Source organism: Lepus europaeus, chromosome 3 (genome assembly GCF_033115175.1).
Source record: "Lepus europaeus isolate LE1 chromosome 3, mLepTim1.pri, whole genome shotgun sequence".
In the NCBI taxonomy this organism is placed as follows: Eukaryota; Metazoa; Chordata; class Mammalia; order Lagomorpha; family Leporidae; genus Lepus; species Lepus europaeus.
Genome location: NC_084829.1, coordinates 49,144,367 through 49,288,545, shown reverse-complemented (window position 1 = coordinate 49,288,545; position 144,179 = coordinate 49,144,367). Strand labels below are relative to the sequence as shown.

At 38.2% G+C, this 144,179-nt stretch overlaps 5 protein-coding genes and 1 pseudogene across 6 annotated transcripts in view; 2 read left to right on the top strand and 4 right to left on the bottom strand.

Moving 5' to 3' along the window:
• LOC133756539 (cytochrome P450 2K6-like) overlaps nt 1-9,259 on the top strand; it is a 19,329-nt gene extending 10,070 nt beyond the window's left edge. The window contains exons 5-9 of the mRNA XM_062187208.1: nt 541-714; nt 1,301-1,442; nt 1,802-1,986; nt 4,114-4,255; nt 9,072-9,259. Of these exons, the coding sequence (XP_062043192.1) occupies nt 541-714; nt 1,301-1,442; nt 1,802-1,986; nt 4,114-4,255; nt 9,072-9,259 (831 nt within the window). The remainder of the gene's footprint in view (nt 1-540; nt 715-1,300; nt 1,443-1,801; nt 1,987-4,113; nt 4,256-9,071) is intronic.
• Nucleotides 9,260-16,237: 6,978 nt separating this feature from the next.
• On the bottom strand, nt 16,238-20,742 carry C3H6orf141 (chromosome 3 C6orf141 homolog). Its single transcript, XM_062187520.1, has 2 exons — nt 19,752-20,742; nt 16,238-17,419 (listed from the first exon to the last, which is right to left on the bottom strand). The coding sequence occupies exon 1, from the start codon at nt 20,647-20,649 to the stop codon at nt 20,044-20,046; it is 606 nt and encodes a 201-aa protein (XP_062043504.1). The 5' UTR covers nt 20,650-20,742; the 3' UTR covers nt 16,238-17,419; nt 19,752-20,043.
• A 21,316-nt stretch (nt 20,743-42,058) lies between these two features.
• Nucleotides 42,059-54,447, bottom strand: GLYATL3 (glycine-N-acyltransferase like 3). The gene is made up of 5 exons (XM_062187518.1): nt 54,250-54,447; nt 50,044-50,151; nt 48,553-48,679; nt 47,232-47,358; nt 42,059-42,798 (listed from the first exon to the last, which is right to left on the bottom strand). The coding sequence occupies exons 1-5, from the start codon at nt 54,379-54,381 to the stop codon at nt 42,375-42,377; spliced, it is 918 nt and encodes a 305-aa protein (XP_062043502.1). The 5' UTR covers nt 54,382-54,447; the 3' UTR covers nt 42,059-42,374.
• A 9,121-nt stretch (nt 54,448-63,568) lies between these two features.
• On the bottom strand, nt 63,569-82,284 carry CENPQ (centromere protein Q). The gene is made up of 9 exons (XM_062186247.1): nt 82,180-82,284; nt 77,519-77,657; nt 76,691-76,745; nt 75,179-75,290; nt 74,539-74,607; nt 72,210-72,339; nt 66,561-66,671; nt 65,319-65,396; nt 63,569-64,645 (listed from the first exon to the last, which is right to left on the bottom strand). Exons 2-9 carry the CDS (start codon nt 77,621-77,623, stop codon nt 64,514-64,516), a joined length of 792 nt encoding a protein of 263 aa, XP_062042231.1. The 5' UTR covers nt 77,624-77,657; nt 82,180-82,284; the 3' UTR covers nt 63,569-64,513.
• Nucleotides 82,285-82,373: 89 nt separating this feature from the next.
• On the top strand, nt 82,374-114,535 carry MMUT (methylmalonyl-CoA mutase). Of its 2 annotated transcripts, none has more exons than XM_062186245.1 (13): nt 82,374-82,493; nt 84,338-84,761; nt 85,763-86,130; nt 90,204-90,361; nt 94,462-94,633; nt 97,471-97,719; nt 100,508-100,619; nt 103,031-103,146; nt 104,066-104,181; nt 105,076-105,207; nt 110,275-110,422; nt 113,138-113,305; nt 114,320-114,535. In XM_062186245.1, exons 2-13 carry the CDS (start codon nt 84,377-84,379, stop codon nt 114,446-114,448), a joined length of 2,253 nt encoding a protein of 750 aa, XP_062042229.1. In that variant the 5' UTR covers nt 82,374-82,493; nt 84,338-84,376; the 3' UTR covers nt 114,449-114,535. The 2 variants fall into 2 exon arrangements, with proteins under 2 accessions (XP_062042229.1, XP_062042230.1); XM_062186246.1 differs by having other exon boundaries at nt 82,490-82,576.
• Nucleotides 114,536-140,103: 25,568 nt separating this feature from the next.
• The window catches only part of LOC133756538 (small ribosomal subunit protein uS2-like), a 4,158-nt pseudogene continuing 82 nt past the window's right edge, over nt 140,104-144,179 (bottom strand).

Here is a 144,179-nt window from a genome sequence, read left to right as displayed (position 1 = left end):
AAATTCAAAATTTAGCAAACCATACCATTATTTCCCAAATTTCTTTAGGGTCAATGACTATTAGATTAAGTAGTATTTCTCAACAGTACACATAGATAGCAACTATGTTATAAGGTTTAACATTATTGTTATCCCACAGCAAACATTGGTAGAAACTTGTACTATATAGAATTGTCAATGGGTTGTTTGTTTATCTAGAGTCACTAGGAATTTTGCAAGAAAAAAAAAAACAGGTTTATAACTCTGACCATGAAGCAAATATTATCTTCATGTCCCATCTAAGCTCTAAGTAGATCTACTGCAACAGGCATAATAAACAAAATACTCTGGGTACATAGAACTCGTACACCATACCGATATTCATTGTAAATTACTTAATTCTAATGAAGGAGGAAAATCTCATTGTCTAGTTCAGTCTGCTTCTATTGGTTGAGGTGAAATTCAAGGTGTTATTTCTATGATGCTTTTAGGAATAATGTCATTTTCTTTATCACAAGAAGTACATATGTAGTATATTTAGTTTATTTTTCTTTCTTTTAGCTTTTCAATATGTTTCCTGTTTTGGGATTTCTCTTAAAAAGTCATAAGACAGTCCTCAGGAACCGAGATGAATTATTTTCTTTTATAAGGATGACCTTCCTAGATCGTCGTCATAAATTTGACAAAAGCGATCCAAGAAGTTTCATTGATGCTTTTTTGGTCAGACAGCAGGAGGTAACGGTGTTCTTTTCAGAGGTTCCTTTATTGTTTATTATTTAGTTTTACTGGTATTTTGAAAAAAATTCCTTTTGAAGAGGAAAGATTATTAGATTCAAAGTAATAATAAATTCGTATTTCTGAATAATGATATTCATTACAGTTTGCATTATCAAATAGTTTCTATAATTTTCATATTACTGAGAAAACCAATATATATAGAAGATCTAACATAAGTTAATTTTTTAGAACTAGTATTTTTTTTTTACAATCTTAAGAAATGTATTTCATTTATTAAGTAAGAAAAATATTTAATTAAAACTTTTGAAAAGAAATGGTTCTAGGAATATTCTGGTCACTCAAAAAAATTTAAAACTAATTCTCAACTTTCCTAAATGATAGTCTTTCATTTTTAGAATCATATATCATTATTTGCAACTAGGATATGTTTTATCCTAAATTTCTTCACATTCTCATCATAAAAAATTCCATTTCATTACGGGATGATTGCAATGCTTTGCTTTTTAAATTCACAATAAGTTATTTATTATGATCATCCATCATAAAATTATTTCATCGTTAGTTATTCTTTTTACCCTTCCAGGAGAAAGATACATCCACTGACTATTTCAGTGATGCAAATTTGGTGGCACTTGTCAGTAATCTGTTTGTGGCAGGTACAGAGACCACAGCCTCCACACTGCGCTGGGCGATTCTGCTCATGATGCGATATCCTGAAGTCCAGAGTAAGTCTTCTAAGATTCAGAGCATTACCTGAAAGAAAGGAGCCAGCAATCTTTTGGACTGGACATTTTAGAATTCTGCAGCCTCCCTGGGCACCTGTAATTCGTACCTATAAGGATAGTTCACATCTTTAGTTTCCTTTCGGTATAAGAGAGTGGATTCTGCTCTGAAGGCATCTTGGGATGGTCCAATCACATGATGGCATGCATATCCCCAGAGAAGCCTCACAGATAGTGACAGAATGGAGGGAGCAGCGCAGGCAGAAGATGAGAACACTTGGGAGAACACTTGGGAAGTGGGGAAGACTGTGCTAACAACCACTTCCAGCTGCCTCTGCTCCCTCTAATTCCACTTTATCCAGAAAAGGTCTGTGATGAGATCACCAAGGTCGTGGGATCAGCCCAGCCTCGAATTGCACACCGAACTCAAATGCCATACACAGATGCTGTTCTTCATGAAGTACAGAGGTTTGCTGACATTCTGCCCACAGGCGTGCCCCGTGCAACAACCGCAAACGTTACCTTTAAAAATTATCATATTCCCAAGGTAAGGGATGAAGAAGGGTAAGTGAAGGTAGAAGACGTCAGATGCTCATAGTTACAGAAGCCCTGGGATAAACTGTCAAGACAGTTCTGGGCTGCCTTCCCTTTCTCTCTCCTTTTCTTCTTCCTTTCCCGTTCCAAAATTCTCTGCTTCCCTCTTAACCATGCAACAGAAAGTAACTGGGTGTTTATGTGTGAATGCCTATGTAATAGGGGATAATTATTCTGTAAAATTTTACAAAGTAGTATTATTTTTAATTAAAAGCCCAGGGTTCTGAGAGTTTAAGCACTTCCTGGGAATCAAGTTTGTCCTGCAAGAAGCCAGGTGAGGTGCACCACCCTTCACTGCATGGGCCTCTTTCCAGCAGTACCTCCATCTTCATTTCCATCTTCACACAGAAACATGCTTCCCCGTGTTGATACATCTGGATGTGTGCCTCTGATTTCCACTGCTAAATTGAACAACTATGTATAAACCTTGCCTGAAACTAAGGAGAGGGCAGGAACTAGCCTAAAGTTGTGCTATATTCACAGCACTAATTATTTTCCTTCATACCTAGACTGTTCATTGCTTCTGGCCCACGTCTAAATCAGTCTACAGAACTATCAGTAACGTGGGTCCCCTTCACACAGCCACTTCCTCTCCTGTGAACCTTGTGAACAAGGAGACTGCTCTCATCCTCAGAAGGTCTCCTTTCAGCACACATTAAGCACACAGTTGGGTTGAACTCATCAGAGTAAGAGTGAAATAGAATTTTTATTAGGTTCCAATCTTTCATGTGTGTCTGTAAGAAAGTCCCTCAAAGGAATAGTAATAGAGGTAGGATTTTAGTTAGTTCCAACTCCCTTGCAGTGAGGTAGGTAGAGCATTGTAACTGAAAGTTTTGCAGTTCAAAGAGTATCTACCTGACCACTACACTACAAGGTGTTAGGTCTCTCAGTTTTGTGAAATGAAAACAAGCTCAGGTGGGCATTTGGCATAGTGCTTAAAATGCTGCTTGTGACACTCACATCCCATATCAGAGTGCCTTGGTTTGAGGTCTGGCTCTTGTGCTTCCAACCCAGCTTCCTGCTAGTGTGTACCTGGGAAGTGGTAGATGATGGCTCAAGTACTTGACTGAGTCTCTGCCACCTGTTTAGAAACTCAGATTGAGTTCCAGGCTCCTGCCTTCACCCTGGCCTAGCCATAGCTTTTGTGGGTATTTCTCTATCTCTCTCTCTCTCTCTCCCAGACACACACTCTCTGCCTTTCAAACAAAATGAAAATAAATGAGTAACTTTTTTTTTCAAAAATGCAGTTTGTACATAATAGATGAATTCAGTTACAAAAGAAGAAAAGAATCTAGCAGGGTTGTTATGAGGAGGAGGCCAGTCTAAGTACATGTAAGTGCTCACAGACGGATGCACAGAGTTTTAAAGGAAAACATTTTAAAGTAGTTGTTTGCTTTTTATGGCTCAAAAATTATACAGATTCACTTTGATAAAATAGCTAGCCTTGAGATAACATATATCCCAAAAATCTGCTAAAAGAGACAGCTGTGCTTAATTGAGATGAAATATTGACTATTTCCCCTAATTTAGGAGGAGGGCTTCTGTTTTCATCACTGTTTTGCTTTGTTTAGAAAGCTGTTTCAGAGTATATGACAAACTATGGAAGCAGGGAGCTTATTTTTGAGATTTGTTTTGATGTGCTTGCCCACTATGACAGCTTCCACTATCACAGCACTGGGGGTAAAATAGAAAACTTTCACTGACCCCTCAGATCTGCCAACAACTGCAAAAGGTGCTTGTGTCCCTTCTTCTAAGCCTCTTAGTCCCCAGTGAAGACCATTATACTCCCATCAAAAAAATGTAGAAACTGAAGTTTAGCAGATTCAATAACATGCCTTTATCATACAAGCATTAAGAATTGTTCCCAGTTCTAATTTCAAGCCTTATGCTTTTCAGTAGGTCGTTTTGGTTGAGCAAAGGAATACTCCACATTAAGTCTCAATCCCTCCTGAACTTCTGCAACTTCCTCCTCTTCCGTTTCCTTCCAGAACACACTGCTTTGAGATTGTGGCACATCTTTAGACAGCCTGTCTCTTAACAAGGTGTTTAGTCTCTGTCACTAATAACATTTTATTTCTAGGGCACTGAAGTCGTCACTTTACTGACCTCGGTACTTCGAGATCAAACACAGTGGGAAAAACCAGATGCGTTTAATCCTGAGCATTTCCTCAACTCAGAGGGGAAGTTTATCAAGAGAGAAGCTTTCATGCCTTTTTCACTGGGTAAGGAATCTTACTTGAGAAAGGTGATTTGGAAAATCTGGGGAGATTTGGAATTGTCTTAGAGTGCTGTGGAAATCAGGACCTCAAGTTACGTTGTAGGTATTGAGATCCCCCGGCTACTTAGTCCATACTTTTGTCTTCCCATATGTAAGAATATACCCGAGAGATGTAGAAAAAAAGTGAGCAGGAAAGCAGGATTTGCTCACACTGAGAGGTAGTATAATAAGAGTTTGCTCACAGTAAGAGGTAGTACACACGCAGAGATGAGTGTGGACAACTTCATGAAGGAGAATTGCCTCCACTCAGACTAAGGTCATTCTTTTAGATAAGGGATGGTGCTTGGAACAGGGTCTGATTGAAGATTCAAAGGAGGCAGGGTTTGGGGTGGGGCTGAGGAAGGTGTTAGGATGTCTGGTGCATGATGGAAGGTGAGGCTTAGGTGCCTGATGAGGTGTGATTATGCTGAGTCTTCAACTATGTTGAATTGGCACAGAGGGGAAAGGATTTGTGCGGTGCAAACAACTTGGGAGTTGGCAGTCCTTAGCTCCTTACCTACATATCCATATCATTAGCACTGTACTAAGATTTTGTACTTTGCCATGACCCAAGGCCGAGTAGAAAGAGCATCAACCCAGTTCTGCCCCAGTTTTAAACTGGCTGTGGGACATGAGGCATTAGAACAATATTTTCTTAGAGAATCTTAGAAGATTCCTTGTGGCTGAGCAGGTGTAACAACCTTTCCTTGAGGAAAGAATAAGCTAAGCAGAGAGACCCAGGTAACACCTCACCAGAAAAACTGGCCAGAAAAACTTTGCTTTGACGTATGTAAAAACAGTGCTTTCTCACAGTATTTCTTTGGGGGAAAAGATATGCAGTAGTGTGAATTTTGAAATTCAGAGAACTAAATGAACATATTCCATAGTTGTCTGGATTCCTAACAGCCTACACAAATCTGCTCCTGGCAGAGTCTTAGCAAGACTGCACCACTATCAGTTTGTCATCTTGGCTTTTCTAGTTATACAAACAGTGGCTTAGCACTCATTCCCTCCAGAAATCTGTTCAGTGATAGAGAACCCCGTCATTGGGATGCATGGGTTTTCTTCACCCATGGGCTGTGAGATTCAGTTACAGAGCACAATTGATACTTCTGATTTTCACACACACACATGCAGATACATGAGAAAACGTCACATGTAATAAAGACTTCGAAAGAAAAATACAATTATCTCATCTGGAAAAAGAGTTAAAAGAAATGAAAAAATATTTGCAAATATTTTACAGTGTTATTGAGCTAAATTTCTTTCAACACATCCTTGCTTTATATTGTGAAAAACAATAACACAGGGGCCGGCGCAGTGGCATAGCAGGTTAATCCTCTGCCTGCAGTGCCGGCATCCCATATGGGCGCTGGTTCTAGTCCCGGCTGCTCCTCTTCCAATCCAGCTCTCTGCTGTGGCCTGGGAAAGCAGTGGAAGATGGCCCAAGTCCTTGGGCTCCTGCGCCCACATGGGACACCGGGAAAAGGCACCTGGCTCTTGGCTTCCGATTGGCGCAGCTCTGGCCGTTGCAGTCATTTGGGGAGTGAACCAATGGACAGAAGACCTTTCTCTCTGTCTCTCCCTCTCACTGTCTGTAACTCTACCTCTCAAATAAATAAATAAATAAATAAAATCTTAAAAAAAAAAACACACACAGAAAAAGCCATGGAAACGTAAACAGTAGTCTCTGGAGGGCATTTTAACTGTATCTAACTCCAAACCTCATTTTACAAGCACAGAGATGGAGCAATGATTTTATCACACAAAAAGTTTTTCTAAACTCTTATCAGCTACTTGCTCTTGCTACTCCCAGTATTTAAAAGAATTATCTTCTCATTGACAATCCCCTTTCACCAGGAACAATCACTTCACTTTTCCTCCTGAACCCTGGTGGACACTGAATCCAAGCGCTTCCTCATTTCTCATACAGCTGGGCCCAAAGGTGTCTCTGCACTGGGAGCTCAAGTCTGGAGTTTTACAGAGTGGCCTGTTCTACAGAATCTTTCCCAGCTTACCTTATATGTTGATTTTTTTGTTTCAATTAAGGAAATCTAGATGTAGTAATTTTGTGTCTATCAAAGACAAAGAAATGGAAGCATTAAGGTAGAATCATCAAATGATCATCATAAAATGAATTTGTGCCTCAACTATGATTGCTATAATCTCTCCAAATCATCACATTCCTTTTGTTGTATTTAAGGACTCTTTCCTTCATTCTCTTCTTAGCAGTTATTATTCACTGTATTAAGATAGGATTTTGCTCTCTGGTGGGCTAATTGATTCAAATGTCTTTAACTGGCCTCAAAGATTTCACCTAATTTTGCATGTAGTATTTCTTTTTAAAATAAATGAGACTACTCTACTGTTGCCACCTATTCATACTTAAGAGTAAACTATAATGATAGGTGCTTCATCTAGTTGGGTAGCTATCTTATACTACAAAGCTGGATAAGGCTTAAATATACAGTAGATAACTGATGTCTTCAGTTGCTTTGTTTAACACTGAATTAGATAACATGTTAATCATGCATTTATTCATGGGCAGATGGGATGCTGTGACTCAGAAAGCTAGATGAGGTATTCCTTCCATGGGTCTCCCCATAGCTAATAACGCTATATTATAATTATCTATTTACTTGCTGCACTTCCTGAGCACACAGTCAGGTTCTTGGGAGCTATGGTCTCCAAGCCACACTCAATACCTGAACCTTGTTGACATGAAGTCTATGTTTGTGGACTGAATGGTTAGTTTTATGTCATGAATGTTTTAAGAGAATATCTGTGGTCTTTCTGGGAGGGTGGGAGCAAGGCAGGAGGTTGGGAGGGTGGAATGTATATGTGAAATACATGAAATTTGTTCCCAATATAGAAATTTAAAATTTTTTTTAAAAAAATATATGACCTTTCACCCCCTAAAAATTCTGTCTTGTTACTAGGCATTGTGAAACACTGTTCTTCTAATTCTGGAGTTAATCTATTCCCTAGAGTTCTTATATAAAAGAAAGTGCTAACTTGGAATACTTGTTCTATGCTGTTAAATAGCCACAATTTAATATTGAGCTTTGAAGTTTACTGTGACTCAGTACACTTGTGATTTGTGTTCAAATGAAAAATAAAATAAGGATGAGGAAGGAAATGACACTCAACTTCCTATAATACTTTACTGGCCATAAAACCAGCAGCAGGGATGAAAAGACCTGATGAATTCTTCTAAAGGACTGGGAACTGAAACTTCTAATAATGCTATATACTTCAGTCAAATATGCTATCTTTGCACTATTGAACAACCACAAGCTCATTAAAATGAAGCTGAAAGAATGTGTCATCCTCAATATAACATGTCTTAGGAAATAATTATACCAGGACCAACAATATGGCATGGCAGGTTAAGCTATGACTTGCAATGCCTACAACCCGTATCACAGCACTGGTTCAAGTACCAGTTACTCTACCTCAAATCCACCTTCTTGCTAATGTGCCTAGGAAGGCAGCAAAAGATGGTTCAACTACTTAGGTCCCTGTCACCCACATGGGAGACTAGGATGAAGTTCCTGGCTCCTGGCTTGGGCCTGACCCAGATCTGGCTTTTGAGGATGTATTGGGAGTGAACCAGTAGATGGAATGTTTCTGTCTCTCTCTCTCTCTCTCTTTTTTTTTTTTTTTTTTTTGTGTGTGTGTGTGTCTCCCTCTGTCTGTGGTTCTGCTTTTCAACCAACTAAATGGATACATAAATAAATCTTCAAATAAATGTAAATGTAATCAGTAAGATCCCAGTTGTTTAAATAAAAATCTTCCCAGAAGGTTTCCTTTCTGCTTTGTAGATCTCTTGAAATTTTCTCAAATAATTCATGTTTTAAATGGCTACTAACAAAGACCCTCTTCTCAAAATACTTTCAGCAGCTTCTCATGCTTGATTTCAGGGCCCTATGATCTGCTCATTCCTCTGCCCAAAGCCCGAGACAACCTAACTAATGTTCTATGCTCTAGCCAGACTGAAATTTCTTCCAGTCCTGTTTCACAACTCCACATTTTACCCAATCTTTGCCTAGTTAACTCCTTCTCATCCTCGTTTGAAAACTGAGACAAATTTCTCACACAAAGCATGAGCCCTCCCCAAACCTCAAAGCCACATTAAGTGTCTTTGCTATGTGTTACATGGCATACTTGGCTTTATGTTACATAATATTTTTTCACGTTAAAATGTTTATGCTTAATTGTCTGTCTCTCTCATGGAGTTCATAAGATAAAGGTGGCATTTTTTAAAATTTTGTATCTGCAGCAATTAAACTGGGAGACAGAGCCTAGGAGGCTCAGCAGACATTAAGTGACTGATCTACATATTCCAAAGTAGTAGTAATCACATGTGGCATGCTCTTTTTATAAAAATAGATGTATTTGAAAGGCAGGGTGGGTGGGGGTGTGGGGAGAATCTTCCACACACTGGCTCACTGTACAAATGCCTGCAAAAACCAGGGCTAGACCAAAGCAAAGCCAGAAACCAGGAACTCCATCCAAGTCTCTCACAGTGGTGGTACCAAATACTTGAGTCATCATCTACTGCTTGCAATGCTTGTGTTAGCAGGGAGCTGGATTAGAAGTGAAGTAGCTGGTCTCAAATTGGCACTCCAATATGGGATGCAGGAGTCCCAAGCACTAGTCAACTTGCTGTGCTACAACACCGACTCCACAAGTAGTCTATTCTTGTCTATTCATAGGTTGTTTTTCCAGATGTTTTTGCCCATAAGACTTATAATACTTTAACATATCCACCTCTGCAGGCCGCAGGATGTGTGCTGGGGAGTCACTAGCCAAGATGGAGCTTTTCCTTTTTTTCACCAGCCTCATGCAGAAGTTCACCTTCCAGCCACCCCCAGGAGTCTCCCATCTGAACCTGGATCTAACCCCGGACATTGGTTTCACCCTTCGGCCGATGCCTTACAAGATATGTGCTGTGTCCCAGGACTAGGTTCTCCATGCATGTTGTAGCATCAGTTCTTAGTGTTGTCTGTGGTCCTTTCCTGAATTTTGGCAGCCGCACTATTCCACCAAGAACTTTGGGATTATTTAAGTAGTTGGCCACACTCTCAAAGAGGGTTCCCACATCCAATCAAATTGAGTTCTTGTGCTATTTGCTGTAGTCAAAACTTCCCTGTCACTATATAGGGCAACAAATGAAGAGAAAATTGAACAGATAGTTCACTTAGTACTCTGTTTTGTCCTCTAAGACATGAAAGTAGGTTGGTCCTCAAAGGCATATGAGATATCTAAATATCACCAATCAGTAGTGGGATTCATATGTGTAGTATTTGGTGTTTATTTGGTAGAGAGCATCTGTGTAACATGTTGTCCTAGAACCACGGACATCATCAAAACGGCAATGAAAAAAATTCAACCTTTAAGTGAGGATTACACCAATAATATAAGGCATTGGTTTCATTCATTCTGTGAATAACAAAAAAGCAGTAGTTAATAACAGAAAATTGGTTGTGAGTGCAGCAGCTGGCTGAGGTCAGAAAGTTTTCATTCTTGCTTCTGGTAAACTGGAACTCGAAGGCCCTGATCCCTGCGCTGAGTCTCTGAAGTCATGGGCATGACCAAGGAATGCTCTCCACAGCTGAAGAAAATGGTTGCTAGTTCCCCTGAGGCATAAAGCATCTTTAGCTTTTATGAAGTCAAATGTACCTCCCCATCATCAACAGAAGTGCTTCTCTCTTCTTCTTGTCTGATCCCTATCAAAGGAAAGTTGCACTGGATAAAGTTAAATAATTGAAGACTTTATTTAGTCTATTGCAATAGAGATGAGACAGTCTACACTCACAATGTCACTGAAACAAAGGATAGAAAGGCTTCTCATTGATCCGGTCAGCTGTGAGGAGGTTTGGGGGTAATTTGATCAGTACAATGTATCCAGAATATTGAATTACTCCCTCAATTTACAAATATATATTTTTTTGTGACCAGAGCATCTATGCTTGCTGGTTAGTATCTAATGACACCTCTACTTTCTCAGAGATCAGGAGTTAGGGGCTCTATCTTCTCTGGTGGTCACATTCAAGGGATGACAACCAGGCCCTTAAGAAAGACATCCCTCCATTGCAAAACTGGCAAGAAACTTTTAGAACATTTACATCTCAACAGGGCTGAGGTAGCATTTAAAAGTGAAAATTTTTGTCGCATAAATGCTCTAAGAAAAGGGAGATCAGGGCCTACAGTCAGGAAGAAACCCATCTCAAGTTTAATCAAGCTGAGAGAAATTTAGGCCATCTTGGGCCATTCCCAATCCAGCGTTCGATACAAAGCCTTTTTGCAGTAAGTCTAATGAGGAAAACTCAGATTTTCTTACTTCTCAGTTGAACAAAATGAAATTGTAAATGATAAAGAAATGGACCTGCTAATATTAACTTATTGTTTGAACACATTTAAGGGTAGGTGTTTAATAAAATACAGTTAACACTAAATTCAGAGTCAGAATTACTTACTGAACTTCTTTCTCATACACAAGGAATTATAGAAACAGCTTTGGTTAGAGTTGAGGAAATATGACTTTCAGTTCCAAGTCTGTGAGCATCCCATTACTATGACTTTATGACTATATACAAGCAATGGCAGATTTGGCGTATTTACCACTATAAATAAACAACGGTTAACAACAATGAAAAAATAATGTATAGTCATAATCATAAAGTAAAACAATAACTTTGATTCTTTGGTTACAGCCTAGTAATAATTTATGCAAATAATTGTCAATAAGTAAGCTTTAATAAAACAGTCATATCTGCAAAAGAAAAAGACAACTATATCATACACTTTTTATTTTCTTGATTCATTCTTTAGTTGTAAAATAATTTACAATATAAAAGAATAATTTTATGTTAAGGATATTCAAATTCAGTACAAAATAGTTCACCTGTGAATTAAATTTGCACTTTTCAAAAGCATCACACATCACTATTTCCCTATTTTAAATTTTACACACAATAAATTACATATAAAGTCAGAATTGAAGTAACTCAAGTTATTTTTAGTCACTGTGATGTGGCATAACTAAAGTTTAGGGGAGTTGGAATTCTTGTACCCCTGCAATGTAATGCTATTTCTTTAACTGTTGATTTGATACACACACCTTCTCAGGAAGCACCTGTGGCATCCCTGATCAGGGCACAGACTAACACTCCATCCTATTTGCATATCTAATTGGGATATCATTCCCTTCTTTATGAAAAGAGGTAGAAGGCAGGAGAAAGCTCTCTGTCATGGACCTTGCTTAGAGGTACCACTCTACTTTTCACTCTCCACCACAGCACACACACTGCTATTGTATGCACTCTTCCTCCATGGAGCCAGGGGAACCTTTCTCATTCTGCTCTCTCTGGGATGGATCTTCCCAATGATAGGCACTATTTTTGGCTTTTCCTTTCTCTCTAGTTTATGGACGATTCTTTGGTCCACTCACGTTGGGTATTTCTCAGTGTGGGGCGGCCCACACTCCTGTACTGAATGTATGCCTATCCCCTCACTGGCAAATAAACTCTGTTCCCATTTTCACACAATACCAGTCTCCACATAGTTTTTCTATTTCTGTGGGAGGCAAGGATCTGAATTTAGCAAAACGATATAGTCATTGCCCACAACAACTACATTTGCAGTGTTATTGTTTATATGGAATTTACTCTTGAAATGAAGGGGTATGTAAGGATTGGAGACCCAAAGTGCACTCAGTAAGCTTGAGAGATTCTGAACTTTAAGAATTTGCTCAAAAAATAAATGCTCTCTCTCTCTGTGTGTATGTGTGTTTGTTTGTATGTGCGTGCGCATGCGCACATGCGTGCATATGTATATGAAAGACACAGAGAGAGGCAGAAAAAGAGATACTAAAGGGACAACACTGAGAATATTTTACATGCACTTCCAGACAGAAATAAATGGTTAAGAAAAAGAAAACATATTAATTTGAAGCTTATGTCTGCATTATGAAAGCTCAAATAACAATCACAGGATGTTTTTATTTTAAACAAGCAAAAGATTTTTTTCAGGAAGAAGTATTTTATCTGTAAACACATAGCAATAAAACAAGACAGATTTTTATCTTATCACTGTTTTAAAATCTCTAAAGAAAATGTCATATTATGGTTCACTCTCCAGGCAAACCCAACCCATTGTCTAGTCCATGGCATGCCTGAATATGGACCATTGAATCTACTTCCACTGCAACACAATCCCCAAAGAGAAGAACCATAACCAACTTTATTACAAGATTATTTCACTTGCAATTGTACATTTTTATACCCAGTTAAGATGGAAAGGTTTTGTCTGACTGTTGGAACCTCCAGAATCTGCGTCAACCTGAGGCTCCCATAAGTCAACAGCCTGCTCAGGGCTTCCTTTTGAGGCCTGGTCTCCAACTGTCAGAGAATCCTTTAAAAGTCAACTGCTTCAGAAACCCTGCCTGAAAGTTCTTATGGCTTAGTACAAATTATCTGGCAACTCTTGTATATTTTTCCTCCTTTTAAGTAAGTTGAATTCAGGATATTCAATTGTATCCACTTTTCCATGTACCTAGGAGGCTCTCAAACTCAATGACCCAAGATTTCCTGAAAGAACATGTGCCTAAGGTTGCTGCAATGGACATACAAAGCAGCTTCAAGTTCAGGAATTTGTGCCAGGGACAAGAGTATGAGATTCAGGAAAGGGATGCAGAAATAGGGACAGAGAATCTGAAACAGTTTACTCATCAGAGCTTGTTTTTCAAATGATGTTCCAGGGAGACTATCACGCAAAACACTGACCTTGTAGGGACCAGATCAACAACCAGGAAAGCTGCAAGATAGCATGTTGAGTCAGTTTTAAACATACAATATATGAGGATGTATGGTGCTTGAATAGAAAGGGCCCTCTTTCTCTACCTTTTCTACATACTGGACACTCCCCAACTCCTTAATGAAATCCCTGGCAAACTGATTTTCAGGGAGGCTGTTTCTTCAAGGCACTCTATCTTCGTACTTGTTTCTTTTACCTGTCACAAGTAAAGCTTTCTTTTGAGCAACTCCTGCTTGAACATCATTATTCTGCAATACCCTAAGCAGTTGTTCCTCCTGTGCCTGCCAGTAGTCATAAAATTTAAGATTAGGCTTCTAAGCCCTAAAACCTCAGTGACCACTGGATAATACTCCTAGGTGGGTTCTGTGCAGGCCTTACCTCTGCTTTCATAAGGTGTAAATGAATCCAAAAGCATTTTCAGGGTCAATCCTCAAGACTAAACTATGCCAGTGCATATCTCAGTCTAATAAAGAAACTGCTCACAATGTTGCATTTTGGATGTTCCAAGAAATGAATACAATGTGATTATCTCCAAAAGAAGAGTCCTGTGACTACCTCTTCCAGAATTCTGTTGACTGTGTTTTCCATTTTCTAACTCTATGTTCAAGACTGTTCCAAAACTAATGACAGACCAAATGTATAGGCAGAAATGGTTAGATCAAAGATGGTAATATATGAGAAAAGACAGAAAAGAGTCTGAGTAAAAACCACTGTTCTGGGTCTGATATTATTTCTTGTAGGCCTACTATTCTTTGTCACTAAATCAAGAATCAAGTTTGGTTAGGGAAAAAAAGCAAAGTAAATAATAGCACTAGTGCGTACTAATGGTTAATTTTGAGTGTTACTTGCATAGCATTGTCAGAATTATTTTTCATCTAACATGGTCCCAGAAAAAAACCTTTGAAGTTGATACCACTTATAATAGAACAACTTCTATGTCAACTAGCCTGAGAAGCCAAACAAAGCCTCTGCAGCAATCAACCCAATGCACAAGATTCGGTCAATGATGGCAAGCTTCCCTATTTTTTTTGCACTCTTTCAACTCAGGACCTACCTGAAAAAGTCCTAAACCAACCAGATAAGACACTGCCCTCTATACAACTCATCTGCAGCTTCCCCACACAAACACATTACAGAGTAAACATGAAGCCCTTTTTCATTACTGCCCAAAGAACACTGCCCAGGACACTTGAACAAACATGGAAGGCTATTCAAGACCACCACATTATTCAAGAGTATTATACTAGGAGAGATTGAACTCAACTCCCTTATAACAAAAAGTGGGAGAGTTTTCAAAAAAGCAGAGAAATAATTTACAATAGCAATTTTAAAAAAAGCACTCCACAAAAAAGGAGATCAGGAGCCTGTGGTCAGGAAGAAGCCTATGTGAATTTTAGTCAAGTGGGGGGAATATTAAGATATTCTTGGTATACACAGCTCAATATCCACTGGAACATTATTCAGCGATTACAAAGCATGAGATTCTGTTACATTTGTGACAATATGGATGAACTCAGAGGACACTATAATAATAAGTCAGGCACAGAAAAACAAACACCACATGATCTCATTCATATGTGAAATCTGAAAACATTGTAGACAGGCATTTGGTACAGCAGTTAAGACACTCCTTGTAATGTCCACATTGTATACTGGAGAGATTTCATTCAAGTCCAACGGCCACATCTAATCCAGCTTCCTGCTAAAGCACATGCTGGGAGGCAGCTGGTGATGGCTCAGATAGTTGAGTTCTTGTCACCCCTGTGGTCGATTCAGACTGATTTCTAGGTTCATGATTTTGGCCTAGCCAATCCCTGGCTGTCTCTGTCATTTGGGAAGTGAACCAGCAGATGGAAGATCCCTCTCTATGTTTCAAATAAACTGAAAAAATAAATATATATCTTATAGAAGTTGAGAGCAGATTAGTAGTTACAAGAGGCTAGAAGAGAGTAGGGCTAAGGGGGAATGAGAAGCAGCTGGCCAGTGAATGTAATGTCACAGTTAGAAGAAGTAATTTCTAGTGTTTTATGCCACAGCAAGGTAAATATAATTAATAATGCATTGAATAACTAGTTAAAAGAAAGAATTTTTAATTAACACACCATAAAGAAATGACAGAAGTTTAAAGTGACAGACATGTTAATTACCTTGCGAGGATCACTACTCCATGTATATGTGAACAAAAAAATCACTGTACCACATAAGCATATACAAATATTACACATCAACAAAAAATTAAAATTATATATATACCACCTTGGTCACTGAAATGTTTTCTCACTATCCTGCCTGCCTTTACTTCCTCACCAAGCACAAATGATGTTAGCTGACTCACTCACTATACCAAGCTATGAAAACACAGCCTGTTTATTCTATTTTTGTGAAGGCTATGGTCTTCTGTAAGTATTCTTACTCTGTTTTAAGCTGAAAATCTGAGTTTGAATTTAAAGCTAATCCCAGACTCTGAACACAAACAAATCTTACATTTTGTTAGTGACTATTGGCTGCCTAGTGACCAAGAACTAATGTAGACTTTCTTTTCTTCATCCTGAGAAGTACATTCACAAAGATTTGTCCTCCCTAATTAGCAAATTATTGACTACAGTTAGAAATGTCTGGGTGTTCAAGAGTCACAGCCCCTTTTTTCCTTATCCGAATCAGCTAATTCAATCTGTGGCTCCACCTTTTCCCCACGCCCTCTCAATTCATCCTGCCTGGCTGACACACTTGACTCAGTCTGGAGACTGTTGCAACCTTACTTACTTTAATGACTTCCTGTTCTCCCTCCCTTAAGGGGTTTTCGAGAAAACATTATTTTACATTCTTAGATAATTAAAGAACAACATTTCTTAGTTTGAAATCCAATAATCAATCAATGGCTCATTAGGAAAAACATTAAAATAGTAAGGTTGTTTTAAAAAATAATTACAATGCTTCTTAGAGATCTCTTTCCCAACTTACATATCCATACATGCTATATTTCACCTTCTACATTCTCTAAATGTTTTCATAATTCTACATATTATTGACAATTAATGGAGAATACAGAAAAAACAACAATTTTTTAGTTTTAGTGACAAAGCAAGATACAGAACTAAATGTAGGATATACATAAGTGTGTCTAGCAGTTGAAAATGAATCACCCAAAGATCTTGTCAAAATGAAAATTCTGATTCAGTAGATCTGGGAGTGGATTGAAATTCTACATAAAAAAAAAAAAAAAAAAAAAAATCCTGCAGATGCCCAGGTGCTAGCTCACAGATCACACTTTGAGTAGCAACAGCATGTTATATAAAGTCAATATTCACAAAATACATAAAGGTTACAATAAGACTATTTTTATACAGCTGATGTTTATAAAATGCATGTATATATGTATGTATATATATAAAAACGGAAACAAAAAACAGACTGCCAACATGCCAAATATTAAAAGAAATTTGGGATCATGGGTGAGTTTTTGTTCTCCTTTATTCTACTTTTCCTCACAGAATAATATTTCTTCATATTATCTGCAGTGAGTGAACTTTTTCATTTAATAGAATGCTTTCCCTTCTTTCCTCTTTTTTTCTAAAAGCAAAGATCCACAATGAATTTTAGCAAGAAGTACTGGTAATGTCCAATAAGAACAAGAGCAGAAGTCAAAAGTAATGAATCTCAAAGGTAATAAAGCTTCTGGACAAAGTTTTTTTAATATTTATTTTTATTTATTTGAAAGAGTTACAGAGAGGTAGAGACAGAGAGAGGTCTTTCATCCGCTGGTTCACTCCCCAGATGGCCACAATGGCCAGAGCCAGGAGCTTCTTCCAGGTCTCCCACATGGGTGCAGGGGCCTAAGGACTTGGGCCATCCTCTACTGCTATCCCAGGCCATTGCAGACAACTGGATTGGAAGAGGAGCAGCTGGGACTCGAACCGGTGCGCATATGGGATGCTGATGCTTCAGGCCAGGGCTTTAACCTGCTGCGCCACAGCGCTGGCCCCGTGGACAAAGTTTTAAGAGAGGTCAACACTTGCCTGATCCATGGTGGTTACGCAACTCTGTGATATCTGTCTGAGGGGTCATTCAAGCGGCCTGGTGGGTTCTGGACATCTTTGATGTGGTTCACCCACCTAATACAGTTGTAGATGATCATAATTTTTGGTGACTTGGAGGTAAGATCAAAGAGCCAGAACCTGGCCATTTTCACAGATTTGTTGGTATTGAAGATGCACAAGTTTCACTTTGTATGTACTCCCAGGACACTTGTAAATGGGTAAAGTTTCCTCTGGTTCCTCATACGACAGGGTTCTGCTTAGATCAGGAAAGCCTGTGAAGCAAATTCAACAGAAATGCAATTCAGTACTTTTTGTTTTCAGTGAGACACCTGTTCAAAGGAAATCTATAAATGTGGCGTAGTGGGTTAAGAAGAAGGTTGGTGAAGCACTGTAAAAACAGCTTTCCACTTGAAGGAAATGAAATTAACTGGAGCATGAGGGGATTAAAGGAGCTAAGCCACCTTGAATAAATAAATAAATATCTTTTTGACAGAAAGGAGATGAAATGAAAACTAATTGTACCCATTTTGCTTTTCTGAGACCACAGGGCATCTGATTTAGAATCTCAGAAGGGAAACACTAACCTGGCAGATCCTACTCTCCCAGAAGAACCAGGCAGTCTGTGAAACCTTCCCAAAGACTCTGTCAGGCACCTTAGTTCTTTGAGCCTGGGCCTGAGTTCTTCCACAGATGTTGAAGTCATTTCTAAGGAATTTAGGGAATGTACATACAGATCCATGGAAGATTGGGAAAAGGTAGAAATAAATCCTTATAGAAGTGCAGAAGAGGGTCTTAGAACACTGGTTTGGTTTACATTCAATTCTTGTGTTACATGGGTTTTCCTCTTTGTCATTAAATAAGCCAAAAAGCCCTTTGGAATAGAAAATGAACTAAGCAATATGAACCACACTAATAACAGTAACAGCTAGCTTTGAATATTTATTGTACTGGCAGGCTGTATTTTAAGTGTTTTCATTAAACTTAATCCTAGATAAAACTCTAAGAGGTCGATGCTATTTATTATCCCCACTTAACAATGAGCACACAGAGGAACACAGAGATTAGGCCCCTTGCCTAAAGTGGCACAGAGCGAGTAGTTTTGAAAACAAGCAACTGAATTCCAGAGGTTTCCTTCATCGAAAAGTTAACTGAATAATGCTACGTTTTGGAGTCATTTCAAAAGAGGCCTTTCTTGTTGTCTCTATTCAGTGTTCAGTCATTTGGCGCCCATGATGACTCAATCAAATTAATAAACTCAGGTATGAAATCTATCTGCCAAGAAGGTTAACCTCACATAAAAGCCCCAGGCAGTGTTGCTGGAAGAAAAGAATCCATTTTATGAGGGCCAATATTACCTTTTCCACTTATCAAGCAGTTTTGAACACAGCTGAGCTCAGCCGCTGAATCCCTCTCTCAACGGAGGGGCTCAGGAATTTTCTAGCCAACTAGCCCTGAAGGACTCGGACAGCTAGGTGATTCTAGGACTTCTTAGAAACGAGTTAGAAAGCCCAGGATGTCCTCAGTCATCTTTTGACCTCTAAAAACAAGTCCCTTTAAGGCCATCTCCAAGCCACATTCTTCTTCCACTTAGTAACCACTACTCTCCCTGTGACCTTTAGCCCTGTGCTGGCTCACCTGAAAAACAGAGGCATAGCTTATCTGGCCTACCAGGAGACTAGAGGGGATAAGATAATCTTTTGAGGCATTTCAAGCTCTAACTGGGAATAAGAGAGTAACAAGGGCTAGTCAACCCTTTGCTCTTCAAAAGCCAGGGCCCAACAAACACTCCTTCAGTAATGGCTCAGTCAGGTAGTTCAGCTAAGGAATTAATAAAGATGGTATTTAGTAACAAAGAGAAATAAATAAAATCAGAAAAATGAGTTTTTTCAAAAGCACCAGGAGAGATTTATTACCAGTTCACCCTTGACTACAATTCTTACTGTTACAGAATCACAGATAAGAATATAGCAATCAGTTTATGGCAAAATATTTCTATTTACCTTTAGATCAGAAGATTTACATGCAGTATTTATATGCAGTAGATCAGCATATTTATATGCAGTAATTAAAAATTCCCAGTGACAGGCCCTTGTACTCCACTAAATTTGATGTTCTTTGGGGCAGGGCTCTATTTTACATGGAATTTTACCTTCTAAGCTCATTCTTTGCACCTTCCCTACTCCTCCTTTTCCTAGTTCCTCTTTTGCTTCAGAACATTGAAATGTGATGGGATTAAAAAAAAAAAAAAAAACTAAACGTGAGCACATCAGAAGGGGGTAACAAGAAATGGGATGTTTGCTTGCTGCCTTGTTCCACGTTTAGTTTCCCATTTCTTCTTTTCCATTGTATAACAAGCCTCGCTCCCCACCCACTGCCACCCATTTTGCTGAAAGCAAACCTCAAACCTGAGTTCTGCTTTCAGAGAAAGAAGGCAGGCAGAAGAGAGGTCACTGGATTGTTATTGCGAAATGCGAATTAACGACACATTTTCCTCTTTCAAAACTCCCGCACTCTGCCGGGTTGAAAATACCTTTTCTACCGCTCGCCTGGAAGACATCGGTTTATACTAGATTTTTAAGTTCCCCAAAGTAATACGCCGCTTACAGTTATTTACGCAGTCTTGGGCGCCATCTGCCTTCCCAGTGCGCTCCGCCAGCCTCTCCCAGGTCTTTCCCGTCGGTTAATGGCATGTTGGGTTCTGGAATAGGATTTTCTAAACTACGGTCGCGTATCCACCAGACCGGAGCATTGCTCAGGGTGTCCCGTGTAATCTCCTCGGGGAATTGGTTCCTTGGGAACCTTGACTCCTGTCTGCGTGCGGCAGGGCGCAGGGTGCCCCCATGCGCGCCAGGAGAGTCCAGGTTTTGGCCGGGATCCCGGCGCCCCGCAGGCAGTCTCACTCCTTACTGGTGCGGAAAGTGACCGCGGTCATGGAGCGCTCCTCGGTCCTCGTGGTCATGCGGCCCCTCGTCCACGCGGTCCACAGCACTTCCTGCGTTACCTGGTAATCCACGACCCGCACGAGCACGGACTTGGGTGTGGCCGCAGGGTCCCGCGGCGGGGCTCCCGGGGAAATTGCTATACGCCTGCCAGAAATTCTCTTTTCTCGTGGAAACGGAGGGCGGAAGTCGGGGTCCTGGTGGTGGCCATCTCCGACCACCCGTGGAAGGTCCTCCCCAGCGAGCACCTCTTCCCGCGGAGAGTCCCCGGGAGTCCCCATCCACCTTTCTGGGTGCAGGAGAAAAAGCACTTTATCTCTGACCCAGGACTCGCAGTCCAAACTGTCTCCGGCCCTAGGACCTGCCGGCCGTTCCTGGTGGGCGCCATCCCTGGTTCTGCTCTCCCCCGCTGCCGCGGGACTCGGCGCGTTAGGAGCCGGGGGATCCGCGTGTCCCACTTCGTGGGGAAACGACCCGGTGCGCCCCAGGCTGCTGGGGGAGTCCGTGGAACGCGCAGCTCCCAGGGGCCCTGGGGTTCCCATCCTGGCGGGAGGTTCATTCATGCGTTCGTACTTCCACCGGTCCACGCAGCAAGACCCAGCTGAGCGCCGGAAAGCGCGGGAGCTGCAGGCCCTGGGTGTGGCCCCAGCGGCCCGCCAGGCCGGCCAGCCGGAGCCGGGGATGGGATCAGCCTTAGGCCACTTTGGCGCCGAACCCCGCCTCCGCCGCTTCCGCAGATCTTCAGGCCTCGCCCACCTCGCGCCTGGCCGGCCATTCAAAGTTAGAAAGACCGACCCCGCGCCATCGCCCTCCTCCTTCCAGGTCACAGCCCAGCCCTAGCCCAGCCGCAGCCCTAGCCGCGCTCCCTTTTGTCCTGGTCTCTCACCCACACTGACTCTTCGCCACAGGTCGTGCGCCCTGGACGCCCTCATATTAGCACCCCCGCGACTGCCCCACTGGCCTCCAAACGACTAGAACAGTCTTTTTTCTTTCCTGGGGTGCTCTCCAGACAAACGAACAAAGAAAGTTTGTGAATGTTTTATATTTAACTGAGCCATTGAAAATTCCGCTGAAAAGGATTTTTTGGTCCACTCCGAATCCACTGCCACCATGCTGGTGGGATTATTGAATACAGGTCAGAGTGGAAAAGTTGAAGCCTTGGAGAAAACAGCGTTTGTTTTGTGGGGTTTGGACAGCGGGCACCCTTGCTTATCTCACGGAGGACAATGCCTTTGGTTTAAAATGAGCTACAAAAGAGAAGCAAAACAAACAGAAAGAAACTGCTTTAATTCCAGGACTTAAAATTTTGTGTTTCTATAACTTTTTTTAGATCTCTCCATCTACTTTTATTCTCTAGGGGTTAACATTTTATACATACATACATACAAGTGTCTCTGGTTAAGCTTTGGGAATCCACTCACCCACACACTAATCCTTGCCCTAAGGAGAAAGCTAGCTAAGAAAAACAGAGGAGCTTCAGTTTGTGATTTACAGTCCATCCTTGGTAACAGGTGGTTGTTTGAAAAATGTCCACTTTTTCCTACCTCATTTGTTTTACACCACCTCTCTGTGATCAGGAATCAGGACCACTGCAGTTCTGTTGGTTACCAGATAGGCCACCACCATTTATGACTATGTTAATTTTTGCTAAGTAAATGCAGAAATTTCTCCAACTAGGAGTTTGCAGTCAGGTTAGAAAGACAAAACTAATTGATATGAAACAGTCAAATTATTCAATTTGCAAATGCTATTGAATTAGTTCTGTAGTTTACAAGCTTACTGTACATTGGAATTACCCAAGGGGATTTTTTTTTTTAAGGTTTGTTTATTTATCTGAAAGGCAGAGTTACAGAGAGAGGAAGGGAGACAAAGACAGAGAGAGAGAGACACAGAGAGAGAGAGAGGTCTTCCATCCACTAGTTCAATCTCCAGATGACTGCAACAGCTGGAGCTGGCCCATCTGCAGCCAGGAGCCAGGAGTTTCTTTTGGGTCTTCCATGTGGGTGCAGGGGCCAAGCAGTTGAGCCATCTTCTACTGCTTTCCTAAGTTATAGCAGAGAGCTTGATTGGAAGAGGAGCAGCCAGGACTTGAACCAGAGCCCATATGGGATGCTGGCACTGCAGGTGGCAGCTTTACCCACTAAGCCACAGCGTTGTCCCCAGGGTTTTTTTGTTTTGTTTTGTTTTGTTTTGTTTTTTAATCTGGCCTGCTCTGAGAGATTTTGACTTTATTGGCCTGTAATGGATCTTGGGGAACTAGTATTGTGGTTTTTTTTTTTTTTTTTTTTTTTGGTCCTGGAATGGAGGCATCCCAAGCAGTGATTTTTTAAAATATTTTAATATTTTTATTTATTTGACAGGTAGTTACAGATAGTGAGAGAGAGCGAGACAGAAAGGTCTTCCTTCCATTGGTTCACTCTCCAAATGGCTGCAACGGCCGGAGCTGCGTTTATCCAAAGCCAGGAGCCAGGAGCTTCTTTCTGGTCTCCCATGCAGGTGCTGGGGCCCAAGCACTTGGGCCATCTTCTACTGTCTGTCCCAGGCCACAGCAGAGAGCTGGACTGGAAGAGGAGCAACCGGGACTAGAACCGGCGCCCATATGGGATGCCGACGCCGCAGGTGGAGGATTAACCTAGTGTACCACAGCGCCGGCCCCAGGAACTGGTAGTTTTTACAAAAATTTCCCATAGGGTTCTTTATTTTTTGTAAAGACATTTATTTTATTTGAAAGTCAGAATTACAGAGAAAGTAGAGAAAAAGAGATAGATCTTCCATCTGTTAGTTCACTCCCCCCTAAATAGCTGCAATGGCCAGCGCTGGGCCAGGCTGAAGCCAAGAGCCAGGAGCTTCATGTAGGTCTCCCACATTGGTACATGGGCCCAAGCACTTGGGCCATGTTGCACTGCTTTCCCAGGTGCATTAGCAGGGAGCTGGATTGGAAGTAGAGCAGCCAGGACTCAAACCAGGACTCTTATGGAATACCAGCATGGCTTAATCCATTGCACCACAGCACTTTCCCCCACCCCACTCCCATCTTCTAACATGCCTAGTTTAAGAATCACTGAATTATAGTATATCTAAGGCTATGACATGAAATAAAGGAAAACTAAACACAAAATAAGTACTAGCAACCACAACTTAGTAAAGGAAATTTAAAGCAAAGACATTTTGTAAAGAGAAGAAAATGAGTGAAAACTAGAGTAGTTGAGAAAGGCTTCAATGGGAAAAGTAGAGTTCTCTCTGTATTGGTTGGGTACTTTGGTTGGAAGATATAGAAACTAACAGCTATGAATTAAATTGTGTCTTCTCCGAATTTTCAGAATGAAATTCTAACCCACAGTGTGACTATTTGTAGTTGGGTTCTTAGGAGATCTTTTATGTTAGATTAGGCCTTAAGGATATTGTCTTTAATTCAATATGATTGTGGCCTTGTTAAAAGAGGAAGTGAGAATGTGTCCATGAGAAGACACTCTAAGAAAGTGACTATCTGCAAGTTGGGAGAAAAGCCCTCACAAGAACTCACCCATGCTCACATTCTGAGCTCAGAATTCCATTCTTCAAAGCCACAAGAAAATAAGCTTCTGTTGTTTAAGTCACCCAGTATTTTGTAAGGCAATCCGAGCTGACTATTACAACTCTCACTCGAGAAAAATGGGCTTTATCATAATATGTTAGGAGCACAAAGATTTTTTGGGTAGAAATCAAAGCTGTTATAAAGGGGTAGCAAGTTGGTACTACAGGCACAGTCTAATAGCAAATTCCACTGCTAGGGTGAATGAAATCCAACTGCCTGACTTATCCTTGAGACACTTACTCAGAAATAAAAATGCAGTTTAAGTGGGTCCAGTATTGTAGTGCAGCAGGATCAGAACTGGAGCAGCCAGGACTCAAACCAGTGCCCAATAGGGATGCCAGTGTTTCAGGCAGCAGCTCTACCTACTATGCCACAACGCCAGCTCCAGGTTGTATTATTATCTCAAATTATTTACTTCCTCTTCCTGAAAGGAGACCATACTTCCTGGCATGTCTACCATACAATTTGTTAAATACCCTCCATGAAAATATAATTGCTAACACCACTGATGTTGATTTTGGCCATGTGGCTCACTGCAGCTTATAGAGTGTAAGGAGATGTGAAACTGAAGACATCTCAACAGAAGCTTGAAAAGGCATTGCAAAATTGGCTCTGGGCATGGCTCAGATTAGGCTTCTGTCTTGGTAGTAATCAGAGAATGAACACAACAACATAAAACAGAGCTGAGTAGAACCCAGTAGCACTGTAATAGCTAACATGTATTCTGAGCAAGAATAAATTTTGACAAAAAATTTAAAAAAAATAAACTTTGGTTATCACAAGCCAGTGAAATTTAGAGCTCCTCTCCCCTTCCCCTCCCCCTCCTCCTCTTCTTCTTCTCTTCTTAGCAAAATTTAACCTTTAAAAAATGCTTCTGGGGTAGGCATTTGGCATAGTGGTTAAGACTCTGGTTGGGATGCCCACATTCCATGTTGGAGTGACTGGATTCAAACCCCAGCCTTATTCCTGAATTCAATTTCTTGCTAATGCAGATCCTGGAAGGCAGCAGGTGATAGGTCAAGTAGCTGGGTCTCTGCCACCCTTGTGGTAGACCTGGATTGAGTTGTTGGCTCCTGGGGTCTGCACAACCTAGTGGTGGCCATTTGAGACATTTGGGGAGCAAATTAGTGGATAGACTCTATCTGTTTATTTCTCTCTCTGCCTCTCAAATAAATGTTTCTGTTCAATTTTATGAGAAACTACTGGAAAACAGTACTTTAAATTCAAAATGTGTGTAATTGAGTTCATTATTTATTCTCCCGAGATCAGACAAGATCAGGCATGTTCAGAGTGGTATGGCTGTTGACCAGCTCATTATTTATCTTAAACATGCTTCTGCTGGGGCCAGTGCTGTGGCGCAGTGGGTTAAAGCCCGGCCTGAAGCGCCAGCCTTGCATACTGGAGCCGGTTCTAGCTCTCTGTTGTGGCCTGGGATAGCAGTGGAAGATGGCCCAAGTCCTTGGGCCCCTGCACCCATGTGGGAGACCCGGAAGAAGCCCCTGGCTCCTGGCTCAGGATTGGCACAGCTCCGGCTATTGTGGCCATCTGGGGAGTGAACCAGCGGATGGAAGACCTCTCTCTCTGTCTTTACCTCTCTCTGTAACTCTGTCTTTCAAATACATAAAATAAATCTTTAAAAAAAATATGCTCCTACTTTCTGTGTTAAAGATCAGTGAAAGACTAACATGACTGGCAATTATCTTCCCTTTTGTACAGTGGCCACCTCTACCCTAGATACCTAACCCTATTTCTTTAATATTTTTTCCTTCTGTCCCTTTCTCTTCAATTCCTACAGCTGCAAAAGTATAGACAATTAAGCATGGCTTAAAAGAGTTCCATAATCCTACTTTAATCAATCACTGCATGTGATTGAATGAACAAATAAAAGAAGGAGCAAAATATATAACACAAAGCAAAGGTTTAATAATAGCATGAGATGATTCTATTTAAGTAAAATTTGATTGGATCATGAATGGACTGAAAACAGTGAGCCTTTCAATCATATTTCCTTTTATAACAAGGTTGTCATGACCTGGAAACCCGACTGAGCAAAGGAAAACAACACTAGGCTAGTAAGAGTCAGGAGACTTGGATGTCCCATATTACACTGGGCGAGTCTCCCAATATTTCCACACCTATGTTCTCATCTGCAAATATAAATAATAGCTACACTGCTTGCTTCCAGTGTTATTATGGAGTTCAAATGAAACAATTTTGGTAGCCCTTTGTAAAATATAAAGCTTGTAAAATAATTTTCTTCAAGATTTACTTATTTATTTGAAAGGCAGAGTTACACAGAGAGAGAAGGAGAGGCAGAGAGAGAAAGAGAAGTCTTCCATCCGCTGGTTCACTCTCCAATTGGCTGCAATGGCTGGAGCTGTGCCCGTCCGAAGCCAGGGGCCAGGAGCTTCCTCCAGGTCTCCCACATAGTTACAGGGGCCCAAGGACTCATGCCATCTTGTACTGCTTTCCCAGTCCATAGCAGAGAGCTGGATCAGAAGTAGAGCAGCCAGGACTCGAACGGGCGCCCATGTTGGGTGACAGCATTGCAGGCAGTGGCTTTACTCACTACGCCACAGAGCTGGCCCCTGTAAAATAATTTTTAAAATGTTAAAAGGTTCATTGTCTTTTAGAACTGAAACCCAAAGCAAAATTTTTGATGAATTTCTCAGGTAAAGATGGAGAAGACAAGGGCTTCAACTAAGAAATGAGAACAAAAATCATAATTTTGGGATAGAAAAGCAAATGTTGATAGCTACAAATTGAGGGAAAATATAAAGGAGAGTAGCGATTGTGTGAATAACGAGCAGTTTAGCTCAGGGCTGTGAGATACAATGAAAATTGATATAATTTTTACAGAAGGGAATCTTTGGCTTACATTTAAGCCGATCTTTGTGTGCGTCCTCAGAGAAGATAAGAGGCTTAAATTTACTTAACATGTTACCCTGAGACTAATTTGCATATATATTGTGGATGAAACTTTCAAATACTTATATGCATGCAGAAGTAGAAATGCCTAAAACAATGTATGCAAAACACTTTGAAATGTGGGGTCAAAAGACAAAGATTAGTAGGTTTGCCAGGTAACTGTAAGCAATGACCCATGAAGCACTCTGAGTAACAGCAACTGCTTATATGAGCTCTTAAACTTATAATTCAAGGTCAGCTGACTGCATTATCCAAGGTTTTAATGCATATTCATCATCCTCCTCTCCTGTTAGAGATTAGGATTTGAGACTGAGCTCTGTGACTGAGTATGAGTAAGCAACTTGCTAAGCAGGAACTTACATCACTAGTAATAAAGCCAGTACTTAATGATGTTACTAAAGAATCAATGCTCTTTAGCTCATATCTATCTTGAACATAAACAAGTTTACCTGCTTAACAGCAGCCCATAGAGTTATTCCAACAAGAGCTTAATCCTTGACTCAATGGAGGTCAAATGTTTATTATTTATTTCAAATAAAACAATCACTCAGAGTAGTAAAATAAGGGTCATATCAGTACCAGCCCTGATAAGGTTAGAATAAAAAAAGTTATGGAGGCAAGGCAATTTTTCTTTCTATTACATTATTATATAACCAATGTGCAGGTGACCAGAATAGGGTTTTAAAAATTGTAGGAATCCTCAATAATACTTTACATCCAAAAAATCTCAACCCCCAACAGTTTGACTCCATATGGACGTTTATAAATGTGCTATGTTATATCAACAAAGCAAAGTGTAGGTGGGAGATACTGTCTGTTGCTTAGCAAGTTCTCAAACAAGTTTATCTGGAATGTCCACAAGCTCAAATAAAACAGTTAGAAGCAATGCTTGTTTATCTTTTATACATACTTCATAATTCACTCCTTAAGGACAAGGCTTCAGCAAAATGGGCAACTGGTAGAGTTGTTCAGCAGCCAACCGTACTCTATTGCTACCTCCCCTTTCTTTCTCAACCTCCATGTTCAATTCCATAATTTCTTAGGAAATCCATGGAATGTAGGCCTCTCTCAGTTGAATACTTGTGGCAACCATTTTTCCTCTGACTACACAGTCCATCTCTTTCAGGCTTTCTTTGTACTTTCTCTCTTCCCTCTGTTAAATTCTTCTTCTTCTTTTTTTTTTTTTTTGTATTCTATGTAAACCTTTCCTTATTTTCTAATGGGGATAGTGCAGAATTTAAGAGTGTGGGTAGTACAGCTAAATTTCCTATATTTAATTACTGCTTGTGTTATACATTAACTGTATGATCCCTTGGAAGGGATACATTCTTTTTGCCTTAGTTTCATCAAGCAAAAAGTTAACATAAAAAAGCACCAATCTAACATGGCAAATAATAATATGTAAAGCCTGTTCAATAATTCTGGCACTCAGTGAATGCCATTCTTCTAGGATGAAAACAAGGATTCTGTTTCTCCTGTTCACGATGGTGTAACTATCATTGCTATATCTCCAATAGCTAGAACAGGGCTAGACATCACTGTTGAATTAATCAATGTAGTTTTTTAAAATATATCTTTCTATATTTCTCCCCCTTTAGAGGCCTGCTTACTCTTTCTTTCCTCTGTGAGATGTCTTTGTTTCCATTTTAGCATTATTTCCTTCTGAGGTTTCTATCATCTATTGCTGACACTCTTCTTGTCACTTATGTCTGGGTTTAAGGTTTTTAGACAGAGTAAAACACTGAAAATTCAAATTTGTTAATAATTATTAATCATGAAGTTACTTATAAAAAACATAAAGAAGAAATTCTTAGCCAAGGAAAAGTGAAAATAAAATAACATTCTAGATATAATCGCTTGCATTACATTTTAATGGTTCTTGTTTCAGTCCTTTGTATAGAGTTTCAACTGTTAATCTGTCACTTTCTATTGGTTTTATTTTGATTCAAATATGAAACTAGTTAAAAGAATGGTATAACAAATAGTGTACATTCTTCACCTGGACTTATTAATAGCATAATAACCCATTGGATCTCTCTTGCTTTTCTCTCCACACACATAGGCAACCATGTATGGATTCTTTCAATACAAACTATTTGAAATTAAGTTACAAAAATCATACTTCACTCAGAAATATTTTAGCATTCACTTAAAAATGCTAATACCTCCAACACACCTAAGAAAATTCCCAGGAAAGCATAACATTATTTAATTTAGAATCCAATCTTAGTTTTTTACAATAGTCCACAAAATGTATATCTTAGTCTTTAGTTCTTGAAAGTTCGCAAATGGTTAACTTCGTTTAGTCTTTTATAATCTAGAATGAAGCACTCATTTTTTCCCTTGACACTGATTTTTTGAGATATCAGGCCAATTGTCTGATAGAATACTCCTATATGTGTTTTTCTGATTGTTTTCTTTTTGGTTTTTAAAAATTTATTTATTTATTTGAAAGTCAGAATTACACAGAGAGAGGAGAGGCAGAGAGAGAGAGAATGAGAGAGGGCTTCCATCCAGTGGTTAACTCCCCAATTGACTGCAACGGCTGGAGCTGCACTGCTCCGAAGCCAGGAGCCAGGAGCTTCTTCCCAGTCTCCCACATGGGTGCAGGGGTCCAAGGACTTGGGCCATCTTCCATTACTTTCCCAGGCCATAGCAGAGAGCTGGATGGGGAATGGAGTAGCTGGGATTTGAACCGATGCCCCCATAGGATGCCGGCGCTTTAGGCCAGGATATTAACATGCTGTTCCACAGAGCCGGCCCCTGATTATTTTCTTATATGTCATTCAAGAGGTAGAGTCAGAAAGAGAGAGAGAAAGAGACCCATAGAAGAACACACTCACTAGTTCACTCCTTTAAATGCCTGCAGTGTCTGGGGCTGGACTGGGCTGGGCTAGAAACTTAGAGCCAGGAGTACAATCCAGGTCTCCCACCTGGGTGGCAGGAACCCATCACACCCTTGACCCATCACACTCTTTTCAGGGACTGCAGTAGCAAGAAGCTGGAGTCAGGAGTTTGAGCCACGTATGGAACCTAGGTGTGTGGATGTGGTATAAAGACATCTTATCTAGAGTCTTAACCCCTAGCCTAAATGCTCACCCCTAGTTAAATGCATTTCCTTATGTATGATATGTTGCATTTCTCATTGAATCATATTAGAAGGTAAAGTGTTAGATGGTTCCACTGTTACTCATGCTAAGCTGATCATTGGGTTTAGATGGTGACCTCCAGATATCTTCAGTATAAAGCTATAGTTTACCTTTTACAAGTAATAGGTAATATATAGAATGAGAATTTGATACTACGTTATTCTTTTTCCCAATAGCCTTTTATCCATTGGCTTCACTATCCATTGATAATCATTGCTGAACAATTACTAAATTGAATACTACAATACTCATTGGCAATTTTCTGTTTTGTCATTCTTTTTACATTACTTAGTAGATATTATTCTGTAAAGAAGAGCTTTTGTGGGTGGGCGCTGTGGCTTAGTGGTCTGAGCCTCTGCCTGCAGCACCAGAATCCCATACAGACACCGGTTCATGTCCCAGCTGCTCCTCTTCCAATCAAGCTCTCTGCTATAGCCTAGGAAAGCAGTAGAAGATGGCTCAACTGCTTGGCCCTTAAACCGGCATGGGAGACCTGGAAGAAGCTCCTGCTTCTGGCTTCAGATTGGTCCCACTCCAGCTGTTACAGCCATCTGAGGAGTGATCCAGCAGATGGAAAACCTTTCTCTCTGTCTCTCCCTCTCTCTCTCTCTAACTCCACCTCTCAAATAAATAATAATTTTTTGCTTGCCACCTACCTCTGCATTCATATCACTAGGGATTCAAGGATTTATTTTTTAAAACTCAGTGTATTATGCATTAGTATTATTTTTTAAAGATTTATTTATTTATTTATTTCAAAGGCAGAGTTACAGAGGCAGAGAGAGAGAGAGAGAGAGAGAGAGATATCTTCAAAATGCTGAATGCTCCCTGCAGCCAGGCTTGGTCAGGCCAAAGCCAAGATCCAGGAACTCCATCTAGGACCTGCCACATGAGTGGCAGGACCTAGGTACTTGAGTCGTTATCTGCTGCCTCCCAGGGTACACATTAATTGGAAGTTGAATTAGAAGTGGAGGAATCAGGATTGGAACCGTGGTACTCTGGGGATGCAGGCATCCCAAACAACAGCTTAATGCAATGTGCTATATGCCTGGTCTTGATGTAATTGCTGATGGCCAAATCATACCAAAATTTGCAGATGGCAGCTGTTATTACTCCAATTCTATTTCCGTTAATATAACCATATTTAATTTTTGAGCATTTTCTCATTTTTTGGCTCAAGATGTTCTTTCCCTGCCACAGTCCAGGAACCAGCCTTTTCTCCAAGGGTCCTTTTCCTCCAGAAGCTGTTTAGAAATGAAGATCTGACGGCAGTCTCACTGCTTCCCAGGAGTTGTTACTTGTAGGCCTTTTCAGTGGAAAGAGCTAGGGAATATATATTATTTTTAATCCCATGTGCATACATCATTAAAAAGTCAAAATTATGTAAAAAGAATATATTCAGAGAAACCTTGCTTCAGCCTTGTTTCTACTACTATTAGGTCACTTTTTGTTGTTGTTGTTGTTAAATTCATTTCTGGTTTAATTTTCCTGAGTTTCAGTTTGCAAAAATAATCAGATACCACTGCAGATATATACTTTTCTTATTCTTTCTTGCATACTTTGTACATATAGCTTTTTTTCTTTTACTTAAAAATATAGAGAGCTTATAGATTCCAAATATAAAGGAAAGAGAAATGTTAATTACTTGATTTGACCTGTTTGTGCTATATACATTTATTGAGCTAATGCACTGTAGCCTATAAAAAATATACAAATAGTAAGTACATGCTAAATAAACATAAAATTAGCAATAAGTCATGGAAATCATTTCATGTCATAGAGAACTTTTTAGTACTACATTGTGTGGATGTATCATAATCTACTAGACTAGATGATTAAAGATAGGAATTTAGGTTGTTTCCCATAGCTTACTACTACAAATTAAATTGCATCAATGACCCTATGTAAATATTTGCTTTATATTTATAGGGGAATCTCCAGGGTAAATTCCTAGAAGTTGAATTGCTAAGGTAAATGCATAAGTATTGTATTCACTATTACCAGGTTCTCCTCCTTGGATTGCAAAATTTTGAATGTTCATTATTGATGTATGGCTATGCCATATTTCCACAGCTTCATTAGCCTGTGTGTTCAGTGTTTTTTATTTTTGTCAATCTGATAGTTAAGAAACGGCACCGCCTTAGAGTTTAAATAGTGTTTTTCTTTTGAGTTAAGCATCTTTTTGTATGTTTAGGGGTCATTTTGTAAATTTTTTGTAAATCAATCATCTGAGTTGTCCATTTTTTTGCTGGGTTTTGAGTATTTTTTCACATCTCAATGGGGCTGTTTACATTTTTTTTTCTTTTTGACAGGCAGAGTGGACAGTGAGAGAGAGACAGAGAGAAAGGTCTTCCTTTTGCCGTTGGTTCACCCTCCAATGGCCGCCGCGGTTGGCGCGCTGCGGCCGGCGCACCGCGCTGAGCCGATGGCAGGAGCCAGGTGCTTATCCTGGTCTCCCATGGAGTGCAGGACCCAAGCACTTGGGCCATCCTCCACTGCACTCCCTGGCCACAGCAGAGAGCTGGCCTGGAAGAGGGGCAACCGGGACAGGATCGGTGCCCCGACCGGGACTAGAACCCAGTGTGCTGGCGCCGCAAGGCGGAGGATTAGCCTAGTGAGCCGCGGCGCCGGCCTGGCTGTTTACATTTTTTAAAAAGATTTATTTATTTTACTTGAAAGTCAGAGTTACACAGAGAGAGGAGAGGCAGAGAGAGAGAGAGAGAGAGAGAGAGAGAGAGAGAGGTCCTCTTTGCGCTGGTTTACTCCTCAATTGCCTGCAATGGCCAGAGCTATGCTGATCTGAAGCTAGGAGCCAGGTGATTCTTCCTTGTCTGCTGCGCGGGTGCAGGAGCCCAAGGACTCGGGCCATGTTCTACTCCCTTCCCAGGCCATAGCAGAGAGCTGAATCAGAAGTGGAGCAGCTAGGACTCGAACCGGCACCCATATGGGATGCCGGCACTGCAGGCAGTGGCTTTACCTGCTGTGCCATAGCGCTGGCCTCTGTTTACATTTTTTAAAATAAAGATTTATTTATTTATTTGAAAGGTGGAATTACAGACAGATAGAGGGAGAGATAGAGAGATTGGTCTTCTATCCGCTGGTTCCTTCCCCAAATGGCTGCAACTACTGGAACTGGGCCCATGTGAAGCCAAGAGCAAGAGCTTCTTCTGGGTCTTCCCTCGCAGGTGCAGGGGCCCATGGGTTTAGGCCATCTTCCATTGTTTTCCCAGGCCATTGCAGAGAGCTGGATGAGAAGTGGAGCAGCTGGGACTTGAACTGGTGCTCATATGGGATGCCAGCGCCACAGGCAGAAGCTTAAACTAGTATGCCACAGTGCTGGCCCCAAGGGGCTATTTACATTTTACAGAAAATAACCCTTTATCTGTGATGTAAGTTTCAAATAATTTCACATAGTTTGCCATTTTTTACTTTGGCTGTAGTTATGCTATTTTGCCATTGAAAAATCACATACACATATACAGTGCACACATATATATTTAATTTATTGACAACTTTTTTTCTTTTACTGCTTCTGAATTTGGAGTTTTGGTTGGAAAGGTTTTTACCTGTCCAGGTTACAAAAATTAACTGGTGTTTTTTTCTAGTATTTTTAAGGCTTATTTTCTTCTAACATTATTTATTTATTTACTCATTGGATCAACTTGAGATTTATTCTGGTATAAAGTGGGTATCCAATATTATATTATTTTTTTCCTAATTATTGTCTAATTGTCTCATTGTCATTTATTTAAATTTCATTTTTATCTGAGTGATTTGAAGTGATACTTTTTTCTTATTTGAAACTTTCCCAGGTACTTGTTATTATTTCTGTACTTTTTCTTTTCTTTTTTTTTTCCTATTTTACTGTTCTACATAATCATGGATCATTACATTCAAATTATAGACGCTCCATCGTATATTTACTGATGAGACTAATCTTCCTTTCTTTCGCTATATATTTTTCAGATTCTATATTGCTATTCTTATCTATATATTTTACAGATGAACTCCAGAACAAGCTTGTCTACTCTTAGAAAGATTAAAAAAAAAAAAGAAAGATTAAAAAAACCCAACAAATTGTGTTTCTCTCTATAAACTGGCATCTTTATTATATTGAATCTTCTATTCAAGAACTTTGTGTGATCAATGGAATGTTTTAAAAGAAATATCATTTTCCTATTTTTACCAATAAAACTGAAAAAGCAAAGGCAAAAACTATTTTATGATCTTGATTTTTTTTTTTTTTTGACAGACAGAGTGGACAGTGAGAGAGAGAGAGACAGAGAGAAAGGTCTTCCTTTTTGCCGTTGGTTCACCCTCCAATGGCCGCTGTGGCTGGCGCATCGTGCTGAGCCGAAGGCAGGAGCCAGGTGCTTCTCCTGGTCTTCCAAGGGGTGCAGGGCCCAAGCACTTGGGCCATCCTCCACTGCCTTCCCGGGCCACAGCAGAGAGCTGGCCTGGAAGAGGGTCCCCCCTACCGGGACTAGAACCCAGTGTGCCACTGCCGCAAGGCGGAGGATTAGCCTATTGAGCTGCGGTGCCGGCATGATCTTGATTCTTTTAATAAACAGATAAGAATCATTTGTAACATAGTTATTCACGAACTGGACATGTTAATATTTAAGTCATTGCTATCTAAAATGCCCAAGCCTTCTGTATAAACTTCTTAGTAGTTATAAATGAAATTAGAATTCAACACACATTAAAACTACTATATATTACATATGGTATGATCTCATTTTACAAATAATCAAGTATGTTCATGTGTTTTTATTATATAGTACACACCTATCATCTACCCTCCACACAAACAGGAAGAAGAGAGAGAGAGAGAGAGAATAAAAACTCAACTGACATACAAAAAGAATTTGTAATATACACAGAATAAAATATATATAAAAATAAATTCATTAAAATCAAAGAACATAAATTTCAATAATAAGTGTTTCTTTCTCTATAAAATTAGCAATATGTTTTTATTTGTTACTTGTTGAAACTATTCAGCTATTGGATAGTGAAGTCAAATGGAAGAACACGGAAGAGTCATTTGAGAATTTAAATATTATATAACAAGATTTTAGAATGTTCATCTCCTTTAATGTGGTAATTAAGTTTATAGGAATCTGCTAAAAAATTAGCCTAAACCAGCAGAAATTTTAATGAAATAACTAGAAACAATTCAAATACTCCCTCTACTGGGAAATAATCTAAAACTAAAATCTGACATCTAGTGTTCACTGCAGTAACTGCATAGTAATAGGACTAAGGATAGTCCTATTATTAAAAGCAATGCCTTTCAAATTGGGAGGGAGTAGGGAGGAAGCGGGTGGAAAGGAGAAAGAGAATATCATTATTCTTAGAATTTTATTTATGAATTACATGGAATCTGTTCTCTCTCGCTTTTTTAAAAAAGATTTATTTATTTATTTATTTGAAAGTCAAAGTTATTCAGAAAGGAGAGGCAGAGAGAGACAGAGGAGAGAGGTCTTCCATCCGCTGGTTCACTCCCCAATTGGCCGCAACAGCCAGAGCTGTGCCAATCTGAAGCCAGGAGTCAGGAGCTTCCTCTGGGTCTCTCATGCCAGTGCAGGGGCCCAAGCACTTGGGCCATCTTTTCTACTATTTTCCCAGGCCATAGCAGAGAGCTGGATCAGAAGTAGAGCAGCCGGGACTCAAACCGGGGCCCCTATGGCATGCGCTGGTCCTGGAATCTGTTCTCTTTGTCTTAATATTACATTAACAAGGAAAAAAGTTCCAGAAAAAAATAAAAGCAATACCTTTAATAGGAATTAAAATCTAAAGGCATGGGGGCCGGTGCTGTGGTGTAGCACGTAAAGCTACTGCCCCATAGCACTGGCATCCCATATGGGCGCTGGTTCCAGTCTTGGCTGCTCCAGTTCCCATCCAGCTCTCTGCTGTGCCCTGGGAAAGCAGAAGATGGCCCAAGTCCTTTGGCCCCTGCACGAGCATGAGATACCTGGAAGAAGCCCCTGGCTCCTGGCTTCGGATTGGCGCAGATGGCGGTTGCGGCCATCTGGGGAGTGAAGCAGCAGATGGAAGCTCTCTCTCTGCCTCTGCCTCTGCCTCTCTGTAACTCTGCCTTTCAAATAAATAAAATAAATCCTTGAAAAGTAAAAAGAAAAAAAATCTAAAGCATGGTTTGCCTCAGAAACTTGTAGATAGATTTGTTAACAGAAGAGAAAGTTAGACATACATTAGTAAGGGGAATATCCAGATATTATTGTTTTATAATTTTTTAAATCACAAAGGCAGGAATCAGAAAAGATTAAAAAATTCCCTCAAGAAAAAACTCCACTCACAAAGTGAGGAAAATTGAGATAGAGCTGGGAACATATATGACACCAGTAGGTAGGAAGTGGTAAAGAAAATAGGAGAGTCTGAAGGTGGCTACCTTTTGTTTTTTATCCCATTCTTTGGGTACAGCATAGGGCCAAGATCAGAAAAAAAACAAAGGCTATCAGCAATTGGATTTTAGAAGTGGTGGTAGGGGCCGGCGCCGCGGCTCACTTGGCTAATCCTCTGCCTGCGGCGCTGGCACCCCGGGTTCTAGTCCCGGTTGGAGCGCCGGGTTCTGTCCAGGTTGCTCCTCTTCCAGTCCAGCTCTCTGCTGTGGCCCAGGAAGGCAGTGGAGGATGGCCCAGGTTCTTGGCCCCTGCACCCATGTGGGAGACCAGGAGGAAGCACTTGGCTCCTGGCTTTGGATCAGCGTAGTGTGCTGGCCGTAGAGGCCATCTGCGGGGTGAACCAACGGAAAGGAAGACCTTTCTCTCTGTCTCTCTCTCTCTCTCTCTCTCACTGTCTAGCTCTGCCGGCCCCAAAAAAAAAAAAAAAAAAAAGTGGTGGTAGGGTGGAGAATCTTTGATTATTAGAAACTTGGGGAAAGTGAACTAGATTGTTAATTATAGCTATACTGTCACAGAAAAAAAATCTGTATTTCACATCTCTATTTTAATTTTCCCCACTGACATAATTTTAATGCAACCATCCAACACAAGAAGTCATCTGTGTATTCGGTGCTACACTGTTCCATCAGCTACCTTTTGCTTTCAGTTTTATTTATTTGCCCCTAGTGTTTACCAAAGTTAGGGAGAGTAGATATAAAACATCCAGTGTGTTATAGACAATTTAAGAAAACGTAAGATATAGTAATTTCCTGCTCTTTCTCAAAATACAAATCTTGTATTATTAGATGACTTTCTACTTGAGAGGATGTCTCCCAATATTATACTGCCTTATTTTTCTCCCAAAGTTTGAACAGATTGAATTTTTAATTATTCACCTTTATTTCTCCACAGTGCTCCCTAGATAGAATGAGTATTCATTCTTGCTAAGATACACAGATGTTTACAAGATCTAGCCAAGATCCATTCAGAACAAATAACTACATGTCTCAGCAGAGCTAAGTGTGTTGCCTATACTGAGTCCTTTAATTGTCACATCTAGCCATGGCTATACCCGAGAAAACTGCTGCCAATTATCAAGGTATCCTCTCTCTCCCTAAAAGCCATTAAGTTGTTTTGAGAACTATTCACCCATCTCTTTACCCCGTTTACCTTCATGGTTGAATTTCAAATAGATTGTACATACTTTTCTGTAACAGCTTTACATTGAGTATATATATATTTTCTATATTTGAAGTAATAGCTTTCAAGAGTTCTATTGAATGGCTGTACTCTGTTTGATCAGTGAGTTATTAAAATACTTTATTTTTGGTCTTTACAAACAATGATAGAAAAAGGCCAGCGCCGTGGCTCACTAGGCTAATCCTCCGCCTGTGCTTCCAGCACCCCGGGTTCTACTCCCGGTCGGGGTGCTGGATTCTGTCCCGTTGGTCCTCTTCCAGTCCAGCTCTCTGCTGTGGCCCGGAAAGTTAGTGGAGGATGGCCCAAGTGCTTGGGCCCTGCACCCACATGGGAGACCAGAAGGAAGCACCTGGCTCCTGGCTTTGGATAGGTGCAATGCGCCGGCCGTAGCAGCCATCTGGGGGGTGAACCAACGGAAAAGTAAGACCTTGCCCTCTGTCTCTCTCTCACTGTCTAACTCTACCTGTCAAAAAAAAATGCTAGAATGAACACAGATTTATATAAATTTTAATATTTATATAATTATATATTCCATAATTTATATGCCTTTAAATAAATTATATACATTACATGATTTCTATTATACTAGTAGGATACATTTTAAAAATAAAATTGTCAGGTCAAAGGAATATGCAGTTTTTATATTCAAGGCTATTCTCAGTTGTTAGTTCATATTGTGGTATAATATGCATAGAGAACAGTATGGCACAACTGTATAGTATTTTCACAAGGTGATGCCCTGGGGAAACCTACTCAGGTCAAGAATAAGAATGTTACAGGAATTCCACAAGCTGTTTTCATGTCCTCTTCTAGTCACTGTCTAAAGCCGTGTTAATTAAGCTGATTTTGGACTCTATAAGAATGGAAATAGAATCATAAAATTTGTGATCTTATTCCTGGCCTCTTTTTGGAATGTGTATTTAAAATATGTGACAGTGTAATGCACATTTTTTAACCTATTTATTCTTGACCTCCCAGCATAGATTCACTCCACTGGCCATCCTCTATCTTGAACATTCTTTCCTTTCTTTTCTAGTTGCCTCATGTCTTTCCGCCTGTCTTTTGACCGTTTCTTCTATTCCAGAGTCTTCTCCGTTACTCACCTTAAATATCTGAAATAATCAAGGCTCAATTATAGCAGTCTTAACCCAGCTCATGGATTTTGTTACCATCTACAGGCTGACATTTCCTAAATTTGTATTTCTATTCCAGACAACTTCTTTGAGCTTAAGATCAAGAATCTAACCCAATCCCATCATCTGTACATTTCAAGACCCAACACTCCCAGAATGAACATTTTCCCCTCTCCTAATCACCCTAGATGTGGCACTTCCCAGTGCTTCTGATCTCAGGGAAAAATGCAGCTGGCTTTGGGTTTCACAATAGCGATTTCTAGGAGCCGTAAATAAAGTTTCTCTCTCACCATACATTACACACTACATTTCTAAGTCTGGTAACTTTTTCTCTTAAGTAGCTCAGGTAATTATCTGCTTCTCACCATCATGATCACCAGCATTCAAATCCAAGTTATCATCATCATCTCTTAGTTACACCACTACTAATTTCCAAACAGTCTGACACTCCAATTACAGGTTAGTTATATATTACATCAGAGAATTTTCTTCAATCAGCAAATAAAGCACATGACTTAGATCCATCCTACTTCTTTTGTTTTAAAAAAAAAGATTTATTATATTTATTTGAAAGTCAGAGTTATACAAAGAGAGGAAAAGCAGAGAGAGAGAGAGGTCTTCCATCCATTGGTTCACTCTTCAATTTGCCGCAATGGCCTGAGCTGTGCCGATCCGAAGCCAGGAGCCAGGAGCTTCTTCCGGGTCTTCCCACATGGGTGTGGGTGCCCAAGAACTTGAGTCATCTTCTACTGTTTTCCAGGCCATAGCAGAGAGCTGGATCGGAAGTGGAGCAGCTGGGATTTGAACTGGCCCCCATATGGGATGCCTGCACTGCAGGCAGCGGCTTTACCTGCTACCCCACAGCGCCCACTCCTATCCTACTTCTTGAGTCTCCCTCTTCTTTCCCTTTCCTTTCTCTCCTTATGACTGATATTTCTCTGTATAGTCCTTAAAAGGGTCAGAAACAGGGTGAAAGTTGAGCAATTATAGCCAATATGGTCATCTAGAAGATTAAAATAAGAAAAGCAAGGTGGTAAATACAATTTAGTAAAAAAAAAAAATTTTAAATCTAAAGTCCATTGTTGGGGTGGAAAATTTAGAATGCAATGAAGGAGCCAGTGCTGTGACATAGTGGATGAAGCCACCACCTGCAGTGCTGGCATCCCATATGGATGCTGGTTCAAGTCCCTGCTGCTCCACTTCCAATCCAGCACTCTGCTTTGGCCTGGGAAGGCAGTGGAGGATGGCCCAAGTGCTTGGGCCCTGCACCCACATGGGAGACCTGGAAGAAGCTCCTGGCTCCTGGCTTCAGATCGGTGCAGCCCTGGCAGTTGTGGCCATTTGGGGAGTGGGCCAGTGGATGGAAGATCTCTCTCTCTCCCTCTCTCTCTCTCTGCCTCTGCCTCTCTGTAACTCTTCATTTCAAATAAATAAAATCTTAAATATGCAATGAGATAAAAGAATAATCACCTTCAAAAGAACTCCAAGCCACTTATGAGGCCAATTAGAATAATGACTAATAGTACAGTGCAGTTGTACACTGTGTTTGGACTCTAACAAACCGAGGTGATGATCGTGACATGGCCACTTAAAGCATGCATATATTTTGGTGAGTCATAAATCCTCTGAGCCACAATTCTCACAAATAGGGGATCCCATCTTTCACAAGGATTAGGTTATATATATCCAGTGTTTGGTGCAATCATCAGAACATAGCTAAATGTTAAATAATAGGCAAAATATCCCTAGAAAGGAAATAAGGCTATAATAATATTGCCATATAACAGGCAGAAGTAACCTATGCTTAATCAATGCTAAAGATAATAACATCCCTGGGGTAGAAACTAGACCATATTCTCCCAAGAGATTTATGGACTCTGGTTACTAGTGCTCTTCCCTCTGCCTCCAAGGATAAGTTTCCAGGTAACCACTGGCTCAGGATGACCTCAGATTATATTCATTCTCAAGGTGTCTTTTTTTTTATTATTATGAAAATGTGCTCTACTTTAGCAAGTTTTTTCCTTTTCTCAGAATAAACACTGGATTTTCCATTGTCATTACAGTGAGGATTTCGTAGACTTGATGAGGATATGAAACCAATATTTTATATATGGTTAAGTCAACTTTCTCTAGACTACCTTAGAAAAACTACTACAGAACATGCCTGTGACTATAGACTTGTAGTTCAGGCCACCGAAGATTAGAGATGAGACTTGAGCACTCCCTTGACTTGCATCCTCTGGTCTGCTTTAACACAAACCAGGAGGAAAAGAAAGCTAGGCATCAGAAGCAATGGGTGGCAGGCCTATTAATGGCTGATCTGTACAGTGATCTGCCCTCAAGGAGACCCAACAGGCCAGTCCACTGCAGTGGCTTTCAAAATGGTAAGCCTGGGCTTCAGCAGAAGTCAGCTTGTGAAGAGCCCTGGCAGCTCTGCCAAGAGTTGGATCACTGGAAATGGACCTGCCCTGGAGTCGAAGGATGCCCAGGTCAGAGCCACAGATCTGATTGGCTCTAAGCTGAAAAGCCCTTCACTCAGCCCAACTTCCAAAGTGACCACTGCAGCTGAGGGGATGGTCAAGTAGGGTCAGCAACATTGAAGGCAGAACTGTAAATTTCTTGTTAGAGATGCCACCTGCCTTTACCTGGCCAGCTCTCCTCCCAGGCCAGCCAAGTAATGAAAGTCAACAGAGTGCCTTCCCCTAGGAGATTCACACCTCCCTTAGGATATACCCCATGTGAAGAGATAGGTAGGTCTGGGCCTCTGAATTTACAAGGCCTAAAGCCCACCAGATTATTATCAAGCCCCTTCTATCAGGTTCTATTTGCCTCTCAATCAGAAAACTTCATTGTAGCTTAGACAGCACCTTTCTTAGCTCCTCTAATAATGACTCTGTCCTTTGTTCTAGACCCTGTCTAACATACTTGGGCCTCATTCCTGTGTAATCATAACCTCTACTGTACCACCAATGGCTCTACTCCCAACCTGTGTGTACTGATGGTCCTCTTCCCCACTTAATGCTGTATAATTGTTCAAACCTGGTAAATGCCACCCTTAGGATCATTGGTTACTATCCTCACTCTGTCTTTTATGACCTTGTCTAAATATGATCAGAGTCGGCAAACTTGGAAGGCTTCCATAGCCTTGGCAACTCATGACGACAGCCTAGGGTGGTTACTGGCGCCATAAACTAGAGTGTCAATTTGTTGGGTCAACAACAGGAGCCACTGTGCACTTGCTCCTCATGTGGGATCTCTGTCCTTAATGTGCTGCACATTGTGATTTAATGCTATAACTAGTACTCAAACAGTATGTTTCACTTTGTGTTTCTATGTGGGTGCAAACTGTTGAAATCTTTATACTAAATTGATCTTCTGTATATAAAGAGAATTGAAAATGAATCTTGATGCAAATGGAAGGGGAGAGGGAGCGGGAGAGGGGAGGGTTGCGGGTGGGAGGGAAGTTATGGGGGGGGGGAAGCCATTGTAATCCATAAGCTGTACACTGGAAATTTATATTCATTAAATAAAAGTTAAAAAAAAAAAAAACTCAACAATAAAGCAGTAGCCGCAAAGTCCTTTGTTAAATCATTTATTCACAGGCAGTCATTCCTGCTACTGTGCTAAGAGCTTCTGACTTCAGGAATTTTTTCCTCCAGTGGATCCTCAAGGAGGATAATCATTTGTCCCTTGTCAATGACAGCTCCTGCTGATCCTTGCTGTTATTTACCACGGAAAGCTGAGCTGGGAATAATCAAGGCTCCTCAGGCTAACCGAGTATGTCTTTTCCATGCCCCTTTCAACAACCCAAGGTTCTCTCCTTATTTTGCTTTTAATTACCTCTCGTTGCCATGTAAGAGTGTGCATACGTTCAAGTAAAGTAAGAAGATTATTGGAGTTTCACTGAATTAGACCAGAGAAAGCTTTTGGGGTGAGAATAAGCCTATGAAAACGACAAGGCAAGAACTCAGCATGGACACTCTTCAGGAGGCTTATAGATGCCTTGTTGTCATCCAGGACATTTCCCTGAGATGGGAATCCTCGGCTTTGCAACTTCCTGGCCAGCGTGAGGGCCACCAGCCGGCTATAACCTTTTCTACGATGATCAGGCAGGGTATAGCCATGGCACATGGTGGCAAACTGATCTGTGATAGCCCAGGAAACTGGCTTTCCCTTGTCATCACGAACACACACACTGGGGAAGCAGGAGATGAGGTTGGCAATGTATCGGCGACACTGCTCATTGCCGCCCCTTGACCAAGTCTGGTTGAGTAGATCAGCATCAGCAACACTCAGGTAGGTTAGTCGTGGGGAAGACCCCGTTCTAGGAAAAAAAAAATTGGCACAGGAAGAAATATGAGCACAAAATTATGTGACTTTAAATAAATCTCTTCATACTGATTCAAACTGAGACACTATTCCTGGGACAATGTCCGACACTAAGTGAGTTGGAATCTACCATTTATCACTTATAAGCAACTTTCAGGGTTTCATTTCGGATAAGACAAGATACTTAAACCAAATTAAATCTTCTAATTTTATGATCACTTGTTTTTGTCCTCAGTATAGATTAAGGAATGTGTTTCAGTTGGAAAGTTAGGCCTAAGGTTTCCTCCATACTATAAGTCCACTATACTGGTATACAACCAACTGCAACTTACTTGATTTGTAAACAAATCAAAACATAACCAGGAGTATAACAAAGAGCTGAATTTCATCCAGTTACAAGCAGCCAAGCTAGAGCCAATCACGGGCAGCTAAGTTATCAAATCATGCTCCAATAAGGCAAATGCCTCATGACACCACGCCTAAATAAGGCAGATATCTACCTTCAGACAATCAACTGATTTCTCTCTACTTTGCTACTACATCTAGCCTAGAGAAAGTGCTCTGATTTTTTTTTTTTAAAGACTTATTTGAAAGGTGGAGTTACAGAGAGAGAGAGGGAGAGAGAGAGCGAGAAAGGTCTTCCATCTGCTGTTTCACTCCCCAAATGGCCGCAATGGCTGGAGCTGGGTTGATCTGAAGCCAGGAGCCAGGAGCTTCTTCTGGGACGTCCACATGGGTACAGGAGCCCAAGCACTTGGGCCATCTTCTACTGTTTTCCCAGGCCATAGCAAAGAGCTGGATCAGAAGAGTAGCAGCCAGGACATGAACTTGCGCCCATAAAAGATGCTGGAGCTGCAGGAGGGAGGCTGCACCAGCCCCAATTGGTCCATATTTATAGGCCTTTCAACCTACTTACTCCAATGTTATATGTTTCTATTAATTTACTGTATAAAATCTCTAATGTTAATTTTTTTTTTAAAAAGGAATTGGTGCAATTCCTAAGAACTGAAACAAATTACTTAGTTGAAAACCCATAAGGCTGATCATGCCTCAGAATTTGTTTTCTTTCTTGTAGTTATCAGTATCACAAGACCATCCTCAGTTATTGGTAACAGACTAGTAATATTACTCTTGCTATAATTATTTTTGATTTTTTCGCTTTATTTTAATTTTTATAAAACATAAATTAATATAAATTTGTGTTTTCTTTTTCTAGGGGCTGTGTGATGTTAGCTCACATTTCAGGCATACTGTCAGCTTTGGCACTGGGCTAGTCAGCTCTCCATGAAGCCTGAGTAAAAACAAATATAACTGGTTTGATAGCATTTTCAATCCAATTTTTGAAAACAAACTTTAAAGCAAGGGCAAAGAAGCCTCAGGCATAAATGTGGCTGCAAACAAAAACTCTGCCAAGAAAATGTTTTAGGAATAGTAGCATTAGACTTTGATCTTGCAACTGAGAGCAAGATATTCAAAACAGAGTCTACAAATTTGAGTAATGACTTAGATCTTGAGTAATGACTTAGTAATGGCTTAGACATTAAAACCAAATTGTCTACTTCCTTTGCAGAAGAGAATGGTTCAAGCTAAAATTTTACTTCACAAAGTAATGATAAATGAGATTGCTATATCAATTGCCTAATTTTATCATTACACATTATATACATGGTATTGAAATAGCACACTGTGCCCCATAAATATGTACTATTATTATGTCAATTAAAAATAAATTAAAAAAATAAATAACAAAAACCCAATTTTTAAAAGGCCTGATTAGAGAAAGAGGAAAATATTAAATAACACCTCAAGGATACGACAGTGAGTGGAAATTCAAAAGGACAAATGGCCTGGTATCTTCAACAAAAAAGTTATGTAAGAAATAAAAGTTGAAGGGAAACCTATATGCCACAATAACTTCAGATATATTAACCAATCCCAATGTATGGACTTTATTTGGATGTTCATTCACTTTTAAAAATATGATAATTTGGAAATGTGAATGCTAAATATTGTCAACAAAATTTTAAGGGGTTATGCAGAAAAGAGTTAACATAATGGGCTTGAGGCCATTATCCTTAGAAAGGCCAGATTGCCTATCTGGAGTGGTGTCTGGGATCTGAGTGGTGTCTCACCATTTCCAGGACTGACATAAGTAACTGATGGTCTTACTGTGATTAAACTGTTCAAACTATGTGGTTTATTCTGAGCACCTGGATTCTTTCTGGGACTCTAGGAATTTGGACTGTGCTAGGCAGAGGATGCCTCCAATAAAGATCTTTGGCACTGAGTCTAATGAGCTTCCTTGGTAGATAGTTTCCTTCCTTCCTTCCTTCCTTCCTTCCTTCCTTCCTTCCTTCCTTCCTTCCTTCCTTCCTTCCTTCCTCCCTCCCTCCCTCCCTCCCTTCCTTTTAAAAATATTTGTTTGAAAGGCAGAACTATAGAGAGGCAGAGGCAGAGGCAGAGAGAGAGAGAGGTCTTCCATCTTCTGGTTCACTCCCCAGATGGCCACAATGGTAGGAGCTGCGCCAATCTGAAGCCAGGAGCCAAGAGCTTCTTCCAGGTCTCCCATGTGGGTACAGGGGCCCAAGGACTTGGGCCATCTTCTACTGCTTTCCTAGGCTATAGCAGAGAGCAGGATTGGAAGTGGAATAGCCAGGACTCAAACTGGCACCCATATGATATGCCAGCACTGTAGACGGCAGCTTTACCTGCTACACCATAGCTCCGGCCCTTACAGTATTTCACATATGTTATCATAATTCATTGCTGAGGAATTAAGCACATTCTATGTGACTCCACAAGGAAAGGACTTTTGAAAGCTTCAGCCTAGATTTCTCTGGACTTTATCCATCTATCTTTTCCTTGTGTTGATTTTGCTTTGCATGGTTTCATTGTAATCAACCATAGCAATCAGTATGACTATATTTGCTGAGTCTTATGAGTCAACCTAGTGAATTACACAGCCAGTGAGCGGTCTGGTGGAGCCTTGATAGATGAGTGATATTAAATTTTTGCTTTCTTTTTTTTTTTTCAAAAGAAAACATCACTTTTAGTGACACATCTTGAACTATTTAAGGATAATATCTGGAACATTTCCTTCAAGACAATACAAAGAATTGGAAAAAAGTATATAAGAGTATGAACTAAACAAGATTAACCAAATAATGGTGAGAGGTTCTTTATATTATTCTCTCAATTTTTGCATAATTTAGAATTTTTAATAATTTAAAAACAATATGGAGTAGGTATTAAACCTAGGGGTTAAAGATGCCCATGTTGCATATTGGAGTGCCTGGGTTGCATTCCTGGCTCTGGCTTCTGATTTTAGCTTCTTGCCAAGGTAGACCTTGGGAGGCAGGAGTGATGGCTCCATGGTTAGGTCTTTGCCACTCACATGAGAGTCTTGGATTGAGTTTCCTGGCTCCCAGCTTTGCCCGTGGCCTAGCCCTGACTGTTGCAAGCTTTGGGGGGAGGGGAATGAATTAGCAGATGGAAGTACTCCCTCTATCTCTGCCTCTCTCTCTCTTTCTTCCTCAAATTTATGAAATGCAAAGGCAATAAAAAGAAAATCCAGTTCCTTTCCTATGACTTAGAATGCCCACTCTTCTTTAAGTTTAGTCTTGTTTTGCTCAACAATAACTTAAAAATTCACCACAGAGGTGAAGAAAACTAATATTTACTGAAGGGGGTACCTTTCAAGTAACTTACTTCAGCTTCTTACCCCCAAAACAGTAAAGAAGATCTTCTAATTTAATTTTTGAGAATAGACTGAGGCTCAGAAAGGTTAAGCTGAAGAGAAGACAGTTAGTAAATGACAAACAGGGACTCTAACACACGATAGAAGCAGAATGAATGAAGATAGAAATAACCCATTTGGAAGTACTGAATTCTGGAAATAGACTTCGTAGGATTATTGCCTGGCTGCCTAATTTATTCCTGTGATTACCTTACTTCTTAACAAATGGAATAATAAGAATAATACTATTTAGCCATTTCCAAGTTTTATAAGAAGGCTAATAGACTTCACACATTCTGTGCTTGTCTCTAGAAAGCTCACCAAAATTATACAGTGTCATGACATCAACAAAAACGACAACTTTGAACACAGACAATAGAGATTATGTAAAACTTTTTTGAAGATCAGGACACAAAAGAATGATTTTTCTATGTATATTATAAAAATAACAAGTATCTTGAGTTAATTCCTAATAATAGATAAAAACACTGATTTGGTTTTTAAGGAAATTGAGTATTTAAGTACAGGGAAGAGAAAAACAATTGGTACTCTGTCTCAATCGCTTCACACTCATACACACACACATTCAAACACTCAAAAATTTAGTCTCAATGACCCAAGTCCAAAATGACTTCTATCTATCCTTCTATAGCTCTAAGTCTTGCCCCAAGTTCAGAACTTTATTTACATACAGAAATTGGGTATCTGGCAGAGATGAAACAGGAGAAAAATGAACAGCCTTAAAGGAAGTTAGTTTTACATCCAACTGTTTCGAATTGGCAACAGCTTTGGAAACATCATATAACTCATTCTGAAGACCTGAATAAAGACATAAACAGAGATGTAGAGATTTTATCTGAAAAAGCATAAAGGAAATTTGTTATATTTTATATAGAGTATCGTTAATAACACTTTTTCCACCTGTGTTATTCTAACTACTTTATATATAGACTATTACACGTATTCCCTGTCTTATTTTCAAAATTTTGTAGAATTTTCCAATTTCCATCATGATGCTCATTATGACCACCCACTGTGACCTTTTATGGAAATTTCTGGTAAGAATTTGTAATTTTTTGTAGAAGTTTTTAATTTTTTGACTCCTCAGATTAACTTAAGCCTTTTGAAGTGATGGATCATGTTTCATAACTCTAAAGTCTGTGACTTACCATATAGGTGGAAGTGTAAGAGTGTAGACTTGTCTGGTATAGTAAACCAATTTGAAAGATTCTCTTCTAGTGTGTTGACAAAATGTAAGTTGCAGCATCGGAGGTGTAAGCTCAGTGCTAGTGAGGCTTATCCTGAACTTAAATCACTCAGATCTCACTTGTTTATCACAGCTATCCTATGTTATCTATAAATCTTTATTCAGTACTTGTGTATATAAAGCCCTGTGCTGGGCACGGCTTCACGTTGGTACATGGAAATGGTGTGGTCTCTGTTCTCATAGAGCTTCCAGCAGGACTCTTCTTTACCTTTCCAGATCCGATCTACTGTGTCCTTTTCAGTATTTCCTGACTGACTGAGCCCTCTAGAAACTGAGGCATAGACTTCTCCTCTTCCTTCCTTATGTAGTGGGGCTTGTTTCTTCCTCTTCGGTGAATGTCTTCTAAGCACGGCCCTAAGACTTTTTGAACACAGGAGTTGGAAGGCATGGTAAATACAGTATTTTATCTAAAACTTGGCTCTTTCCTCATAAAATTAAGCCACTGAAAACAAGCAGGTTAATGCCATTCCAGTTAATGCCATTAAAAATCACAGACACTATGGCTGGCATCCCATATCATAGCACTAAATGACATTTAAGTAACTCGAAAGACTCTGAGAAAAAGTAGGCAGTGCTAAACAAAGGCGTTCTTGTAACACTAAAACACAGAAATAGTAAAGACATAAAATGTATGTATATGTGTTTGTGAATGTGTGTATATCTATATGTATACCTATATCTTATATATATAAAATAACTATATACATGGTAAAAAGGAGAAAAACATGACTGCATAATAACCTCACCTTGTATTTGAAAAACTTGGTCCCAGTTAATAACATCATGTTCTTCTAGTAACTGTTGGTAAGCCCTAATATCCTTGTAGAACACAGCATAGGCATTAGTGTAATGGTCAAGGTTATCCATCTCAGTCTAGGACGGAAGACGTAATCAGAAAAACATAAACATATTCTCTGCAAAACTCAAATTCTAAGTAGATTTGATATTATTAGTTGGACAAGCCTATATAATTTTACATGATCAAAATCAGCTACCTAACAGGGAGGTGGGCATTAGGCTAAAATGTTGTAGTGAGGGTAAGAAGATATTTTGAAACTTTTGCTTGACTCCTTTTTCCTAAGATTAGGAAGGTTTTAAGACATACTTCACATTTTAAAAAGATCTACTTATTTATTTATTTATTTGAGAGAGAGAGATATATATATCGATCCATCGATCTTCCATCTGCTGGTTCACTCTCCAGATGATTCCAACAGCTAGGGCTGGGTCAGGCTGAAACCAGGAGTCAGGAGCTTCATCTGAGTCTCCCACATAGGTGGCAGAGGCCCAAACAATTGGGCCATCTTCTGCTGCTTTCCCAGGCCATTAGCAGGGAGCTGGATTGGAAACAGAGTAGCTGGGACTCAAACCAGCACTCATATGGTATGCCAGTGTCACAGGGGGAGGCTTTATCTGCTACTCTACAATACTGAGTTTTATTTCACATTTTACAGGATTTCATTTATTTATAAGGGTAAAACTCAATGTATCTACCTTTGAGAGTCAGAACTCTCAGAATCTTCCCAGTGTGGTCAGGACAGTACATCTTTGGTCACTTGACCTTCTCTCTGGCCTCAGAAGAATGAGGTGGATGTTTTCTTTTCAATCTTTCCTATTTACTAACATGACCAAAGTCACTAATCACAAGGAATCATTCATCCAGTGGAAAAGCTAGTATCTACAAATCAGCCATGTGTGCTTTATGCTTCTAGAGATTTGGAAACACTAAGAAAATACTTTATTGTTTGGGCTATTGATCTTTCATATCCATGACACTCTGAAGCCAAATTAAGAAACTAATGGTAAAATATGTAGCATATTAATATAATACATATGGCTATAGTTATATTATACTCTATATAAGTCATTTCTTTCCAGTTGATGCCAGTTCTTTTACTGTTTTATTAATTTATTTGAGAATCAGAGAGAGAGAGAGAATGAACCAGACAGAGATACCATCACTGATTCACACTCCAGATATCCACAAGGGCCAGGACGAAGTAAAAGTTCCTAGGAGCCAGGAACTCAGTCTAGGTTTTCCTTGTGAGTGACATGAACCCAACCACTTGAGCTATCACTGCTGCTTCCCAGGGTTTGTATTAGCAGGAAGCTGGGGTCAGGCATGGAACTCAGGCTCTCCAATGTAGGACATGAGAATCCCAACCAGCATTTAAACTGCCAGGCTAACTATTCACACCACGATATCAATTTATTTTTATTTCCTTTCAAAACTGTACCTGTTTTTGTCGCCGAGTGATAACAACTTTGAAGTTTGGCCATGAATCCAATATCACTTCCTTTTGAAAGGGATTCCCACGATTTATATTCATCACTGCTCCAAAAACCTGAGCCAGACAACGTTAGGGTTTGGTTTGTCAAGTCAAAAACAGCTGTTTCAATTGCATCTCACCTTCTTCATTTCCTGTTCTACCATACAGTCATAGCAGAGAGGGGAAACTGCAAATATATTCACACACACTCACACAATATACATACATACAAATTTCTCTATTGTTATTTTAACACAGTGCACATGGAAACTGATTAAAAACATATACAGAAATCTGTGAAACTCCAAATTTATGTTCTTACAGTATAATAGCAACAGGTACCAAACTGATAGGTTTTCTGGGTGGGTGCTTGACACCTAGGTGGGCAATAAATACTTGTGGAATGAGTCAGAAGTGACTATGTCGATTTAAGGCTCACACATATTTAGAAAAGTTCCATAGATAATTTGGATGCCCATCTCTTTTGAAGTTGACAATATTATTTGAAAACAATCTGTGAGATATAACTTCTCCAATTCTGAACTAAATCAAACGTCATTGGCAGGTGATATAAACCCTTATTTAAAAAATAAACACTTGCATTCCAGATTTGTTGGGGCAGGCTTTACAAGCATTCCCTGTGTGTCAAAGCTCTGCCTTATTCATTATTGTATTTATGAAGCTCAATACAGCTGATTCTGATGTTTGGTGACTGAACAATATTGGGATAACATTAGAATTTTATTCTGTGGCATTTCACGATTTATTGGTCCACTAAGAAAAATGTCTGTCTTACAAAACAATTTTTATATGTCAGATATATGCTTATGCTTATAAAAGTTCAAGAAAGTTATGGTATTAATAAGGATGGCTGAGCTATTTGCCAATGCTCACATCATTTTTATAATAAACAAAAACTGGAAACAATTTAAATGCCCACTAACAGGGGGATGAACAAATAAATTGTGGTATTTTCATTCCATGGATAACAAAACTGCAATGAAAAGGAATAGACTACAACTACATGGACTCACTATGAATGTCACAAACACACAAGAAGTTAAGTAAAAGAAGCTAGACACAATAACAGACACTTCTTGTGTGATCCGATTTATACTTCATTCAACAACAGGCAAGACTAAATTATGCTTTTGAAAGTCAGGATTTTGATCGTTTTGGGGGAGTGGGGAAAGGAGCATTGGCCGGGCGCCATGGCTCAACAGGCTAATCTTCCGCCTGTGGCGCCAGCACCCCGGGTTCTAGTCCCGGTTGGGGCACTGGATTCTGTCCCGGTTGCCCCTCTTCCAGTCCAGCTCTCTGCTATGGCCTGGGGGTGCAGTGGAGGATGGCCCAAGTCCTTGGGCCCTGCATCTGCATGGGAGACCAGGAGAAGCACCTGGCTCCTGGCTTCGGATCAGCGTGATGCGCCGGCCGCAGCGGCCATTGGAGGGTGAACCAACAGCAAAAAGGAAGACCTTTCTCTCTGTCTCTCTCTCTCACTGTCCACTCTGCCTGTCCAAAAAAAAAAAAAAAAAGAAAAAGAAAAAAAGAAAGAAAGAAAGGAGCATTGCAGGTGGGGAGAAGTGCCATCTGAAGACAAAGGTATTTATTTGCTTGGTGAAAATTGAGTTTCATAATTATGTGCACTTTCTAGTATGTGTTAGATTTCCATGCAAAAAATGTTTTGAATTATAAGGGCATTGGAATCTACTTTTTACTTTCTTTATCACTAAGTTAAATTACTCACCTTTCCTTAGTCTAAAGCATTACATAACATTCTTGTTTTACCAATCTGTGACCTCACTCAAACATTGTCACAGAATGTGTCTTTCCAAGTTGAGTTTCACTTATATTAATGTGTAACATAGATCACACTCAATGCAAATCCAAAGACTGAAGTGACCTGGAAGGATCATGCTTGTTTTGTTAATTATTAAATTCTGCGGTTGCTCATCTTACATAGGCAGAGTGATGTTTACCAAAATGTTTTCATATGAGAAAACTATACATCCATATTCAAGAATGTGGCCCACATATGACTGGAATGTTCAGAAAGTTAATTCGGAAAAACTTTCAATATTTAAATTCTGAAAGAAAAAACTTATTTTTGTAGATTTGGAACCAATGTAAAGATTTGGCATTGGTTAAAAATAAACAAACAAGTAAACTCTACCAATAGCTATTTATTCAAAGGGTAAACATTGAATGGGTAGAGGGAGTGGCTAGAAGGAAATAAAGACCCTGGGCAGGTCAGCAGTTAGAGCTTGTGAAAAAAATTTGGAATATCTTATCACTTAAACACTAAGCCAAGGTTACAAGATACAGTCATAAACTCCACAGATTGGAGGAAGAGTGGACAAACCATAGTTTCATTATGTTTTTATTCTCTAACACCTTTTACCACCCTGTGAAGGTTGGTGAAACTGTAATCCAGAGTATACCATTTAGGTATACTCTGCACAGGATCATGGGCAGTGAATCTGAAATAGTTTACTGGCTTGAGCTTTTTTGTTTTCAATTGCAAGAGGCATAGTTTTGAACACACAATGCATGAAAATGTATATTGCTCAGGGAGGGAGAGCCCTCTCTCTTGCCCTTTTTCATTGTCCTAGATACTCCTCTAACTCTTGCTACAAAAGATGTGGCAAACTGCTTCTCGATGTGGCAGTTTCTTTAGGGAAATATTTCTTTCCACTGTCTCTTTTGCTTGTCACAAGAAAATACAGCTTTCCTTGGAGCAATTCCTGCTGGAGGCTGATCATTTGATGACACCCCAAGTGAGCGGGGCCCTGTGTCTGCTAACAAGAAATTTTTTTAGGTATTTCAGGCAGAAGAATTGGTTAGGCATGTTATTAAAGCAAAGGGGCCTAATATCTTATTCCATTAAATTATTAATTTATCTCAGTGTCAATCTTCAAAATGGGAAATTTGGGTCGGATGGTCCTTTTAGTACTTTTCAGACCCATCACTCCATATTATTATTCAGATTTTTGCTACCACATACCATTTCAGCACAATCAGTGAGGCAAGATGGCCTGATTCAATCACCATGTTCTGTGCACTAGATGACCCCATTCAGGTCACTTTTGTTCAAGTTTTAATGAATAGGATTACCCAAGGTATCTGTTAAAAATAGTCTCTCTCTTCAAAAATTCTGATGATTTTTCCTCCTGGGTGATTTGCATTCCACTAGCATTTGAAAAGCACTGTCAAGGGGGCTATCTCTGCTTAGAAAATTCAGCCCTTAAGAAAAATTTCAATGCACTCTGTACTTCCTTTCCCATTATCAAGTGCTTATTATAGTTCTATCTTACATTTATTGTAATCTTTGACAAATGACAACTTCCATAGCAGTGCTGAGTTATCAGTGAGCCTTCAGAAGTTTAGCACAGATAGAGGCTTTTAAAACAAGGGTCATTTAAAAAATTCAAAAATAAAGATCTTGAAATAAATGAAAATAATTTTCTAAAACCCCCTCAGGGCCAGTGTTATAGTGTGTGGGAAAGCCACAACCTGCAACACTGACATCCCAAATGGGCACTGATTGGAGTCCCGGCTGCACCGCTTCTGATCCAACTCCCTGCTAAGGGCCTGGGCAAAGTAGTGAAAGATAAGCCAAACGTTTGGGCCTCTGTCACCCATGTGGGAGAACTGGAAGGAGTTCCTGGCTTTAGTCTGGCCCAGTGCTGACCACTGAAGCCATCTGGGTAGTGACCCAGCATGTGGAAGATCTTTGTGCCTTTCTCTCTCTCTGTAGCACTTTCAAAATAAGTAAATATTGAAAAAAAGAGAAAACTTTCAAAAACAACTCCTCTCCCCTGCCAATGAGCTTTAGTACCATCGTTTTCCTCTTAACTTCAAGGGTTCCTTAATTCATACCCTTTGACATTTAAAAAGTCAAACAGTTTGAATTTATTTTAGAAATATTGTAGCCCAGCATTATCTACATTTGTCCAGGAGTCATCTAGTGTGACTGTAAAATATACAATTCTCTGGGCCTTACCCACAATTCAATTGAATTAATTTCTAGCAAGAAAGGGCTGGGAAGCTGTATGTTTAACAAGTGCCCCTAGAGAGTCTTATCAGAAAAAATGAGAAACAACCACAAGCCCAACATTATATTATGGATTAATACAATAAAGAAATTAAATACGATTCTTAAGTTTTTAGTACCTTGAGTGATTCAGGAAAATGACTCTTCAATATTTTCTCCAGTATCAATAATTTGGTAGAACAATTTAACACCAACATCTTCTCTGGAGCTGTTGCAATTCCACACCTAGTTAGAAACTTGGAAGTGAACATTTAATTTTTGCCTGTTAACATTCATTTCAGTTTAATAATATCCTGTTTTCATTGGGTATAATTCTGACCGCCATTGCTTCCTCTGAAGAGGGAAGGAAGGGAAGTGGAGAGGCCTTACGGTGGATAACGGAGAGAACACATGGAAATGGAGAGTGTGAATGACCTAATCCTCGACAGATAAGAGAATCATTAGAGTTAAGTCTTTCCAGTACACCCACTATTATACTCAACTCTTTCTTCAGGGCACTTACAACACTTGTAATTTTACATTTATGTGTGCTTTCTTTGACTTAGAAATCTTTTTTTTTTTTTAATTTGATAGGTAGAGTTATAGACAGTGAGAGAGAGAGAGAGAAAGGTCTTCCTTCCATTGGTTCACTCCCCAAATGGCCGCTATGGCCGGCGCTACGCCAAACACTTGGGCCATCCTCCACCACCCTCCTGGGCCACAGCTGAGAGCTGGAGTGGAAGAGGAGCAACTGGGACTAGAACCCTGTGCCCATATGGGATGCTGGTGCTGCAGGTGGAGGATTAACCAAGTGAGCCATGGCGCTGGCCCAGAAATCTGTCTTAGGTAGCCTGTGAGTTGCATGAAGCTGGGGCTCATATCTGCTTTGTGTTCTACTGTGTCCACAGCACCTGCTACAGGCCTGGCACATAGCAAGAACATTATAAATAGACATTGAATGGTTAATATGAAGCTCAGGGTAAAAATTGTGGGGTTAAATAGGGAAAATTTTCTAACAGTACAATGTGAGGTGAAGACTAGAGACAAACTTGGGAAATTCACATGCTTACATGGAACAGTCTCTAGATAAATACCTAGTTGATCAAGAATCTGATATGGGCAAAGACTCATTCCACATAAAATTAAGAAAAGAAAAAAGAAGTCATAAATATAATATATACAGGCACACCTATTCTTATTCACTTGTATTTTCTAGATTGTAGGGCTGTACCTTCCCTGAAGTGTTGTTCGCAAGAAAATTTTCCTCTAGCACTCTAATCAATCAAGATTTGACTGATTTTGGGGCCTGTACTGTGGTATGGCAGGCTTCTGGCTTCAGATCAGCCCAGCTCAGGCCTTTGTGGCCATCTGGGGAGTGAACCAGTGGATAAAAGACCTCTCTCTCTCTCTCTAGTTCTCTCTGCCTCTGCCCCTCTGTAACTCTGCCCTTCAAATTGTAAATTAATCTTAAAAAAAAAAAAAAAGATTTGACTGATTTAAAGAAAAAAAAAAAAGCTCCCATACAGTCATTGTAGTGGAGCTAGCCACTTAAATCTGGGCAGTCAAGCACTACGATGGTGAAGTTAACTAAACTAGACATGAGAACCTGATGCTTCTGGGATTGTTGTAGAGAATAAACTTGCCAGACAGAAAAAGCTATTTGATCTCCCTATGTGGTATAGCTGGGTGACTACAAGGTACTCAGAATGTTCAACTATAATCTACCTAAAAATAACAGCAAAACCATTATGACGACTATGTGAATATGATCTAGGAAGCCTACAATCAAGCCTTGTGGGAACTAGTTTACTGAGTGGTTCAACTGAGGTGTTTGTATTCTCTGCAGAAGTCAGGAGATACCGAGAACAAGGACAGTACCAGACACATAATAATTAGTTTTTGGATCCTAGTACTCCCAGTAAAGACAATATAATAAACTTTGAAAAGACTAAGTTTCCAGATTTTAAGATGAGCAAAGAAAGAATAGCCATCCTCCCATCATTTTTGTATTTGCTTGATTCTTTTCCACTTGGGTAATCTCTAAATACAATTTTACTTTTACTCGATGCTCATATTAAATCCATTTCAAAATGGAATTATTTTGTAGAGCAGTTGATCATGAATTTCTTTAATAGGTATTATGTATAGAAGATTTTTATGTCCTAATACTTTGCACAGCAGCTAATGCAAAGAGTAGGAATTACAAGTCTTTGATTTGCTGATTTATTACCTGGTTTGTTCCCAAAAGCTCCAAAATCATGTAAGAAAATAGATAAAATGTATCAAGAAAAACTAAGCTTAAAATAGCAAGGTAAAAACAGAGGCATAAAATATGGAGTCAAAAGTGAGGCTATCATGCAAAGCACATGGAATACAGTACTACACATACAGTTGATCTTTTTCACAGATTCCATATTTGAGAATTCACCTACTTGCTAAAATTTGTAACCCCAAATCAGTACTTGTAGTGTTTTGCAGTCACTTGCAGACATGTGCAGAGCAGCAAAACATAGGAGTCCTCCAACACATGCTTCTGGCTGAGGTTTAACAGTGAATAATCTGCTTTCTTGTTTCAGTTCTTGTATTGTAAAAAGCGTAATTTTCATCCTCTACTGCTTGCACTTCTGTTCTTTTGGCCAGTGATTTTTCTGTTTAAAAAGGCCCGCAAACCTAGTGGCTAAAAACTGTTCAGGTGCTTCTAATTCCAAAAGGCTCTGATGCACCTTATAGAAAAAATACATATGTTAGGTAAGTTGGGCGTGAGTTCTTGGCCATGAGTTCAGTGACAATGAATGAACAATATATATATAAAATAATGAGTCTTTATACAAAGCACACAAAGAAAGCAGGGTTATGTATTGACTGATGAAACCAGAGGCCTGTTGGAACCTATTTCCACTAGAAGCAATGTTTCAAATACTGGCTAATTCAGTGTCTGACGTGACTTTATTGAGTCTAAGTATCACTAACAATGAGAATTGACTGTGCTTGCAGGAGGGAAAATCTCACTTTTGACTACAAGCTTTCTAGTAGCTAACATGTAGAGAGAAACAAACATGATTAGTTACAGGAAGCAATTTGCCTATAAAATTATTCTTGTGCTCTTCCTTGGCTTTTACTTGCTTTTCACTTAAACTATCTCTAAAGTCCAGCTCTCCTCTTGCTTACAGTCCAAACTCTCCTTGATCAGGCATCAATCTCTCTTCCTAGACTAGGAGCTTGCAACTCACAAACAAATTACTCAGAGTGACAAAATCAGAGGCATCACTCCCATGGGTTCACACAGAGAGGACATTATAATTAACACTCAACATTGGACAAATCAACATAAACTTGTCAAATGTTCTGTGTTAACACAAAGATTTTTAAAAATTCAAAGTTTTTTTACAATGTCACAAAACAGAATGCAGAAATTCTCAGAGAAGTGGGATTAAACATTTAAAAATTATATTAGAAAGTCATAATGATAATTAACTGAAAGCTACTAGATCATAATGTCATATTCTTACCACTCAATTAGATTCTCCATATATGTATTACAGAATCGGGAGGTAAAGATTTGTAACTCCTTTAACCAAATTGGTGTCCAATGTATTTGTCAAGGAAAGGGAATATATGTTTTATAAGCTAAAGTTTCTGTGGGATATTTGTGTATTCATCAGCGCAGAGCAAGCACCTAAAATATTTTATTAATATTAATAATACAATGAAAGTAAAATTTTTCCCCTGGAGAAACTTTTAATTCTTATAAACAAATAAAAGATGTTTTTGTGGTGTAGTATATGTCATGTAAAATGCAGTAGTGAGCATTTTTTAAGAAATAAGATTTTTTGTAAATATTTGCAATCAATGCGAGGAATTATTTTCATACTATAGGTTTTTTGTTCGGATTATTCTCTTCTCCATTGCTCTGGTTATGCCCTCATCACAATAAAAAGAATTTAGTATTTTGTAATGCTTATTTTCCTTAAAAAGAAAATTTGAATGTAGGATGCTGATTACTTAAGGCTGGGAAGGGTGGCAGGGAAAAAAGGAGTTTGGATAAAAAAAAAAAAAAACAGGGGAAGCTGGGTGTGATTCATTAGTTGTGACACACTAATATGAGGTATTAATAGGGGAAATTAGAGGAAGGGTATATGGGAAGCTGTACTACTACCTCACGATCTTTGTTTTGTAAATTTAAACTTAATAAAAAATAAGCCAGTCTAAAATGTTAAAACAAAGAAACAAAACCACACCAACATAATCTTTTTCTATGAACTTAAATGCAATTAATTCTTTCTATAGGCAGTGAATTTCACTTCTCTATTTCTGCATTATTTCCTGTAATTACAAATTATACCAATAATTTGTAACTATTATTTTAAAGAAAAGATACTTACCTGTTGTTGAGTACACAATCTGAAACTGAGGTCTTTAAGCTGTGTACTAATGTGCAATAGCTCCTTTAGTATCAGTGGTAAATTTATACTTCTAGGCTATTTCCCTAATTAGTCCTCAGTGGAAAAAAGAGGGAGGGAGAAAAGAAAAAAGTGCCCACACCTGTGTAAGGGGAGGCGCTTATGAGATCAGTTAGGTGAAAATCACCCAAACACAGCACAAGTGTTTTCATCTCCTCTCTTCCTATCACACTTAGGCTAATGGTGTAAAAGTCAATGAATACTGATCTTATTTAGAGATGTACATATTCTGTACACAAAAGCTATCCATTCATCAGGATCTCATGGAAGAGAATAAAAAGGAATGGGAATACCAGGCAAATGCGGGTTAGGAGAAGGAAACACGATACAGGTACTGATTCTTGAGTTATTTTAATCTGTTCAGAAGAAAATGATTTTGCTGCACTAAATTCCCGAGAGTTTAATGTCTAAAGCAGTTATTTGTGGAATTGAGAACAGTTGTGAGAATCTTAATTCCTCTACTATATTGTTTCAAATGAAAATTTATCCAGAATTTATTCACTTCCCTTAAGTGGCTGTAATTTCAACGGCCATCTAAGTGCTTACTTGGGCAACTCAGCACACAATACCCAAGTCTGTCTTGGGATAATAAGCAATACAAATGCCTCAATGGCATACTGTGTACTTCAATTTGAATGTGGCCAAATGGGAGGGTACTGTTTGTCATCTTGATCTTTCAGAAATATTGGGGCATTCTTTACTGGATAAGACACTGGGATAAGTAATACAATGACAGTTGGTACTTGAAAGTGGCAGGATGCAAATAATACTGTCTCTTCATCATCTTTCTCTTTGTTCAATCTTAACAACAACAACTTTGGCTACTTTAAGCCTATCTTTAATACGCTACCACTTCACAGCAAAGACCACAGTAATGAGGACAGCAAACAGCAAGGCTAAGAGAAAGTGGTTCCATAGTACCTTAGGAAAGAAGAAATACATTTACTAGTCCCTTAACGAGAAAAACTAGTCCGAACACAAAAAATGCTCAGTCATGTTAGAAAGATTAAAGCCCAACCAAGAAATCTGAATTTCTCTCTGCTTTTGCTTTTCTTCTTTCCCAAAGCTGAATATTTTTTGATAATGAATGAAACATGAGAGGATTTACAAGGCTTATGCTTAGAAACTAACCCAACTTGAACAATTCAAATACTAATTTTGCCAGCTGCAACTGGGTATTTTTGGTAAACAGAGAATGAAAAAAATTCTATACAAACCAATAGAAGAAAGTAAATCCCTTAATTATAGGATCCAGTGCAGGTGTCTCATATTTAAACAAAGCCTGTTTGTTAAACATATCAGAGGGTAGGAGAAAATGAAAGGGCTCATATATAGAATTTTAGATGACTGACATTACACTAAGGTCTGCCATGAATATCTGCACAGTCTCTTGTCATATACTTCTCTTCCTTCAGATTACTAGGCACCCACTTCCCAATATATTCAGAAATTTTCTCTTTCGGTTTTTTTTTAAATTTATTTGAGAGTTTTACACACACACACACACATACTCACACAGAGTGAGTGAGAGATCTTCCATCTGTTCACTCCCAAGATGGCTGCAATAGCAAGGGCTGGGCAGACTGAAGCTAAGAGCCAAGAGCTTCGTCTGGTTCTCCTATGTGTGTGGCAGGGGCCCAAACACTTAAGCCATCTTCTGCTGCTTTCCCATGCCAGCAGCAGGGAGCTGGATCAGAAGTAGGGCAGCCAGCACAGGAACAAGCACCTATGAGATGCCACTGTCACAGGCAGTGGCTTTACTTTCCATGCCACATTGGCTTCTAGGTCTCCACCCCCCCAATCTTTGTCAATCTGATAGGTGAAAACACTCCATTGTTTTAAAAGGGATATATGTGATTATTATAAGGTTGTTCATCTTTCAAATACTTGCCATTTATAAATTTTCTTTTGAGAATTAATCATTTTGTTGTTGGTAATCTATTTGTTATTGATATTCTTAGGGCTCTTCACTAATAGGGATTTGATTTCTTTATTTTATATATGTTGTGGGTATTTTCTACTCCATGCTGCCTTTGGTTTGGTTTAGGCATTTTGAAAATTCTAATTTTAAAATGTTCAAAGTTTTATGCAATATTTTATTTTCTTTATAATTTTAATTTACATGCACATAAGGCTTTTGGTACACTGAGACCTACTATTTACTCAGTTTTTTGTTTCTATTACTGTATGGATTTTCTTTACTTAGAATCTATTTAGCATTAAGAAGCTGCTCATGCTGTATGGTTAGCTAGTTTTCTCAGGACAATTGACTGAATTTGCTTATATATAGTTCCAAATTTCATTTGAAACACTATCTGTATCAGTTGCTACATTTTCCTCTCTTCCATAAAATGTATCTTAGAATATAAACTTTCTGGCATTGACATTTTCAGTTACTAGAGAAGAGCAGTCCCATATGAGTATTTAGCATGGCCAGTGCACAGGAGAACTTACATGGGGGGCACTACATAGGAAGAGTGCATTCTGAATTATTAGGGCCATGTGCAGTTGAAATCTAAATTAACTTAGATCTGTAATTAAACCTTAAATTCTTCACACAAAAAAAGAGTATATCAAAATGTCACCTTTAAAGAAAATATTGTAGATTCCTCAAAGTTAGATCATATACATATTGAAGCCACAAGAGGGCAGCATGACCAGTTTATGCATGGTGATATGAACAGTTGCAAGTAAAATTTTGGTTGACTTTTCATAATTTGTTAAACTGATGTTCTGAGAGATATGACATATAAAATGCACATTCTTCTTCTGACCAAAACTTACTATACATGTCATGATTAATGATAAAAATTAGTTAGGATTTGACTAATCACTCTAGAAATATGGAAGCTTTAGGTTTCCAAGTGAATGGATTTCAAGACATTTTGTAATATTTTTTACTTTCGGTTGCCTTGCCAAGCTTAATTTTCTTCAGACTTTATTTCCCTTTAACATCTATTAATGGTCTTCCTTGGCATTATTTTCCAAGAGGATATTGCTTTATTTTTAAAATTTATTTAAGTTATACAAGTTTCATGTATTTCATATATAAATATTTAGTTATATAGTGATACTTCCCACCCTACCCTCCCTCCAATCCATGCTCCAAGCCTTCTTCCTCCTCTCTCCTACTCCCTCTCTTAATTTTTACAAAGATTTATTTTCAATTTACTCAACACTCATAAGGTTAACCCTACACTAAGTACAGAGTTCAACAAATAGAATGAAGAAGAAAATACTATTCCTCAAAAGAAGAGACAAGGGCTGTAAACAATCATCATGTAAACAGTCATCTCCACATGTCTACTTCACTCCAATACATTATATTTTGAGTACTCTAATAGTTACCCCAGATCAGGGAAAATATATAACTGTCTTTTTGGGATTGGCTTATTTCACCAAGTTTAATGGTTTCCAGTTGCATCCATTTTGTTGTAAAAGACAGAATTTCTTTTTTTTTTTTTTTTTTTTTTTTACAGCTGAGTATACTCCATAGTGTATATATAACAAAATTTCTTTATCCAGTAATCAGTTGATGGATATCTGGGTTGATTCTATATCTTAGCTATTGTCAACTGAGCTGCAAATAACATGGGGGTACAGATAGTTCTTTTATATGCTGATTTCTTTTCCTTTAGGTAAGTCCCCAGGAGTGGGATGGCTGGATTATATGGTAGGTCTATATTCAGATTTCTGAGGTATCTCCATAGTGTCTTCCACAGTGGCTGTACCAGTTTACACTCCCATCAACAGTGGATCAGGGTAACTTTTCCCCCACATCTTTACCAGCATTTTTTGTTTGTTGATTTCTGTATGAGAGCCACGCTAACTGGGGTAAAGTGAAATGTCATTTGAATTTCCTCTTGAAAAATGCCTGGGGCCAGTGCTGTGGAGTAGAGGGTAAAGCCACCAACTGCGATGCCAACATCCCAAATAGGTGCCAGTTCAAGTCCTGGCTGCTCCACTTCTGATCTAGCTCTCTGCTATGGCCTGGGAAAGCAGTAGAAGATGGCTCAAGTCCTTGGGCCCCTGCACCCACATGGGAGACCCGAAAGAAGCTCCTGGCTCCTGGGTTCAGATTGGTCTAGCTCTATCTGTTGTGGGAATATCTGGGAAGTGAACAAGTGGATGGAAGACCTCTCTCTCTCTCTGCCTCTGCCTCTCTGTAGCTCTGCCTTTCAAATAAATAAATACCTCTTTTAAAAAAATTAAGAAATTAAAAATTAAGAAAAATGCCTGTTCAAGTCTTTTGCCCTTTTCTTAACTGGACTATTTGTTTTGTTGTTGTTGAATTTCTTAGGCAATTCATAGATTTTGGATGTTAACATTTTATCAGTTGCATAGTTTGTAAATATTTTCTCCCTTTCTGTCAGATGCCTCTTCATTTTGCTGAGCGTTTTTTTTTTTTGCAATGCAGAAGCTTCTCAGTTTGATGTAATCCCAATCATCAATTTTGGTTTTGATTGTCAGTGCTTCTGGGTTCTTTTCCAAGATGTCTTTGCCTATGCCAATGTCTTGCAGAGTTTCCCTAATATTCTCTAGTAATTTGATGTTACTGGGTCATAGGTTTAGTTCTCTGATTTATTTTGAGTGGATTATTGTATAAGGTTTAAGCTAGGGATCTTGTTTCATACTTCTGCATATAGAGATCCAGTTGCTTTTGACTCTTGTGCTAAGATGCTTGAGAGTCCCCATGACATGTGGTCTTTCCCATTACAACAAGCATTAAACTCACCTTGTTTAACTACAGAGATGTTTCTGATGGTCTCTGCCTGAAGAGTATTAATAGAATCACAGCACTTTCTAAACTGACAAAATATTTTTGGCCAGACAAATAAGAAATTGCAGTTATTTTATTTTACAAGTAGGTAAAAATAACCAAGAAAATATTGCTTAGGCATGATTTCTGATATATTTAAATCATAATTTTTGTATTTATGTGTATAACTTTATTATCATAATGAAAGACAAGGGTTTTTGTTTTAAGTGGATAAGTGTGCATAGATTCTTTTTTAATAATTTTCTTAAGTGAAAACATGTATTGAAAGCAGCAGAAAACAAACATTCAATATCTATTTACTAACCAACCAGAAAAGTAAATAAACTGTTGATGCTACCTTTGAAGTTAAAAAAATACCCAACAAACCTTAACTCTCCATAAAGACTAAGGAATTAGGAAACATAGTGAAGGCATTTGAGGGTTTCTCATGTTCCAGATGACCAGAAAGAAACTGCAGCTATAGAATAAGTGATAGCAAATACTTATGGTTTATTCATTAGGCACCACATAAACACTTTACATATATTAAATTATATTATCCTAAGTTCTCTATGGTAACCAGTAAATGAATTCCAAACAAAAAGATCATAACTATTTTTAGTTTATAGTTTTAGGCAAATAATTAAGGATATAGCAATAAAAATACTGACTTATTAGATTAGCAAGTGATGAAAAAAGTTCAGGACTATATTAGATATTAATGATAGAACTACAGAGACTAATTTTATTTTTTATTTTTAAAATGTTATTTATTTAAGATGAAGATAGTTAGACAGATTGATTGACTTACTTCCCAAATGTCCACAACAGTCAGGGATGGGTTCGGGTCAAACTCCGGGGTCAGAAACACAATCTAGGTCTCCCATGTGGGCTTCAGGGACTCAGTTACTTGAGCCATCATGGGTGATTCCCAAAATTTGCACATGAAAAGCTAGAGATAGAACTCCAGGAAGCTGTAGCTAGAACTGGAGCTGGTAGCTGAACGTAGGCACTGCAATGTGGGGCACAATGGTCTTAACCACCAAGCCAAACACTTGCTTCCAGAAGTTAATTTTAAAGTGCATATTAGGAAACAATAAGCTTCAGTGCTTATAATATCATTATACATTAACAACTACAAATTCAAAAGTAAAAACTTAATATGGAACAATATAAAAAAATTCTTCAAGAGGCCTCTACTTTCTTATAGGCTTCTTCGATGAAGTTTAACATGTTTTTCACCTCGGATGAATTATGAAGAACATCCAAGTCCTTTAGGAGAGCATCCTGGTTTGGAATTAGTGTCAAAATTTCTTTCTGTGGGTAAGATAGTATAATTCATTTTAACATTTTATTAGGAAAAATGTCAAATGTATGATAGTTAGAGAGAATTGTATAATAATCTCTAGTACACATCACCCAACTTCAATAACTGTCCACTCACAGCCATTCATTTTTCAAATCTATTTTTCCCTGTCCTTAGTCCTATTGATGGATTATAGGTAGGAAAATCGTGAATTATTTTTTGAGAAAGTATGAAGATTTTCAACTGCTAAAATCATTTACACTATACTGTCTACTGAGATCCTTTGAAGAAAGATAAAAGTTATCAGTGTAGAATTTACTACAAATAATACAGTGCTATCTTATAAAGAGCTATAAGCAATTATTAGAAACATAAACAAATATAACCATCAAAGTTTACTTCCAGAAAGGTATATTACAGTTAGCATATGTACAAATGTATAGATATAAGTAATAAGGGTGTACCCTGCATTATCTGTAATACAAAAATTATTTCCATCAGTAATTTACAAAACATAGTATTATGTATCATGTAATCAAATGTTATGCAGCTAGTGATGAAACAGGATATGTTTATACATATATATCAATGTATATATGTGTGTATATATAAATATATATATATATATATATATATATGAAAATGACTAATTAGGTACAGTGAATATGGTAAATGAGTACTTACCTGAAGTGTGGGTGCTTTCAGACTGTTCTGAGAAAGTTGTGGAAGAGAGAGTACCCCACTACTACTCATTTGAAGCATCTAAAGTAGAAAAAGAAAGTTAAAGATTATTTCAAAAGGCTTATTTCTCTCATCTCATTATACTCACAAGTGATTCTGATAAGTTTTTTTTGGAAAGCTTTTATTTAATAAATATAAATTTCGAAAGTACAACTTTTAGATTATAGCGGTTTTTCCTCCCATCTCAAACCATCCCATCTCCTACTCCCTCTCCCATCCCATTCTTCATTAAGATTCTTTTTAAATTATCTTTATATACAGTAAAGATTTCAGCAGATTGTACCCACATAGCCACACAAAGTATAAAGTACTGTTTGAAGACTATTTTTACCATTAATTTGCATAGTCCAACACATTAAGGACAGAGATCCTACATGGGGAGTAAGCGCACAGTGACTCCTGTTAACAATTGACACTCTTATTTATAATATCAGTAATAACCCGAGACTTTTTTTTTAATTTGACAGGTAGAGTGATAGACAGTGAGAGCGAGCGAGAAATGTCTTCTTTACATTGGTTCACTCCCCAAATGGCCGCTACGGCTGACGCTGCGCCGATCTGAAGCCAGGAGCCAGGTGCTTCTCCCTGGTCTCCCATGTGGGTGCAGGGGCCCAAGCACTTGGGCCATCCTTCACTGTCCTTTTAGGCCACAGCAGAGAGCTGGACTGGAAGAGGAGCAACCGGGACTAGAACCCGGTGCCCATATGGGATGCTAGCGCTGCAGGCGGAGGATTCAAGTGAGCCACGGTGCTGGCCTCTTTTTTTTTTAAAAATTATTTGACAGGTAGAGTTATAGACTGTGAGAGAGAGAGGGAGAGAGAGGGAGAGAAGGCCGAAGCTCTTGTCATGAGCTGCCAAGGCTAAGGAAGCCTCTTGAGTTCACAAACTCTGACCTTATTTAGACAAGGCCATAATCAAAGTGGAAGTTCTCTCCTCCTTTCAGAGAAAGGTACCTCCTTCTTTGATGGCCTGTTCTTTCCACTGGGATCTCACTCACAGAGGTCTTTCATTTAGGTCATTTTTTGCCAGAGTGTCTTGGCTTTCCAGCCTGAGAAACTCTCATGGGCTTTTTAGCCAGCTCCAAATGCCTCAAGGGCTGATTCTGAGTTCTGATAAAATTTAAACATTGAAAATTACACCCAAAGTTTAGCAATACTTTTATTCTAACAATTAAAAATGTTTTACCTTCTGCTCCTCCTCTTCCACCTCACTTGCCAGAATCTGTATTTCGTTCTTTAGGCTCTGAATCTTCCCAGTCATCAACTCTGTGGTCTCCACTAGTTTATCTATTTCTTCCTAAATCAGAAAAAAAATTACTATTTTTAGTTAAATACATTATTAAACTCTAGCATATGTTGCTATATATGTGCATTTTAAAACATCATGGATATTAAAGTACTTTTTGAAGAAACTGGTGAATTTATTTTTATTACAGACTTCCTAGAAAGCTGGTTTGCCAACATAATATTTCATCACAAGGGAACAATTTCCCTGGAATGTGGAGGAGAGATATCCCATGTACATGAATGTTTCCCTAAAAATTTAACCAAGGCTTCCAGGAACAGACATCCTGGAAGAACCAAAATTGAATCTTGCAGAGCCCAAGGACTGATGACAGCAAACAGAGCAGACTTCTTTAAGAATCATATAGCTTGGTGTAGCAGAAAAATTCCCAATTTAGTTTTTCATTTATTTAGTAATGTTTGAGTATCTGCTACTTTAATTTGCTAAAGAAAGCAGGCTAGGAATGAATATTAATGAAAAACAATGTTTCCCACATTAAAGGAATATATGATTTAAAGAGAATGACAACCTAAAAATGAGAAACCAAAGAAAAGAGTATGAAAATATCAGGGATGTGCTATTTGCAAGCCAGCTATACAATCAACCAGTGTCTAGTTTTCTGAAGGGTATTAAGTGCTGCCCTACTTTGAAATCTAATCCTAGCAATAGTTAATGATAAGCATTGTTTGTAGGGATTAAAGAACAAGTGAATAAGTCCTATAGAAAAAATACAGACATAATCAGTCTTAAATCTTGCTAGCAACACAAACTCTGTATCTATGTCTTTCTCCAAATAGCAGAAGCAGAAATGTTGTTGGTAACTTCAGAAGTCTTCCTCAAGAAACATATGAAGGTTCTTCAAAAAGAAATTAAAAGGAAAGTTTATTTTGGTGCAAAATTTTTTGAAATCCATGCATACAATGGGGTTTTAAAAATTTCATAGAAATGCATATTATGAAACAACTATTTGTAGATTTCAAATATTGTGTCAACAAAATAAACATCTTTAAATTAAATTTTTTTCACAAGTATTTTGATGTATCTTTTACTTAGCTTTCTGAATTAACATTTTTTCAAAAAAAAGGGTACAATGATACCTGCAATGGTTTGCAACAGCTCATGGGATGCTTTTGTATAGTCCAAGAACTATGAACTAGTTGTTACATTTTAAAGGATGGGTAGAACAATAACAGAACAAAAGGATATGCAACAGAGACTCTATGTGGTACACAAAGGCTAAAGTAAATGTCCAGCCCTTTACAGTCAGAGTGCCGATCCCTAGGTTTGTAAGATTTTGGGACAGTGAGCTCCACTCACTAGAATGTAAACTCCACAGAAGAGAGTTCAATTTTTTTATTGTGGAAAATTTCAACTGCAGAAAATAAGACAAGATGTTATCATGAACCCTCATATACCTATCCCAACTGTAATTATTAACTCACCACCACCTTATTTCATCTCTTAACTCCATCCATTTCTCCTTCCCCTGTACTATTGTGAAGCAAATCCTAGATATCCTACCATTTCATACATAAGTATTTCAGTGTGTAGCTCTAAAGGACTTAATAAACACATGACCAGGGCCGGCGCTGTGGTGCAGTAGGTTAATCTGCCACCTGCGGTGCCGGCATCCCATATGGGCGCCAGTTCGTGTCCCGGCAGTCCTCTTCCATTCCAGCTCTCTGCTATGGCCTGGGAAGGCAGTGTAAGATGGCCCAAGTCCTTGGGCCTCTGTATCCACATGGGAGACCCAGAGGAAGTTCTTGGCTCCTGGCTTTGGATGGGCACAGCTCCAGCCATTGTGATTTGGGGATTATGAACCAGCAGATGGAGGACCTTTCTCTATCTCACTGTCTGTAACTCTCTCAAATAAATAAATAAAATCTTAAAAAAAATAAACACATGACCATAAAATCATTATCACATTTTAAATCCCAATACATTCCTTAATACTAATTATACAGTTAGTGCTCATATTCCTGATTTTCTCATAAACTGGAACTATCTTTACATTTTGTTTGAACAGGTTCCTAACTGGATATGCTTTGTTGATACATATTTTTAAAAACATTTCAGAATAGTTTTACTTTATAAAACAAAGATTTTAACGTAGTAATACAAAGAGTTCCAATATATCCCCCATTCCATTTCCCTGTATAACATCTCATGTTAGTGTCTCTGTCACAATTAATGAACTACAACCAGCTCCCCTTATTATTTTTTTAACCCAAACTCCTAGCCTCTCCAAGCCTCTACTAGTTAAATAGTCTGTATTGGGATTCTTTTTTAATCTTAGCTCTCACATATAAAGGAAAACATGTGGTGTTTATTTTCCTGTGTCTGGTTTATTTCACTCAATGTGATGTTATAAATGACAGGATTCCGTTCTTTTTAAATAGCTGAATGGTATATATACCATATTTCTTTAACCATTCATATGATGCTGGACACCTTGGTTGAGTCTGTATTTTGGCTCTTGTGAGCAGTGTTGCTAAAAACATGGTGGAGCAGGCATCGCTGATATAATCAATTCATGTCTTTTGATACCCAGTAGTGGGATTGCTGGATCACATGTCAATTCCATTTCGAGCTTTTATAGAAAGTTCTGTACTGTTTTCCACAGTGGCTGCATTAATTTAAATTCCCAACAGTGTGCAAGAGTTCCCCTTTCTCAATAGCCTTGCTATCATTTGTTACTCTTTTTGATAATAGCTATTCTGACTGGGTGGGATGGTATCTCATTGTGGTATTTTTTTTTAATAGGGGAAGGCCCAGGCTCCATTCTATTTTTCTTTTTTTTAAAGATTTATTTATTTGAAAGACAAGGTTACAGAGAGGCAGAGGCAGAGGCAGAGGCAGAGGCAGAGGCAGAGGCAGAAAGAGAGAGAGAGAGAGAGAGAGAGACAGAGAGAGAGAGAGAGAGAGAGAGAGAGAGGTCTTCCCTCTGCTGGTTCACCTCCCAGATAGCCGCAATGCCCAGAGCTGTGCTGATCTGAAGCCAGGAGCCAGGAGCTTCTTCCAGGTCTCCCACATGGGTGCAGGGGCCCAAGGACTTGGGCCATCTTCTACTGCTTTCCCAGGCCATAGCAGAGAGCTGGATCAGAAGTGGAGCAGCTGAGACATGAACCAGCACCTATATGGGATGCCAGCACTGCAAGCAGCAGCCTTACCTGCTATGCCGCATCGCCAGTCTCCCTCAATTCTTCTTAAAAAATGTCTTTATGATTCTGAAAATTTTGTTTTTATTTTATCTTCTATTTATAACAGACATTATCTGTTGTTTATTTGCTTCAGTGTTTCTTCTATTCTGCAAATCTGAAAGATATTTTTTCCTTTTATGTATAATTCTTTCCTGAATTTTGTAACATTATTTGTTGACACTAATCTAGTTTAGGATTTTTTCTATACCTCTGTCAATTTTCCACATTTCTTTTAGTTAGCTTGAAAAATCAGGTTAAGTAGTCAAATATTTTGTGCATATGCTTTAGGCATACTTTTGTTGTCTTTAAAACTGTTATTTTTAGCCTTCATTTTCAAAAATTCTTATGCCAATTCTGATTTTGAAATCTGATGTCACAGTTTTTATAAGATTAGTTTAGAAGTTTTTATAAACTAATTTTATCTTTCCACAGGACTCTCTCAGAATCACCATTGATTGCCCTTATCCTACATCATCTCTTAGGTTAGTTACAATGAACTTGTGGTTGAATGAGTAAAACTTCTGATACTATTAGAAGTTCTAGAAAATTATCATCAGAAAAAACTATACTGCTGTAGGAAAAGACATGTTTCTAATTAAGCCACACACTAAAAAAATTAATAGATAAGACAGTTTAGTAACCGCTAAACAATCCTCTTGTGCCAATGAAGAACTCTTCTGCCTAAAAGGCTGATGGTGCTTCCACTGGGTAACTGACTTCCAAGGAAACCATGAACTACATTTATGCTCTGTCATTTGGATGTCTAATTTAAACTGTAAACAAGATATGCTTCCAACAATTGAAAAAAGCACATTAAGGTTTATTACTTCAGAAAAACTTAAACTGATTTGTAGAAATAGTAAATGTTAAAATAACTTATACCATTATACTTTAAATTATATTAAGATAAATTAATGCCACCTAAATGTTTATTAAATAGTGGTATTAGTACCAATACTGAAAAAATGCCCTGAAAACATTGTAATATTAGGATAAAAATTAAATACATGTTAAAACTATGAATAAAGTGAAGTACCCACAATGAAACATAGCCCTATTATCTAACAATATATGTAGATTTGTTTTCCAGAAACCTATCCCTTCAACTTTATTCTCAATCCTATGCAAGAACTGGAGTATATTGTTTGTGATTTTTGAATTAGAAATTCTTGGTGATGTATTCCTTGCATAAGCTATTGCTATTCAAAACTTACTGAAATGTTAAAAAAGATTTAAGCACCACATCTACAAACTATTTAAAAAAGTCCAAGGGATATATGTGGCCTGATATTTTATTTTATTTTTTTAGTTTTTGTAAATATTTGGCAAGTTTTTAAGGTTGTTTACAGATTTACTAATTAAATGTTTGAAATTAATTATGACAGTTAATATTATTTTCCATTAGGATGCAAAATAACATAATGCTTAAGAATCATGCTCTTGGGACTGGCACTGTGGTATAGTGGCTTAAGTCACAGCCTGTTGCACTGTCATCCCATATAGGCACCAGTTTCAGCCCCACCTGCTCCACTTCTGATCCAGCTGCCTATAAACACGCCTGGGAAAGCAGTGGAAGATGGGCCAAATCCCTGGGTCCCTACACCCATGTGGGAGACCCGGAAGAAACTACTGGCTCCTTGGCTTTGGCCTGGCCCAGCCACAGTGATTGCAGCCATTAGGGGAATGAATCAGTGGATGGAAGAACTCTCTCTCTCTCTCTTCTCTCTAACTCTGCCTTTCAAATAATTAAAAAAAAAAAAAAAAAAAAAATCACGCTCTGAAGTGAGCCTGTGAAGGTTTATGTCTCAAGTTTAAGCAGTTTGCTGAAAGCTCAGTTACAAATAGTAGTGTTCTTTTTACTGCATTTGTAAAATGAGGATTATTTAAGTTATAGGCTCTTTAAGCCATTGAAAGAAGTAAAGGATATTATTATACAATAATTAAGTAGAAAGTATTCAGTACACATTAGCTATTATAATGACAAAGATGATGATGATTGTATTTTCTTGTCATATATAAGGAAAAATAAATATGTTTTGAAATTTCATTTAGTGAGAAGTTCCTATAACTTGTTAAATTAGAAATAATAAGAGTTCAGTTCAAGTAAGTAGTCTGGTGAGAAGAACAGAACTGCTATTTGACAACAAATAAATCAGAAAAACTTCAACTTTAAAGGTCCAAAAGTCAGGCAACCTTTGACTTTGATTAAACAATAACAAAAAACATTAATGAAAAAGTTTGCCCAAGAATTAGCATTCAATACTGAAAGAATATGTTAATTTTAAATACTTTTAATCTCTTCCTTTTCCCTAAACCCTCTAATTTTGGATTCTCTCTTCAAATTTCATACCTGTAGTAATGTCAGACCATCTTCATTAACTCTTTCCTGTGCTCTTTCCATATTCAGTAGACTTGACACATTAGTTAAATCTTTTAGCTTTTTGGAAGGGGCTTTGAGAGTTTCATACAGTTGTAGCAACCTAGAGAATACAATCAAAACATTATTTATTTATTTATTTATTTGAAAGGCAGAGTGACAGAGAGGAGAGCCAAATAAAGAGATCTTCTATCTGCGGGTTAACTTTTCAAATGAGAACAGTGGGGTCTGTGCCAGAATGAAAACCAGGAGCTCAGAACTCCATCTGGGTCTCTTACATGGGTGGTAAGGGTCCAAGTATTGCGGTCATCTTTCCAGGAACATTAGCAGGGAACTGAATCTGAAGTGGAGCAGCCTGTGACTTGAACTGGCACTTTGACTCTGAGCCTTAAATCACATTTATTTTTTATTTTTTATTTTTTTTATTTTTTATTTTTTTTGACAGGCAGAGTGGACAGTGAGAGAGAGAGAAACAGAGAGAAAGGTCTTCCTTTTTGCCGTTGGTTCACCCTCCAATGGCCACTGCGGCCGGCGCACCGCGCTGATCCGATGACAGGAGCCAGGTGCTTCCCCCTGGTCTCCCATGGGGTGCAGGGCCCAAGCACCTGGGCCATCCTCCACTGCACTCCCTGGCCACAGCAGAGAGCTGGCCTGGAAGAGGGGCAACTGGGACAGGATCGGTGCCCCGACTGGGACTAGAACCCGGTGTGCCGGCGCCGCAAGGCGGAGGATTAGCCTATTGAGCCGCAGCGCCGGCCTAAATCACATTTATTTAAGAGAATGCAACCATTACAAGAATTTTCACTTGTTACTCAAAGCAATTTCAAAGAAAACTGAGTTTCATAAAGTTTAATACAGATAAAATACTAAGACTAAAGAGCTGTGTTCTAAACTATTATCAAGATTTCAAGATATACTACAGGGCAGTTATAATCAAAACAGCCTGCTACTGGCAAAAAAACAAACAAACAAACAAAAAAACAACAGAATAGAAGGTCTCTTTCTAGGAAGTTTGTTCTAAAGGTTAATTAAAGTATATCAACAACACATAATAACCACTTATAAAATGGTTTTTATAGAGCAGTTTCTTTTAGAAACTATAGTGACTAACAATTTTGTTTGCCTAGCAACACTATGTTTGATCACTGTGGTAGGCATATTGCATCAATCACACCCTCTGTAGCTGTTGCCACAAAATCAGTACAAGGATAGGTTGAACAAGGATAGGTTTATCCCCTCAAATGGACCAATCGGAGACTATCTCTCAGAAGTTTCTAACTGAAACTAAGGGTCATTTCTTCTTTCTTCACAAGACTAAAAAAAAAAAACATATATAGGGAGTTGCCTATGACCACAGTTTTAATCTACTGAGAACCACTGAAAATTAAAAAAAAGTGTACTAAAAGAAAGGAACCATCATGCAGACAAAAGAAGAGACTAATGTATGAAAAAGAGTTCCTATGGTGAATATCAATTTGGGATGTGCTAGGTTAGACAAAGTGAAACAAACTTACTTACTACAGGGCTTTTTATATGTTAGGGTACCCAAATATTGCTTCTCAAACAGGACTTTTATTCAGTGCTTATCTATAAGAACATGTGTTTCAAATATACTTTCAAAAATGCCACCCTACAAAATTTAGTAGAGTCAATTAGGATCAGTTTGCTATATTCTCCTCTGCTGTATCACTAGAAGTTAAGTATCTTTGGTATGGTTACTCTAGGAACTAAAGAGAGTTGTGAAAGTAAAAGTGAGAAAACAAGCAGGCCTTGAGATATAATACATACATACATACACACACACACACACACATTTGGGGAGTGGAACTGGTTGTTGAACTGGAAGGTGGAAGATCTCTGTCTATGTAACTCTGTTTTTCAAAAAAATAATTAAATCTTTTTTTTAAAAAAAAAGAACACTTGAGAAGAAACCTCTATTAGTGACTTGCCACAGGTGAAAAGCTATAATATCATAGAAAACAATTATGTCTTGCTTGTGCAAACAATGGAATACAATATGAAGTGAAGGAAAAACAGCATTAGCAAAAATATCAGATAGAGAAACATAGTACAAAATGAAACAAAGTAGTTGAGAAAATAATTTTCAAATATCAACATAGTACAGTGTGATGTACTTTTGCAAACCTCTGTGAAACTTATCAGAAACATATGCAGCAACCATCTAGGGAGAAAGAATATATATTTCCAAATTGTTCAACATCTTAAAAAAATTTTACATTCCAACAATGTCTGTTTTAGCAAAATTATTTTCTAACCATTTCCAATTTCATAACTACATTACCTTTTCTTCAGACAGTTGAGATGATATTGAATTTGTTCTTTGTTTTTAATACTGTTACTCAAAATTGCTCTAGAAAATAAAAAAAACTAAATATTAGTTTGAAACACAAATAATACAATGTGTATTTTTTCTCTCTTATTTCTCTGACATGTCCCACTCACTCGTTAGGCAGGATCAATCAATTTTCCTTTTAAATTAACTACTTCTTAAACAAGGGTACAATAAAGTTTTTCTTTTGTTATTTCTATTATATTGTAGAGTAATAATTAATTTATATTTCTGAATTCTCTGACAAAGTTCAGTTCCATGACAGCAGAATAGTTTTAGTTTTTCTGTGTCCCCTCTAAGATAGTGGCATCCATATGAAGTATCACTTTCAACGTAACTTCTTATTAAAGAATCTCTATTGACAAAACAAGCTGAAATTTTATATACAGATCAGGCCACACAGACTTGGTTTTTATTTCACTGATGGAATCCCAAGTTTCTAGAATTAAAACTTTTTTTATTGATGGCTAATATATTCTTCTGAGATAGAAAACTGCTCTATTTCCATATATATATAGTAACATTTAGAAAGATGTTTATAGCAAATACATAAGTAGGAACCAAGAGTGAAACAGAAGTATTTTAGACTCACATTATTACTGATTCCATCATAGTTTGCAAATGCTCTCTGGTACTCCTTGAAAGAGGCTGCCAAGTTTTTCTCTTGGTGGAGCTTATCTTTACCCGTTTTAGATTTGTTTGCCCTGTCATTGGTGATAGAAGAGACTGTTCAATCCAGAAAGTTGCATGTTTTTACTTAAAAATTAATTTATTCAATTTAAAAAGTTTATGTACATGTAAGAATCAAATACAATAAAGTTGTATAACTATTTTGTTGTATAACTGTTTATTTTGTAGTGCACAGCTAAAGCATATCAGGTGTTGCATATAAAGTTATTATTAGGTTAACTGGAATACTATTAACTAATACTAAATTATATAAACTCAAAGCAAATAATTTAAAGTTAAGAATAAACCTATAATTACTACAAATTTGGTTTTCAAAAAAAGACCTGAATTCCTTAAAAGTTTCATTGGGAAGACTAGAAAACTATTTCTATCAAATAGCAAATGGCAACTGGAACAAAACAGCTTAATGAAACCACAATATTCAGTGTTGACCAAACTTAAAAGAAATAAACAAGGGAGATATAGTATCGGCTGTCTTTAAAACTAGTTTTAGAGAGAAAGAATACTAAACAAACTACAGATGTGCAAAAAAAAAAAAAAAAGAAAAGTACTGTTTGCTATGGAAGTATAAAACCAGAATCTGGTCTTGAGTGAAGATAGGTAGGGAATCCTTCCACAAAGAAGCAATGCTTAAGAAAATACACTGCGGGGCCAGCACAGTGACATAGTGGGTTAAGCCCCTGTTTGCAGCTCCAGCATCCCATTTGGGCACTGATTCAAGTCCTAGCTGCTCCACTTGTGATCCAGCTCTCTGCTAATGTGCTTGGGAAAGCAGCAGAGGATGGTCCAAGTGCTTAGGTCCCTGCTACCCATGTGGGAGACCCAGATGAAGCTCCTGGCCGCTGCAGCAACCTGTGGACTGTATCAGATTTCTCTTTCTCTGCCTCTCTCTCTCTCTCTGTAACTTTGCCTTTCAAATAAACAAATAAGTCTTTGAAAAGAAAAGAAAATACAGTGGGGCTGGCACCTGCACCTACATGGGACACCTGGAAGAAGCTCCTGGCTCCTGGTTTCAGCCTGGCCCAGCCCTGGCTGTTGCAGCCACTTGGGGAGTGAACCAGTAGATGGAAGATCTTTGTCTCTCTCTCTCTCTTTCTAACTCTGCCTTTCAAATAGATAAATAAATATTAACAAAAAAGAAAAGATGTCTACTCCAAAGTAACTCACTCCAAACTAGTTCCTATCAACTTAGTGGCAAAGAAGCCACAACAGTATTTTACTAGAGATGCTAAAAAAATTTCAGCTGACCAAATTACTTGAGTAACTAGTAGTACATATTTTTCCAAAAATGCAAATGCAGTTATTACTATCCTTTGCTATTGTGGAATTCATAAGCAAGATGCTGAGAACTTTCTCACAAATACACACAAGCTTGAGAAAGACACAGGTTAAACAGTATATAGGAAATAACTACCTTCAGAAGACAGACGTTTTGTATGATTTTTATTTCTTTTTACTGTTTTTCTAACCTATAGGAGAAAACACATACACACACACAGAATAAAATGTTAGATAAAAAGAGCCTTTTTTTTGGCAACAGACTTGTCTTGTTTATCTAACAGTATCCACATACTTTCTGATAGAACAAAAATATATTACTACTTTTATGTGACACACAGGCAGAGAATATAAGAAAGTGCTTCTTGGACAATGGTGTAAGAATTTTATACTTCATCAAAAAATGTTTTAACTAAATCTTTACTCACTTTACCGCCAAAGTATTACATACTTTATCTACAAAACAAATATAAGCATTGCCTTACAAACAGGGTAAAACCCAGGCAAAAACAAAAAACAAACAAACAAACAAACAAAAAACCACCCCTGAGTAAATCATTTACTTTTTTTTTAAAGAGGGGCAAGATGATGGTAGGAAGGAGCTAATTCCTCCCAAACTACCTTTTCTCTATGTCAATAAAAATCTAGTCAACCAACAGACATATTTCATTTTCATTTAACAAGTGGATTTGTCCATTTTATTTCTGGTCTTCCATTTTAAACATGCTAGCAATGCCTCATGACACTCTTTTCTCCAAAGAATACTATGGTAAATGCCTTTTAGAAACTGAAGTAAACAACAATTTTTATCTGGTAACTTTACAAATCATGTTGCAAGAGCTCCCACACAATGATATGAATTACAATTTATAGTAAAACTGACTCTTAGTCTTCACATACTCTCTTTCAAAGAACAGATGATATTTCTAACAGTTCTAAATGATAAACTTGATATTTTCATTACCTCCTTCTCTGGCAACTTTACTTCTTCATCATCAATTTTTCTTTTTGGATTTCTTTTTAACTGCTGAGACTTCTTGGAAGCATTTGTTTTACCGGGCATCTTCATCTAAATAGTGCAATTATAACAGTTCTTCAAAAATCTGTGCAGATGAAAAGAACACAGAAAAATGCTAAAGCTTTACAAAATGTTTTGCTTTAAAGATTAACTGTAATAGTTCCAAATTCTTTTTAAAAAATAATAAATAAAAGTGGAAATAGTATGTTGTTTTAAAAACATTTAAATGCATTTCAATACAACTAACTTTGGCTGTCACCAGAAAGAGAATATCTAACCAAATTATCTAATTAAATTTTATTCCTTAAAATTACTTCCATTTGTATGGCTTTAGAAAAGCTTTCAAACCTCTTACTTTATACTCCCCCATACAATAACAATATCTCCCTGTTTAAATTTAAGACAATGAAAACATAAAGTGGTTAAGTATAATGTCAGTCCAAAGAGTATTACTCAGGTCTTAAGTAATGTACTTACCATTCCTCAACTTATGCCAAAGACTAAAGGAGATACTTTTTAGGATTATATTGTCACTCTATGCTGTCGAAACTCATGTGATGGTCTGTCACTTATAAGGATTTAAGTTGTAACACAATTTGTGCTATCTGCATTTTAACAAGAGTACAGGGGATACTGATTACCCTGTTCTCCGATGTCAGTGACAAGAATGAGAGTAACTTCTTTTCCCTTTCTAATAGTCATTTATTAACAATTTCATTTCTGATAAAAGGAACAGGGGAATAGGCCACTTTTTTATATTAGACTATAAATAGTATAGCTTAGAGTTAGGTACAGTATACAAGGAATATGTATACACATGTACGGGTGTGACTTTTTTTTAATGTGTATAAAGCTACCAATATAAATTAGTCATTAGCACTCTCCTAAACATCCAGAAATAATTACATCAATATAGTTCAAATATAAATACAGTTTGTAGAGCTAGAAACAGAAAATAAAGGGAGTACTCTGGTAAATCTATTTCCTTACATTTTAAAAGCATCAACTTTTTCCTTTCTTTCTTTTTCTTTTTCAGTAAGACTGAAAAATATAGTGGGAAATAATTAGCTGAATGACCACAAGCTACTTTTAGGGACTACATGTCAAATCAGTTAAAATCGTAGCAGGTAACAAAATATATCAACTTTACCCAGGTCTCCAACAATGTGCTATCTCCTTCCACACTCAGTATCTATGCTTTGTTCCATTCCTAAGACATCGGATTCCTTCACTTGACATCCATGCCCTATACTTCCCTCTACTTAAAAACCCCAACCATATGAGAGTGCCACTACTGGATCTCTCCTTGAAGGGTTGACATGTAGGATAGTTCAGTTTGCTAACTGAATAAAAGCACTGAGGTAAGGGGCAAGTAAGGGCAGAGATAACAGATGAAAACTGATGCAAATTCTTCTTTATTACTATTAATTAGAGGTAAAGTCTACATCCACTTGTCTTTTGTTTTTTTAAGATTTATTTAATTTAAAAGGCAGAGTTACAAAGAGAGAAGGAGTGACAGAAAGGGAGGGAAGGAGGGAGAGAGAGACAGACCTTCTATCCACTGGTTCACTCTCTAAATGGCTGCAATGGCTAGAGCTGGGCCAGACTGAAGCCAGGAGCCAAGAGCTTCTTCTGGGTCTCCCACATTCGTGAAGAGGTCCAAGCATTTGGACCATCTTCCGCTGCTTTCCTAGGCACATCTGCAGGGAGCTGGATTGGAAGTGGAGCAGCCAGGAATTGACCTGGAGCCCCGATGGGCTGCAGGTGCTGCAGGCTGCAGCTCTAACCCACTAAGCCATAGTGCTGGTCCCTCTCCCATTACTCCTTAACTTTATCTCCCTAACTAGATTTGATTTTCTTTTCTTTTTTTTTTTGACAGGCAGAGTGGATAGTGAGAGAGAGAGACAGAGAGAAAGGTCTTCCTTTTTGCCGTTGGTTCACCCTCCAATGGCCACTGGGGATGGTGCATCTCAATGATCCGAAGCCAGGATCCAGGTGCTTCTCCTGGTCTCCCATGCGGGTGCAGGGCCCAAGGACTTGGGCCATCCTCCACTGCCTTCCCGGGTCATAGCAGAGAGCTGGCCTGGAAGAGGGGCAACCGGGATAGAATCCGGCGCCCCAACGGGGACTAGAACCCGGTGTGCTGGTGCCGCAAGGTGGAGGATTAGCCTGTGAAGCCATGGCGTGGCCTTAGATTTGATTGATTTGATTTTCTTAATACACTTTAAGTAATTCAGCCTCCCTTGCATATAACGTATGCTTTTCCTGAGCTGCTTTTTCCATCTCTTCCCACCCTCTCAGATCATGAGCCACCTCCATCCCAAAGTCTTCGTAACTACTACATTTTACTTCTGTGTCTGTGGGCTCTTAAAGTGCCTCTCACTTGCCACTTATCTACATTTTTTTTTTTTTTTTTTTGGACAGGCAGAGTGGACAGTGAGAGAGACAGAGAGAAAGGTCTTCTTTTTCTGTTGGTTCACCCCACAATGGCTGCTGCGGCCGGCGCATTGTGCTGATCCGAAGCCAGGAGCCAGGTGCTTTTCCTGGTCTCCCATGCGGGTGCAGGGCCCAAGGACTTGGGGGCCATTCTCCACTGCACTCCCGGGCCACAGCAGAGAGCTGGACTGGAAGAGGAGCAACCGGGACAGAATCTGGTGCTCTGACCAGCGCCGCAGGTGCTGCAGGAGGAGGATTAGCCTAGTGAGCCTCGGCACTGGCCAATTTGGTTTTGTTAATCATCTTTCCTTGATAGTTTCTCCTCAATGTGCAATCAGCACATTGAATTCTTAATTTAATTTACTAACTGGTATAATCCTTTTCAAGTACAGAAAATGAGAGAACAAAAGTTTCAACAGCAATTTGACAGAACAATTTTATTTGTGTGTAATCTTACCCTAAAATAATTGGCCTTGACTATGGTCTTTTGAATTTCATTTTTCTAATTAATATATTATTTATTTTTAAATAGACTTTACTTTTCAGATGTTTTAGGTTTACAGCAAAATTGAACAGAAAGTGTAAGGAGTTCCCATTTATTCCTTGCCGACACCCACCCACTCCAATCTCCCCACCATCAGCATTTCATACCAAAGTGGTACATTTGCTACCATTCAAGAACCTACACTGACACACTGTATCACCCCAAACCCATACTTTACATTAGGGTTCATTCTTGGTGTTATACATTCCATTAGTTTGACTTTTAATTTAATTCACTTTTAATTGTATTTTACATAAGTATCAATTGTGGCTGAAAGCAAAAACAAAATCAGCCCTCAGCCCCAGTTTGCTAAGTACTGTTTTTGCTGGTACCTATTTGAGGCAATTGATCACAGGCACGAAAGTTTCTCAACCTTAGGACTACCAACATTTTGGAAGAGATAATTCTTTGCTGTGCGAGGCTGTCCTCTGCACTGTAAGATGTTTAGTAGCATTCACGTTTTTCATCCATTAGAAGACAGAATATCCCCACCCCAAAGTAGTGACAACCAGTGTAGTCCCCAGACATTGTCAAGGTCTCTTAGGGCAAAATAGACCTAGGCTGGGATCCAGTGCCATAGTGGTTAAGTGCAAGACACAGATGAGAATACATTGTTCAGGCTCCAAATTCTAGCTCTGCTACTTAACTAGCTTGGGGAAGTAAATCAACTCGGTTTCCCCACTGGTCAAATGAGTTAATAAAAATATCAACATCAAAGACTTTGTAAGGTCAAAATGATTTAGTACAGATTACAACATGTATATGAATATATATATATATATATGGCACTTAGGACACAGTAATAACTCATTAAATAAAAGCTATCATCTCCATTACAGTTGTGCAGAATGCAGTCTATATAAAAATGAACAGAAAGGCTATCTTGTTCCTAGATCCACAGGAAACCACAGCCTAGTCAGTAGGGAGAGAGGAATACAATACACACGATGTGATAAATTCCATCAGACAAATGAGTAAATTACTATCTCCAACTGGTTTGTATGTGTATGTGTGGGAATATAGAGTATTCAGAGAAAAATATTAGAACTATGTTTTGATATAGTTAGCCACAAGTAAAAAAAAATGAAACATTCAAGAGAAAACAGTAAAAGCTGAATGACAGGGCAGTTCGAAAGAAACTGGTATGTTTAGGGAAAGGAAAAATCCAACGAGGCTTTTAATGTGCAAGGGAGGAGTGAAAAGAAGGAAGGCTGGGCCGGTGGTTTGCGGCTGCAGGTGTACTGGAATACTGTAGAAAGGAGGCATCCGGGCGGTCTTGTTTTCCTCACCCGCTTGCTCAAACTCCTGAACAAGCATCTCACTCTACACCTCCGGGAGGCACAAAAGACGAGCACGAACCCTGCCAAAACAAACCTCACTACAGGCTGCGGGAGAGACTCAAGAATGCTGATCAGAGAAACATGGAAAAACCATAGTGGCCTCGCTCCCTCAAGCCTAACCAAATGTCTCTGCCCGGCTCTAAAGGGCAGATCGGTTTGAATACCAGACGTTTTCTCTTCAAACACACGATCATACTCCTTTAATAAACCTGTGTATCACAAACGCGTAGGCACAGAATCTAGCCCTCCACTCGGACCCAAGGGCATTAAGCGCAGACGCGACTCACCACAGACTGATGCTTCTTCAACCTCTCAAGTAATTCGCGCCCAAACACTCGAAAATCGAGAAGACCCGGAAGTGGACCGTAAGAAAGCGGAAGGAGGCGGGCATCTAGGCCTACTCGTAACGTCATCAGAAACGCGCCCTCGAGAGCGCGATCTGATTGGCTGGAGGGGAGGCGGTGTCGGCCTCCGCCCCCCGACGCTCTGCCAGGTGTTTACACTTGCGCAGTGCGGGAGAAAAGAGCGTCCCGCTGAGTGGATCCCTGGCTACTCCTGCCCAGGGCGCAGAAAAGCAGGACAGAGAGAAACGGACGGGACAGTGAGTAGCTCTGTGCACCTGGAGTCAAGCCAGCCTTTCGCATCGCTAAATTCTTGTGGCTTCTCGGGCACCTCTACTCTCCCGTGAGCCTCTGTCCTTTATTTCCTCCTTCTTTAACTTTATGCTGTGACAGGTTCCCACTCTTCTCGGGTTTAGATTCTGGTCCCGACCGATCACTTTTTTCCGGCGAAGTCCTTGAGAATTCGGAAGTACTGCCGGAGAGAGCGGTTTTAGCACCCCCCGGAGCCATTGGCGCTGTCGTGTGTGCTCACCAAAGCACCCGAAGTGTTCCCATGGGCAGAGGTCATGCCGTGTACAATTCCCGAGGGGTGCGCTGGATCTACGGCTGCGTCTCTTCTAGGTTCTGGTTCATGGTGGTGTTTGCTTAAGAGGTGGCGAGACTGAACTTGACTTCTGTGGGTGGGGTTAGAGTGACAGATGGGATAGGAAAGAGCAGTCTAAACTGAAGCGGAAATTACTAACGTTTTCAATTTTGTCTAGAAAGAGCAGTTTTTTAGAAGTTCGGAGCCCTGGAATTTTAGAATCTGTATGTTTTCTCCTTGTATGTTTTGTATTTAATGATTACTTTATGCTAACATTACCTTTAATTTTCATGTGCTGTGTTGCCATCTCCAACCCAGATTGGCTAACATTGGAGATGATTTAGCCCTTCTTGAAATGCCAATGTGGAATCACGTGTGAATATATACACCTTGAAGGTTATTTCTTTCAGAACTTTTTTTCTCTTCACGGACGTGTTTTACAGCTTTGGGTTTTGTCATTCTTCTTAAGAAATCCTAATCATCAGTAACTTGTACTCACTTTGCATAGTGCTTTGAATGCTTAAGATCTCTCTCGATGGATATGCAGAGAAAATTTTGAGGACCCATAGCCACCAATAATAGTTACCTTCTTATCAAAAAAAAAATATATATATATATATATATATAATGTTTTTTTCTGCCTCTGCCAGTTTGCCATGTGATTGTCAGAAAGTCATTGTTGTAAAGCTTCTTTGCTAGCATTTGTTCAGGTTTAAGAAAATCCTATGATTAGGGGCCGGCGCCGGGGCTCACTTGGCTAATCCGCCGCCTTCGGCGCCGGAATCCCATATGGGCGCTGGGTTCTAGTCCCGGTTGCGTCTCTTCCAGTCCAGCTCTCTGCTGTGGCCCGGGAAGGCAGTGGAGGATGGCCCAAGTGCTTGGGCCCCTGCACCTGCATGGGAGACCAGGAAGAAGCACCTGGCTCCTGGCTTCGGAGCCAAAGGAGATTCTGAACGAAAAGAAGAGCAAGAGCTAATACATAGAACCTGGGTATTTGCAGTGAACTGTAAGTAATCTAGTATTTTTAGAACACAAACGTCTAGAGGACAAAGGCAGAGATAAGTCCAAGAAGTAAGCAGAGAACAGGTCGTGTAAGTTTTGAATGCCCATTGCCTGTTTGTCTTTTCACCAATTTTTCTCTGTCACCTAACCCAATATTTGTTACAAAGTAGACATTTTGAATGAAAAAAAAAAATTAGGATGCTATACTATATCCTCCACAGGGCACAGAGCCTCTGAAACATTTTGTGAAGCATGTAAGAGTCAGATTTGCATTGCTGTCCTAGTGTAGAACTGATCACAGGAAACTAACAATATAGTTAGTAAGACCAGCTAAGAGGCCATGGAAGAAGAGGACTGGAGCTGGAACAATGATGGTGACTATGGAGAAGATAGGCTAGCATTATAAAGTATCAGTTACAGGAAGCAGAACAGAGGAAGAGGTAAAATCAGACTGATATACCTTTTTCCTTTCCCCTTCTCACCAAATAGCTCCTATTTCTTCCCGTGTTTCTCTTCTAGGTCCGTTCTTATTCCTGTTGAGTGTATCCTTACTCTACCATGTTGAGGGCTAAGACTCAGCTTTTTTCACGTTCACCCCACTACCTGAGGGGGTTAAAGGAACCAATAAGCTCCAGGATAATAAGGCAACGATGTCTACATCAGCAACAACCACTTCATCCAGAATGGGCTGCCCTGGCTAAAAAGCAGCTGAAAGGCAAAAACCCAGAAGACTTAATATGGCACACTCCAGAAGGAATCTCTATAAAGCCCTTATATTCCAGGAGAGATACTAAGGACTTACCTGAAGAACTTCCAGGAGTGAAGCCATTCACACGTGGGCCATATCCCACCATGTATACCTTTAGGCCCTGGACAATCCGCCAGTATGCTGGTTTTAGCACTGTGGAGGAGAGCAATAAGTTCTATAAGGATAATATTAAGGGTGAGTTTTTACTCTGAGACATCACATTTATAAACCTCCTAATCGTGACTTTTTTTTTTTTTCAGAAGGGAAGCTAGTTAATCTCTGTAAAGATGGTATTCACTTTATAAATTTATAAAGACTATACTCTGAAAAAAAAAGGGATATTTAACTTTCCATGGTCAAATGAACAAAGAGTCAGAATAAAGTGCTAAATCCTTGAAAATAAACAACTCCTATGTGCACATTATATAAAAAGACTTAGGTAAAATGAAATTGTATGGAAAAAAAGAGATACAGCATTATTAGGTTAGGAGCTAGAGGGGAGGGGATTTTAAATAATACTCAAAACAACTAGTAAAGGATATAATGTGTTGCAATGAATTCAGTACAATCAGGCATTCATTTTCTGAAAAAGTATTTACTAGTTCTTGCTTATCTATGACATAATCATATTTTTAAATGTTAAATTTGAGGATTTTTATGTTTTTATCTCCCATGGAGGATTGAATTTATATTTAATGTAGACTGTTTTAGTTACTTAAAATTTTTGTATGGTTTTTATAATTCTGTTCCCAGAATGCCATAATAGTCAACACATCCTATTATGATCATGTAAGATAAAAGAACAAGAAACAGTAAGCATCCAAATGCTAAATATTAAATATATTAACTATATTTGAACAGTTAGATCTTTTCATGAATTATATAAATATTTCAATCAAAAATTTTGATATTAAAAAATAGAACATCTCAGCTGGTCCTGAGATAGGGGAGATATTGTGTTCCTTCCATTCTTATAGTGAGATTCAGAACTTAATTTGTGTATTTTAGCACATGAGAAACAGTTGACTCTCTTAGGAACTTAAAATATCTTTAGGTAAATTTGTATTGGCATGTTTGGACATAAAAATGTTTTAAAAGTATGCTATGTTGAGATGAATCAACACTCTTTGTAGTGTTAATCAGTTACCTGGATGTGAGACTTTTTAACCTTACATTATTTTTCTTTATATTTTTAGCTGGTCAGCAGGGATTATCAGTTGCCTTTGATCTGGCAACGCATCGTGGCTATGATTCAGACAACCCCCGAGTTCGTGGTGATGTTGGAATGGCTGGAGTTGCTATTGATACTGTGGAAGATACTAAAATTCTTTTTGATGGAATTCCTTTAGAAAAAATGTCAGTTTCCATGACCATGAATGGAGCAGTTATCCCAGTTCTTGCAACTTTCATAGTAACTGGAGAAGAGCAAGGCGTACCTAAAGAGAAACTTACTGGTACAATCCAAAATGATATCCTAAAGGAGTTTATGGTCAGAAATACTTACATTTTTCCTCCAGAACCATCTATGAAAATTATTGCTGACATCTTCCAATATACAGCACAGGTATACTTTATTGACTCTCACAGGTTTTGCTATGGTTGTTTGAATGTAGGAATTTTCTTACAAAATGCTGTAAGCTAATTTGAATTTGGTAACTCAGTCTGAGGAGTAGTTATAGTATACAGCTAGGGTGTTTTATTGTTTTGTAATAATTTTATGGTCTGTCATTACCTGTAGGAATCTGAGGAGTAGACATTTACTATATTGCCTTTATTGTTTTTCTCTGATATGTGGTAGAATCATAATTTACACTTTATTTCTATCCAGTGGTGTTGGACACATGGGGTGGATCATGATATCTGTTTTATTCCTTTTGAGAGCTGGATTGGAAGGTATTACTTACATCTGAACCCTTGATTAGGCCCTCCTATTCACCCTTGGGTTAGATTCATCTTCCCCAATCAGAGAGAGGGAGAGAGAGAGAGGAATAGAAGGCCCCTACAGTGTTTCCGTGGTAGCAGCAATTACTCTAGAGAGGAACAATTTTTTTTCTGCATTTTCCTTTGAGCAATTCATTTTTTTAAGGTTTTTATTTATTGAATACAAATTTCATATGTATAGCTTTTAGGACTATAGTGTTTGTTCTCCCCATCCCCCCCCCCCCCCGCCATCTCCACTCCCTTCCCACCTCCTACTCCCTCTCCCATTCCATTTTTCATTAAGATTAGTTTTTAATTCACTTTATATACAGAAGACCAACTCCCATCTAAGTAGAGATTTCCACTGTTTGCACCCACACAGACACACAAAGTATAAAGTACTGTTTGAAGACAGTCCTACATGAGGAGTAAGTGTACAGTGACTCCTGTTGTTGATATAACAATTGACACTCTTATTTTTGACCTCAGTGACCGCCTGAGGTGCTTGTCATGAGCTGAGCAATTCATATATATTTTCCTTATGTTTCACACTTTGGGTCTTGCTAGCAGTGATCTCCTTCTCCTTACCTACCTTAAAGTTTGCCCAATATTTCATGGCAAAGAGAATATCTTTTCACCATCGAATCTTTTTTTATCCTTTGCCTTTTTTTAATTATTAACTCAGAACTCTCGCAAGCATTGCCTACACTCCACATTTAATATTTAGCCTTTGCAACTTTGCAGTTTTATTTCATTTCATGTATTACATTTGTCCACATGAGTGTGTTGAATAGAATTGTTTGTTTCTTATCAATTTTTTAGATTTCAAGAACATTTACACAGGAAGATTTTGTTTGGGAATATATGGCAAACACAAATAGCAGTTGCTCAAACCATTTAGAAGTTAATTATCTTTCTTTTAAAAAGTCAGAGGGTAGGTTAGGAGCTTGCTTATATGTTACCTCCACAGTTATCAGGGTTCCATCCTCCTTTTAACTTTCTTGTCCTCTCTTGTTAAAGTTTCAGCTCATGCTTAAGGGAGGAGGTGGACCTCCTTTGTGGCAGAGAAGGACCCCACACCTCTAATTTAAAGGGGGCTTGCAGGAGGAACACCCAAAGTCTCATTTGTATCTCAATGGACACACTTAATATTAAGAGAAAATTGTACATGTGACTCTTAATACATTGGCCCTCTAAATTTATGGTTCCACTACTACAACAGGAGAGAGGAGAATGGTTATTGGAGTAGACTGTAGTAGTTTGTGCTGCTAAATACTTGGGTATTTCACTGTTTGAAAAATTCTGATGTCATAAACAAATTCATAATTGCTTTATATAATCCCTCATACATGTGATAACATACCAGCTTCAGATGTAGACCACAAATGTTTTATTTATTTATTTATTAATTTAAAAGATTTATTACACAGAGAGAAGAGAGGCAGAGAGAGAGAGAGAGGTCTTCCATCTGCTGGTTTACTCACCAATTGGCTGCAGCGGCTGGAGCTACACTGATCCGAAGCCAAGAGCCAGGAGCTTCTTTCAGGTCTCGCACGCAGTTACAGGGTGCCAAGGACTTGGGCCATCTTCTACTGCTTTCCCAGGCCATAGCAGAGAGCTGGTTTGGAAGTGGAACAGCCAGGTCTCGAACTGGCGTCCATATGGGATGCTGGCGCTTCAGGCCAGGGTGTTAACCCACTGCGCCACAGCGCCAGCCCCCACAAATGTTTTATTAAAGTACTTTGTATTTTTTAAATTTCTAAGTGTGACAAAATGCATGTAACATAAAATTATCTAAAACATTTGGAAGTATACAGTTAAGTGGCATCAGGTGCATTCACATTGTGGTGCAATCTTTGCCACCTTCTAACTCCAGAATTCTTAAATTTTTCTTTTTTTTTTAAACATTTTTTAAAAAATTTATTTATTTGAGAAATAGAGTTACAGACAGTGAGAGGGAGAGACAGAGAGAAAGGTCTTCCATCCGCTGGTTCACTTCCTAACTGGCCACAACCGCTGGAACTGCACCAATCTGAAGCCAGGATCCAGGAGCTTCTTCCGGGTCTCCCATGAGGGTGCAGGGGCCCAAGCACTTGGGCCATCTTCTGCTGCTTTCCCAGGCTGTAGCAGAGAGCTGGATGGGAAGAGGAGCAGCTGGGACTAGAACCAGCGCCCATATGGGATGCTGGTACCGCAGGCAGCAGATTAACCTACTGCGCCACAGCCTCCGACCCCTCTTTGATTTTTCAAAGCTGAAATCCTGTGCTTATTAAGCAAGAACTCCCCCTTCACCTCTCTACCCTCAAGCTGCCACTGGCAACCACATTCTTTCTATAGCTCTGAATTTGACTACTCTGGTTTCCTCATATAAATGCAATCATATGATATTTGTCTTTTATGATAGTTTATTTTGCTTAATATAATATCCTCAAGGCTTATTCATGTTGTAATATGTGTCAGGATTAATTTTTAAGGTTGAATAATACTTTAATACGTCAATGTTCTGCTGTTTCTACTATTCCTAAATTCTGCTAATAGTCTCCTCTGCATAGAGAAGTACATGTTTCCTTGTTTCATATATGTAAACTCTATAAACTGAGTCTTTCAATTCCATGCGATTCTATGCCCTCATTGATTTTATGATAGGCTATTTTTAAAAAACTCTTCGTTAATTATAAATTAAATATTTGAAAATGTAAATATATAATTATATTTTGGATATATGGTATAAACTCGTATACTACATATGATAGGTCCATGTTTTCTGTGTATATGGTATATTTAATCCATACCATACATTAACAATGAGAACAACATTTTTTTGTTGCTTTCTATGTTAAAGCCCTGGGCTGCATTTTTGGCATCCTATATAAGCACTGGTTAGAGTCCTGGCTGCTTCACTTCCAATCCAGCACTTTGCTAATGTACCTGGTAAAGCAGTGGAGGATGGCCCTAGTACTTGTGCCACCACACCCATGTGGGAGACCCAGAAGAAATTACTGTCTCCTGGCTTTGAATTGGCTCAGCTCTGGCCGTTGTAGCCATTTGGGGAGTGAACCAGCAGATGGAAGACCTCTCTGTGTCTGTATCTCTCTGTGTCTGTACCTCTCTGTGTAACTCTATCTTATAAATCTTTAACAACAACAACAACAAAGATATTTAGCTCTAATTCATTTCCACCAGGAGAATAAGAGATATAAACTTGATGGATGGTTCATGGATCAATTGGTTCGATTTGAGAGTGTGTGCCAACATTGTGGCATGACAAAGATAAGCCACCTGTTGTGATGCTGGCACCCATATCAGAGTGCTGGTTCAAGTCCCAGATTCTTTACTTCCAATGGAACCCTCTGCTAATGTGCCTGGGAGAGCATCAGAAGATGGCCCAAGGGCTTGGGCCCCTGTCATCCTGTGGGAGTTCCTGGTTCCTGGCATTGGCCTGGCCCAGCCTCAGCCCTGGGGTCATTTAAGGAGTGAAGGTCTCTCTCTCTCTGATATCCTGCCTTTTAAATAAATAAATATATAAATAAATCTTTAAAAATAATATATTGGAGAATAAATTAAATGTAACAGGTAAGCATTAATATTTTCAGATAGCATAAACTGAGAATATCAAAGTTGAACATGATTTTAAGATAATATTTACTTTTAGAAAATTAATTTCATAGACTCTTTTAATATTTTTATTCATGGTTATATTTTTATTGTCTTATCTAGAACATGCCAAAATTCAATTCAATTTCAATTAGTGGATACCATATGCAGGAAGCAGGGGCTGATGCCATCCTGGAACTGGCCTATACGGTAGCAGATGGACTGGAGTACTGTAGAACTGGACTCCAAGCCGGCCTGACAATTGATGAATTTGCACCAAGGTAAGTAAAGCTTGGGTATTGTCTCACCGTTAAGGAAATATACAGGACCATTTTATGAGTATACAGCAAAATATAGCTAAAATGAGTTTTTAAATATAAATGTCATGCTAGATTTAGATTCTTACATTTTATCTGAGTGATAATGAGGGAATAAGCCATTATTCTTTTTTTTAAAGGTTTATTTAAATTTTTTTTTTTTTTTTGACAGGCAGAGTGGACAGTGAGAGAGAGACAGAGAGAAAGGTCTTCCTTTTCCTTTGGTTTACTCCCCAATGGCCGCTGTGGCCGGCGCGCCATGCTGATCTGAAGCCAGGAGCCAGGTGCTTCTCCTGGTCTCCCATGCGGGTGCAGGGGCCCAAGCACTTGGGCCACCCTCCACTGCCTTCCCGGGCCACAGCAGAGAGCTGGACTGGAAGAGGAGCAACCGGGACAGAATCTGGCGCTCCGACTGGGACTAGAACCCAGGGTGCCAGCGCTGCAGGAGGAGGATTAGCCAAGTGAGCCGCAGCGCTGGCCTATTTAAATTTTTGAAAGGCAGAGTTATAGAGAGGCAGAAGCAGAGAGAGAGATAGAAAGAGGTTTTCCATGTGCTGGTTCACTCCCCAGATGGCCACAATGGCTGGAGCTGTGCTGATCCGAAGCCAGGAGGCAAGAGCTTTTTCTCGGTCTCCCACATGGGTGCAGGGGTCCCAGGACTTGGGCCTCCTTTCACTGCTTTCCCAGTCCATAACATTGAGCTGGATCAGAAGTGGAACAGCTAGGTCTCAAGGGATGCCAGCACTGCAGGTGGCAGCTTTACCCATTATGCCACAGCGCTGACCCTGCAATTATTTTTTATAAGCAAAAACATCAGAATTAAATTTGGGTATTTTTTTTGTAGATTAGAGGAATATCATCAGCTGTTCAGAGAACATGATTAACTTGTCCATTTTAACAAATTATGCTGAAATGTGAACATAAGGCAAGGACAATTTTATTTTTGTTTTTCCATTGAAAATATGGAAGTCATCTATTACCTTTTTTTCTGTTGTACTCATTTTATATAAATGTATTGAAATGCACAGTACTGTAGAAACATTTTGTTTCAAAAGAGCTGTCCTTACAGTTGTGTGAAAATTATGAAAAAACTTAAATGAAGTTTATGACGTATTTAAATGTGGGAGTCAAAAATCAGTCAATGGTTCAGTTAGTGCAGCAGTCACTTATGAAGCTTTGCTGGAAGCCAGACCCTACCATAGATGCTGGCAGTACAGCATAGGGAAAACATGACTTGTACTTTCGGAAGGCTTTTAGCCTAGTGACTGCTCCTTTATATAGGATATTGAACACTTACTGTGACAGCAGTTCTCAAAGTGTAGTCCAAAGATTCCTAGGGTATAATAAGATCCCTTCTCGAGTCTTTGAAGTCAACACTGTTTTCACTGCTACCTTGAAACTTTACCTTTTTCATTTTAATTTTCCCAAGAGTTCATAGTGGTGTTTTCTAGAAACCACATGTTAGGAGCTGGTGCTGTGGCGCAGCGGGTTTAAGTGCCAGCATCCCATATGGGGGCCGGTTTTAGTCCTGGCAGCTCCTCTTCCCATCCAGCTCTCTGCTATGGCCTGGGAAAGCAGTGGAAGATGGACCAAGTCCTTGGGCCCCTGTACCCACATAGGAAACATGGAAGCATCACCTGGCTCCTGACTTCAGATAAGCATAGCTCCAGCCGTTGTGTGCAATTGGGGAGTGAACCAACGGATGGAAGACCTCTCTCTCTCTGTGTCTACCTCTCTCTGTAACTCTGTCTTTCAAATAAATAAAATAAATCTTTTTTTAAAAAAAAAAAAAAGAAACCACATGTTATGTGATGTTGCAACAGATTGAATATAGAAGCAGAAAAAAGACTCCACGTGTTTTTTCTTTAAGTACACAGCAAGGGGAATTACAAAAAAATGGATAGCAATTTTTTTTATTTCAATTTTTTTGTTAAGGCTTATAGTTATTTTTCCTGAAAAATGTTATTCATGTTAGTATGTAGCCTTATCTTTACTTTAAAAGCTGGTAAATAAAATATTGATAATTATTACCCAAGTAAAGAACTGTTCTTTATAATCTTCAGTAATTTTTAAGAGTGAAAGAGATTCTGAGACCAAAACGTTTGAGTATTGTTATGTTTAGAACTTCTTCCTTCCAAGTATACATTAAGAATTTTTTGGGGCTGGCGCTGTGGCTCACTTGGTTAATCCTCCACCTGTGGCGCCAGCATCCCATATGGGCACCAGTTTCTAGTCCCAGTTGCTCCTCTTCCAGTCCAGCTCTCTGCTGTGGCCCAGGAGTGCAGTGGGGGATGGCCCAAGTGCTTGGGCCCCTGCACCCGCATGGGAGACCAGGAAGAAGCTCCTGTCTCCTGCTTTTGGATCAGTGTATCTCCGGCCATTACTGCCATTTGGAGAGTGATTCAATGGAAGGAAGACCTTTCTCTCTGTCTCTCTCTCTCTCTCACTGTCTATAACTCTACTTATCAAATAAAAAAAAAAGGAATTTTTATTGTTTTGATTTCTTAAGACTAGGTTATTTTATGTAAGGAATCACAACTTTGTTCGATTAGAAACAGATAAGCAATGCAATGTGTAAATTAGCTACAGAATATAAAAGGGAGTAGTGGGGTTGGGAACAAATTGGAAAACTATATGCCTAGACAAATGCATGATCATTAAAAAAAAAAAACCTTTGGGCCGGTGCCGCGGCTCACTAGGCTAATCCTCCGCCTTGTGGCACCGGCACACCGGGTTCTAGTCCCGGTCGGGGCACCGATCCTGTCCCGGTTGCCCCTCTTCCAGGCCAGCTCTCTGCTGTGACCAGGGAGTGCAGTGGAGGATGGCCCAAGTGCTTGGGCCCTGCACCCCGTGGGAGACCAGGAGAAGCACCTGGCTCCTGCCATCGGATCAGCGCGGTGCGCCGGCCGCAGCGCGCCTACCGCGGCGGCCATTGGAGGGTGAACCAATGGCAAAAGGAAGACCTTTCTCTCTGTCTCTCTCTCACTGTCCACTCTGCCTGTCAAAAATTTAAAAAAAAACAAAAACAAAAACAAAAACAAAACTTTGGAAGCAGGCATTTGGCCGCATGTCAAGACGTCCATGTCCTGTATCAGAGTACCTGAACTCAATACCCAGATCTGCTCCAATTCCATCTTTCTACTACTGCAGATCCTATGAAGCAACAGTGATGAATCCAGTAAAAGGGTTCCTGCCTGGCACATGGGAGACTTGGATTGAGTTTCCAGTGCCCAACTTGAGCCCAGCCCAGTCTGGAGCCATCACAGGCATTTGGGGAGTAAATTAGCAATGGTATCTCCTTCTGTCTTCCTGCCTTACAAATAAAAAACAATTAAGATTTATTTATTTGAAAGGTAGAGTTATATATAGACAGACAGACAGTGAGAGAGAGCGAGCGAGCGAGCTTCCATGTTTTGGTCTCAAAATGCCTGCAATAGCCAGGGGTGGGCCAGGCAAAAGCCAGGAGCCAGGAGCTTCATCCAGGTCTCTCATGTGGGTGGCAGCGACTCAAGTACTTGGGCCATCTTCTGCTGCTTTCCTAGGTGCATTAGCAGGGAGCTGGATTAGAAGTAGAGCAGCCAGGTCTCGAACTGGTGATGCTGTGGCTTTACCTGCAGTGCCATTGTACCAAAAACTTTCATTAAAAAAAAAACAACAACACTTTTGGTGTTTAAACAAACTAGCCAATGTATTGTTTTATTCCCTTCATAGATGACCCCTGCCTTATATATTCATATTGTAAATTTCTAAAATTTCTTTCTTTTTTGCATGAATCTTTCCTTAGTTAAGGACACAGAGGAGATTCTTGCCTAAAGAAAACCAATTTCAAAGTAAATAACCCTTCCTGAAGTAGATAATCATAGTTATTGCTTTTGCATGCATAAATTATGATTTTTTTATGTTAGGTTTGCCATTACTTAAATATATGTTCAATCCTTTTAACTCAAATTCAGTTGTTTTATATTAAAATATGGGCTGATTTTTCTAGTATGTAATACTGTTTCTTTTCCTGTTTTATATTTTTAAGTTTTAATCAAATTCTGGATTTAACGTTACTATTTTAGGTTGTCTTTCTTCTGGGGAATTGGGATGAACTTCTATATGGAAATAGCAAAGATGAGAGCTGGGAGAAGACTCTGGGCTCACTTAATAGAAAAAATGTTTCAGCCTAAAAACTCTAAATCTCTTCTTCTAAGAGCGCATTGTCAGACATCAGGATGGTCGCTTACTGAACAGGTACACATAGTTTCGAAAATAGAATTTCCTGGTGGGTATTTGTCCTTGTAGTTAAGGTACTGGTTAAGATATGTACGGTTTATATTGGAATTCTTGGATTTGATACCCACCTCTTACCCCTGACTCCAGCTCCCTGACAATGGAGATTCTGGTAGGTAATAGTGATGGCTCAATTAATTGGGTTCTGAGAGAAACCTAAGTTCCTGTCTTCAAGCTATGGCCTTGCCCATCATTGGCCATAGCAGGCATTTGAAGAGTGAACCAATGAACATGACATCTCTGTCTCTTTTTCTCTCTCTGACTCTCAAATAAATAAATTTAAAAATTTATTTTAATAATTTTTAGTAAATTAATTATATATTATTTTGAGCAAAATTGGATAGTCAGGTACTGGATTTAAGAACCTATGTGCTAATATTTTGAAATGATAGGTATTCTGAAGCATAATTCACACTTTCATTTGTATTTACTACCCATATTGTAACAAATAAATTTGGCTCCCTCTAGTGGTTAACAGGATAAAAATCATTGAAGACTTAGCTTCCGTGTAGTGCCCTTTGACTTTTTTAAAAGTAAAAGGGGCGGGTGTTGTTGCATAGTGGGTAAAGCCGCTGTCTGCAACAGCAGCATCCCATATGGGTGCATGTTCTTGTCCCAGCTGCTCCACTTCTGATGCAGCTCCCTGCTAATGGTCTGGGAAAAACAGAGGAGTATTGTCCAAAGTATTTAGGCCCATGCCACCCACATGAGAGACTTGGAAGAAGCTCCTAATTCCTAACTTCTGCATGGTCCAGTGTTGGCCATTTTAGCCATCTGGGGAGTACAATAGTAGATGGAAGATCTCTGTCTCTGTATTTGTCTCTCTCTCTGTAACTCTGACTTTCTAATAAATAGATAAATCTTAACCATCATGTTTATAGCCAATATTTGGAATCAGCTGAGCTGTCCATCATCAGATGAATGGGTAAAAGAATACTATATATATATATATATATATATATATATATACATACAATGGAATATTATTCAGCTATAAAATAGTAGGAAATTTTACCAGTTGCATCAAAGTGGATGGGACTAGATGAAATCATGTTGAGTGACATAAGCCAGAATGAGAAAGACAAATACCACATGTTCTCCCTTGTATTTAGGAGCTAAAATTAAATTTAAAAAAAGAGAAAGAAATGCTTGTGTGCATCAGTATTGCTGCAAAAGTATTTTTTTCAAACTTTGTTTTATATTTATGTCAAACTGGTATTAAGAATGTTATACTACTATAGTTAATGATCTGTGATTGCTTTAAAATTTATTGGGTGAAATGGTCGTTTTTACATTCAATTACTGTTTGTAGCCATTGCCTATATTCTTACTAAACTAGGGTCTCATTGCTTTTCGCTTATTAAGCTTCTTATTTAGTGAAGCAGTAAGCCTTTTTACTATAATGTAAATTAAAGATATATTATCTCAAATACTAAAGAAAGAGAGGGACAGGGAGGAAAGAAGGGAATATCATTGTATTCTTAGAATTGTATCTACAAACTATGTTAAATCTATTAAAAACTAATTAAAAATTAAAGTCTGAATTAGAAGTAAAAGCCATAATTTAATTAGTACTCTATTATATAATTTTAAAATGAATATTCTGAGTCTAAAGTTGCCCAGTTAAAATTATTTTACACACATTTTTTATTTGTTAAAGCTATTTTTAATAAACTTTTTAAAGATTTATTTATTTATTTGAAAGGCAGAGTTACAGAGAGTCAGAGACAGAGAGAGAGGTCTTTTATCGCTGGCTTACTCCCCAGATGGCCTCAGCTGCCAGAGCTGGGCTGATCGGAAGCCAGGAGACAGAAGCTTCTTCTGGGTCTTCCACATAGGTGACCTGGGCCATCTTCAGCTTTCCAAGGCCATAGCAGAGAGCTGGATCGGAAGTGGAGCAGCTGGGACTCGAACTGGCCCCTGTATGGGACGCCAGCACTGCAGGCAGCGGCTTTATCCTACACCATAACGCTAGCCCCAATGTCAAAGCTGTGTTGTTTAAACAAGCAAACAATGAGACCATTTAAGTGTGATGAGTAATTAATGTTATTCTATTAAAATTGTGTGGTCATCTTGTTTGTAGACATGTTCTATTTACATATTAAATTATTTTGATACATTGTATAAGTTATAATTTTAAAGTTATATTGCTTTTATATGCTTAAAAATGAATAACAGCTAAATAGTGAGAATTTTATACATAGAGGTATAGAAATTTTCAGATTGGTAGAAACTTTAATAATCCTTTTTGCTTTAACCTAGTTATTTATACAGCTAAGGAAACTGTAGTTCAAGGAAGTCTAATGACTTGTCCAAATGATGATTAGGAACATAATATACTTGAATGCAAATTTGCTTTCTGATGGTACCTTGCTTGTTTAGTCTCTGTATTGTGCTATGTTTGTATATACTATATATACCTATATATATGCTATATTTGTATATATCTCAAAGTCAGTACTTTGAGATATATTAAAAAATTAGAAGATAGTGAATTCTGAGATGAAAGATCATATAATCAAAGTAGTAAAGGTATATTCTGTGATATACTTATGGAAGACTAGACACGACAAATAATAAGATAATGTTTTAGTGCCTAACCACAGATTAAACATTTTACCTCAGTTGTCATTCTGGTTTGTTCACTAATATGTGTAAGTTTATTTAATACTCAGAAGCCTAATGTGGATGGGTATTGGCATAGAGAATATAAAGCAATCACAGCTTAATTATATTGTTTTTATAGCTAAGTAACTGTCAGCTGTTTCTTTGTTTTGTTTTTTATCCAACTGTTTTAGGATCCTTACAATAACATTGTCCGTACTGCAGTAGAAGCAATGGCAGCTGTGTTTGGAGGCACTCAGTCTTTGCACACAAATTCTTTTGATGAAGCTTTGGGTTTGCCAACTGTGAAAAGTGCTCGAATTGCCAGGAACACACAAATCATCATTCAAGAAGAATCTGGGATTCCCAAAGTGGCTGATCCTTGGGGAGGTTCTTACATGATGGAATGTCTCACTAATGATGTTTATAATGCTGCTTTGAAGGTCAGTTTCTCCTATTGGCAACTTTGCTTTTAACATTTATGGACTTATAAGTCAAGATTTATTGATTTGTTTGATTTATAAGAAATCACATGTATTTCTATTGGTTTATAAAGATGAGAGAAAAGGAAATATAGATTTGATTTTATAGTTTTCAAAACTGAAACTTGATTTACAAATATGTTGGAATTCTGTAGTAAAGTATTCAAACAATTCAAAAGAAAGCTAGCATTAAAAAAAACTTGTAGAGAAAAAGAATTGTAATCCTTTTTTTTCATACATCTTTGAGTAAGTTTTATCTTTATTGGTTGCTTTTTATTTTGATCTGCATATTATAAAATTACACGTGCATACTGTTTATTCTAGTTTCATCAACTTTTGACATCAGACATTAGACTTCAGATATTATGCAGGTATGGTAGTTTAGTATTTTAGCTGATTCAGACTCTTTCTTTCCTTCCTCTCTTATGAGGGATCTTCAGAGTTCATGGACAATGTATATTATGAAAATATTATGCCTGAATTTCAGAATTTTTGCACCAAAATGAGCTTATCTTTTAACTCCATTTTTCTATGAGGCTTGTGAAATAACTTGTATAATCTTTTCTGAAGTCCTCTAGTGCTCTCATTTGATTTAAACTGGTTTCTCTCTAGGCCTACTGACCATTCCTGTTCTTTGATTTCTCTGCCATTATCCTGGAAATATGTTTATACTTCTCCATGATGAATTTTGAATCCTGTATCCTGTGTTTATCTGTATGTTGTTATGACACACATCTTGCAGCAACCTCCTAAAATGGTGTAAGAGATCAGTTATTTAAAGTTTGCATGTTTGAAAATTCCTATATTCTATTCCTATACTTGATTGGTAGTCTTATTAAGTTTGATATTTCAGGAATTTGCCAACAAGTTTATAAACATTGATCTGTTTTTTATTCTTGCTTCCAATATTTCTTTTTTCTAAAGATTTGCTTTTTATTTGAAAGGCTGGTTTGCAGACAGAGGGAGAGACAGAGATAAAGAAAGGGGGAGAGAGAGAGGGAGAGAGAGAGAGATCAATTGATCTACCATCTACTGGTTTTCTCCCCAAATAGCTGGAATGGCTGGAGGTAGACCAGGCTAAAGCCAGGAGTCAGGAGCTTCTTCCCAGTCTCCCTTGTGGGTGTGGGGGCCCAAGCACTTGGGCCATCTTCTGCTGCTTTCCCAGGAGCTGGATCAGAAATGGTACAGCTGGGTCTGAAATGGTGCCATATGGGGTGCTGGAGTCATGGCGGCTTAATCTGCTATGCCACAGTGTTGGTCCCTAGCTTCCGGTATTTCTAATCAGAAATTCGATGCCATTCTCATCAGCATTCTTCTTCTTAAAAATATCAGGAGCTCCTCTTTATTGTGTTGATGTGTATCTACATTAACCGGAACCTTTGATGGGTCTTTTTTATGCTACCTCTTTTTAAAAAATATTTTCATAGCGCTGGGAAATTTTCTTGTGTTATTTTTCTTTACATAATTTATTGCTTCTGTTTTTTTCATGGGTTCTCTCTTTAGAACAAATCATAAGACAGTGGGCCTCCTTAAATAATATACTGATACTCGTTTTTTTAAATAATGCATTTCTGATTTTTTGATTTCTTTTCCTGGAGATTCATCACCTTTATCTTTCTACTTAATACTTTAGCATCCATTTGATGTATTTTTAACTTCTAAGAGCTCATTTTTGTTTTTCTAATTTACCCGCTACATTGTATTTTGAACTATTGTTTCATTAATGTGGGATTTATTTTTATTCCGAGGATAGTAATGATTGCAGTTTGTATTATCTCTGTTTTCTCTGTGTACTTTGTGTCTTTAGTCTTATTTAGAATTCAGGCTTTTATTTGAGCAAGATATTTTACTCTTGCTTTCCTCCATATTTATTGTTTGATAATTCATTACCTCTCTAGATCACTTTTTTCAGAAAGTAAACTTCAGTTCTCCTGACTGAATGAGGGAGGCAGTTGCAAACTCTCGAGTAATCTCCTTCTTTTTAACTTCCCATCTTGCCTTATCATTCTTTGGAATCCAATATAGATTCTTCTTTCTTGAATTCTTAGGGAAAATCAAGATTGACCTTTTTCCTTTCTACCCAATTATATGTCTTTCCACCATTTATTTTCTATCTTTATATCTGAGGCTGTGATAGAAGGTATAGATAGTTCCTTGTTTCATTAAAGAAGGAATTAAATAATTTCTCTGTTGCTCAGATAAAAAATATAATTACATTTTGGTGAGAGGGAGGTTATGGGGGAAAAAAGCCACTATAACCCAAAAGTTGTACTTTGGAAATTTCTATTTATTAAATAAAAGTTTGAAAAAGTATAATTACATTTTGAAGTATACTTTGTCTTTGCTTATATAACTAAAAATAAGTATGAGAAAACTGATGCTATGTTTAGTTTTCTCCCAAGTCTTAAATGAGAGGTTTTGTGTTTTCCAGAATGTGAGCAGTCTTCAAAAAGTTCATGGAAGATGTGTCTTATGAAAAAAGCTACATATAGATTTCAAAACTTTTGCAAAGGAAAGTTATCTTTTGATTACCTCTTCTGTGAACCTTTTGAAGCACCTTTGTGAACTCGTTTTTTTATAAGTAACTTTAAACATGTAAGTCCTAATTAATAGCATTGATGTTTATCTTTCTTGTGAAATATTGATTTATAATTTTACTAGTAGTAACTATATAACATTCATATATAATTTATATACTTTAAAAATTTCACATTCGCTTCTAGTTTTATTCACCATTTTTTCTTATTAGCTCATTAATGAAATTGAGGAAATGGGTGGAATGGCCAAAGCTGTTGCTGAGGGAATACCTAAACTTAGAATTGAAGAATGTGCTGCCCGAAGACAAGCGAGAATAGATTCTGGTAAGAAAGTGGAAAAATGTATATATGAAATCAATATTTGAAAGCATAGTTTTTCTTGAAGATAACAAATCCAAGGGTACTTCGAACATTTTGTGGAAAGTAGGGGCTCACATGAGGTACCTGTTTAAGCTGCTGCTTGTAATACCCATATCTCATATAGGAGTGCCAGTTTCAGCCTGACTACTCCACTTCTGATCCAGCTTCCTGCTAACGTGCCTGGGAGCCGGTCTGAGTCTCAGCTGCAACACTTCTGATCCAGCTCTCTGCTCTGACCTGGGAAGGCAGTGGAAGAAGGCCCAATTATTTGGACCCCTGCCTCCCTGTAGGAGACTGAGATGGAGTTCCTGGTTCCTGGCTTCAGCCTGGCCCAAATCTGGCCATAGCTGTCATTTGGGGAGTAAACCAGTGGAAGGAAATTCTCTCTCTCCCTCTTACTGTGCCTTTCAAATAAGTAAATAAATAAATAAAACTTCAAAAGTTTGTGGAAAACAGAATTTAAAGCTAATTTATTTTAGAGTATTTTTTTAAACTAAAGTTTGATATTTATTCAACTTTTTAAGGTTAAAAATTACATATAATGAAGTTTACGGTACTTAAAGATTATCACTCAGTGAGCTTTGAGGAGATGCCAGATGGTCAGCCTCATGAGTGTTGTGGGTCATCTGCAGTAACTTTGGGAATCAGCTCAATGGAAGGGCCAAAGGCTTTCAAGACCAAGAGGCCAGAATTAAGGTGCTTGGAAGGCAACAGAAACCAGGAGGGGAAATGGGTGGGAAGGCCAAGGGATGAGCCCCAAGAATCCCAGGGACTTGATTTTTTTTTTTTTTTAAGATTTATTCATTAATTTGAAAGGCACTGTTACAGAGAGGCAGAGGCAGAGAGAGAGAGAGGAAGAGAGAAAGGTCTTCCATCTGCTGATTTACTCCCCAAATGGCCACAGTGGTAGGAGCTGGGCTGATCTGAAGCCAGGAGCCAGAGTTTCTTCCAGGTCTCCCACGTGGGTGCAGGGGCCCAAGGACTTGGGCCATCTTCCACTGCTTTCCCAGGTCAGAGCAGAGAGCTGGATCAGAAGTGTTGCAGCTGAGACTCAGACCAGCTCCCAGATGGGATGCCAGCTCAGCAGGCGGTGGCTTTACCCACTAAACCGCAGTGCTGGCCCTGATTTAAAGGATTTTAAAATTAATTTTTATTTATTTATTTTCATTTTATTTGAAAGGCAAAGAAACAGAATGAGAGACAGAGACAGAAAGAGAGCTTCCAGTGACTGGTTCACTCAAATGGTACAAAAATTTTTGAAATCAACGAATATGAGGGATCTTGAAAAAGTTCATGAAAATGCATATTATTGAAAAGCTATGAAGGATTTCAAATTTTTTGCACTAAAGTAAACTTATCTTTTAATTTCATTTTTTAAAAAAACTTTTTGAGGTACCTTCATATGTGCCTTGTGACCAGATGTCACCAACATTTTGAGGATAACACTGTTGATGGTTATTGTGCTATGTTTTGGAGAGTTCTGATTCAACTAATCCATAATACTTTTAGACTATCTTTTTGGCATAAAACTGTGAGAAGGACAAACATGGTCTCTGCTCATAAAGACTTACATTCTATTAAAGAAAGAAAAAATGAACAAGTAAACAATAAATAAAAGTACAGATTGTGATAAGTGCTATGAAGGAAATAGAATATAGCCTGGGATAGGGGAGATGGGATGTCTTTAGGTAACTTTAATAATCTGATAGTTTTCCATAAAATAAATTCTTTATACATAAAAAAGAACTTTTTTAAAGAGATTTATTTATTTATTTGAAAGTCAGAATTACACACAGAGAGAAGGAGAGGCAGAGAGAGAGAGAGAGAGAGAGAGAGGTGTCTTCCATCCGCAGATTCACTCTTCAGATGGCCGCAACGGTTGGAGCTTCACTGATCAAGAGCCAGCAGCTTCCTTTGGGTCTCTCATGTGGGTGCAGGGGCCCAAGGGCTGGGGCCATCCTCTGCTGCCATAGCAGAGAGCTGGATCGGAAGTGGAGCAGCTGGGACCCGAACTGGTGCCCATATGGGGATATATAAGAATATAAAGTGCAAGCACTGTGATATAGTGGGCTAAGCCTCTGCCTGTGGTGCTAGAATTCCATATGAGCGCTAGTTCATGTCTTGGCTGCTCCTTTTCCAATCCAGCTCTGTGCTGTGGCCTGGGAAAGCAGGGGAAGATGGCACTAGTGTTTGGGTCTCTCCTTCTCCTTCTCTATGTATCTCTACCTATTAAATAAATAAATAAAATCTTAAAAAAAGAATTAATGTAAAATATTAAACTTATCATGAAAATACATGACAATCAAACTATACCTATTTGGCAGTTGTTTGTGAATACAATCTACATATGATTTTTCTTTATGGGAAATCAACAGGTTCTGAAGTAATTGTTGGAGTAAATAAGTACCAGTTGGAAAAAGAAGAGTCTGTAGAAGTTCTGGCAATTGATAACACTTCAGTGCGTAACAAGCAGATTGAAAAAATTAAGAAGGTATTAGTAGCTGTTTTTACTTTAGTTTTTTTTGTGTTCCAGAAACTGGCTAAGTCCTTACATTGTCCTACTTAATCCTTACAACAACTGCATGAGGTGGGTATTATTTCCCATCATTTTAATGATAAGGAACCTAAAGATAAGAAATTGAAAAACTTGCTGAGGATGAGTAATTGGATAACCAGAGTGCAATCTAGGTCTGTTAATTATCTAAAGGAAACTTGAAATATCATTCAAATATTCTCTAAGTTCTATTTTTTTTCCTTTCTTCAGTGTTCTTTCTAAACACTTAATATAATTGACCCATTTGTTTCTAGTGTCTTGCTGCTTCAGAAAAAAAAAGCCTAAATAGTTTGTACTTGGGAAAATCAGGGGTGTTACTCCTTCTTTCTGATTTATCAGGACTATACCAAATTAGAATTATTTTAGAAAATCCTGAGTAAATAAATTAACTGGATGAATGAAATTCCTTGGCAGAGTTACAGAGGGAGGCGGACAGGCAAAGGAGGAGAGAGAAAGAGAGAGAGAGGAAAAAAGAGAGAGAGAGAGAGGGAGGGAGGGAGGATTTTCATCCACTGGTTTACTCCCCAAATGGTTGCAATAGCCAGGGCTGGGCCAGGCCAAAGCCAGGAGTCTGAAACTCCATCTGGGTCTCCTATACAGATGGTGTAGGGGCCCAAGGACTTGGGTGCATTAGCAGGGAGCTGGATTGGAAGTAGAGCAGCCAGGACTTGAACTGGTACCTGCTATAGGATGCTGGCGCTGCAGGCAGCGACTTAACCCACAGTGCCACAATACTGGCCCTTATTCTTTTCGTTTTTGTCTCATATTTTTGAGGTTAGGATTATTGAACAATTCCCATTTACTATATGTCAGAATCTAATCTTCTGACTTCTGTCTCCTTGACCTTTTTCATAAGGTCAAATCCAGCAGAGATCAAGCATTGGCTGAGCGCTGTCTTGCCGCGTTAACTCAGTGTGCAGCCAGTGGAGATGGGAATATCCTGGCTCTGGCCGTGGATGCAGCTCGGGCAAGGTGAGGATATGGAGGTCTAGAGATTTCCAAATGCAAAAAGTGGCCAGTGGAGATCGTCTTAGTATATGTAAATAAAAGATTGATCATATAAACAATGTGAACCCAAAAGAAAATAATGAAAATCATAATAAATTTAATTCTATTTTTCTTAAACATCTGCACATTTAAATCATTCATACATTTTGAATGGAGTATACTAATAGTTGTGTATTTTACTGTGACTCAAAGCATTTGAAGCTTTTATGATGAATCCATTTCACTGATTTTCAGGTGCCTACCACCTTCCTGTTTCAATAATTAGATGACCCTTAGAGGGTTAAATATTTATCTGATGTCATACCATTGCTTTTGAGTTATTGTTAATCATGAAGCAACCAGAAGAAAATCAACGTCCTTCTTTTGTTTGTTTGTTTGTTTTCAAGTCTCTATATTTTAAGAGTAGAGTACTTTTAAAAATTGTTATCAATTTTATATCTCCTATTGACATATTGCCCCGCTGGGTTTGGTTTCCTACTGGCTTTACTGTTTTCACCAGTCATTTCTTGTTGAATGGAATGTGCAAAAAGATTTACTTCTTATCAAAGTTCTGCTCTTTATTCATTTGTATTGTTGAATGGTGAACCATTGAGATACTTGCCTACTTGGAGTTTTAAGTTCAATCATTTTTTGGTTGACAAATATTGAAAAGAGAGTATAATTCTTAGGCATCAGACATCACTTTTTCATACACATTCTCAGGAGAGATGTTTTCATAATACATTAAAAACCTTATTTAGGTTTTTGATATTTATTTCTACTTATGTGATAAAGTTCATTTAATTGTATTGACTATTAAAGTAAACAGATGCCTTTACTTCAAAATAATGTTATTGGAACTTCCATATACTATTTTAGATGTACAGTTGGAGAAATCACAGATGCCATGAAGAAAGTATTTGGTGAACATAAAGCTAGTGATCGTATGGTGAGTGGAGCATATCGCCAGGAATTTGGAGAAAGTAAAGAGATAACAACTGCTATCAAGAGGTAAAATATCAGGTTGTTTTAAGCCAGAATTTTATCTTTTTTGTCACATAATCCCCTTGACTCTCCTGAAGCTTAGTTTTGTCATGTATAAATATTTGAATTGACTTTCCTACAAATCTGTAATACTAGTAAAACTAATAAATATTCACTGTAGTATTTATATTATATAATATATTAAATACAATGATTATAAAAACATAAATATAATTAACACATAATTCCATAGCTTTGCGTTATATGTAATCATTATGTGTAAATATTTATACATACATATATTATACAGTTGTATGCTAACATGTTGATGACATTTTGGTAAATGATGGACTGCATAAATTATGGTGATTCTATAGAATTATAATAGAGGTGAAACATTTCTATCACTTCATGATGTCTTTCTTCCTAGCCATTAATACATTCTATAACTCACATGTATATGGTATGCTGCTTTATGTGTGTGGACAATTGTATAGAAATATAACACATAATATTATGTACAATAAATAGTACTGGATAGATATTAATGAGCAACTGTGTTACGGGTTTGTATATTATTTTTAATCATTATGTTACAGTTTATTTCTGCTTACAAAAAAAAATGTTTACTCTAAAACTGTATGCTGTGTTACGTAGGCAGCTGCCTCATAGAAGAGATCTTTAGAAAGTTTTTGGGAAAATGAAATTAAAAGATAAGTTTATTTTGGTGCAAAAAACTTTGAAATCCATGTATGATTTTTCCCAAAATATTTTCATGTGCTTTTTTTTTTTTAATTTATTTTTTTATTTGAAAGTCAGAGTTTCACAGAGAGAGGAGAGGCAGAGAGAGAGAGAGAGAGAGGTCTTCCATCTGTTGGTTCACTCCCCAGTTGGCCTCAATGGCCAGAGCTTTATGTGCTATGCCACAGCGCCAACCCCTCATGAGCTTTCATAAGGTTCCTTATACATCTTGTGTTTATAGTGTCTCTAGATCGCATCATTTTATTCTGTGCTTGATTTAGTTTTGTGTTGTTTTGTTTATCATAGCTATAGAAGCAGTAAGCTATAACCTGTATATACATCATATCCTAGGTGTATAGTAGGCTATATTACAATGATTAATGTGAATACACCATAAAATTTGTATACTGATAAAATCTCATTAACCATGTTTTTCTCAGAATCTGTCACTGTTAAGTGACTCATGATTCTATGTAAATGTATATATTTGTATTTTATTTTATTTATTTATTTTTATTTATTTATTTATTTATTTTTATTAAACTTTTATTTAATGAATATAAATTTCCAAAGTATAGCTTATGGGTTACAATGGCTTCCCCCCTCCCATAACTTCCCTCCCGCCCGCAACCCTCCCCTTTCCCACTCCCTTTCCCCTTCCATTCATGTAAAGATTCATTTTCAATTCTCTTTGTATACAGAAGATCAGTTTAGTATATATTAGGTAAAGATTTCAACATTTTGCCCATATAGCAACATAAAGTGAAAAAACTACCATTGGATTACTAATTATAGCATTAAATAGCAATGTACAGCACATTAAAGACAGAGATCCTACATAATTTTTTTTTCAAATTAATTAATTTTCTATGCCATTTCCATTTTAACACCAGGTTGTTTTTTTTTTTTTTCATTTCCAATTCTCTTTATATACAGAAGATCACTTCAGTATATAATTAGTAAAGACCTCATCAGTTTGTGCCCACACAGAAACGCAAAGTATAAAAATACTGTTTCAGTACTAGTTATAGCATCACTTGGCTTTAGACGACACATTAGGGACAGATCCCACATGGGGGATATTTGTATTTTATATATAAAATTACCTACTACTTACTAATTAATAAGGATTAAATTAAATATTAAAGTGAATATTTCTAGTTTTAGTAAAACCAACAATATTTCCAACTTTTACATATTACCCTTTATAATTTTTTTTTTTAAATTTTTTGACAGGCAGAGTGGATAGTGAGATAGAGAGACAGAGAGAAAGGTCTTCCTTTTGCTGTTGGTTCACCCTCCAATGGCCGCCGCGGTTGGCGCGCTGCAGCCGGTGCACCGCGCTGATCCGATGGCAGGAGCCAGGTGCTTATCCTGGTCTCCCATGTGGGTGCAGGGCCCAAAGACTTGGGCCATCCTCCACTGCACTCCCTGGCCACAGCAGAGAGCTGGCTGGAAGAGGGGCAGCCGGGACAGAATCTGGTGCCCCGACCGGGACTAGAACCTGGTGTGCCGGCGCCGCAAGGCAGAGGATTAGCCTACTGAGCCACAGCGCCGGCCAATATAATTTCTCATTTCAAGTAGATCCTTATATATCACATTGATATTATCACTTAATATTCTCCAAATATTTAGTTTTCAGTCTGCTTACTATGGCAGTTTTTAATATTTTAAGTGTATTTACATTCTTCAATTTTTTGAATAAATATAAAACCTTAATTTTTTTTTTTTTTAGTAAGGACATTTTTTTTAAACTTTTATTTAATGAATATAAATTTCCAAAGTACAGCTTATGGATTACAATGGCTTCCCCGCCCCCATAACTTCCCTCCCACCCGCAACCCTCCCCCCTCCCGCTCCCTCTCCCCTTCCATTCACATCAAGATTCATTTTCAATTCTCTTTATATACAGAAGATCAGTTTAGTATATATTAAGTAAAGATTTCAACAGTTTTCCCTGACATAGCAACACAAAGTAAAAAAATACTGTTTGAGTACTAATTATAGCATTAAATAACAGTGTACAGCACATTAAAGACAGAGATCCTACATGCTATTTTTTAAAAATTAATTTTCTATGCCATTTCCAATTTAACACCAGGTTTTTTTTTTTTCATTTTCAATTATCTTTATATACAGAAGATCGATTTAGTATATACTAAGTAAAGATTTCATCAGTTTGCACCCACACAGAAACACAAAGTGTAAAAATACTGTTTTAGTACTAGTTATAGCATCACTTCATATTAGACAATACATTAAGGACAGATCCCACATGAGATGTAAGTACACAGTGACTCCTGTTGTTGGCTTAACAATTTGACACTCTTGTTTATGGCGTCAGTAATTTCCCTAGGTTCTAGTCATGAGTTGCCAAGGCTATGGAAGCCTTTAGGGTTCGTCGACTTTGATCTTATTCCGATAGGGTCATAGTCAAAGTGGAAGATCTCGCCTCCCTTCAGAGAAAGGTACCTCCATCTTTGATGGCCCCATTCTTTCCACTGGGATCTCACTCGCAGAGATCTTTCATTTAGGTCTTCTTTTTTTTTTTTTTTTTTTTTAGTGGTTGAACTCTGTAATTAACACACAATTATTCTTAGGTGTTTAAATTTTAACTGAAAAATGATCCCTGTTAAATATAAAAGTGGAAAAAGAGAGGGAGGAGATGTACAATTTGGGACATGCTCAATCGGACTTGCCTCAAATGGTGGAGTTAGAAATGTGCCACAGGATTCCAATACAATCCCATCAAGGTGGCATGTACCAATGCCATCTCACTAATCCAAGTGATCGATTTCAGTTCACAATTGATGACTCTGATAGGTCTAAGAGTCAAAGGGATCACACAAACAAGACTGTGTCTGCTAATACTAACTGATAGAATCAAAAAGGGAGAGAAGGATCCAACATGGGAAGCGGGATACACAGCAGACTCATAGATTGGCAGATGTCCTAAATAGCACTCTGGCCTCAGAATCAGCCCTCAAGGCATTCGGATCTGGCTCAAGAGCCCATAAGAGTATTTTAGGCATGGAAAGCCAAGACACCCTGGGGGTCCAGGAAAGTTGTGGGTGAAGAGTCACCTGATGCTTCTCACCAGATGCCTGGCCATCACGTCTATCACCGCTTCCCCGAGATCTTTCGGTTTTTGAATTACTTTATTGATCTGAAGATTTTTTCTTCGGAATGTGACCCCATCCGGACTTCTGGCTAATCAGGAAACGCTGCCGGGGAGGGCGGACCCTTCCCCGGCGCGCCCCCTGCGGACGCCTGCGCTCAAAACCTTAATTTTTCTGTAGGAAGAACTAAACATCTGGTTGGCATCTATGCATAAATTAAACTCAATCTTCACTAAACCCATAGTGAATATCACTACCATAGCCTAACGTGTAAATTTAAATTAATGTGTTTATGGTTCTCAAATATAAAAACTGGCTTCTTGGTGAATGATGTTCTCAGTCTTTGTGGCAAACTTCCCACTACAATTTTTATATTAATACTTTTGTAATAGATAAATATCAAAAGTGCTAATGTGAAATTCATCAGAAGGAATGATTTTAGCAAAAATAAATGTACTTTTTTCACATTGTTTGTGTCACTTTAAACAAGCAAACCATACATCTTCATATGAAACCATATTACAGTCAGCTAGGAAAAAGTTCATACTTGTAGGAGTAGGTGAGATGTGGACAATTTAAAAGAGCTAATGAGGGAGCAGGTGTTTAGGTTAATGGTTAAGAAAACTGCATACCACATTAGAGTACCTGGATTCTTCTAGCTCCAGCTCCGGGCTATAGTTTTTTATTAATGCACATCCTGGGAGGCAGCAGTGATAACTTAAGTAGTTAGGTTCCTGCTAATAACATGAGAGACCTGGATTGCGTTCCCAGCTTCTGACGCTGGCTCCTGCCCAGCTCCTGTTTTGGGAATATGCCAACAGGTGGAAATTCCGTCTTTCTGCCTCTCAAATAAAACAGACAAAAAGCAGCAAGTGGGTTCAAACTATGTGTAAGTGACTCTGAAAGGTACTTTATAGTTTTATTGAAATATTTCTGCATGTTGTATTCTACTCAAGAAAATGTCTTCTTTTTTTGTCTTCAGTGTTGTCTCAGACTTATGGGCTTACAGGGTGTGCTATATTTCAGACTTTAGGTGGGGGATGATAAACATACTTGGGCTTTAATACAGATTGGTATAAAAGTAAAATAAAATAAAGATATTAGTAATACACGAGTAAACTGATTAGTATTTATAAATAAACTTAAAAAATTTGCTATATAGAAATTAAAGCTTTTAACCCTGCCTTTGGAAAATTCATATTTAACTATTGTTGTCTTTTAAAATATTTCTTAGGGTTCATAAATTCATGGAACATGAAGGTCGCAGACCTCGTCTTCTTGTGGCAAAAATGGGACAAGATGGCCATGATAGAGGAGCAAAAGTTATTGCTACAGGATTTGCTGATCTTGGTTTTGATGTGGATATAGGTCCTCTTTTTCAGGTACTGAAATTATCAGGGGCAATTTCAGAGTATCCCTTAAGTCACTTACATTTAGAAAAATTAGTAAAGTGATAATAGACCAAGATAGGGTTTTAAAAGTTATAAAAGAATATGTTCAAGAAATTTTCAGCTTTATTTTTAAATGTATATTATCTTGTCCAATTAATTATAACAGAAGTAAAAATGAAATCTAATTCATGTTAATTCTTTTTTAAAAAGATTTATTTATTTATTTGAAAGATAGAATTACAGAGAAAGAGAGAAAAACAGAGAGTGAGAGATCTTCCATCCACTGATTGACTTCCCAAATTGTTGCAATGGCTGGGGCTGGGCCAGGCCAAAGCCCTCCCACTTGGGTGGCAGGGGCCCCAACACTTGGATCATGTCATTCATATAATTTATAAATAAATGAAGTTCTGATACATGTCTGTTTTATTTTGTTCTCTAATACAAACAAGATTATCATTCAATTCATGTCAGAACTACACTTATGGGGCTTGTGCTGGCATGCTGGCATCCCATATGGGTGCTGGTTCGAGTCCCAGCTGCTCCACTTCTGAACCAGCTCCCTGCTAATGCACTTGGGAAAGTTGTGGAAGATGACCCAAGTTCTTAGACCCCTGCACCCATGTGGGAAACCCAGAAGAAGCTCCTGGCTCCTGGCTCTTGGTATCTGCCTGGTCCAGCCCTGGCCATTGTGGCCATTTGGGGAGAGAACCAACAGATGGAAGATCTCTCTCTTTCTCTCATCCTCTCTCTCTCTCTGTCTCTCTGCTGTTCAAATAAATAAGTAAATCTTAAAAAAAAAAAAAAAAGAATTACATTTATGCAACAGTGATGCTGAATCAACATAATTAAGCATAGTCCATAGTTTCATTTTGTTCAATCGTGGTTGAACTGTAACTACTACAAATGACAAAAGTTTGGCAAAATTTAACGATAGTATATTGTGAAAACCAATTATCTAAAAATTATTTACAATAAACAAAGAAAGTTATTTATTATAAACAAAATATTATTATTTGTAAATTGTGTGCCACACATCCTTTATAGCAACAAATTAATCATAGCAGTGAAATTAATGCAAACTTCTGCTTTCTGGGGAGGTGATTGGTAGATATTTGCCAGCATACCATTTGAAGAGAGTTGTCTGATTAAAAATTAGTCGCTGAGTGACATACCTCTGCCAGAATCATGGTGCCATGGCATAGAGGTAACATGGGCAGATCTATCTAGAGTGAATGTGGCTCCGTTACCTCAGGGTGTAGAATCTTTTGTCTAAATACTAAAATTATGGACCTTAAAGTCTTACAATATCCAGAGATGAGTGATTTTTCTGTTTTTATAATTCTACAGTTCTTTCTGAGGTAGCATTGTTCTTCCCAAATTTTTACATTTATAATGAGAAACTTGTAAGCACCTTTTATGGAAAATGATTTAAGTATATGCAAATTAGCAAAGCCATGTCACAAACTCATTATTGCTGACAATTTTTCTGATCTTGGACCACTCAGCTGACAGTTAAACACTTGAAAATGTCCTCCACGATTCTGTGTCCCAAAGTGGTTAAATCCAGTTAATAAAGCAAAGCACAGCTTCTTTGACACTGTCCCGTCTCTTTTTTATGCATTCGCTTGGGTGCTGTAGCTCCTTAACTAGTTTCTGTTGCGCTCATAAAGATTTGATCCATATGCTTCTGTTAATTGGGGGGTCTCTGTAGAACAGGGGTCTGGAGCTCCCTGGTACTACATTTTACTAACAGCACTCTTGCCTATTATATTTTAAAGCCTAAGGTTCAGTTTTTTTATATTGCATTTTGGGTTAAGTCTTTTACTTCTTCATAAAGACTTTACCCTACTGACTTCTACTACACAGTCACTCAGTAAATATTGATAACAAAGATAACAGTTGTACCGATGAAAGATACTGCTTTCTCTATATTACCTCTTGATCTTGAAGATTCTATGGGGAAACAATTTTTTGTTGTAACTTAGACCTAATTGATGAATTTTAATTCTAAAAACAAGAAGCATTTTTGTTTATTGCATTATTGATGTGAATGCTATTTGTGATTTGAGATTGATGAAAGATGGAGTGACATTGCATCAACATATTTTTTAAAATCTTATTAATTTATACAATTTTCATGTATTTGATATATACAGATTTAGGAACATAGTGACACTTCCCCCTCCCCACCCTCCTTCACACCTATGCTACAACCCTTCCCCCTCCTCCCTCTCCTATTCCCACTCTTAATTTTGACAAAAATCTATTTTAAGTTTATTTAATGATCATATAGTTAACTCCTCACTAAGTAAAAGAGTTCAACAAATAGTATGAAGAGAAAAAAAAAACAAAACACTGTTTCTCAATGGAAGAGACAAAGGCTATAAACCATCATCAAATCTCAAAATGTCTGTTTCACTCCAATTCATCACATTTCAGGTGCTCTATTAGCTATCTTGGATCAGGGAGAACATATAATGTCTGTCTTTTGGGGACTGGTTATTTCACTAAGTATAATGGCTTCTAATTGTGTCCATTTTGTTGCAAAAGACAGGATTTCATTTTTTTTTTTTTTACAACTGAGTTTAATGAGGAAGATCTTAGAATGTTGACTTAAGTAGTCAAGTACTTTGAAAACAGTATTTTGTTTTGTGTCACTGTCTAGAAATAAGTAAAGGTTTGTGTTTTGACTTTCTGATTGTTTAGACTCCCCATGAAGTGGCCCAGCAGGCTGTAGATGCAGATGTGCATGCTGTGGGTGTGAGCACACTTGCTGCTGGTCACAAAACCCTAGTTCCTGAACTCATCAAAGAACTTAACTCCCTTGGACGGCCAGATATTCTTGTCATGTGTGGAGGAGTGATACCACCACAGGTATTTCCTCTTTTATATTTTTCCAAATCTGTCATGGAAGCATTGCTCAAGAATACTGCCATGTTTTGAACACCTTCATGAGTTTCAAGTTTTAAATATGATTGGACATGCTCTGCTCTCTTAAGTACATGGACTAGACGAAGACAAGTACAATAACATAAATGCCATTGCAAAATTATAGTATTGCAAGAATTTTGCAAAGATATAATAGAGAAAGAAAAAAAAATAGTTGAGAGATCTACATGTCCCTATAATTTATCATCCAAATATAATCACTTGAGAGAGAAAATAGATGCTATTAAAAAGGGTGCTGCAACAATAAGCCCAGACCAGACCTTCCTATCATATATTTACATGATTGCCTCAGGGGAGAAGAATCAGCACCTTAAAGTGTGTCCCAAACTTGATATATAGCTACAAATATTCAGATGTAGGAATCGTCTAAAGCCCAGGGAAGTTATTTGTATCTTGAGAATATTTTCACTCTAACTTTGCTTCTGTTAAAATAACAAAGAACAGTAGAAGAGAATGAATGAGATAATCTTCATTTGTATAAAATCTAATTTCACCATGAGTCTAAATGCAAAACACAGCCATTCATTAGCTGCAGACAAAACACTTAGGAGGAAATACGCTTGTAAACTCAATGCTAAAATACTATAGATTTAACACAAATTACCACAAATAATGAAAATTTAGGTGATAAACTTATGGTTTAGGGCTCAAAATTGTCAGTGGGAGCCATATAGCATCTCACCACAAACAACATAATAGAGCATTGGAAAATGGACAGACTGTGCTTTGTGCTTCAGTACATTGGGGTGGCAGGGTGCTGTTACTGGCTGTGGGTAGCAGTCCTGATCCAGGAAGAAAATCTTAGCTCCAATAATAAACTAGTGAGAAAGTTACAACTATTGGGAACGAAGAAAGGACATGGTTCATTGTTCTTGTGATTTATTTCCTTGAAATTGAAAATATTGTCTCTTTCATTGATTAAACAATTTTTTTTCACAGGATTATGACTTTCTGTTTGAAGTTGGTGTTTCTAACGTATTTGGTCCTGGAACTCGAATTCCAAAGGCTGCGGTTCAAGTGCTTGATGAAATTGAGAAGTGTTTGGAAAAGAAGCAGCAATCAGCATAACATGCTATTTTTGTTTTAGATTTTTTCCAAAATATTCATTTCATTATAATTGAAGAAAATAAAGCCATGACTCCAACTTAATTTCAACACCTGATATATACTTTTCTTGAAAACTTTACATTAAAATTCCTTATTTACAAGCATGTTCTCACTTTAAAAGAAAAATTTTAAAATAATCTTTAAACAATACTTGAACAACACTTTGAAGACACTTTCTAAGTTGTTCTTTGAACAGCACTTTCTAAGACAAAGGTATTATTTTAAAAAGTCATGATGAACATTTATTAGAAATATTTGTTATAAATCTATTTGCTTCTTAAAAATAAATATTACCCAAGAAGAAATATCACTAGTTTCATGCTTCAATTTAACGTTACATTGACATGAACACCAGAAAATGAAATTTGTACATTAGTAAAATAACACCTATTTTGGAAAATAGGTGAATAGGAGAATGCTTATGTGTAAGTAAATTGTGGTTGTAGTCTTTGACCACATTATTAGAAATTGCCTCAATAAAAGAATATTAAGTCAGACCCAACAGATTGGAATAGGCAGATGGCAGAATATTTCTTCATTGATTTTACTTTCTTTCTTAGCATGAACATATGACATGGTTATGTTGAGCTTGGCTCAAGACCCACGAGAGTAAATGTTTATGAACATTCCCTTAATTAAAAGTGCTTAAGCTGTTACTAAAGCTTCATCCAGAATGGTGATATAAGCTGTGACTGTGGGTCTTATGATTAAAAAAAAAAAAAGAGCTTTCCAGATTCAAAAAGGTACCACCTTGTCTAGATTACTCACTAAAAGTAAGTTATAAAAATAAAAATTGCCAAAAGAAAACCTGCACTTTGCTGTTAAAATATTTGCTATTTAAAGAAGGAAAGTTACCTTTTATTGTTAATATCAGATATTAAATTATAAAACAATGATTCTTTTGTAATCCTTCTGAATTTTGCATTTTATCAGTTTAGAGAATAATCTTTTTGAAGGTGTTACACACACACATATAGCTATAGAATTTACAAACTACATTGTAATACAACCTGTTTTAATTTTCAGAACATAACTTGGAAAGGTATTAAGTCAAGATTATTGTTCATATTTTAGATAAGCAGTGTGATTTCAAGTTCAGTAATACATTCACTATGGCATTCTATTTGCTATTTCTTATAAACAAATGCGTATTCTTTTAAAGATTTATTCATCTGTGTGAGAGACAGAGTTAGAGACAGACGGAGAGACAGAGAGGTCTTCCAACTGCTTGTTTACTCCCCAAATGGCCACAACATCTGGAGCTGGGCCAGTATGAAGCAAGAGCTTCTTCCAGGTCTCCCCCATGGGTGCAAGGGCCCAAACACTTGGGCCACATTCCACTGCTTTTTCAGGCCATCAGCAGAGAACTGAATTGGAGAGGAGCAGCCAGGACACGAACTGGAGCCCATATGGGATGCCAGCATGGCAGGCAGAGGCTTAACCTATTATGCCATCCACAGTGCCAGCCCCATACTAATTATTTTTTAAAAGGATTTATTTATTTTATTTGAAATGAGTTACACACAGAGAGAAGGAGAAGCAGAGAGAGAGAGAGAGAGAGAGAGAGAGATCTTAAATCCAGTGGTTCATTCTCCAAATCACCGCAATGGCCAGTGCTGTGCTGATCTGAAGCCAGGAGCCAGGAACTTCTTCCAGGTCTCCCATGTGGGTGCAGGGATCCAAGGACTTGGGCCATCTTCTACCACTTTCCCAGGCCATGGCAGAGAGCTGGATCAGAAAAGGAGCAGCCAGGACTGGAACTGGAGCCCATATGGGATGCTGGCACTGCAGGTGGCAGCTTTACCCACTACACCACAGCACCGGCTCCTATATTAATTCTTTATTGTGTCTGTTTTCTTTTAAAATGTATTTTATTTATTTGAAAGGCAGAGTTACAGAGAGAGATGTTCCATCCACTGGTTCACCCCTAAAATGGTTGCAATGGCCAGGGCAAGGCCAGCCCAAGGCCAGGAGCCAAGAGTCTCATCTGGGTCTCCCACTTGGGTTCAGGGCCCAACCACTTGGGCCATCCTCTGCTGCTTTCTCATGCACATGAGCAGGGAGCTGGATTGGGACTGGAGCAGCCAGGACTGGAACTGGTGCCCATATAGGATGCCTGCACCGCTGGCAGTGGCTTAACCTGCTTTATTATAACATCAGTCCCAGTATTTGGTTTCTGGATGTGTTCAGTTTTGCCAAGTGACATGTGAAGTAAATTCATCTTTAAAGTATTTATAACTATTGATATGTGATGTCTTTTGAGTGTGCCAATTGGTAAAAATAGCAGCTGCCTGCTGAAAATTTTATGTCCAATATGTATCTTTTACCTGAACCCAAAAGCCCTGCTTCAATAACCCTACTGTTTGAAAAATCTATTTCCTGAAAAAAATCCAATGTGTGACCCTTAAGAATTAAATGTGGCCTAACCCTAACATTAATTTTTCTCATTTGTATATATGGACAATATCAAAATTTAAACAAATTGAGCATTTAGAATCCAGAAAATTCCAAAAGAAGTATTTCTTAAAGTTTTATTTATGTTCTCATTTTGGATGAAAACTTCTATGACCACAAAAGACTACAATTTTAGATATGGTCAGGACAATGACTATTAAAAGAAGTGAATATATGTCTTGTAGAGGTATCACATATTGACCAAAAGTAATAGAAAATAGCGTGAATCAGAAAGACTACTTCATTTATTTCTGATGAAAATATCTGGAATCAAAATAGAAGATTCCAGTGATAACTACAGGTCGCAATCAAAACATACTGCAGAGAGCAATTTAACTTATTAAATGTGAGTTGTTTCACAGGTCAGCACTCTCATCAGCTTATTAAATAGCTTGTTAAAACATCTAGAGCCCAATCTTATTCATAGTTATCTTGGAAAAGATTAGATTTATGATGCATAATGCCAGGGAAAGCAAGCTTTTGTATTCATGTCCAATATGATCTAGATATGTTTGCCTGCTTTAGGTTTTTACAGACTAACGATGAATCAACCTGTGAGAAACTCATCTATACACCCTCAAACTGAAGAAATAAGGAACTCAGACATTTGATAGCTTAAACGGATTTAACTAAAGATAATCACTAGGATAAGTGTATGTATGTGTGTATCCAAGAGGTCTTCAAAAGGTTTATGACATTTCATTTTTTTTAACTTTTATTTAGTAAATATAAATTTCCAAGGTACAGTTTGTGGATTACAATGGCTTTCCCCTCTATAATTTTCCTCCCATTCACACCCCTCCTATCTCCTGCTCCCTCTCCCATCCCATTCACATCAAGATTCATTTTTAATTCTCTTTATATACAGAAGATCAGTTTAGTATATATTAAGTAAATATTTCATCAGTTTGCACCCACATAGAAACACCAAGTGTAAAATACTGTTTCAGTACTAGTTATAGCATTAATTCACATTGGACAACACATTAAGGACAGATCCCACATGAGGAGTAAGTGCACAGTGACTCCTGTTGTTGACTTAACAATTTGACACTTTTGTTTATGGCATCAGTAATCTCCCTAGGCTCTAGTCATGAGTTGCCAAGGCTATGGAAGCCTTTTGAGTTCACCGACTTCGATCTTATTCAGACAGGGTCATAGTCAAAGTGGAAGTTCTCCTCCCTTCAGAGAAAGGTACCTCCTGCTTTGATGGCCTGTTCTTTCTACTGGGATCTCACTCGCAGACATCTTTAATTTAGGTGTTTTTTTTTTTTTTTTTGCCAGGGTGTCTTGGCTTTCCATGCCTAAAATACTCTCATGGGCTCCTGAGCCAGATCCGAATGCCTTAAGGGCTGATTCTGAGGCCAGAGTGCTGTGTAGGACATCTGCCATTCTACGAGTCTGCTGTGTATCCCACTTCCCATGATGGATCGTTCTCTCCCTTTTTGATTCTACCAGTTAGTATTAGCAGACACTAGTCTTGTTTGTGTGATCCCTTTGACTCTTAGAGCTATCAGTGTGATCAATTGTGAACTGAAATTGATTACTTGGACTAGTGAGATGGCATTGGTACAGGCCACCTTGATAGGATTATATTGGAATCCCCTGGCACATTTCTAACTCCACCATTTGGAGCAGGTCCGATTGAGCATGTCCCAAATTGTACATCTCCTCCCTCTCTTATTCCCACTCATATTTAACAGGGATCACTTTTCAGTTAAATTTAAACACCTAAGAATAATTGTGTGTTAATTACAGAGTTCAACCAATAGTACTAGAACAAAAAAAAATACTAAAAGGGATAAAGTATTAAATTGTACATCAACAGTCAGGACAAGGGCTGATCAGGTCACTGTTTCTCATACTGAAATGGACATTTCATTTTTTATGCAAAAAATACCATCACTTAACTCCATTTTTCATTAAAGTTTTGGAAGATCTCTCTCCAGATCTCTTTCTTTCTCCTGTACCCTCTCTCCCTCTGATGATCTTTCTCTTTCTCGACCCCTCCCCCACTTCTTCTTTGCCCCTTCCCTGCAGCTGGTCAGATTTCCGCCGTCAATAAGCCATCCCTCCCCCTTTTTGTTTTTAAATAAAATTTTGGAAGTATCTTCACATATGATTTATTGTGAGGAATTAGCTTACACCACTATGGAGGCTGGCGGAGTGTCCTGAAACTTACAGAGCAAACAGGGGCAAGATCATGAGCAAGCTGGAACCAACAAGCTGAAGCATGCTATTTTCAGTAGGCAGTAAGGAAAGAACGTTGAGGAAGGGAGAACAATTGTAGATCCAACTACTGTTTGAAGTCATTGTGCCCAGGAATGGTTCAAGCCCTCTTAAAGTGTTTCTATCCAGTTTAATCAAATGACTCACTCGGAATAATCTCCTTTTTGATTAAAAGTTAACTGAGTAGCAATTTCACATCTATAAACTTCTTCCATAGTATGTCGAGAAGAATGTTTGATTACCTGGCATAAGGAGTGTGTGTGTGTTGCAGAAGGTCTATTGTTGCCAATCCTTACAACAAACACTCCCTGTATCCCAATTTTCTTGGAAATAGACTGGAAAAAGAATTTTGAAGAGTTTAGTTCGGTGATACTACAAAGTCATCATATCTTCTCACTATAAGACATCTGAGACAGAGAAAGGAAAATGTTGAACAAAAATGACACTAGTATGCCATGTCTAGAGACTGCGTCTGTTTGTTCAAGGCTCATCACGTTTTCATATTCACGTGTGAAATAAATACATGAATCAGATTCATAACTCATATTTTATTATCACACAGTAAAATAGCCCGAAATCTAGAAGTAATATGTGAACAGTTGGTAATAGAAAATTTGAAGAAGAAACACTTGTGTCGATTCAAATATTTGCATTGCAAGTATCTGGGGATGTGCTTTCTCAAAGCCAGTCACTTTAAAATATCATTCTAGGAGCTCTTGTTATATTGTTAGTGAAGCTGCATCAATTGGACGTGTTCATAGCCCACAAGAATATCAAAATTCAAAGTTTGAAGTATGTTTTCTAATGAATGTCATTTTGCACCACTATAAAGGTGAAGAAGTATAAATTGAATCATCACAAGTCAGGGACCAAATGCCTTAATCTTCAAATATTACAGTGTTAGGTCATCAAAACACTCTGAATCAAATTTTTTTAACAAAAAAAAGATTTTTCTAACAAAATCATATTTTTCATTCAGATACTGCGTTCCATTTGGATCTCTTGTATCTTCATTTTTCTTGTGTTAGTTGCATCTAATTTTATGTCTGAAGATTTTCTAAGATAATAATTAGCTGCGCTGAGGTTCCTTTATGATAATTTCATTATTCCTATTACTTTGGGTTATACATCTATTCACTGATGTTTTTCCCTCCTACTATGGGTTATGTTGCTTCTTTCTACAACTGATAACTTTTGATTAGATGGCAGACATTGTGACTTATAGAGTGTTAAGAACTTTTTATAGTTTGGACAGGATTTGGCTCCCCCAAATCATGCATATGTTTAAACTCTGAAGCCTTATGTCAATGGTTAATGAGTTACTATCAGTGGATTAAGGTTGGGGACTTTATATACTGGAGTCCAGAAGTGGCACTAATAGGAAGTCTTGCAGTCATTGTGTGTTTGCCCTGGGAAAATGGTTCTCCAGAGGGTGGCTGTCTAAGCCCAGTGAGCTTTCTGTGTTTTCTGCTTCCTGGTCAAACGTTTAAATAGATGCCTAAACCAGTGAAGCTGCCCAATCTTGGATTGTCAGCCTCCAAAACCATAAGCCAGAAGAAGCCTTCTTACCTTCTAAGTTAACTCTTGACAGGTAATTTACTAAAGTAAGGAAAAACTGACTAACACTTTGCTGGTTTCTGTTGCATTCCATTAAAGACTATTGAACTTTGTCACAAAGTTAAATTACTTGCAGATCAGTCTGATTCTTGCTATGCTTGTTAGCTTTGTTAGGGTGGATCAATTAGGTCTTATTTAGCACCACTTTTAACATGGGATTGTTCAAGGAAGTACATTAAGAGCTTTCTTTATTCTGGCTGATAGAACAGTGAATTATTCTCAGTCCTGTTTAAATGCTGAGAATTGTTTGTCCTGCTTTTATTTGTTGGTTCCTCGGCCTTGTGAAAGTTAACAGCACAAATCCCAAATCGGTCCTCAAAGAATGCAAACTCCCATGTCTCTTTTTGTACAGAATCTTCCTCTTTAGTGTTGTGCCCTGCAAATTTTAGCCACGTTGACTCCTAATTATCTTCTCAGTCTTCTCAATTTAGTGAGATTGCCTTGTTCTGCTTTGGTTGTATCTTCTTGGAAAGTGCTTTCGTGCAGTAAATCAGGGTGAACAATAAATGGTGCTGGAAAACTGTATATACACACATGCCAAAAAATTAAGCTGGATCCTTCTTTATACCATATACAAAAATTGACTGAAATTGTACAAAAATCTAAATGTGAGACCCAAACTATAAAACTCTTAGAGGAAAACATAGGGAAAGTGTTTATGACATCGAATTTGGCAATGATTTCTTGGATATACACCAAAAGCACAGGTGACAAGAGAAAAAAAATGATGAGTTAGGTTTCATAAAAATGAAAACATTTGTGCATCACAAGACACTATCAAAAACTTGAAAAGGCTAATCAAACAATGGGAGACTATACTTGCAACTTGTATGTCTGAAAAGGAACTGATTGATATCTACAATATACAAAGAACTCTCACAACTCAAGGACAACAAAAAAATCCTAGTTAAAAAAATAAAGGAATTCTGGGTCGGTGCTGTGACTCAGTGGGTTCAAGTCCTGGCCTAAAGAGGCCGGCATCACATATGGCTGCCGGTTCTAGTCCATGCTGCTCCTCTTCCGATCCAGCCCTCTGTTATGGCCTGAGATATCAGTAAAAGATGGTCCAAGTCCTTGGGCCCCTGTACCCATGTGGAGGAAACTCCTGGCTCCTGGCTTCGGATCGGCGCAGCTCCGGCCTTTGCGGCCATCTGGAGAGTGAACCAGAGGATGGAAGACCTCTCTGTCTCTACCTCTCTCTGTAACTCTGTCTTTCAAATAAATAAAATAAATCCTAAAAAAAATAAAGGAATTCAAAGGACATTTCTGCAGTGAGGTTATGCAAATGACCAATAAACATATAAAGATACTCCACATCAATTATCATTAGTTAATGCAAATCAAAACCACAAGATACAACTTCACACCATTTAGGATGACTATTATACAAAATATAGAAAACAAGTGTCAGTAATATAGAGAAATTAGAATTTTATGCATTGCTGATAGGACTACACAACTAACTACTATGGAAAATGACATAGTAAAAAATTAAACATAGGATTACCATATAATCCAGCAATTCTATTTTTGGATAAATTCTCAAAAGGAAAAGCAGAGACTCAGACAGTTTGTTTTTCCATTCTTATGGGCTGAATGTATCTTTCTAAAATTCATATTTTGAAATCAGAACCTCCAATATGCTTGCATTTTCAGGTGGAGCCTTTGGGTGGTAATCAGGTAATTTATGTCAGTATGAAGAGTCTTCATGATGGTGTTAGTGTTTTTATAAAAGGAGGCCAGAAATCTTGATCCTTTTCTACCCTCTACCCTTGCCATGTGAAGATATAGTAAGAAGCCAGTCATCGGGCTGGTGCTGTGGCTCACTTGGTTAATCCTTCGCCTGTGGCACCAGCATCCCACATAGGAGCCAGGTTCTAGTCCTGGTTGCTCCTCTTCCAGTCCAGCTCTCTGCTGTGGCCCGGGAGTGCAGTGGAGGATGGCCCAGGTGCTTGGGCCCCTGAAACCGCATAGGAGACCAGGAGGAAGCACTTGGCTCCTGGCTTCGGATCAGCACAGTGCTGGCCCTGGAGGCCATTTGGGGAGTGGACCAGCGGAGGGAGGACCTTTTTCTCTGTCTCTCTCACTGTCTAAATCTCTACCTGTCAAAAAAAAAAAAAAAAAAAAGCCAGTCATCTTCAAGAAATCCCTCACAAGGAACTGAATCAGCTGGCACCTTAAACCTTTGATTTCCTAGGCTCCAGAACTGAGACATAACTGTCAAGTGTCAGGCTATGGAATTTTGTTACAGTAGCTCAAGCACACTAAGACATTAATGTTCACAGCAGCATTATTCATAATAGACAAAAGGTAAAAGCAGTGTCCATTGACAGATGAATGGGTAAACAGAATAGAAATAGAAAACAAATGTCAGTAATATAGAGAAATGTGGACAGAATGTGGTATATATACTTATCATGGAATATTATTCAGCCTTAAAAAGGAACCCACACATTCCACAAAATGGATGAAACTTGGTAAATCAAGCCAGTTTTATGAAAAGTCAAATATGGCATGCTTCCACTAGGAACATAAGGTTCCTAAGTAATCAAATTTAGAGAGATAGGAAATAATGTGTTTGTAGGTCTGGGCAGAGGTGGGAATATTAAGAATCAGTGTTTAATGAGCACAAAATTTGGGGGAGGTAGAGAACCTTCTGAAGATGATATTGGTTATGGATACACAGAAGTGTGAATATTTAAAGGCAAAGAACTGCATACCTAAAATGATTAATGTACTCAATTTTATGTATATTTTACTACAATAAATACTGTATTTAGGAAACACCTGGCATATAGTAAGGCTTTATTCATTTTAGTTAATATTATCATTTATTATTATTAATTTTCAATGAGTGAATAATAACACATGTATCACAGAAGCGGGGTGGGGCCAGATGATTTTAGAGGCTTGTACAGTTCGGGAGCTTATATCTTTGTCCCAAAGTAATAGAGAACTGTTCAAGGTTTCTACCAACGAAATAATATGATAACATTCAGGTTTTAACACAGCAGCTGTGTAGAAGATACCTGTGTTAGTGGGTTCAAGACTGGAGATAAATGGCTGACTTAGTGATGTGATAGAGAAATCCTAAGTATGTAGGCTTATCTTCTGAGGTACAGCTCAGAGATGGCAGTGGTGGAGAGGCTCTGCTCTGATTTTGGAAAACCAGAGAGAAACTCGGATTTTATCTCTTAAAAAAGTCTTTCAATCTTTAGGTGTTCACTGTGGGGAATCTGCCATGTCTCCTCACCTATTTTGGCTGCTCTTATGTGGAACTCTCTTTTAAAAATTTTTTACTTAAGTTATACAAATTTCATGAATTTCCTACATACAGATTCAGGAACATAGTGATACTTCCCACCGTACCCTCTCTCCCGCCCACACTCCCTCTCTACTTCTCCCTTTCGATTCTCACCCTTAATTTTTATGAAGATCTGTTTTCAGTTAACTTTATATTCATAAGTTTAACCCTACACTAAGTAAAGAGTTCAACAAGTAGTATGAAGAAAAAAAAAAACACTCTTCCTCAACCGTTGAGACAAGGGCTGTAAACAACTATCGAATCTCAAAATGTCACTTTCACCCCTATAAATTACCTTTCACATACTCTATTAGTTACCACAGATGAGGGGAAACATGATATTTGTTTTTTTTTGGGACTGGCTTATTTCACTAAGTATAATGGTTTCCAGTTGCATCCATTTTGCTGCAAAAGACAGGATTTCACTTTTTTTTTAACGACTGAGTAGTACTCCATAGTGTGTGTGTGTGTGTGTGTATCTTTATCCAGGCTTCAGCTGATGGACATGTGGATTGATTTTATATCTTAGCTATTGTGAATTGAGTCAAAATAAACGTGGGAGTATGCTGATTTCATTTTGTTGTGGTGAATTCCCAGGAGTGGAATGGGTAGGTCATATGGTAGGTATATATTCAGATTTCTGAGGTATCTCCATACTGTCTCTTGATGTGCAGCGATTTCATGACTGAATACACTGCTAAAGTGTCAAAATCAGAAAAAGGTAAAACTATGAAAGTTTTTTTCTAGCGTGTGTGTGTGTGTGTTTTTTTTTTTTTTTGTGACTACTAGAGCTTTGTAAACTTTACTGGCTTTGGAAACACACTAAAATAATGTCTTGGGGGGAACATTGACAGCATCAAAATTCTTTCCCTGTAATTAACAGAAGCTTAAGTGTTTTATAAATATTGTTTAGAAGTGTGGGATGTGGAGGAAAGACTTGGACAGGTCTTCTTTATGAGCAAAATATGCTTGGCAGTAGGAGATAAGAGTTAAAGTAACAGAAAAATGGATTATTTCTTCCTTTGATCTTTGTTTCAGGGAGTTCGAATCTATATTAAGAGAGGTGGGGAGGGAGCGCTGTTGAACAGCCCTGTGTCTGTCTATCCGTAGGCGAAACTATGCTATGTGTCACTGCTACCTTCCATTGGAATACTTAAAAACCTACTAACTTCATATAGATCAAACCACTATTCTTTATAAAAAGATTTAATAAAATCATGCTAAGGCATAAATGTCTGTTAATGTGGAGTATGTTTATTTTACCAGAGATAATTTTATTTTACCTAAATGTAGCTGCTGCTTATTAGACACTCACTAAAAATGATAGTGGTGATGTTGATTACGATGACAACAACAATGATGATATTGACAACTAATGTTATATTACCAAATCCTGATTCACTTACAAAAAAGTGTGGGCCTCTTTTGGGCCATTAGACAAAGCTTGATTTTAGAAGTAGACTAAAGTTGAGAGACAAAACTGAAGAAATAGATATCTATTTGTTATTAAGGAATTCTTTGTGCTGCCTATTATTATGAAAGATAATCAGTATTCAAATATTTTTCAAAGAAAAATTATTGTGTTATTTTTCCTAATCATAAAGCTGTGGTTTTCTGGTTTTGCAGACCTCCTTTTATGTTCTTCTACTATGCCTGTAGGTGTCTCCCTAAGTTCAGGATTATTCTATATCCTTGATACTTTAATTGAAATCATAACCATCATAGAAACTCTTAGGAGTCAAAACTCAGAAAAAGAACACGTGTTCAATAATCTACTAAGATGTTCTTAATATCTTTGTGACTGTAATCTACGGTCAACAAAACTAAATGCTGATAATTGTTTATGAACTGAGCTGATCATTGCACTAAAATGCTTATTTCAATACCAGTGGTCTCAGAATAATGTAAGATTGATATTGAATTCTATAAATTCATCCTTAACTCACTGTGACTCAATTTAAGTTACTAATTGTTCATGGCCTGTTTCCTCACTTTGCATTCAAACCTATTACTGCAGTATTGACCCCTGCTATTTATTACTCACCATGAGATCAAGGCATGATATTTAAGGTATTTACACATTAAATACAGTAAGCAATTAGCCCAAAATTCTCAAAAAAAGAGATATGTAAAGAGATATGTAGAATTTAACAATTACTTTCAGGGCTATTCTAATATCCTTTTGATTCTGAGGTCATGCATGCAAAACATTATTTCAGCTAAATGACATAAATTAATGATAATGTACATGTTTATTGGCTCACCACAATTTATTAAATTTTTATATGCTGTTACTTTTGGGGAATGAAGACACAAAGACATTCTTATGTTTTTGCAGAGATACACTTGTCTGGTACACTTTACACATTTCTGCAGCAGGTTCATTTTTGCTGTTCAAAGTTTTCAGTGGAAGAAGAGAACAACAGTGATGATATTCTCAGCTTTTCTGAGCCATTTTTATTTGACTTCAAACTTCTATATTACAGTCTCATTTAGTTTTCTTATTCTCATCAGACCATAAGGATCAGAGTAGTATTAGTGACAATTTCCTGTCAAATAGGAAAAATTATTTTCTAGACAATAAGTGTTGAAGGGCAATAGATAGAGAACCCTCTCCACTTTGAAAATATTCTCTTTGGTTTTGAGTGGGGGAACTTATTTTCCCCCAAAGGCCATTCTGATATTTGTAACATTCTTTGCAGGCTATACAAAATTATCAACTTATAAATTGGCCTGTTATAGACTTATTGAATTTTGAGTCCCACCTGCAATTTCTTTAGTAGGACCAGATCATATGATATCATGGGCCTTATACGGCCTGTGTGCTGGATGTTCCCTACCCCTGGTAGAAAATAACGCCTCTAAGAATGTTTGCAAATACCTCGGAGGAAAACCCAATAGTAAGTTGTACGTAATTGTGCATTAGTTGTATACTTTCCAACTCCAGAGGGAGCCATTTACTTTGTCATCCTGTACTGTTGCAACACTGCATACTTTGTGTTCCAGTTTTCCCTCTTAAAAGAGGGAAAATAATAGAACCTGTCTCAAATGTTTAGGGATTAAATGAGATAATGCAAGCAAAGTTTTTGACTTTGCACCATATAGCAGATACACAACAAATGTTCGCTATTGAAATTTTTATTATACTTTAGCCCTTTTTATTATATTTCTAGCCCTTGGGGAAAAATATGCATATAACATGGCTCTTCTCCTTGGGGAACTGATACCCAATTTGCAGATGAATTCATAAAAAGAATGTGTCTGCATGTGGTAAAGGTGGTCTCCACACAATGCCTTGCAAACACAAAAAATTGCTAATTTTCTTCTGTGGGAGAAATAAAATCTTCAAAGAGTATAAAACATCTGGAGCCTAAGCAGTGGCAGGGATTAAATGGGCAGAAATATGAGTATGTATAATAGTGGTGTGAAGATGCAGAGTTTGGTCAAAATGAAATTCTTGATGTTGCAGAAGTTTAAAATTCATGGAAAGAGATAAGATTGAAAACAGAGTTAGGATTTTGCCATTTACTAAGTTCTCAATATGATTTTTTATTTCAAATAAATAATTTGAAATTCAGAGTTATAGTGAGAGGGGAAGAGATAGAAAGAGAGGAGAGAGATCTTCCATCCCCTAATTCACACCCTAAATGGCCACAATGACCATGGCTGAGCCAGACCAAACTCAGGAGCCCAGAACTCCATCTGGATCTTCCACATGAATGCAGGAGCCCAAGCACTTGGGCCATCCTCCATTGCTTTCTAAGCCACGTTAACAGGGTACTGGATCAGAAGTAGAGCAGCCAGGACTCGAATGGGTGACCGTATGGGATGCCGGTGCTGCAGATGATGGCCCTGTGAATCATTTTTAAAAACTGAATTTATTGATGATTTCAAGTAGAAGATATATATATATATATATATAATAGATGCAACCAAATAATTATGTACATATATCTGTATATATGCATACATACATACATATTATCTAAGCTATTACACTTTTTTTTCTTCTTACATCTTTTCTAGATCTAAGTCCTCTATGGTAGACTGTCTCAAATGCTGACGAAACAGGGGCAGGGAGACATTGTGCATTTTCTTTTGTCCTAGCATTGACCAAGTTCTCTGCCATTAGGGAGTTGTTTCCTGAGTTATGGAATATGGTTCACCTGCTTTGGAATCTTCTATCATTGGTTACTGAAAATGGAGCTTATCTCAGAAGAGTTCCCTTATTTTCAATCTATTTTGTAAATTCATTTAAACCTAGGATCATTTTTCTACATATGAATTATTGGTCACAAAGGAATCTGATAAGTAGACCCACCGCTGGTGATACATTCCATTGTTTTGGGGAGAAAGCACATTTCAGACATGTACTTACATATATTTGGATTGGTAGCATCTTGCATATAAAATGGTTTGGAGAGTTGATGGTGCCTGCAATAGGTCAAAAATTGAGACAACCTGCATTCATTGCTTTTTTTTATATGAGAAACTGTAATTACTTCCTATTTCTGCCCCCAAACCTAGGCTTTTTGAATAGAAGAGTAATTTTGATCGCTAGGCAAGGAATCCATAAATATAACAGGACTAATTTTGTAACAAGTTTCAAAGTCTTTTTTCTCTCCTCCAAAATGTCAGACGTCACTATACTAGACATTTGAGATAATTCTAGGTTTCCACTTTTTTTTTCCCAGCTAGCTTTTCAGCTGAAGGTTCTTTAAGCTACTCTTCAGTGAATTACAATGGTTCTATGTAATACCATTTCTCAATAGTTTTTCTAATCAGGACTATCATGTTATTTGTTATAAAATAAATAGAAGTCTTACTGAAATTTTTTGATTTCATCAAAGTTGCTACTCACTAAACAATAAATTTGCACAAGAGAAGAAATAATGAGCATAATTTTAGAAATGCTGCCACAAAATATACCTTACTACATGATAAATTGTGCTAGAAATGTTTTTAAAAGCAGACTCATCTTTAACACTATATAGAAATGAGAGTGAACTAAATAGCTCAGGGAGAGGTGTTGGTGATCTATATTCAATCATTTCACACTCATATAATTTTATCTGGAAGAGATTATGAATAAATTGTGGGTGTGAAAAGGGAATTGTGTGATAATACAATGGGGCAAGGGGCAGGAATGAAGGGATGAATGAGGTACTTTCTTGCAATGGGTTTTCCTGAACAATAGGCAACTGACAGTAGATTTTTTTTGTTTCCTGTGCATACTTTAGGATTTTGTCCACTCTACTGTTCATAATTTACTCTTTGTGAAAATCTGGCTTTATTGAGGCTTTCTTGAGTTCAAGAACCATGAAGCTCCATCAAGTAAATGATAGGGAACTTCCTGAAGAGCATGTCAACAGGAACTCTGTAGTAAAGAAGAAACACGAATGGAAAGGAAACAAGCCAAGAAATGCTGCCTATATACCTCTGCTGCACAGACACACTTCCTCTGTCAAATTCTTTATTCTCATTAAATAACTTAAGTATTTTTAGTAGGTATATATATATATGTCTATTTACAATTTTGTGGGGGAAATTGAATTAAAAGATGTTAATTTTGGTGCAAAAAATTTTTGAGACCCCTGTGTAGTTGTCCTGTTGTATGAGTTTTCCACGAACTTTTTGAAGATCCCTCATACGCCTAGTTTTCAAGAAATTTTTGAACAAAAGTAAACTTATCTTTTAATTCTATTTTCATGAGCATTTGAAGTACCTCTTATTTCTAGGATCCTGATTTCAACTTGAAAATATATGTTCCTTTTCTGCTTTCTGTACCACTGATCAAGCTTTCTTTTTATGCTTTCATGATTGAACACCAGGACATAGCATCTCAGCCCAATGTTACTGAATCACATTGAGTGTGGAAAGAGTATGAACTGGATATAATGTTGACCTGTGTTCTAGTTCTAGTTGAGCTTCTCACTAGTTGTTGGATTCTGGGAAAATTATCCACTTGCCTGCTCAGTCTGTTTTTATAATATTTTTATATTCTCCTTAAGTGCTCTTTACGTGAATGTGTGTCTTAAACTGAAGAAAAGTTATTTCTCTTAGAGAGAGAAATATATAACTTACCCAATAACAGAAATAGACAAGGTTTTTTACTTAGTTAAGTCTAGAAAGAGCCAGATTTTCAACTATATGCTGACTTCTAGAGATAACAGAAAACATTAGTATAAAAGATATATTTATTTAGTCCATATATGAAGTATGGATTTTTGATATATAGAAATCTACAGCAGTATCTCCAAAGAAAGTTCTTAAGATGAATTTTATTTCAGTCACCTTGTCAGTTTAGAAACAATGTCATAAATATAAATGACAAAGTCCCAAGGAAAGGCAACAGACATGCCACTTTGATGGCTTTCACAAAACCTAATTTTCCATGCAATCTCTGGTGCATTAAAAAAATGAAATGTAACATCATTGTTGAAGGGTGTTTCCAGATGGCCTTTTATTAGCTACTGAGAAGAAGGCTGCTTTTATTCTCCATCAACTGCACACATCACAGCAACAATTTTCACTTTTCTATGCAATAAGCTATTATGTTTTAGGAGATGCTAAATGACACATGGAGGACTATTCCCTGAAATACTAGTTCACATACCACAAATCTAAATTTACTCTATTTACTTGAAGGCCAGACAATGTCAGCAAATACCCCTGCCCCCTTTTCCCACTATTTCTGCTTTTGAACCCTTTTATGAAAATTCCATTGAAAGTAATGCATCCCAGAAGAATTTTCCATGGGCAAAAAGACATCGTTGTTTGAGAGTTTATTCAGTTGGGCATACCCCACTATTAAAGACTAAAAGTTCCTTTTTAAAGACAAGTCAATTTTATTTAAAAAAAATACAGAGAGTAGGGAGTAACTCCTATTCTTGTTTCATCTTAGTGTGAAACATCTTTTTGTCTCCCAGTCAAGTGCAGGGGCCCAAGGACTTGGGCCATCTTCTACTGCTTTCCCAGGCCATAGTAGAGAGCTGGATTGGAAGTGGAGCAGCTGGGACTAGAACAGTCACCCATATGGGATGCTGGCGCTTCAGGCCAAGGCGTTAACCCACTGCGTCACAGCGCCGGCCCCAAGTGGCCATACTTTCACATGGGTATTACTAGATTCAAAGTTTCATAAAGGTACAGATTTCAGAAAAAAAAAAAAAAAAAACCTACAATGTTAAAGAAAAGTAAGGGTTCCTTTTTTTTTTTTTTTTTTTTTTTTTTTTTTTGGGACAGGCAGAGTTAGACAGAGAGAGAGAGAGAGGGAGAGAGAGAGAGACAAAGACAGACAGAGAGAAAGGTCTTCTTTCCATTGGTTCACTCCCCAAATGGCTGCTATGGCCGGCGCTGCGCCGATCTGAAGCCAGGAGCCAGGTGTTTCTCCTGGTCTCCCATGCGGGTGCAGGGCCCAAGCACTTGGGCCATCTTCCACTGCCTTCCCGGGTCACAGCAGAGAGCTGGACTGGAAGAGGAGCAACCGGGACAGAATCTGGCACCCCAACTGGAACTAGAGCCCAGGGTGCTGGTGCCGCAGGCGGGGAGGATTAGCCTAGTGAGTTGCGGCGCTGGCCAGGGTTCCATTTTTTAAATGAAAAACTGGATAACTCCTGAATGTTGATATGTAGATTTTCATGGTTATTAAGAATATGAACCAGGCCAAGGTAACCCCTTGATCTGAGTATGAAGAATTAAGGACTCTATTGATTAGCTTGTCACTGTCATCTAAGAGATCTACATGAAGCCTGGGATGTTATTCTCTCAACTCATCCTCTAATCAAAATTACTTGCAGCTTTAAGAATATGGGATACTGGACAGCATTCACTTAGATTAGTTTGTATTCATGTCAAATGATCCGAGCACCAATTTTTTTTTTTTCACAAAAGAATAAAATTTTATTAGTGATGAAAGTTGCACAGGAAGGAGAAGAAAACTTAATGAAAGGCTTTGGTACCCTGTTATGGTGAAGTATTCAGTTCAAAAACAAAGGAGTGAAAGAAACAGAGAGGAAAAATTAGAACAGAAGTAAGACAAGTAGCATTTGCCCAGAACCTTTTGGCTCCTTTGTTTTTTGAAGCACTTTCATATCCTTTTTTTTAAAAAATTATTTATTTATTTGAAAGAGAGCAAGAATGAGAGCAAGAGTGAGAGATCCATCTTGCTCTGCTGGTTCATTCTTCAAATGGCAACAGCCAATTCTGGGTCAGGCTAAAGTCAGGAGCCAAGAACCTTCCTGGTCTCCCACATGGGTTTCAGGGGCCCAGGTAAATTGGGCCACATTCTGCTGCCTTCCCAGGTGCATTAGCACGAAGCTGTATCAAAACTGGAACACCCAAGACTTGAACTGGCACTTTCATATGGGACACAGGCATCACGAGTGGCAGCTTAATACACAGCACCACAATGCCAGTCCCTGCCTACTTTATATTTAACTCTCATAAGCATTGTAAGAAGAACATGTTATGATCCTCAATGCCAGGTAAGACATGAGGTCCAGAATGCTTGAATGGCTTTTCAGAAAGTGTAGAATGAAAAGTTGAAACCAGGGAGATCACCAAAATGCACTCCATGTCTAGATTATTGTCTCACTCTCCAGGGTGCTCCTGTCCTCTCTGTCTCAGTGCATTTTCTGTTGATGTGCTGAAATGCCAGAGGCTTGTTATGTAACAAAGGAGGTTTATTTAGTTCATGGTTTTGGGGGTTCAAATGCATGGTACAGGTGTCTGCATAGCTCTGCTGAGGGCCTCTTGGCCAATGGGGTCACAATGGCAGGAACATATGCAAGAGTGGAGAGTGGTATATGCAGATAAGGAAGTCAGGCAAGGTGCCAAACTCCCTTATAATAATCACTTTGTGTGGAAACTAATTCCATCTCATGACCCAATTTTCTTCCATTATGTTTTAAAACTTTCACCAGCTCAACACCACCACATTGGAGAACAAACCTCCATCACTTAAATTTTTGGATCACAAGCACCAATCACATTAAAATCATACTATTCTCCTTGCAGAACAATTGAGGTCACACACCAGGCTATTTCAGCAGGAGTCAGAGATACCCAGCTCTTAGCCATTGTTGCTATTTCTGTTTCATTGAAATTTGTCTCCCACTTGCCTCTAATATATAAGGAACTTATCACCTGCTGCCCTCTCATGTTAACTGCTTCAGGTGATCCTTGAAACAAAAACCTCTTACCCCATACTAAAAGTGATTTTTCATTTAGAAGCAAAAAAAAAAAAATAGAATCAAGCTTTTACTCAATAACCTAAAGGCAGTATCTAACCAGGATATAGGGGAGGTATCTTTGTATCTAGAAGATACAAAGAAATGACTAAAATATATTATAGAAGACCCAGGATAGTCTGAATGGCCTTATAAGGTAGGGATTCTAGTTATTCAGTCATGAAGATATGATTTGGGTACTACAAAGTCAGATGGAGTCAAAGAATTTAGATGGGATAAGCATAAATCTCCTGGATTCAATTGTACTAGGGCATGTGACCTTTCTGAATAGCTGGCCCTCTCCTGTTCCCTCCACCAACAGATAGAAAACTGCCACTGAGAAGGCACAGTAACTTCCTGAGACTTTCACAGCTCAGTGGTGGTGAAGCAAGGTGTAGACCCTCAGCTGCCTGTATCAAACTGCAGCATGAGACACGATGAAGGTCTACAACAGCTCTCACACGATTCAGCCTCAGCAATGTGTCCTTGCTTTAGTTCCACTCTTTCCCAACCTTCTAGTTCAGGATGTCCTTTGTCCCAACAAACCATACTTCTGAACAAGGCCTTTCGAGGCAGTCTTATCACGTCACCACTTACGTGCGGCCATTTGGGGAGTGAACCAGTGGATGGAAGATTTCTCTCTCTATTTGTCTCTCCTTCTCTCTCTGTAACTCTTTCAAATAAATAAATAGGGACTGATGCTGTGGCACAGCCAGTAAAGCTGCCACTTGCATTGCCAGCATCCCATAAAGATGCTGGTTTGAGTCCAGGCTGCTCCACTTCCAATCCATCTCTGTGCGATGGCCTGGAAAAGCAGTGGGAGATGGGCCACTGCAACCTCGTGTCAGGCCTGGAGGAAGCTCCAGGCTGCTGGCTTCAGATCACCACAGCTCCTGCCATTGTGCCATTTGGGGAGTAAACCAGAAGATGGAGGATGAAGACTACTCTCTCTCTCTCTCTTCCTTTTACATAGATAAATAAATAAATCTTTACATACACACACACAAAGTAAATAAATAAATCTGAAAAAAGAAAAAAGAAAAAGAAAATCCTTCTTTGTCACAGTCTTCAGATATATTTAACTATAAAATGTTATATATTTTATATATAGTACATTGGATAGACATTGTTTTTGTTTTTTATATAAATGGGAAATTCTAGTTTTATATTTCCATGAATTGCATTTAATAAGTTTCACACATCTTATGTCAGTATAGTAGTTATTTTTAGTTCCCCCATATTTCAGACCTATAGTTGAATAACAATTCTTTTTTGATAAACATTGGTTTGTTTTGAATTGTGTACCTATCTGAATATTTATTTCAAGATGCTTCCCAGGATTGGAATTGTTGGTTCAATGCTTTTCAGCATTAATATTCATTCTCCTGTGTAAGAATAGAAGCAGCCTCCCCTTGGTGACCTGAAGTTTAAAGGAAAACTCCAGATAGCATGTCATCTTAACCAGCCAAGGTTTTATAAAGAGGGAGTGAGGTGACCTCACTCCTGGTGAACAGCGACCAGGCTATAGCCTTGGTGCTTTCTCTAGATGGCTTTACGTGGGTCCACCCCTTCTAAGTGTGTAGTCTTTGCTGAGATCTTTGAAGGATAAGCAAAACCTTGTCTATGGAGACCTGAAAATCCAGCGCAAGAAAAATATGATTATCCCTTAATATTACACTGAGCTGGAAACAGAAAGAAATTACTTTTGTAACCTTCTTTGGTCTGATATTTGCTTTTTGGAGTTGCACAACTTTAACTCCCTGTCGTGGAGAAAGAATCTGTAAATAAATGGAACCGACCAAAAAGGCAGTCTGGTGTTTCTGATGCTGGTCAAGAATTTCACAAAACACCAGGATGATTTACTTGTGCTATTTTGACTTGTGCTTATTTTGTAAGAGAGGCCAAAGCTCTAAGGGCAGAGACATCATTCAGAGGGTAAATGGAAGGGGAGAGGCTCACTTTCTCAGTGCAAGACAGATTGCGCCCAGCTGAGTGCAGGCCCCTGCCTCAGCAGTCAGGCCCTTTACATTGGAGATCTTCAAATCTCACTCCTGTTTGTCTGCTTTTTTTCTCATGTAGTTTTTCTCTACTCCCCTTCAGCCAGAGGGTTTGCATGAATGTCTGGGTCACTTGATTTCAGGAATATTAACTTGATTAAAATGACATACATGAGGATTAAAAAAAAGATGACATTTTGTGAAATGTCCCCTCTTCAGAATTACCAAGCTCTTCACTGTGGTTTGAATATCAGATGGAGGGTATAGCATCCTTTTTCTCTTTCTGAGGAAAACAGGCATTAGGACTATGATTTTTATGTCAGATAAAAATAAAAGTTTTTCATTAATTTACTTTTAATTTTAGCCTCAGAAAATGTGACTGTTACTGCGTTCTGGTGTTACTGTGTTCTGGTGATTTTTTAAAGATTTATTGATTTAGAAGGCAGAGCGAGAGAGAGAGAGAGAACGAGAGAGAGACAGAGAGAGCTTTTCCCTGCTGGTTCATTTTTCAAATGGCTTCAACAGTCATCTCTGGGCCAGGCCCAACCCAGGAGCCTGGAAGTCCATCTAGGTCTGCTGTATGGATGATAGAGGTTCAAATACTTGGGCTCTCCTCTGTTGCCTTTGCAGGTGCATTAGCAGGGAGCTGGATGCTAAGCAGAAGAGCCGAGACTCAAACAGTGCTCTGATATGGGATGCCAGTGTCATAAGCAGTAGCTTAAATGGCAACCCCTGTTATATTCTGATTTACCACTTTTTTATCATGTCCCATGAGCCTATTTTTTAAACTTTTATTTAGTAAATATAAATTTCCAAAGTAAAGTTTATGGATTACAACGGCTTTTCCCCCCCTATAACTTCCCTTCCACCCGCAACCCTCCCATCTCCTGCTCCCTCTCCCATTCCATTCACATCAAGATTCATTTTCAATTATCTTTATATACAGAAGATTGGTTTAGTATATATTAAGTAAAGATTTCACATGAGCCTATTTTTAAAATGTAGCTATCATTTCTTAAGCTTCTTTATTTACTCAATTACTCATAAAATATTTATTCAGCATTATGTCATTTGTTAACACATAACATATATAACCAGTTGAGTATAACACATATACCTATCTCCCTCCCTCCCCCCTCCCTTCCTCTCTCCCACCCTACCTCTACTCCTTGCTCTTTCTTTCTGTACATGTTTAATGATGTCTGTTTGCAAGACAATACTATAAACTCTCAAAAATAGTGTAGCTTAGGCAATCTTACAGTCCAATGTGGCAGGTAGAAATTATACATATATTCATTAAAATGCATATTTTTAGAGTGTGATGGTTGTTATGAAGAAAATGAAACAGGTGATGTAATAAAGGTTGATAAGTGGCCCTGGAATGGGAATGTGGAGAAAGAAACACTGAATAACATAGAGAATGCCTTGTAGAGGAGGTGGCTGTAGAGAAACCGGGATAAAAGGGCAGTTAGCTATAAAGCATTCATTCCTTCAAACAGTCTAATTTTTTGCTTTTCAGTAACTGCATTTTTAGAATTAATACTGAAAATCTCTTATTTCAGTGAGTGAATCTTTGTCTAAATCACCTATTGGCATCTCCACACTGACATTCCTAATCTGCTCTCTTGCTGGGTCATCATTCTTTCTATTTTCTATATATGATGTTACAATGCTGACTTTTTTATGGTTAATCCCCCAAAAAAGTCTAGTTCTAATCTTCCTCCTGAATTTTAGTCGAAGGCCCTATATTTCTAGAATTCTGTCATTTACACAATTCAGTATATCTCAATGCAGACATTATTTTACCTCCAAAATTATTTGTCAGAATTTGGCCATACATTCAGTGCTAGTTGTTACTTGTTTGCCAATTTCCTCTTTCCCTAGACCATCAGCTAATTTTTGGTAATGATTCTGCTGTACATCACCTGATTTTCTGAATCAGTCTCTGGTTTTAAAGTTCTCCATTCCAGTTCTGATTGATATATGTGGTTCTTAAATTTGTATACTACCAGACCAACAAAGTTGAAGTTCCTAATTAATACTGTATTACTAGTCATATTCATTACTGCTTGAGTTTTCTTTATAATTCTATTCTAGCCAGAATAGAATTTTCTTCTTAGCATGAAGAAAAAAGTATAGTTTAAATACTGACAATATCCTTACCAAGGGATTGTATAGGGCTCACAATTAGTGGCTTTTAAAACTTTATGATCTATACAATTTTTTAGTAGTGTAGGATTGTTCATACAAATTGATCAAAAAGGCTTCTGTTTTCTTTCTTCTTTTTTAAATATATATTTCTTATTTACTTGAAAGTCAGAGAGGGAGAGGGAGAGGGAGATACACACACACACACACACAGAGAGAGAGAGAGAGAGAGAGAGAGAAAATCTTGCATCTGCTGGTTCAATCCCCAAATGGCCACAACAGCCAGCATTGGGCCAAGCTGAAGCTAGGAGCCAGGAGATTTTTCCAGGTCACCACAAGAATGCAGGAGCCTAAGCACTTGGGCCATGTTCCACTGCTTTCTCTGGTACATTAGCAGACAGCTGGACTGGAAGCCGAGCAGGTAGAACTAGAACTGGTGCCTATGTAGGATGCTGGCATTGCATACTGTGGCTTTACCCTCTGTGCCACAACACTGGCCCCAAAGCCTCTGTTTTCAATAATACTTGGAGACCCCTACAGTCTTCTTTCAGATATTATGATAGAACTCCTTACATTTAAAATTTCCAAAAGTGACAGATGGGATGTGAATGCTGAGTTCTGTAGATGTATTGCACAATATAGTGCATGTAGTTAACAATATGATGTTTTGTGGGAAGCAGGAGACACAGCATACCCATAGAATAGCAGATGTCCTAAATAGCACTCTGGCCTCAGAAACAGCCCTTAAGGAATTCGGATCTGGCTGAAGAGCCCATGAGAGTAATCTAGGCGTGGAAAGCCAAGACACTCTGGCAAAATAAAAATAAATAAATAAAACTAAATGAAAGATCTCTGTGAGTGAGATCCCAGTGGAAAGAACGGGGCCATCAAAGAAGGCGGTACCTTTCTCTGAAGGGAGGAGAGAACTTCCACTTTGACTATGACCCTGTCGGAATAAGAGTGAAGTCAGTGAACTCAAAAGGCTTCCATAGCCTTGGCAACTCATGACTAGAGCCTAGGGAGATTGCTGACGCCATAAACAAGAGTGTCAAATTGTTGAGTCGACAACAGGAATCACTATGCACTTACTCCTCATGTAGGATCTCTGTCCTTAATGTGTTGTCCAATGTGAATTAATGCTATAACTAATACTGAAACAGTATTTTACACTTTATGTTCTGTGTGGGTGCAAACTGATGAAATCTTTACTTAATATATATTAAATCGATCTTTTGTATATAAAGATAATTGAAAATGAATCTTTATGTGAATGGAATGGGAAAGGGAGCAGAAGATGGGAGGGTTGTGGGTGGGAGGGAAGTTATGGAGGGGGAAAAAGCCATTGTAATCCATAAACTGTACTTTGGAAATTTGTATTTACTAAATAAAAGTTTTAAAAAATTAAAAAAAATAATGTTTTGTAACTCAAAATAAATGAAGGGGGTTGAACTCATGTTGTTTCTTTAGCAAATGAACAAATAGAACAAAAAGAAAGGGATACAAGGAAACGTTCAGAGGTATTGTTGATATCAAAGCCATTCTCCGAAGGGAGAGGCAAGCTAACTTGCTTTCTGTGTTTAGAAGACAAAAAAAAAATGAGCTTTGTATAGCAGGAATTGTTTGGGGTTCCTAAATAGTGGATCAGAATTTTCATCTGGAATTTATCCACTCTTAATCAATCATTTGATCCTTTACAATTTGAGTTTCCTCAATTATTAAAATAGAATTGACAATATATAGCTAATCTAGTTATTGTTAAGTATAAGTCTATTGTGGAAAGGAACAAGTATCTGGAAATTATATTTTAAGAATTATAAGGACTTTCATTCCTACTAAAAGGGAAATAAGCAAAGTAATTAAAAAAAATAGGGAAAATTATACAAGTAACAGTTCTAGGATCCAAAAAGCAAAATGGAACTTTTTTTAAGAAGGCAATACAATAGGTTTTTGAATTTAAGGGAAAGCTGAAGAAATAGACTTAGAATTTGAGTAAAAATTTGGAGTCATGCAACAGCAAAAATTCCATCCTCTGAAAACTTGTGATGATGCTCCTTGCATCATTCTCACTGGATTTGGGCTCACCAGACATCAGTTCCTCTTGCCACCATCATCACCATCCATAGATACACAATACTATTGCTTCACTCTCAAGTTCACTGCAGCTGTGCTGAGAAAGCACTAATTCTTTATTTCTTCCAAACATAATATTGCAGTTTTTTAAGAGAGACATTTTGTCATTCTTACATGAAATGTATTCCTAAATATTTTATTCCTTTTTTGTGTTTTTGCAAATGGATTGTATTCTCAATTTCATTTTCAGATTATTCATAGTTTATGTATAGAAATTGATTTTTTATTGTGCTCCACAAATTACTGAATGTATTTATCTGGTCAATTAGATTTTTTAAATGAATTTCTTAGGATTTTCTATATGCAAGATCATGTTATCTAGGTAATTTTGTTCATTCTCTTCTCTTCTGGTTGCATTTTACTCCTTTTTCTTGTTTATTACCCAGAACCTTCAATACGATATTGAACGGACATGGCAAGAGTAGACTTTTTTTTTTTTTTTTTTGAAACTGGTGTTTATTTTCTGTCAACCTCATTTCCATTGTTTCTTCAGGGATGAGGAAAAATAGCTTAAGACTGCTCAGTGGTTGCCCTTACTCACTCAGTGGCCTGAGCAGTGCGTACTGTAGACCAATATTCAGTGGCAGACTGAGCACTCGGTCTTCAGTGGGGCACTGCTGAACAGGCACAGAGGGAATCTGCATACCTTCAAATCTGTCTTCAGCCTCAGATTGTATAGGAGTAAACTCAGGAGCTGGGGCTGTCCATCCATCCTGAAACTCCTCATTGGTAATGACTTTTTCAGCAGCAACCTGCTCTTCTTTTTCAATCTCTTCAAGATCTCTGTAGAAGCAGAGATTAGGCATGACCTCTCACTGGTCATGTCCAAGGATTCACAGGACATATTACCACACAAAAGACGAACCTTCTGGTCCAACACGCACCATATCAGACCCACTGAGTGGGCTCCCTTGTTGCATGGGATGGCAATGTCCACGTAGCACAGAGGAGGGTCCGTGTTACACATGTAGCACAGAGAAGAGTCTGTGTTATACAGAGCCATGGTAGGTAAATTCACAAAAGATGCCTCTATGAGAGGCTGGTGGTCAGCCCTGGGATTAGTAACCACCAGAAGATGTGATTCCTAGAAGCCTGCTTTGATCTGCTTAGTGAAGGTTCTGGGGGTGAAGCAGCCAGCAATAGAAGTAGCTTTAGTAGCACCAGGAAATTTCTGCACAAACCAGTGTTCCTGGAATATATTACACTGACAACAGCAGGGTTTTCAATGGCAACAATAGCAGGAGCTCTCAACAGAAGCTTCTCCTAGGTCCTCTTCAGATTTGTGATGTAGTTGCCATCACATTTACTTTTGTAGATATGCTGTTCCATTTGAACATTTCTGTTTTCTTTTTGGTCTTAGGGGGAAAGGATTTAGTCTTTAACTGTGAGTAGTATGATGATAGTGTAGTTTTTTTTTGATAGATGCCATGCTATCAGGTTGAGAAAGCGTCTGTCTGTTCCTAGGTTATCAAGCATTCTTATTACTAACAAGTATTGGATTTTGTGAAATGTGTTTTTCCTTTATATATTATGATCATCTAAATTTTGTTATTTATTCTGATAGTGTACAACATTGATTTTTCAAATGTTAAACTATTGGTCATGGCGTACAGTTCTTTTTGTATATTGGATTCTGTTGTTATTTTAATGAGGTCTTAATTTTCTCTGAACTTGTGTAGCTTGCTTGTTCAATTTGTTTGCATTATAATACAAGGTTTCAAAAATTTCAGTGGCGATAGCTATTGGTTAATGCTAAGCCTGACTCTGGTGCTCTTACGCCAGATATATTTAAGATAGTAAGAGACGGGTGGAAGCTCAGCTTTAATTCTTTACTTTAGAACTGAGGATTCCATTATATTAGAAAGCCATTTTATTAAAACACAGTATACATACCAAGAAATGCACTTAAGTGCACAGATCAGTGATTTTTTTTATTATCTGATCACCATCATAATCAATACCCAAATTAAGAATAAAGCATTACAAGTACCCCAAGAGTAGGATTCCTTTCTCTTTTTTTTTTTGACAGGCAGAGTGGATAGTGAGAGAGAGACAGAGAGAAAGGTCTTCCTTTTTGCCGTTGGTTCATCCTCCAATGGCCGCTGAGGCCGGCACATCGCGCTGATCCGATGCCAGGAGCCAGGCGCTTCTGGTCTCCCATGTGGGTGCAGGGCCCAAGGACTTGGACCATTCTTCACTGCCTTCCCGGGCCATAGCAGAGAGCTGGACTAGAACCCGGTGTGCCGGCGCCGCAAGGCAGAGGATTAGCCTGTTAAGCCATGGCGCCGGCCTAGGATTCCTTTCTAATAAGTAAAATGTTTGGTTACCAGATATTGAAAAATGACAAACACTAATTACAATATTTCATACAAACATCCAGAGTTTTGGGGCCATTGTGTTATATATTAATGGTTATATTTATAAACACACAGTCTAATTTCATGAAAGGATAGTAGGATTTTTAAATTTTATATAGTAAATTGAGTCATAACCACTTGTGCATTTTCCCTTTTTTTAATTTGAAAGGCAGAGAGACAGAGAGAGAAGAAGTGGGGATAGAGAGAGACAGAGAGAGAGACAGATCTTCCATCCACTGGTTCACTCCCCAAATGCCCACAACACCAAGGGCTAGGCCAGGTTGAGGCCAGGAGACTGGAATTTGATTCACGACTCATAGATGCATGGCAAGAACTCGGGTACTTGAACCTGTTGCCTCCCAGGGTGCGCATTAGTAAGAAGTTGGAATTGAGAGTAGGGCCAGGTCTGGAACCCAGGCACTCTGAGAAGAGATGTGGGATCCCAAGCAGCTTCTTAATGCCCACTCCAGCATTTTCACTTTGATATGTACCAGGCTAATAATGACAAGATGTTTATGATCTATATTACACATGCCAGTAGTAATACTTGAGATGATTTTTGATGAAATTTATTTCATGTGATAGTTTCTTTTTGTCTTAAAGCCATTGTCTGCTTCTGAGTGAATATGATATTGATTCTTCTCAAGAAAATTAGAATTTACCTTTTTCATTACTCAGTTCCCAAGTGTCTATATTAAGTCTTCCCCTTTACACTGTATTTTTTCTCTCACTACATACACAAATGTATTAATAAAGCAAATATGGTGACCCTCACAAGCCCCTGCATAAAATTTGGCAAACGACTCAGAGGAGAACCATTCTAGGACAGAGAGCCCATCAGAATCAAGGTGGACCATAGATGAGTACAAATTGATTGTCTAAAGTTCTATCATTTAGTACAGTGATGTCTCTTCAGGGCAGTAGGGAGAGAAAAGGAAATTTCATTGTTCTAAGTAGAATTAGCTTGTGTGTTTAGGTCATAAAACCAGCAGCCCTATGATTGAATTGTTCTCCTGTTACCCTTTGGTTTACTCTGTATGGAGAGCAAGAGTTAACAGAGAGAAGGAAAGAAGGAAAGATAAATCTTCCATCTGCTGGTTCACTCCCCAAGCGGCTGTAATGGCTAACGTTGGCCAGACTAAAGCCAGCTCCCTACTAATGGCCTGATAAAAGCAGCAGAAGATGACCCAAATGCTTGGGCCCCTGCCACCCATGGGGAAGACCCAGATGAAGCTCCTGGCTCATGGTTTCCGCCTGGCCTAATCCTGGCTATTGTGGCTATATGAGGAGTGAACAAGCAAATGGAAGATACCGTTCTCTCTTTCTTCCCTTCCTCTCTCTAAAATGCTGAATTTAAAAAAAAAAAAATAAATAAATAAACAAATCTTACAGAAAGATGTAGAGGTTAATATTTATAGCACTGGGCTCTCGAGGTAGAGCAGTGGGAGACTGGTGCATCAATGAAAAAATATTTGAGTCAGGAAGAGTCCATTTCATCATACGTAGTTTAAATCCCTTCCTATTCTGTAGGATCTATGGTGTTGTTTTTGGTGTTGGCCTTATTCTCAAATGGCCTGGGAAGGAACAATAATAGAGACATAACAATTACTTTAAACAAAGATGCTAGTACAGACCTACTGGTTTCAGATACTGCAGATTAATACTTTTGTCACCTATTACAAACTGGATATAACTCATCAAAGTGTTATGAGACAAATGCTCAGGTCAAACACAAAATGAATGAGATATAAACAAGTAGCAACATCTTCATTAACCAAAAATGTGGGAAAGAATGCTTTTTTTTGTAAGACTTTTTAAAATATTTATTTATTTATTTGAGAAGCAGAGTTACAGACAGGCAGAAGGAAAGACAGAGACAGAGGTCTTCCATCCAATGGTTCAGTCCTTAAATAGCTGCAATGGCCAGAGCTGAGCTGATTCAAAGCCATGAGCCAGGAGCCTCCTCCAGGTCTCCCATGTGGGTGCAGGAGCCCAAACATCTAGGCCATCTTCTGCTGCTTTCCCAGGAAATAAGCAGAGAGGTGGATAGGAAGCGGAGCAGCTGGGACTTGAACCAGTGCCCATATGAGATGCTGGTGCTGTAGGTGGAGGCCTAACCCAATATGCCACAGAGCCAGCCCTTCTCTTTGTAAGACTTTCAAAGGTTTTTTTTTTTTTTAACTCAATGAATTAAAACAAATTTTAAGATCTGAAAGTAATAATGTTTCA

What these genes read in the sequence shown, in the direction of transcription:
- C3H6orf141 (XM_062187520.1), bottom strand. Translation starts at nt 20,649, where the DNA reads ATGAATGAACCTCCCGCCAGGATGGGAACCCCAGGGCCCCTGGGAGCT.
- GLYATL3 (XM_062187518.1), bottom strand. Translation starts at nt 54,381, where the DNA reads ATGTTCACTTCCAAGTTTCTAACTAGGTGTGGAATTGCAACAGCTCCA. An exon ending in ATTTTCCTGAATCACTCAAG is followed by an intron (nt 50,152 to 54,249) that starts GTACTAAAAACT and finishes TGTCTGGCTCAG; the next exon opens with GTTTTTGGAGCAGTGATGAA. An exon ending in CCAAGTTTTTCAAATACAAG is followed by an intron (nt 47,359 to 48,552) that starts GTGAGGTTATTA and finishes GTCTTTATTCAG; the next exon opens with GTCTTCAGAATGAGTTATAT.
- CENPQ (XM_062186247.1), bottom strand. Translation starts at nt 77,623, where the DNA reads ATGAAGATGCCCGGTAAAACAAATGCTTCCAAGAAGTCTCAGCAGTTA. An exon ending in ATGATGGAATCAGTAATAAT is followed by an intron (nt 74,608 to 75,178) that starts GTGAGTCTAAAA and finishes TTTATTTTCTAG; the next exon opens with AGCAATTTTGAGTAACAGTA. An exon ending in CTCAACTGTCTGAAGAAAAG is followed by an intron (nt 72,340 to 74,538) that starts GTAATGTAGTTA and finishes TGTATTCTCTAG; the next exon opens with GTTGCTACAACTGTATGAAA.
- MMUT (XM_062186245.1), top strand. Translation starts at nt 84,377, where the DNA reads ATGTTGAGGGCTAAGACTCAGCTTTTTTCACGTTCACCCCACTACCTG. An exon ending in ATTGATGAATTTGCACCAAG is followed by an intron (nt 90,362 to 94,461) that starts GTAAGTAAAGCT and finishes TTACTATTTTAG; the next exon opens with GTTGTCTTTCTTCTGGGGAA. An exon ending in GTGGATGCAGCTCGGGCAAG is followed by an intron (nt 104,182 to 105,075) that starts GTGAGGATATGG and finishes ATACTATTTTAG; the next exon opens with ATGTACAGTTGGAGAAATCA.